Genomic DNA, 144,179 nt, shown 5'->3' with positions numbered 1-144,179 from the left:
TGGCTTTTTCTTTGCAACTGCCTAGGTCAGCATCCCGGAGTCGCCTCTTCACTGTTGACGTTGAGACTGGTGTTTTGCGGGTACTATTTAATGAAGCTGCCAGTTGAGGACTTGTGAGGCATCTGTTTCTCAAACTAGACATTCTAATGTATTTGTCCTCTTGCTCCGTTGTGCACCGGGGCCTCCCACTCCTCTTTCTATTCTGGTTAGAGCCAGTTTGACCTGTTCTGTGAAGGAAGTAGTACACAGCGTTGTACGAGATCTTCAGGTTTTTGGCAATTTCTTGTTAATGAGGGAAAATTTTATTTCTATGCCTGTGATATGTGGTTGTCCCACCTAGCCATCTTAAGATGAATGCACTAACTGTAAGTCGCTCTGGATAAGAGCATCTGCTAAATGACTAAAATCTAAATGTAAAATGTTACACAATAAATAAATACAATAATTTTACAATAAGGCCATGCGAAATTAATTAACTGTAATAATTAATAATAATTATAGCATAATAAAATAAAGTTTGACCCTTTTGTAATAATACTAAACCTTAGCACAACACCTAGCGACCTCACCAAGAAATGTTTGGCTTTTGGTATTGACGCGAACAGCAGGGAACATAAGGGAATAGAACCCAAGTTGCTGGCTTGAAAGGCAAACACCCTCCACATCGCACCAATAGAGTTGTCATACTTGGTGGGAATTGTAACGTGGCTCCGAATTGTCCCATTATCCCAACTGTTACACCGAGAAGATTTAATGACCGCTAATTAAGTAAACTGCCAATTTCATCCTCATGCTAGCTAGCAGTAGCCACAGCAGCCATTATGGAATAGCACGCTGTGTTGAACAACAAAGGAGCTGATTGGCTGACACTGCCATTCCAAAATATCTGCAGTGGCATCTGCTACCTAGCAAGAGGACAAAAAGGACAGTTTTCCAGAGAAACAGACAGCTGTGGTTTGAGATGTCCATCGTCTTGCCGGTTTGTTTTGTGTGGATTATTTCTGTCACACCCTGATCTGTTTCACCTGTCTTTGTGATTGTCTCCACCCCCCTCCAGGTATCACCCATCTTCCCCATTATCACCAGTGTATTTATACCTGTGTTCTCGGTCTGTTGCAAGTTAGGCTTGATGAAACAAAACTACCAGCGTTTTCCCCCAGCGTTTTCCCCCTTGCTCCCGTCTTTCTCAAGTTCCTGTTTTCCCAGTTTTGACCATTCTGCCTGCCCTGACCCTGCCTGCCGTTCTGTACCTTGTCACACCACCCTGGATTATTGACCTCTGCCTGCCCTGACCCTGAGACTGCCTGCCGTTCTGTACCTTTTGGACTCTGATCTGGATTACTGACCTCTGCCTGCCCTTGACCTGTCATTTGCCTGCCCCGTTTGTTACTTCGACACTATCTGCATCTGGGTCTTCTCCTGAAAAATGATCATTTCACTTATTTGTCGCCTGGATGTTGCATTGGGACTCTGCATTTCACGTTAGTCTGTGCTTTGAATGCGTAACAGTTCTCCCTGCCACATATTTCAAACAAATCATGTTGTTTTTGCACATGCGCTGTGTATTGTCAAATAGAAATAACAATTATTTTAGTGGGAGGAACCTACCAATGGAAAGGAACTTCCCTAAAAATCAGTCAGACGAAAAAGAGGCGAATGAAACTCCCACTACCATATAAATATTTTTTAGACAGCTGAAGCGAGCACACATTTTCTTCAGGAAATGTGCCTATTCTATTTATAGGGCCCTATAAAACCCAATAGAGTTCCCCAAAAATTATGTTTTGTTATTTCCCAAATTCCGTTTTCTCGGTTTTACTTTTTCAGGTTTCGGATTGTGTGATTTTCAGGATCACTCTTAAATTCACACTTTCTTTCATAAAACAACAACAAAAGTGGATGTTCTAAGTACACAATGCTTTAACCACATCAGGAGACAACTTGAGGTATTATTTGGGAGGGTGTAGTTCCCTTTAATTCAACTGTGCACCTAGCAAGAGTCCATTGTGTTACTAGCAGTGTTTCTGTACTGCACATGTGATGGAAGAGTTTGCAAAACAAATGCACACCCGATTGATATTCTGCCAGGTAGGCCTATTTTGCAGTCAACATTTAATTGGGAAGTTTTTGGTGGACAACCTTTGGAAATTACTGTTTCAGCATGCTTTTCTTCATCACAGATTGTATAGGGACCTATATTTATCTTACTTTAGGCTGACTACTAGCATCTATTTAGTTGCAGTGTCCAATCGATTGAATGTCCCAATCAACTTAAAATATCTACAAAATACGTTTTGCAATGACAGCTAATACGGTTTGCGATTCAGAAATGATTATTTTCATTCCCATGATTGAACCGAACACCAACTACTACAATGGCAAATTGAATCATTAGATTTGTCAAAAATAAATCTATTCATATGAATTAAATAATTGTTTTACGGTAAATTAAACTTATATAGCCTAAACCGTAAAGAATTACTTGAATTCTCACTGTGGATGTATCGGAGGACTGCATAATTGCAAAGGGGCATACTTATACACATTATACCATATGGAACATTCATTCAATGAGTATAATAGGCTGACTAAGTAAGTCGCTCTGGATAAGAGCATCTGCTAAATTATGTAAATGTGTGTAAATGACTAGAGGTGATTTCCCATAGACAAAGTTGTGCAATAAGAGCTACGACACTAATATGTGTAAACTCTTCAGAATTGTGTTTTGTGGGTGTCACAGAGTAGACTGACTCCATTTCATGGATCCACAATCCATAGGTAATGCTGTACAGTGCAATATGAATGTTCAATTCGTATAAATTAATAGACTGACTAGAGGTGATTTTCCACAGTCATAGTCCCAAAATAAAGTGCTACTACTAGGCTAATATTTTGGAAAACCTTTCAGAAATTGTGTTCTGCGGGTGTAACTGAGCAGACAGTGATACCCCATTTCATATATCCATAGGTAAGGCTGTATGTACAGTGCAATATGAATGTTCAATACATATAATAGGCTGACTAGTGAGGTGATTTCCCACAGTCAAAGTCCCACAATAAGAGCTACAATGGTAATATGTGTAAACTCTTCAGAATTTAGTTCTGAAGACATTGACATGATAATGTTCCTCCCACATACCTCTGGTAGGTCTCCATCTCCTCGGTGTCCATTGACAATGACCTTTAAAATAAACATAATATTAGCACCTTAGTAGGGATGTGCATTTTTCCCTTCAAGACAATTCTATACATGGGCCCCGATACGATACAGGAACAATACATTTTAGTTTGAAACGATTTGGTGCGATTCGGTTCGATGTACATTTATTGCAGAAACATTACTGTTCTATTCTAAATGTAAATCTGCTGCTGATGAAGCTCATGAGCTGGCTTCTGTCTGAGCTGTATCTGTCTGAGCTTACTTCTGTGTAAATGATGTAGGTCTATGGTGTATACCAGGACTGCCCAACCCTTTTCCTGGAGAGCTACCGTCCTGTAGGTGTTTGCTCCAACCCTAATCTAGCACACCTGATTCTAATAATTAGCAGGTTGATAAGATGAATCAGGTTAGTAACACCTGGGCTTGGAGCTAAAACCTACAGGAGGGTAGCTCCATTAGCTATGATATGGCTAATTAATATATAGCACTACTTTGGATTTCACCCCCCCCCATCTCAAAATCGAATAGTTTTGACCGTTTGGAAGTTTAGTGATCTTTTATCCTTACACTTTAGCCATGCAGTGGGCCTGGCAAAAGTGATTCCTCGTTATGAAATGATCAACTTTACCCCGTATATCTAAAAATGACCATATACAATGACTGTTTAAAGCAAAACTACCAAAAGTATTGCTGATGGTGAACCTAAACAATCTACTGTAAACCCCGTTCACCAGGTATAGCCAGATGTGAGTTGTGTCTCGGGTAGCTTCCTTTTATTCCGGTAAAACACAATTTACAACTGCGCATTGATAACAATAACCTAGCAAGCAAAGTACATAAATTGTCACTCAACTAATAAAGCCTAATATAGCGCACGCCATTTTACCATTTCAACGCAGATGTGCAAGATCAGGAACAGGCCGACTAACTCGCGTTGATATTGATATACGGCATGCAAAATGACCTGTAGATCAATGACTGTCAACAGTTATATGATTTTAGTTCGACACTGAAGCAGAGGTCGCATCAGTTCTCACAAAATATGATGTATTTTCGGAAGGTAGAATGTAATATGAGCAAAACATTTTAGTGAATCTGGATTCGTAACGTTTGAATCTATTTTCTGACCAATGCATGCTACATTTGGATCCGTGGACCGATGCAGTTGTATCTCAAACATTGGAATCGGGGACCGAAGCATGTAGGTGAATCATTACATCCCAACACATTACTATGGATTTAGCCAGCAGACCTGACCTGCTTGCTTAAAACTGCACTAGGGTTGTAAAAGCTTTCTTTGTAAATTAAGACACAGCAGATCCGGGAAAACGTGCATCAATCCAGGGATAAGAACTGTGTTGTACTTAGAATTGTCCCATTATCCGAACTGTTACACCGAGAAGATGCAATGACTTATATTTTTTAAGTAAACTACCGTTTTCGTCCTCATGCTAGCTAGCAGTAGCATTAAGGAATGGCACCTGGTGTTGAACAAAGGAGCTGATTGGCTGACACTGCCATTCCAAAATGGCTCCTGTGGCCCCTGCTACCTAGCATGAGGATGAAAGGGTCAGTTTTCCAGAAAAACTAGCAGTCCTTCAATCTTCCCGTTGAAACAGTTGGGATGAATGGGATAATTCAGAGTACACCACATTTCTCATCCCTGGATTGCGGTACATTTTCCGAGCCATACTCAGTTGTTTGGCCATGGCAATGTTTTAGTTCATCTACACAGGAAGCCTGTCTGACCCTAGTGCAGATGTAAACAAGTGGGTCGGACCTGCTGGCAAATATGGATTATGTTGAAATGAAATGTAATTTGCTAAAGTTACAGCTAATCTAGAAAACTAGGTGGTTGGTCAGCTTTACAGTACTGTACTGTACTACCGGATCGTTGACTTAACTTGGCTACACTGTAACAAAGATGATCTAGCTATATAGTTAACGTTGTTAGCTACTTCCTCTCTGGCTAACGAATATAGCTAACTAAGCAGATAAAATTAACGTTAAAACACAACATTTGGACGTACTGAATTATTCAATACTAAAAAGCTAAACCAAATAAGTCAGTTAGTTATCTAGTCAAAACTACAGTTTCTAACAAGTTAGCAACATCATTTCTAGTGAGGGTCAACTTCTCTAGCTAGCAAGCTAACACATTGCATTGGCCAGGATGCTAAACGTAGCTAACGTTTCGTTAGCGTTCAGCAGGCTTTTTTCTGAAAAAACTTACTTCTCCAATTTCTCCGACATCTCCGCAATTCGGTGTTTTGAGTCTTCCATTGTCTTGCTTGCTCGTTCGTTTTGTGTAGATTGTTTCAATTGTGTTGCATTGGGACTACGCCTGTGCTTTGAATGCGCAACGCCAACAGAATCCCGCCACATATTTCAAACGAATCATGTGTTTCGATTTTGCACATGCGCGGTGTATTGTCAAATGGGAAATATTTTCAGTGGGAGGAACCAGCCAATGTAAAGGAATTTCTTTATGACAAATTACAGTCAGACGGTAGGTTTCCATCCAGTTGGCAAAGGATTTTCATGCGAATATTCTAGAAACTGCATAAAGAAAATATGCCAATTTTCCCACCAGTGGTGTTTCCACCAAATGGACTTGTTGCGGATAAAAATCAGTGCCTGATGACATAGTGCACACAAAATGTAATTTTTCGCTTAAGTTTTCATGTACCAAATCTAAAGTTCAATATGTTTCCATCGCATTTTCAACTCTACTGATAGTTTTGATACAACAATGGTTGCATTAAATAGCAAATGTGCCTACTCTGGTCTTGGCAAGTGAGCTCAAGCCAACAACTTGCAGATACAGTGCTGGTATGGCTATGCGGGTGAGCTAGTCTACATCAGTGGAGGCTGCTGACGGGAACGGCTCATAATAACGGCTGTTACATAAACCATGTGTTTGATGTATTTGATACCATTCCACCAGTTCCGCTCCGGCCATTACCACGAGCCCGTCCTCCCCAATAAAGGTGCCACCAAATTAAATGTTATTGCACACACGTGTTTAGCAGATGTTATTGCGGGTGTAGCGAAAAATACTTGTGCTTCTAGCTCCGACAGTGCAGTAATATCTAACAAGTAATATCTAACAATTTCACAACATATACCCAATACACACAAATCTAAGTAAGGAATGAATTAAGAATATATACATATATGGACAAGCGATGTTGGAGCGGCATGGCCTAAGATACAGTAGAACAGTATAGAATATAGTATATATATATATATATATATGTTGGAGCTGCATGGACTAAGATACAGTAGAATAGTATAGAATACAGTATATACATATGAGATGAGTAATGCAGATATGTAAACATTATTGAAGTGACTAAGAGCATGGCGCTTGCAACGCCAGGGTTGTGGGTTCGTTTCCCACGGGGGGCCAGTATGAAAATGTATGCACTCACTAACTGTAAGTCGCTCTGGATAAGAGCGTCTGCTAAATGACTAAAAAATTAAAAATAAAATAATACAGTATATACATATGAGATGAGCAATGCAAGACATTATTAAAGTGGCTAGTGATCCATTTCTTAAAGTGGCCTGTGATTTCTAGTCTATGTCTATAGGCAGCAGCCTCTAATGTGCTAGTGATGGCTGTTTAACAGTCTGATGGCCTTGAGATAGAAGCTGTTTTTCAGTCTCTCGGTCCCAGCTTTGATGCACCTGTACTGACCTCGCCTTTTTATTTTTTTCCACCTTTATTTAACCAGGTAAGCCAGTTGAGAACAGGTTCTCATTTACAACTGCGACCTGGCCAAGATAAAGCAAAGTAGTGCAATAAAAACAACACAGAGTTACATATGGGGTAAAAAAAACATAAAGTCAGAAATACAACAGAAAATATATATACAGTGTGTGCAAATGTAGCAAGTTATGGAGGTAAGGCAATAAATAGGCTATAGTGCAGAATAATTACAATAGTATTAACACTGGAATGCTAGATGTGCAAGAGATTATGTGCAAATAGAGATACTGGGGTGCAAAAGAGCAAAATAAATAACAATATAGGGATGAGGTAGTTGGGTGGGCTAATTTCAGATGGGCTGTGTACAGGTGCAGTGATCGGTAAGGTGCTCTGACAACTGATGCTTAAAGTTATTGAGGGAGATAAGAGTCTCCAGCTTCAGAGATTTTTGCAATTCGTTCCAGTCATTGGCAGCAGAGAACTGGAAGGAATGGCGGCCAAAGGAGGTGTTGGCTTTGGGAATGACCAGTGAGATATACCTGCTGGAGCGCAGACTACGGGTGGGTGCTGCTATGGTGACCAATGAGCTAAGATAAGGCGGGGATTTGCCTAGCAGTGATTTATAGATGGCCTGGAGCCAGTGGGTTTGACGACGGACATGTAGTGAGGACCAGCCAACAAGAGCGTACAGGTCACAGTGGTGGGTAGTGTATGGGGCTTTGGAGACAAAACGGATGGCACTGTGATAGACTACATCCAATTTGCTGAGTAGTGTTGGAGGCTATTTTGTAAATGACATCGCCGAAGTCAAGGATCGGTAGGATAGTCAGTTTTACGAGGGCATGTTTGGCAGCATGAGTGAAGGAGGCTTTGTTGCGAAATAGGAAGCCGATTCTAGATTTAACTTTGGATTGGAGATTCTTTATGTGAGTCTGGAAGTTGAGTTTACAGTCTAACCAGACACCTAGATATTTGTAGTTGTCCACATACTCTAGGTCCGACCCGTCGAGATGGTGATTCTAGTCGGGTGGGCGGGTGCTAGCAGCGTTCGATTGAAAAGCATGCATTTAGTTTTACTAGTGTTTAAGAGCAGTTGAAGGCTACTGAAGGATTGTTGTATGGCATTGAAGCTCGTTTGGAGGTTTGTTAACACAGTGTCCAATGAAGGGCCAGATGTATACAAAATGGTGTCGTCTGCGTAGAGGTGGATCTGAGAGTCACCAGCAGCAAGAGCGACATCATTGATATACACGGAGAAAAGTGTCGGCCCAAGAATTGAACCCTGTGGCACCCCCATAGAGACTGCCATAGGTCCAGACAACAGGCCCTCCGATTTGACACACTGAACTCTATCTGAGAAGTAGTTGGTGAACCAGGCGAGGCAGTCATTTGAGAAACCAAGGCTATTTAGTCTGCCAATAAGAATGCGGTGGTTGACAGAGTCGAAAGCCTTGGCCAGGTCGATGAAGACGGCTGCACAGTACTGTCTATTATCAATCGCGGTTATAATATCGTTTAGGACCTTGAGCGTGGCTGAAGTGCACCCGTGACCAGCTCGGAAACCGGATTGCATAGCGGAGAAGGTACGGTGGTATTCGAAATGGTCGATGATCTGTTTGTTAACTTGGCTTTCGAATACTTTCGAAAGGCAGGGCAGGATGGATATAGGTCTGTAGCAGTTTGGATCTAGAGTGTCACCCCCCTTTGAAGAGGGGGATGACCGCGGCAGCTTTCAATCTCTGGGGATCTCAGACGTTATGAAAGAGAGGTTGAACAGACTAGTAATAGGGGTTGCGACAATTTCGGCGGCTAGTTTTAGAAAGAAAGGGTCCAGATTGTCTAGCCCAGCTGATTTGTAGGGGTCCAGATTTTGCAGCGCTTTCAAAACATCAGCTGTCTGAATTTGTGTGAAGGAGAAGCGGGGGGGCATGGGCAAGTTGCAGCAGAGGGTGCAGAGTTGGTGGCCGGGTTAGTGGTAGCCAGATGGAAAGCATGGCCAGCTGTAGCAAAATGCTTGTTGAAATTCTCGATTATTGTAGATTTATCGGTGGTGATAGTGTTTCCTAGCCTCAGTGCAGTGGGCAGCTGGGAGGAAGTGCTCTTATTCTCCATGGACTTTACAGTGTCCCAAAACTTTTTGGAGTTAGTGCTACAGGAAGCAAATTTCTGTTTGAAAAAGTTAGCCTTTGCTTTCCTGACTGCTTGTGTATATTGGTTCCTAACTTCCCTGAAAAGTTGCATATCGCGGGGGCTATTTGATGCTAATGCTGTACGCCACAGGATGTTTTTGTGCTGGTCAAGGGCAGTCAAGTCTGAGGAGAACCAGGGGCTATATCGGTTCTTAGTTCTGTATTTTTGAATGGGGCATGTTTATTTAAGATTGAGAGGAAATTACTTTTAAGGAACAACCAGGCATCCTCTACTGACGGAATGAGATCTATATCCATCCAGGATACCTGGGCCAGGTCAATTAGGAAGGCCTCCTCGCTAAAGTGTTTTAGGGAGCGTTTGACAGTGATGAGGGGTGGTCGTTTGACCGCGGACCCGTTACGGACGCAGGCAATAAGGCAGTGATCGCTGAGATCCTGGTTGAAGACAGCTGAGGTGTATTTAGAGGGTGTGTTAGTCAGGATGATATCTATGAGGGTACCCATGTTTACGGATTTAGGGTTGTACCTGGTAGGTTCGTTGATAATTTGCGTGAGGTTGAGGGCATCTAGCTTGGATTGTAGGATGGCTGGGGTATTAAGCATATCCCAATTTAGGTCACCAAGCAGTACAAACTCTGAGGATAAATGGGGGCAATCAATTCACATATGGTGTCCAGGGCACAGCTGGGGGCTGAGGGGGTCTGTAGCAAGCGGCAACAGTGAGAGACTTATTTCTGGAAAGGTGGATTTTTAGAAGTAGAAGCTCAAACTGTTTGGGCACAGACCTGGATAGTATGATAGAGCTCTGCAGGCTATCTCTACAGTAGATTGCAACTCCACCCCCCTTTGGCAGTTCTATCTAGACGGAAAATGTTATAGTTGGGGATGGAAATTTCAGAATTTTTGGTGGCCTTCCTGAGCCAGGATTCAGACACTGCTAGAACATCAGGGTTGGCAGAGTGTGCTAACGCAGTGAATAACTCAAACTTAGGAAGTAGACTTCTGATATTTATGTGCAAGAAACCAAGACTTTTGCGATTACAGAAGTCATCAAATGATAGCGCCTGGGGAGTAGGAGTGATACTGAGGGCTGCAGGGCCTGGGTTAGCCTCTACATCACCAGAGGAACAGAGGAGGACTAGAATAAGGATACGGCTAAAGGCTTTAAGAACTGGTCTTCTAGTGCGTTGGGTACATAGAATAAAGGGGGCAGATTTCCGGGTGTTATAGAAAAGATTCAGGGCATTATGTACAGACAAGGATATGGAAGGATATGAGTAAAGTGGAGGTAAACCTGAGCGTTGGGTAACAATGAAAGAGATAGTATCTCTAGAGGCATAAATTGAGTCGGTCTCTGAGTGTATGGGGGGAGGGACAAAATAGCTATCTAAGGCAGGTTTAGCTAGGCTGGGGGTCTACAGTGATATAGTACAATTAGAAATAACCGAAACAACAATAAACTAACCATGTTTGGGCTGAGGCTAAACATAAACAGGATGTAGTACCGTAAAAAGGAACAGTCCAGCAGATATCAGCTGTATAGCTGAGTTATCATAAGGTCCGGTGGTGAAGCACTAGTGAGTAAGAGGGTTAGCAGGGGCTAGTAAGGGCTAGCAGATGGATGGAATCTTCGTGGTTAACGTCGTAACCACATCAGACGATTTACGTCGGCAGACCAGTCGTGTAGGATCGGCGGGGCTTCGTGTCAACACTAGGTGGTCCCGTCCGGTTGACAGAGAGGTAGATAGCCGGGAGATGGGCCTAGCTCAGGATGCTTAGCCAGACCACAGCGTCCGTTTTGTTGTAGCCAGCTGGTAGCGATGAATCCGGAGTTAAAGGTCCAGTGATTCAGTGATTCCGGCGGAAAAACTGATATGTTCTGGGTCGATAACGCGCTGTGCAGACTGGCCGAATATCCGGTGATCAATGTCCAGTGATTAAAATTAATCCCGCGGAAAAAATCCAATGTTCTGAGTGAAACACCGCTAGCTGTGGCTAATAGCAAGTCTTCTGGATGATAGCGGGGTGAACAGGCAGTGGCTCGGGTGGTTGATGTCCTTGATGATCTTTTTGGCCTTCCAGTGACATTGGGTGCTGTAGGTGTCCTGGAGGGCGGGTAGTTTGCCCCCGGTAATGCGTTGTGCAGACCGCACCACCCTCTGGAGAGCCTTGCGGTTGCGGTGATACAGCCCGACAGGATGCTCTCAATTGTGCACCTGTAAACGTTTGTGAGGGTTTTAGGTGCCAAGCCAAATTCTTTAGCCTCCTGAGGTTGAAGAGGCTCTGCTGCACCTTCTTCACCACACTGTCTGTGTGGATGGTCCATTTCAGTTTGTCAGTGATGTGTACGCCAAGGAACTTGAAGCTTTCCACCTTCTCCACTGCGGTCCCGTCGATGTGGATAGGGGGGTGCACCCTCTGCTGTTTCCTGAAGTCCACGATCATCTCCTATGTTTTGATGACATTGAGTGAGAGGTTCTTTTCCTGGAACCACACTCCCAGAGCCCTCACCTCCTCCCTGTAGGCTGTCTTGTCATTGTTGGTAATCAAGCCTACTACTGTTGTGTCGTCTGCAAACCTCCTGTGGTCTACATGATGAGATTATTATGGATAAGAGCAATAATATTTGTATTTGTCAAACGGCAGTCAAGCATCGATCATCATGTCACCAGAATAAGATATTAGATATTTATTGGAAAGCAGCATCAAGCTCATCACTGTGCACTTTCACCACCCTGTGAAGTTAATCAAAATGTATTTCATCCAGTGGAGGAAAAAGTACTCAATTGTCATACCTGAGTAAAAGTAAAGATACCTTAATAGAAAATTACTAAAGTGAAAGTCACCCAGTAAAATACTACTTGAGTAAAAGTCTAAAAGTATCTGGTTTTAAATTAACTTAAGTACAGTGGTGAAAAAAGTACTAAATTTTCATACTTGAGTAAAAGTAGAAAGTAAAAGTAAATGGTATACATCAAATTCCTTATATTAAGCAAACCAGATGGAACGATTATTATTACATTTTTCTACAGACAGACGGGCTCTCTCAAACACTCGGACATCATTTACAAATTCAGTATTTTATGTTTATTGTCCTCCAGATCAGACGCAGTAGGGATGACGACGGGTTATATTGATAGGTGTGTGAATTGGACGATATTGCTGTACTGCCTGAGCATTCAAAATGTAATGAGTACTTTTGGGTGTCAGGGAAAATGTAATGGAGTAGAAAGTACATTTTGTCTTCAGGAATGTAGTGGGGTAAAGTAAAAGTTGTCAAAAATATAAATAGTAAAGTACAGATACCCCCCAAAAAACTTAAGTAGTACTTCAAAGTATTTTTACTTACTGATTTCATCTGTAGCCTAATAAACTGCATGGCTTCCCAAGTTGTAGTGGGTGGACCACACACACCACATCATCGCGTGACTCCAAGTTTACTTGGATAGGATGGTTATTATATAAATATCTGCGCATAAAGGCATTTCCACCGCCATTTCCAGGGTTCGCACAAGGTGCTTGAGGTGCTTAAAGTACTTTAACTTGGCACTCTGAAATTCAAGTATTGGAATACCTTGGAATTCGGACATTTTCTCAAGTTAGTACTTGAAAAGTACTTGAATTAAAATGAGAGGAGAACAGAAAATAATCAAATATGTTAATATGAAAAATATTAGGAAAAGTTTTATTTCCTCAGGTGTTTATTTCCTCACGTGTTTCGCGCGCTGGTTGCCAGGCAAGCTCGCTCATTCCACCAGTGGTGTAGTGGTGCCTGGAGAAGTGGGTATACTCACATTTTCCAAAAAATTTCAAAACACCCCGCCGGGAGAAGGAAAGGCTCCTTGTGTGAAAAATTATATGAGACACAGCACCATACACTCTGAATTACCTAAAATGACAAATCCCATATTGGTCTTTCAAAGTAAGGCCAACCCAAGATGTACTGTGCAAGTAGGCTAAGAGCCAGTTTATGCTTGATCCAAAAATGTAGTCGGAGGCACCGTACGGATGGTGTGACAATTGCGGAGCCTCCTGAGGCACGCAGAGGCCGAATTGAGCTCCATACCGCATCGCTATGTGCCTCTCAAAATTTGTAACAATGCGGAGGGCTCCATATAGCTCCACATTGACATGATTGGTTGACGGTAAGTGAGGGCGGGAGGTCCTGTATAAACACAAACTTACTTCCTTGACAACTTCTTTCACAACAGCTCTGCGCTGCTCCGCGAAGCACAAGAAGTATGAATGCCCATATCACCGTAAATACTGCACGGCCAATGCAGATGTCGGATTGACCATGCAGTGCCTTTAATAGTAGGCCTACCATTGAAACAGATACATTGAAACAATTCACAGGTTTCAGATTTTCCTAAGTTTTTCAGGTTTTCAGTCTCAAAGTCACAGTTTTTTAAACAGAAAAACAACAAAATTGTATGTTCTAAGTCCATAACAATGCTTAAACCACATGAGAAGACCACTTTTGAGGTCTGGGAAAAATCTAAGAAATTTAGATTTTCTAGTGTAGTTACCCTTTAATTCAAGTATGCAGGCACCTAGCACTGTTGTTTGGTTAGCAGTGTTTCTGTAGCACATGAGTTGGAGTTTGCAAAATAAATGGCTACTGGAATGATGTAAATAATCATGATATCATTCTGACAGGTAGGCATAGGATACTTTGTAGCTACTGTAGTTAACATTTAATAGAGAATATTTTTGGGAAAGCCTTTCCATCTACCAGAAGATGTTTAGGCCTATCATTAACATAGCTATATTTTTTCTATTCCTTAATTGTTTAAAACCTGGACGTTTTACTTCATATTATGAGGCATGTCTAACCTTAATTGAAAGTAGCCTATAGCCAAACTCTCCCCATAGAAACGTGGAGGCAATTCTTTTTATTAAGACTTACTCATATGTTTCTCCTGTTCTATTGATTTTCATTCAACTTTCTTTCGTGTCCAGCAGCCAAAGGCATGATCGTAGTCATATTATCAACCCATGATAGTAGTTGCATATTGAAATCCCCCCTCTTTCTAAATTTCGAACGGATATTTCCATCTCTGTCCATGAAACCACTCGCATGTGCAGTGCACATTTTAAAACAGCGTTTTCCCGCAAATTGCATTTTGGAACATTCACGTGAAGGCCTACCGCCGACCGTACATGGCTGCGCCTAATCGTTTATAAAAAAAACAAAAAAAACAAGCTAAACATTCTGATCTGTTCCATCAGCGATATTAATTAAGCGATATTAATTAAGAAGTGAATATACGCAGTGTCCACGGAAAAATAAGTGGGTATATGGCATATACCTGCGTATACCCTCCACTACACCACTGCATTCCACCCACACTGCCACTCCGCCAGGCAGGTACAGAACTGACTGATTGCCTGATTAGGCGCCACCAAACGTCACATCGATAGCTAAAATACCAGGCAAAGATTCAATACTGCTGGCAGATTATAGATGTTTATGAATGGTTTTGCCAGACCCATCCAGGGATGTAGTGGAGGGTAAACGCCGTTTACACACCTTTTTATTTCTGAAATGGCGTTTACTCGCCTTTTTATTTTGTTAAGGATCGTTTCCCCAGTTATTATGGCATTCCCAGGGTTGACCACGCTCTGAAGGCTTCTTGATCTGAGTTCCAATCGCGCCTACCTCTGCGAACGAGTTGAATCAAGAATTATTTTTGTGTGCTCGTTATGTTCGCCTGTTACCCCGGATTTGCCTTGTAAGCAGCGCATTCATTCACCACTCTGTCCAACGCCTGGAAACTCCAACCACGACATAGGCTGAGAGGTGAAACGAACTAACACAGCCAGACCTACAGTGGCAAGCGGCAGAGACGCCTCCGACAGTGGGATTTTTAAAAACATCTCTCGACTCTTGCGGTGTCAACAGACATCCCCCAAACAATAACCCCCTGACTATCGGAGAATGAGTGTACAACTGGTAAATAGTCCAGTGGCGACTCCTCATTCAGGGCAGATGGGGCAGAGCCCCACCTGTTTTGATACCCACCTGTTTAGCTTAAAACATTATGATACGTTTTGGGTGTGCCAGTTTTGCATGTTATTTTGGCATTAATATGTGTCACATATCAGTTGGCAAACAATGTAAAACATTTAGTTAATAAAGCTGCATACAATCATGGTCTCTTTTTTGTTTTCTTGAGTAAGGCAGCTCCAAAATGCAGGTGTTTCAGCCTAGCTCAGTGCTTTCTGTGGTGGTGGGGCAGCCAGCAGAAAATACAGAGTGTAGGGGTTGGTAATGTTCTCTAGTTGCGCCATGATTGGCTCAGTGTTCTGTCACTCATGGGGACACTACATCACAGCAAAATCTACTAGTAGAGCTCGAAAATTCAAGCCCTTTGGGTGCTGCCATAGATTGACAATAGAAGTGCCCATCCAAGAAGGCTCAAGGTCATTGGCCACAGATAAAATGACGTCAAATCACATTATATCTACCGTAGCTTTGATTGGACTGATCATGTCAACATCATACTTTCAAAATCTTCGCTAGCAAGCTAGACAAGCAGTCATCATCATGACTCATGAATAACTCCAGAGTGGCGCAGTGGTCTAAGGCACTGCATTGCAGTGCTAGCTGTGCCACTAGAGATCCTGGTTCAAATCCAGCCTCTGGGGCGGCGCACAATTGGCCCAGGGTAGGGGAGGGAATGGCTGGCAGGGATGTAGCTCAGTTGGTAGAGCATGGCGTTTGCAACGCCAGGGTTGTGGGTTTGATTCCCACAGGGGGCCAGTATGAAAAAAATAGAAAAATAATGTATGCACTCACTAACTGTAAGTTGCTCTGGATAAGAGCTTCTACTAAAATGAATCAAGTCGACAATCTACTGGCAAATCCTTGTCATATGAAGATAAATTATAGATAAAACTTATCGGTGCTTATTGGACATAAACATTACACAACAAGTTGGAAATTGCAAATTCAAAAGTGAGTGATTTGGAAGGAATCAGTGGCTAACTGCAAGCGTTGCAAAGCAATCACTAGCCTGCTATTCAGTGGTCTGGGTTTAAGGGTCTTTTTTCCAAGCTTAAAAGGATCAATATTCACATGCAACACCATGGGCCAGAAAATGTTGAATACATTAGCCATGCTGTCAATCCAGCATGACTTCTGCTGTGTTCAAAACAACTGGAAACTTGGATCTGGGAAATCTCAGACTTCAGTGAGTTCAAGACAACTGGGAACTCATGAAAAAATGAGCTCCGACTCTGGCCTCTTTCTAGAGCTCCGACCTGAAGATCACTAACGTCATGATTCGACCTTGTTTTCTTTCCCGATTTCCCAGTTGTCTTGAAAACACCATAAATCCAGAGAATGCCAGACTTTGATAACAAAGTTTGATGACAAAACTTGCCCACAAGAAGGACCGCCGCGCCAACATCCTGTTCAAGTGAGCACAACAAGGTGAGTCCAAAAATGTATTGTATGCTGCTGCATAAATGATGTAATATGCCAGGGAGATAGGTATACTGTAGCTAAGAAAGTAATACTAAGTGTTTGTAGTGTAGTAAGCTGTTAGTAGCCCATGTGCCTCACCCTAATAATTTGGTATCTAACTTAGCCTACTGTTCTGGCTTGGTGGGGACATGTAGCCTATAGCCTGTTTTAGAGAAATGTCATCATCGCATATTGTAAGAGCTTTCATTGTCTGCTTATATGCCCCCTTTATTTATCCTAAGGTTCTGACTTGGTGTACAGAGAGAATACTGTATGAACGACCCATGTTCTGAATTCTGTCTCTGTACATTTCAAAAGTGTTGAACAAATAGTTATATTGACTACGTCCGTCTTAGCTCGCTCATGAATGTCTTAATCGAAATTGCGGATTGCCTGTTATCCATTCATCGTTCCCTTATGCCATAGTTTGTACATCTCAATTGTCAGTAGAAACCACATTTGTTTAAGCAAGTCAGCCATATCAGTTCTGTTTTTTAAAAAGGCAGTAAATGAGGCTGAATAAACTGTTTTGCTGCCAGACAAGGCTCCGCTGATAGCCAGGTGTAGCGGTGGAAAGGATTCACTCCATGGTGCTGAAAGAAAGCTCTGCTGTTGGGACAGCTTTATGTAGGCCCTAACAGTTTGTGGGCACCGTTTGTCATTGTTATAGTGCAATTAATGTATTTTTTAGTGTTGTGTTGTGTAGTGGCTTTGCTGGCATCCATCAACATTATTTTTTAAAAGTTTGCCCCACCAAGATTTACATGCTAAAATTGCCACTGAAATAGTCACTGATATTTCAATCAGATGTCTAGCTAGCTAGGTAGCTCAAGGGCTCTGGCTGTTAGCCAGGTAGCTAGCTATAACTAGCTGGCTAGAAGGATGAAGTTAGAAGCTAACATTGAACAGAGCCTGACCTCAGCAGGAGCAGTTGACTGAAATTAAGCTAGCAATAATCAAAAGATGGGCTACTATAATTTCTTATAACAAAAAACATTTTCTTTACAGTGAGTAATGAGACAGACAGTGGTGAGTCAGGCTGCAATGGAAGTGGCAAAGGTACACAGAGAGGAAGCATTGAAGCAAGCAGGGAGAGAGGTTAGTAGTACAGTGGTTCCCAAACCTGGGGTCTGGGACCCATGTGGGGTCCCCTAAAATTTAAATAGGGTCCCCTGAGAGAATGTTTAATCTTATCAAACACAATAACTTTTTTCTCTTTAAATGGGTATAGAATACAACATTTTAGAGTCAACTAAGGGCCTTTTACACTGTCAGAATTCACTTTCATGTCATTATGTGTTGGGACAGCCTGTGGGACCTAAACGTGGTGACTACAAACAAATGCATAACAGGAACTATAGTATTACAAATTGATGGTCCTTGAAAATAAATATTAGTGCTTGAAAAAATACTTGAAAGTCTGTGAATTTGACTTGCCACTGAACCCTGCATTTCACGCATAATACAGTTTAACGACGCAAAAAGATCCCACCATGTCGAACAAACAAATTATCTGTCGGCATTTATAAAATTGTACCGAAACTTTCTGTTTCCATCACAGCTGTCGTGATTTACTCGCATTAAAACTGTGGATGGAAACGTGGTTAGTGACCCACTCAACAAGAAATCTAACAAATATTTGACACAATCTTTGTTACACAGTCCGCCTCTCGGCTAACATCAGAGAGGGTACTTCCCATAAAAGTATTTATTATATGATACTTCCAGGAATCGCTGGCTAATCTAGCCAACTGCTTACTGGTAAACATGACGATTTGACTTTGGAGCATCTGGCCAGCTATCCCAACTGGCCGCAAGATGGCGCTGTTATTTATTTTTATTGTATGACAGGGCACAGAATAATCTTATGCCATACCACCAAAATCTTTATTTCAAGCATTCTGATCATGCTACAGAGGCTGCCATCTCTGAGTCTGGCCATTATGCATAGAGTCTATCTATGGTCTGAGTCGTATGATATTTTGTGGGACCTTATTCTCTCTAGTGGTCAATGATTTCTCTCGCTCTCTCTCTCTCTCTCTCTCTCTCTCTCTCTCTCTCTCTCTCTCTCTCTCTCTCTCTCTCTCTCTCTCTCTCTCTCTCTCTCTCTCTCTCACCCCCTCTCTTTCAATACACTACCATAATTTCCTAATTTACACAGAGAAGAATGTTCTCACCTCTCTCATGTCACTCACCAGAGAAAAGGGAAAGAAGACTTTTAAGGTTGGTGAGTCTAAACTTCACTATTGCAAAGGAAAAATAAATGTTCAGGGATATATTATCACTCCAGTACATTGATTATACTGAGCATCGTAATTGCATCGTCATTGCATCGTCAACATCTTATGTCCAAAGGTAGCAGTTCAGCAGAGAGTTACAAGAGTCCAAGAGCTACAGGTAAGGTCACAGATTGCGCCTCGCTGCTATGCTTTACCTGCCTGCTGTGTTCGCCAATCTGCTTCTATAATAATCTGAGATTATCTGATGAAAATTGACTGTAATGAATACTTTCAAAAAAGAGTGGTATTCTTCATAGAATTAAAATGAGTTATATTTCTTATAATATACTGTAGAATATACAGAAGATGCAGTACAGGTTGACCTGTAGTTACACTGTCTCAATATGTAAATGATTATACCTTACTCCTATGCCTGTGGTCCTTTGCCATGACATGAATTAGGAGTCATGGAGAAGCTGCTGTAAATGTCAAATAAAGGCTGTTTGTTCAGGGTGATTGTAGTTTCATGAGGAAGATTCTGATGCCAGTTTCTTAAGCCCACTTCCTGTATATAGCTGCTGTGATGAGAGGGCCATTGTCACAGGGATGGGGCTCACCGTCCCAAGCAGGTGGCCAGATTACAGTGCCCATATCTTACTCGAACCCCGTTAGTTTATCTGCGAACTATTCTCAGACTTTGGAAATAAAGATTGAGCTATTGTATAAAGTTACTGTATTCATTTACTTACCTACCATCAGTTGTGAGGTCACTACACTTGTTCATAGCTCTGACTTTGTGTTTGATTCTTTGGTCAGAGTCAACATGCAGGGGTAATACATGTTGTACAGCTATTGTCTTTCATAAAATGTAAACAATTTACTTTGGCTGACTATCCATGTGATGTATGCATTATGGTGTATTCAGTATCACCAGGTAAACCTGTCCGGGCACATTTTTTCATTGTAACCTGTGACGCAGCTGTACATTTCCCAACATAACAGGGAAATGATTCCTTTACTGTAATCCTATTTCCTTCACGTGTTTGTCTCCACCTCTTTGTCACAGCTAACCTGTATAGCTGTTCTGGAGCTAAGCGAGGCCAGACACAGATGTCATGGCAAACAATGTAAGTTAAACTGTACATCTTTATGTGTGGGTGTGTATGTACTATTTGCCTCTTCTTTTGTGTGATTACAGATGTTTAGAGTGATTGAGTGTTGGGCGTTTATGTTAGCGATTGTACACATGCCAGAGTTATTTTTGTACACAAGTCATTGAAGTGTGAAGGATGATAATTTGATTCATTGTTTGCATTTTGTTTTCTGCAACATAGGATGATGCATTGCGGGCCATGCAGAACTGTTTCCGCAGTCAGTTTAGTGTGGATGAGGCTGAGTACGAGGACATTGAGAAAAACAGGTGTGTTTCTGTTGAACTGTTTTACATGTGAATTTGATTGTGATGCCTTCGTCTACATGTTTTCGTTATCGCAAATATGATGAGATAAGGGGAACATCCATGTCCGTGCTGCTTTTGTGGGTGTCTAATTTCTCAGGAGAACATCATCTGTTGATGAAGACAGTATCTATCTTGGCTGCACACTGTCACGATCATTCAAGCCTGAAGACTCAGATTTTCACCACTCTCCTGTTATCAAGATGGGCTGGCTGGACAAGACCCCGCCTCAGGGGTAAGAGAGAGGGGTGTGTGTGTGTGTGTGCGTGTGTGCTTGTACATGCATGCGTGCATTTGTGTGTTTGTTCATGCATGTGTGTGTGTGTGCATGCATGAGAGTGTAAGTAATCTCTGTTTTATCTGCAGGACTCTTATTTTCCAGAAGCGTTGGGTGATGTTGGATGAACAGTACCTTCGATACTTTCAAAACGAGAAGGTTCAGACGTCTTCCATAGACCCACACACAGGTTCACAGATCACACCGTCTACTCTGAAATGCCTCATCAATAACTAATTATACCCCTCCCCTTCTTCCTCTCTCTTTTCCTCAGGAGGTCTACTCAAAGAGAGTCATAGCCATACCGTCTGTCACTGAAGTGGTTAATGTTGGAGGGCAGAAGTTTGAGGTGGTGACAAGGAACAGGACTTTCTTGTTCCGTGCTGAGAACAACAGTAGGTGTTCAGCCTAAAATAACAATGATCACAATGAAGAAATATGAGTACTTTGTGTGTGTTATTGATGTAAAGTCTACACCAGTTGTATTCGGTGCATGTGATAAATACAATTTGATTTGATGTGTGTGTGTGTGTGTGTGTGTGTGTGTGTGTGTGTGTTTTCAGCCGTCAGAGAGGAATGGGTGTCAGTACTGAAAGAGACTATTCAGCAGTGTCGTAACAGCATGGATATGTCCCATATGAACTTCAGTGATACGAGTGGACAGCGTGCTAGTGGAGTCTCGCTCATTAGTAAGCAAGGATACCTGGAGATGATTGGACTGCGCTCCAAGCTCTATGTAGTCATCTGTTCCGACAGGGTCTTCCTCTATAGGAACGCTGAGGTGTGTATCCATGGTGCATGTATGCATGCATTTGTCCTGAAATACATTTTTAAAAACGTGCATGAAAGTCCTTTGGTGTCAGTTATGTATCCTTAAAGGTGACAGGCAAAGGTCTCCATATAAATCATAACACTTAATAATAATGCTCATTTAGGCTTAATTAAATTAGCCTCAACAACATTTTTGTCTATCACTACATTTTCGCTGTAATTTCTACGTTTTGGTGAAGATGTAATTTTCTGGCTATACAATGCAAGGATGACATCATTTCAGGGCAAAAATAAAATGGCTTACTGCAAGCAACACAAGCTACAGATATGACTTTTATGAGTCATTTTCTGGATCAGAAATGAAACTAATTATACTGTGAGGAGACACTTGTATATCTGGAGAATAAACATTTATATCAATAATGATTACTCATGCAGATAATGAGATAGATGATCTAGCTAGTCAGGTAGCTATAGCCAGTCAGTGAATTCCCAATGTATGTGATGAGGCTGCCATTCAAACAGCTAAGACTAGCTAGCTAACTAGCTACATTTTTGAGTTGATAAGAAATTAAAAACCTGTGATGTTCATGTCATCAGGAGCACAGCCATGGTGTTGGCATCACCTCCATTGAGATGAATTTGGGTACTGTGAAGAGCACAGACAAACGGTCCTTCAACCTCACCACCTTCTACAGGACATTCAGGTGAGTGAGACTGATCTATGATCCTTTAATGACATCCCACAGTGAACCCCCTGTGACCTCTGTTCTGTGTGGTTAGTTTTGTGGCTGAGTCGGAGCAGCAGATGGGGCAGTGGGTGGAGGCCCTGCAGGCCTGTGTCAGTCGCTCTCTGTCCAGCAATGTGGTGGCCCAGAAGATCTGGGCTGAGGAGGCCAACCAGCGCTGTGCAGATTGTGGCGCCACCTACCCAGACTGGGCCTCTGTCAACCTGTGTGTGGTCCTCTGCAAGTGCTGTGCAGGTACAGAACCATTTCCAGAGGTCAGTCCAGACTCAGAAACGATTGGATCAAGACTCAAGAGCTTTGATTAGATTCTACAATGATCAAATTAAAATATGTCAGGTTGATAACAGTTGTATCACATTGGTACGTTAGATAACAGTGCCTGGTAGAGGACATTGAAATCTAACTCTCTCTAATCTATTTCTCTGTGGTTTAGGAGTACACAGGGGTCTGGGCCAGAGTGTGTCCAAAGTCCGCAGTTTGAAGATGGATGAAAAGGTGTGGACTGAAAACCTCAATCAGGTAGGTACAGTTTCTCATTTGTATTCTATTGTATTATTAAATGGATTAGTAACATTGCATTCTCACCACCCATATGACTGGCTTCCTCTATGTTCCTCACACTATGCTTCCTATCTTATTTGTATAATTGTATTATATTGTATGTTGTCTTTGAACAGAAGAACTTGTCATCGTTCACCCTGTTAATAAAAGGACTAGTCTTTCTGGTCAAGGTTCTAATGTCACTCCCTGTTCACCAGCTGTTCCTGTTGCTAGGTAACGACAGGGTAAACCTTTTCTGGGCAGCTAACATGCCACCAAGCGAGATGCTCTGTCCATCAAGTGACAGTGAGGAGCGCCAGCGCTTTGTTACTGCCAAGTACTGCCAGGGCAAATACCGCCGCTACCATGCACTGTTTGGCCAAGAGGAAGCCCTCAACAAAGTGAGGCACTCAGATTTTCTCTCATTTGCTCTCTCTCTCTCTCCATCTCTTGCTCTCAAAAGTTCAGACTTGTCTTCTCTGCTCCCTAATTCTCTCTCTACCTCCCCCTCTCTGGCTCCCCTCTCGCTCTCTCGCTCTCTCTCTCGCTCTCTCTTCCCCCTCGCTCTCCCCTCTCTGTCCTTCTCCCTCTCTCTCAGGCTCTGTGCAACACCATTCAGACAGGTGATGTATTGGAAACTCTGTCTCTGGTGTTCTGTGGAGCAGATGTGAACTGTTATACAGGTGATCCAGAGCTGCCCAGCCCTGTGTCCATGGCCCAGCACTATGGACAGACACTTCAGGTGGAGTTCCTCACTCACAACCACAACACAGGTAGGAGCAATGAAACCAGCCTCATTCATCAATGCCTGCAGTGTTACATCAATCATATACTTGTGTTGAACACAGAAAATATATGGGCTGTATTTCATTGTTCAGTAGAGGTGACATCATCAGTATGTATTTCCTCTCTCCAGAGCTCCCAGGGTCAAGGGCTGGAGATCACACAGTCTTAGAGGCGGCTCTCCCCGTCTCACACACTGGTTATCTGTTCAAGACTGCCTCCTCAACACGAGCAGTTACAGAGCGCAAATCAAAAGGAGGTGGGTCATTCTTGATATTCTGTTTGTAAACTGTTTGGACATGCTTTAGATCTGAATTTCAGATGAATTAGTGAGCAACTTGCAAACTTCCAATTTGATATTCCTTTTGGATAAGTGACAGGGTTTTAATGTAAATTCAGTTACCGTGAGCTAATTGTAGCATTTTGGAACATGTAGATTTTAGTCGTCGCTGGTGCTCTCTGAACCAAGGTAACTTCAGCTACTATGAGAGTGAGAAGAGCTCCAGTCAGAGTGGACAGATGAAGATGAGTGATGTCCTTTGTCTGGTGGTCAATCCACAAGGGAAACATGGGTAACACAACATGATATAGTGTATTAATCCAAAACTGTGTGAGCTTCAGAATAATGTTTATATTTGTACATATTCTATATGTGTTTCCTGTTGAGTCAGTTATGGTCATTCCTTTGAGCTGTACCATGACTCTGGGAGAGTCTACCTGTTTGGAGAGGATTCCCCTGACACGGTGAGGGAGTGGATCAAGGCCATCGGCAAGGTAAAACTAGATTTCAATTAGTATTATGATAGACTGGTAATTGGTAGTTTTGCTAGTGTATAGCTACTGCCTTGTCTTGTTGTGTGTCAGGCCCTGGTCCCCCCTGTAGGGGAGGACCTGGTGTGCTGGTCCTTTGAGCGGGTGGGCCGGCTGCGCTACACTGCAGGCCAGAGCTTCCATTGCCCTCACCTGGGCTGGTTCTCCCTGGGGGGCTCCAGACTGCTCCTCCTCCTCCACGGAGAAGACCAAGTGGATAACATTGACCTGCGAAAACTACAGGAGCTCTGTGAGTCACACCTGAACCTGCCACAGTGGGGCATACAGTGCATTCGAAAGTATTCAGACTCCTTCACCTTTTCCACATTTTGTTACGTTACAGCCTTATTCTAAAATGGATTAAATAGTCCCCCCCCATCAATCTACACACAATACCCCATAATGACAAAGAAAAAAATTGGTTTTTAGAAAATCTTGCAAATGTATAAAAATTTAAAACTGAAATATCATATTTACATAAGTATTCAGACCCTTTACTCAGTACTTTGTTGAAGCACCTTTGGCAGCGATTACAGCCTTGAGTCTTCTTGGGTATGACGCTACAAGCTTGGCACACCTGTATTTGGGGAGTTTCTCCCATTCTTCTTTGCAGATCTTCTCAAGCTCTGTCAGGTTGGATGGGGAACGTTTCTGCACAGCTATTTTCAGGTCTCTCCAGAGATGTTCGATCGGGTTCAAGTCCTGGCACTGGCTGGGCCACTCAAGGACATTCAGAGACTTGTCCCGAAGCCACTCCTGCATTGTCTTGGCTGTGTGCTTAGGGTCGTTGTCCTGTTGGAAGGTGAACCTTCGCCCCAGTCTGAGGTCCTGAGCTCTCTGGAGCAGGTTTTCATCAAGGATCTCTCTGTACTTTGCTCCATTAATCTTTCCCTAGATTTTTGACTAGTCTCCCAGTCCCTACTGCTGAAAAACATCCCCACAGCATGATGCTGCCATCACCATGCTTCACCGTAGGGATGTTGCCAGGTTTCCTCCAGACGTGACGCTTGGCATCCAGGCCAAAGAGTTCAATCTTGGTTTTATCAGACCAGAGAATCTTGTTTCTCATGGTCTGAGAGTTTTTAGGTGCCTTTTGGCAAACTCCAAGCGGGCTGTCATGTGCCTTTTACTGAGGAGTGGCTTCCGTCTGGCCACTCTACCATAAAGGCCTGATTGATGGAGTGCTGCAGAGATGGTTGCCCTTCTGGAAGGTTCTCCCATCTCCTCTAGGAAGAGTCTTGGTGGTTCCAAACTTCATCCATTTAAGAATGATGGAGGCCACTGTGTTCTTGGGGATCTTCGATGCTGCATACATTTTTTGGTACCCTTCCACAGATCTGTGCCTCGACACAATCCTGTCTCTGAGCTCTACAGACAATTCCTTCGACCTCATGGCTTGGTTTTTGCTCTGGCATGCACTGTCAACTGTGGGACCTTATATAGACAGGTGTGTGCCTTTCCAAATCATGTCCAATCAATTGAATTTACCACAGGTGGACTCTAATCAAGTTGTAGAAACATTTCAAGGATGATCAATGGAAACAGGATGCACCTGAGCTCAATTTCGAGTCTCATAGCAAAGGGTCTGAATACTTACGTAAATAATAATTATTGTTATTGTTTTCGCTTTGTCATTATGGGTTATTGTATGTAGATTGATGAGTAAAAACATTTTAGAATAAGGCTGTAACGTAACAAAATGTGGAAAAAGTCAAGGGGTCTGAATAGTTTCCCTAACTGTAGAGGGAGAAGTGTTTTAGTTTGGTGGACCAAGAATGTGAGTGACATTTTAATAGACTTTGTAATAGAGCTACTGTGGTTGACAATTGATGTAGACAGTGTGTGATGTGCTGTGATGTGATGTGCTGTCCCAGCCGTGCAGCAGGAGGCTGGTGCTGTTGTGCTGGTGAACAGAGGCAGGAGGCTGCATGTGGAGTGGGACAGGAGGCCTGACTTCCAGGGCTGGCTGAGTGGCATCCAGCAGGGCTTAGGGAGAGGAGATAGCCCCCTGGACCAGCAGCAGCTCACTGAGACAGACGTCCCTGTCATCGTGGATCGCTGCATTAGCTACATCACACAGCATGGTGGGTGGACCTAGCATGGCATCGGTTGGGACGGAGACCTAACAAAATATGTGCTCTTACCAGCTCCATTATTTGACTCTATCAGTGTCTGTGTTAATGGTATAGTGTTTTTGTGTTTGTTTATGATGTTTTTTCCTCCCCCTTTCCAGGTTTGAAGTCAGAGGGCATCTATCGGAGGTGTGGTGTGAACTCCAAGATCACCGCCCTGCTGCTCTCTCTCCGCCATGACGCCCGGCAGGTCCGTCTGAGTGAAGGGGAGGATCAGGTGGATAATGTGGCCAACGTCCTGAAGAGGTTCCTCAGGGAAGTGGGAGAGGGGGTTTTCAATGGCCATCAGGCCTCTCTGCCATGGCTCCACACCACTAGTGAGTCTGGCCTACCCTCATTCTAATACTGGTGGACCACAATGACCACACCACTGCTTTTCACTGCTCGTCTTGGTAGTCGTATCATTGGTATCCCCATGATAAGGAGTTTTGTGCTGTAATGTGTATGTGTTTTTCTTTTTTGGCCACCAGCTGTCAGTGAGATGAGAGAGAGAGTGTCCAAGTACCAGGCCCTCCTTCACAGCCTCCCCCCAGTCAACAGAGCCACTCTGGGGGCTGTCATCAACCACCTCTACTGGTCAGCCTCAACTCTCCACCTCTGTCCGCCTGTCCTCCTCTCCTCTCTTTTTCTTCCCTCCATTCTGGCTTATCTTACTCTTTCCCACTGAACCTGATGAGAATATGAGTTTACATTTGGGACAGTTGTCCTTTATTCACCTAAATGTAGAATTGTTATTGTTTATATATAGGGAATTGACTACTTTGTCTTTGAAAGTTCAAGACATGCATCACTGTTGAGAAATCTCTTGTACAAATCTGTCGATTTTGTTCCGAAAGCGTCCAGTGCTTTGCAGATGAGAATCAGATGAACATGCACAACCTGGCCATTGTGTTTGGTCCCACGCTCTTCCAGACGGACGGCACTGATAACAGCGTAGGACAGGTGGTAGAGGAGCTCATCCAGAACTACCAGGACATCTTCAATGTGAGTGGGTCTGTCTCACACTGATGACATCACTGATTTATAGAAGATAAAGAGAGGGAAATGTACTGTGTTGTCACAAGAAGCTAAATGAAATGTTCTGATCAAATGGATGGATGTGTCTGTCTGTCTGTGTGGCAGGTGGATGCAGAGCAGCTTCAGAGGCAGCTGGACATGATCTCTCATGTCATCAAAGCACAGGAGGAACACGCTGAGGAGGTGAGAACACACCCATGGCATGATTACATTTTCAGAACCCCTTGCAACAGTTTTCAGAACCCCTTGCAACAGTTTTCAGAACCTCTTGCAGCAGTTTTCAGAACCCCTTGCAGCAGTTGTTTGCCACCCAACTGAAATGATTAAATCCTGGCTTCCATGACCTATCTCTCTCTTACTATTTGCTGGACTGGGGATGGCTGTTGGCCTGCTGTGTCTCTCTCTTCATTCTGTTCTGTAGGGGACCCCCTCACCTCTCACCATCTGTGGGGTTTACCTGGAGAGGAAGGAGGAGGGCTCTGAGCTGCTGGTTCAGGTCAGCGCCATATGCACTTTCACCTTTAACTTTAGAATCCAAATGCTACAGAATGGGGTGTTCTTCTGCAATGCTTTGTGCCCAGATAATCATATACAGTGAGGGGAAAAAGTATTTGATCCCCTGCTGATTTTGTAAGTTTGCCCACTGACAAAGACATGATCAGTCTATAATTTTAATGGTAGATTTATTTGAACAGTGAGAGACAGAATACCAACAAAAAAATCCAGAAAAACGCATGTCAAAAATGTTATAAATTGATTTGCATTTTAATGAGGGAAATAAGTATTTGACCCCCTCTCAATCAGAAAGATTTCTGGCTCCCAGGTGTCTTTTATACAGGTAACGAGCTGAGATTAGGAGCACACTCTTAAAGGGAGTGCTCCTAATCTCAGTTTGTTACCTGTATAAAAGACACCTGTCCACAGAAGCGATCAATCAATCAGATTCCAAAGTCTCCACCATGGCCAAGACCAAAGAGCTCTCCAAGGATGTCAGGGACATGATTGTAGACCTACACAAGGCTGGAATGGGCTACAAGACCATCGCCAAGCAGCTTGGTGAGAAGGTGACAACAGTTGGTGTGATTATTCGCAAATGGAAGAAACACAAAAGAAATGTCCATCTCCCTCGGCCTGGGGCTCCATGCAAGATCTCACCTCGTGGAGTTGCAATGATCATGAGAACGGTGAGGAATCAGCCCAGAACTACACGGGAGGATCTTGTCAATGATCTCAAGGCAGCTGGGACCATAGTCACCAAGAAAACAATTGGTAACACACTACGCCATGAAGGACTGAAATCCTGCAGCGCCCGCAAGGGCCCCTGCTCAAGAAAGCACATATACAGGGCCGTCTGAAGTTTGCCAATGAACATCTGAATGATTCAGAGGAGAACTGGGTGAAAGTGTTGTGGTCAGATGAGACCAAAATCGAGCTCTTTGGCATCAACTCAACTCGCCGTGTTTGGAGGAGGAGGAATGATGCTTATGAACACAAGAACACCATCCCCACCATCAAATATGGAGGTGGAAACATTATGCTTTGGGGGTGTTTTTCTGCTAAGGGGACAGGACAACTTCACCGCATCAAAGGGACGATGGACGGGGCCATGTACCGTCAAATCTTGGGTGAGAACCTCCTTCCCTCAGCCAGGGCATTGAAAATGGGTAGTGGATTGGCTATTCCAGCATGACAATGACCCAAAACACACGGCCAAGGCAACAAAGGAGTGGCTCAAGAAGAAGCACATTAAGGTCCTGGAGTGGCCTAGCCAGTCTCCAGACCTTAATCCCATAGGAAATCTGTGGAGGGAGCTGAAGGTTCGAGTTGCCAAACGTCAGCCTCGAAACCTTAATGACTTGGAGAAGATCTGCAAAGAGGAGTGTTATCCTGAGTGGCGCAGTGCTAACTGTGCCACTAGAGATCCTGGTTCAAATCCAGGCTCTGTCGCAGCCGGCGGCGACCGGGAGACTCATGGGCTTCGCACAATTGGCAGGGCGTCGTCCAGGGTAGGGGGAAGGAATGGCCGGCAGGGATGTAGCTCAGTTGATAGAGCATGGCGTTTGCAACGCCAGGGTTGTGGGTTCAATACCAACGGGGGGCCAGTATTAAAAAAAATATGTCTTCACTAACTGTAAGTCGCTCTGGATAAGAGCGTCTGCTAAATGACTAAAATGTAAATGTAAATGTAAGGAGTGGAACAAAATCCCTCCTGAGATGTGTGCAAACCTGTTGGCCAACTACAAGAAACGTCTGACCTCTGTGATTGCCAACAAGGGTTTTGCCACCAAGTACTAAGTCATGTTTTGCAGAGGGGTCAAATACTTATTTCCCTCATTAAAATGCAAATCAATTTATAACATTTTTGACATGCGTTTTTCTGTTTTTTGTTGTTGTTGATTGATTGATTGCTTCTGTGGACAGGTGTCTTTTATACGGGTAACAAACTGAGATTAGGAGCACTCCCTTTAAGAGTGTGCTCCTAATCTCAGCTCGTTACCTGTATAAAAGACACCTGGGAGCCAGAAATCTTTCTGATTGAGAGGGGGTCAAATACTTATTTCCCTCATTAAAATGCAAATCAATTTATAAAATGTTTGACATGCATTTTTCAGGATTATTTTGTTGTTATTCTGTCTCTCACTGTTCAAATAAACCTACCATTAAAATTATAGACTGATCATGTCTTTGTCAGTGGGCAAACGTACAAAATCAGCAGGGGATCAAATCCTTTTTCCCCTCCCTGTATTAGTATTAGCAGTCAGACAGTGATAGGATCCTCAGTCTCTGGGGTCCCACCAGGCAAGGTGAAATCAACACTTAATTATCCATGACTGGCTGACAGATCAAATACTTTTTTCCCTCACTGTAAGCTCCCTTTCCTGCTCCTAACGGTAACCCTGCCTGCTCCTAATGCTAACTCTGCCTGCTCTTCTCCCTCAGATCTCCCAGGCAGTGAGTGCTGAGGAGCTGGTGTGTGAGGTCCTGAGACGCGGGAACATCCCTCCCCAGCAAGGGGATTATTGGAGTTGCTTCCTGGTCAACGACAACCAGGAGATGGGTAATGGTTTAGAACACCTCAGTTACAAGTTGCCAAGTCCCTTTTTAAATGTATAAGCCAAAGTAGGACAACTATTATTAATGAAGTGTGATATCTTTATATTGCATGATGAACGCTAATGCTCAACTGCAAACTAGTGGTAAAATACGATGTGTCTTCTCTGATTCCCCCAACAGAGCGTCCATTGCACTACCAGGAGCGAGCGCTGGCCATCTATTTCTCTCTGGGTAAAGATTGTCACCTGGTGGTCAAGAGGAACTGCTACATGGAGGCCATGTTAATCTACATAGGTAAATGCATGATTACCGATATATATTATTATTCCAGCTCAGTAAAGAGCACTTTTGAATAAATTACATATTGTAGATACTTTCTGTAAATAATAGTATTGATAACAGAAAAATAATCCAAAGGGAGGGAAAGGGAAGGCAACGTGTTATTTAATGATATGGTTGAAAATCAGACAGTGAAGTGAATTAGAGTTGGATATCCCCTCTCACAGCTGGCAAGGTAGACGTGTCCAGAAATGGCCTGATTAAGTTCAGTGATGAGAAGGGTCAAAAGGGGAAAAGAACCTTCAGCAGACGCCTCTGTGTGCTCGATGGCACCTCTCTCAGGCTCTACAAAGGAGTGAAGGTAAGTGAGGATGGAAGAAGGATGTGTAGACCTATTCTGTTTCTGTGACTGTATGAAGTACCTACAGTATGTGGCAGTATAGCTTCAATTGTCCATCTTTACTCTTTACTAGAGTACTCAGCCTGAGAGGGAATGTCCAGTCCATGCTCTGAAGGTCTACTATGGCATCAAGAAGAGGCTACAGCCACCATCATGGTGAGAGTCTACCAGCAACCCTGCAATGACTACTGGTCTATTTTCTCAGCCATTTGGCTGTTTGTTGTTCCATATCAGCTGTCCATATCATGTACATTCACTCCTCTTCTTCTAGCTGGGGGATGACTGTAGTGTGTGAGCAGGCAGAACGAGACAAACAGCTGTGGTGAGTATCTTTAGTAGCAACTAACGATAGGTCAACCGTAGTAACTAGAGCACTGAGGATCATGGTATATCTATAGCCTCTCTATCTCTCACCCCCTCTCGCAATCTTCTTAGGTACCTGTGCTGTGAATCAGAGAACGAATTGATTGAGTGGCTGGCCACTTTTATGAACCTCCAGGTAGTGTCCTTTTGTGTGCACTGCAACATGTTCTACTTGTGCATTTTTGCTTTCCTCAGCTCTTTATTTTATGTATTATTTTATTTTTATTTTTTCATATAGCACGATGGTGACCTGTGGCCTGCAGCTTCCAGGCCTGATTCCTGATCTGAGGCAGAAGGGGAAATAACCTAATCCTGGTTTTCCATCCCAAAAGTATCTTCCAAAAGTATCTTCCAGATACTTTTTCGCATCTTCAATTAATCTCAAAAATATATAAAAAAGCTTTTATTTTAAGTTAATAACCACAAAGTGTATTTTTCTCTGTTATATTGGTTTGGTTGACCCTATTTATAACCCATAGCTACAGTATAGCCCTCACCCACACCCATGATCCCTAGCAAGAACAGAGACAGCTTCATTCTACAGTATATTGAAATGAAAACATACAAGCCTGAGGGTAATAATAGGGGAGGCAGTATAGAACTACACTATAACAACAAACTCAAACAATAATATTAGAGGCATGTGAGAAATATCATCTAAACGCCATGTTGACTTTGAGGTTCCCTTTGATTGGGACATAATGACAAGGTTGGAGAGCTGCAGACATAAAGCCATCTAAGTTTAGACACAGAGCTTTCTGTTCATGTCATTATGGTAACAGTGGTTGTCAGTAATTATTGGAGAGCAGGATTGAAAACCCTGTCATTACTCAAGACCACAGCTTGTTGCATTGCAGTGATGTGCAGTTTATATCACTTTCATTAATTGACTAATCCTTTAACAGTACCTTAACATAAAAATGAGGACATTTACACAACGTTGCTTCCATTCACCATCACGTTGCATGTTGCCTACCTCTGCTTTTCTTAAAAAAACAAAGCATGGGTTAGGTTTACATACCAGATCACACACACCCGCTGTTCCCAGTTTCAATGTTTTCCTACATTAGCATTATATTATTATTCTCTTAGGTTATATTGTAATGTTAATGTACCTTAAAGGGTTTAGGACTGGGTCTCTGGCATGTTGCTACATCACATTAGACCACCCCCCCCACCATTCTCAATCGCCCATAAAGTTTTATTGGTGCTCTTGTGGGGCTAAGTGCCTCTCGCTCAATAAAAAGGCTTTCTAATATCCTTTTATTTTTCAGCTCTATGTTATTAGATGTGAGGCTGTGTGGGTAGTGGCTTTACATTAGGAACTCAGGGCTGGTGAAGTGGCTCAGTCACCCCTGGTAACAACCATGCACTCCCATTCACCCCCAGTTCTTACATCACTACCCCCATTAAACTTCACACATTAATGTAACCTGCTCATACTTGACACAAAAATTCTACATTCATTATGGAATCTTAGATTTTAGAGCAGCTTTTCTCACTTCCCCATCCTGCAGACCCTTAGATCTTGCTGACTGGTCTGTCATTTAATTACCTGACATTGATTTAATTTCTCTATGTTTAATGGAAGTGGAAGCCCTGCATGCAAATTGCTGGTACAAAAGGTTTTAGAATAACTTTTTCAATGGTCCATCATGGAGCTAGATTAGAAACCATAGAAGGAATATATGTCCCCGGTGGTGATCTGGTGTCATTAATCTTTAAAGGCTTTCTGAAGGACAAAATAGAGTGAGGTGTTTATCTAATGGCATGCTAACCATTTCCATTACAATACTGACATATTCCACTCATAACAAAATACTGTCCAGGTTAGAAAGATAGTTAAATGTAATACCGGTATATACAGTTGAAGTCGGAAGTTTACATACACCTTATCCAAATACATTTAAGTTTTTCACAATTCCTGACATTTAATCCTAGTAAAAATTCCCTGTCTAAGGTCAGTTAGGATCAACACTTTATTTTAAGAATGTGAAATGTCAGAATAATAGTAGAGAGTGATTGATTTATTTCAGCTTTTATTTCTTTCATCACATTCCCAGTGGGTCAGAAGTTTACATACACTCAATTAGTATTTGGTAGCATTGCCTTTAAATTGTTTAACTTGGGTCAAACGTTTCGGGTAGCCTTCCACAAGCTTCCCACAATAAATTGGGTGAATTTTGGCCCATTCCTCCTGACATAGCTGGTGTAACTGAGTCAGGTTTGTAGGCCTCCTTGCTCACACACACTTTTTCAGTTCTGCCCACACATTTTCTATAGGATTGAGGTCAGGGCTTTGTGATGGCCACTCCAATACCTTGACTTTGTTTTCCTTAAGCCATTTTGCCACAACTTTGGAAGTATGCTTGGGGTCATTGTCCATTTGGAAGACCCATTTGCGACCAAGCTTTAACTTCCTGACTGATGTCTTGAGATGTTGCTTCAATATATCCACATAATTTTCCTTCCTCATGATGCCATCTATTTTGTGAAGTGCAGTCCCTCCTGCAGCAAAGCACCCCCACAGCATGATGCTGCCACCCCCGTGCTTCACGGTTGGGATGGTGTTCTTCGTGTTGCAAGCCACCCTCTTTTTCCTCCAAACACAACGATGGTCATTATGGCCAAACAGTTCTATTTTGTTTCATCAGACCAGAGAACATTTCTCCAAAAAGTACGATCTTTGTCCCCATGTGCAGTTACAAACCGTAGTCTGGCTTTTTAATGGCGGTTTTGGAGCAGTGGCTTCTTCCTTGCTAAGCGGCCTTTCAGATTATGTTGATATAGGACTCGTTTTAATGTAGATACTTTTGTACCTGCTTCCTCCAGCATCTTCACAAGGTCTTTTGCTGTTGTTCTGGGATTGATTTGCACTTTTCGCACCAATGTACGCTCCCGAGTGGCGCAGCGGTCTAAGGCACTGCATCTCAGTGCTTGAGGCGTCACTACAGACCCCCTGGTTCGATTCCAGGCTGTATCACAACCGGCCGTGATTGGGAGTCCCATAGGGCGGCGCACACCGGGTTTGGCCAGTGTAGGCCGTCATTGTAAATAAGAATTTGTTCTTAACTGACTTGCCTAGTTAAATAAAGGTAAAATAAAAATAAATACATCTCTAGGAGACAGAACGCGTAATTTCCTGGAATTTTCCAAGCTGTTTAAAGGCACAGTCAACTTAGTGTATGTAAACTTCTGACCCACTGGAATTGTGATACAGTGAATTATATGTGCAATAATCTGTCTGTAAACAATTGTTGGAAAAATGACTTGTGTCATGCACAAAGTAGATGTCCTAACCGACTTGCCAAAACTATAGTTTTTTAACAAGAAATTTGTGGAGTGGTTGAAAAACAAGTTTTAATGACTCCAACCTAAGTGTATGTAAACTTCCGACTTCAACTGTATATGTTTTCTCAACTTTTATAATATTTTTTATTGCTTGTATACATCTCATGTTTGGTCATGTCAATAAATTGCTTATTGCTCAAGTGAATATTTTGATGAACTCTCTGCTAGTCAGCTCTCATTCAGGGGTAGTTGTTTATTTTTATCACGCAAATAATTATCACTAAACCATTCAGAGATAAGGGTCTTTCTATAAACAATAGGGCCAATGTGTGACATTGAGATAAACATTTTGCAGTTCCACATGTGTACTTAGAGGAAGCGAGTATATGCAAATTGGCCCATAACTCCACCTATACAACAACATATAGCCCTAGGACTATATACATCCTTTAAGCAGGCTGGCAAGTCAAATAATTGAAGGACTTTCAGGGACTTTTTCAAGCACTTAATTGTAATTTTCAAGGACCTCAATGTTAAACATGTTAGGCTATGGTTCAACCCAGCACTCAGAGAAACAAACACGACAAAGGGAGTGGAAGAAACAAAAATATTTAATAAAAGTTAAAATTGTCTTAGTCCAAAAACAACTGAAGTAAAGGAACAGAGTGGGCTAGTCGGCTCCGGAGGAAGGAGAGGCTGAGGCAGGCAGGCAGGTTGGGAGGTATGTCCGAAACTAAAGACAAAACAAATGACAGGTTAAGGAGAGTGGAGAGCCAGGCTGAAGACAAAGACAAAATAACTTTACTGGTGAGCCAAGTTACCGCTCTGGTAAGAACAACGATCTGGCGCCGGTGGAGAGCCATGCCCCGGAATTAGTAGTGCAGGTTGATTAGAGAATAGGATGCAGCTGCGTAGGCAGGAATCACTGGAAACAACCCGCAGCTGCACAGGAGAGGCAGATCCTGAGCACGCCCCCTGATCCACTCCAGACACACCCACATAAAGGGGACAAACACACATACAGATACAACAGACACAGAGGGGACAAAACAAGGAGGAAGGGAAACAGAAAAGGGAGAGACAAGCTGCCCACATAACAAAACAATTGTATAATTTATATAATTTTACATATAGGGTCTAATATAGACATTGTGTGCCCATGAAAACTGTTTTCACCATGTAACATAAGTATACATGAAATGTTACATAGTTACACTGCATTTCTGAGATCTCTATGCAAAAAACTGTCCTACAGCTAGATCCAGGATTCTTACAGGGTTCAAGTTCAATGTCTAATTTAACTGATTAAATCTTAATATACTGTACGATATAACGACAACTTACACTCCCATAAATGCAAGGACAGAAAAATAATGTATAATGTCTCACGATTTTGGACAAATCCGTCAAGACACCAACCATGATAAAGGATTAAACAGCTTTTAAATCAACTTGTGATTTAAAAAAATATATAGCTATGATCCCCCTTATATCTTAATGTAATGACATAACATTTTTTTCTAGATTATTATCAATGATTTATCAACAGCTGTAACAAGTTGTCCAGTGTAGGAAATCCTCACTGATACCCTAGTTTATATTCTGTAATTCGGTTTTATGCTTGATGGGAGATTGTGTGGTATTTTATTCACAGCTAATAGAATCACATGAGCCTATTAAGTTTTCTTTGTCTTATTATTATAAATGTTGTTGTTGTTGCATTTTTAGTATTTTACCCCCTTTTTCTCCCAATTTCAATTATGATCTTGTTTCATCGCTGCAACTCCCCAACGGGCTCGGCGAAGGTCGAGTCATGCGTCCTCCGAAACATGACCCGCCAAACCGTGCTCCTTAACACCCGCCCACTTAACCCGGAAGTCAGCTGCACTAATGTGTCAGAGGAAACACCGTTCAACTGACGACCGAAGTCGGCCTGCAGGCGCCCGGCCCGCCACAAAGAGTTGCTAGAGCGCGATGAGCCAAGTAAAGCTCCTCCGGCCAAACCCTCCCCTAACACGGATGACGCTGGGCCAATTGTGCGCCGCCCCATGGGACTCCCGGTCACGGCCGGTTGTGACTCAGCCTCGGATTGAACCCGGGTCTGTAGTGGTCTGTAGTGCAGACCCGGGTTCGATGCAGTGCCTTAGACCGCTGCGCCTCTCTGGAGGCCTTCTTTGTCTTATTATCTGTGTCTCATTTCACAGTTATGCCAAATGCACATGCTGGTGGATTTATGGTTGTTTTCTTTGCTGTGCTTTTCAGTAGGTGCAGCAGTTTTGAACTCTTGACAGGGGACAGGCCCGTTATGATATCAGGGTCTATGCTATTTGCCCTCATTATCATACAAAGGAGATTGTGTTGCATATTATTCCCCCGATGTTCTATCTGTGTTCAGCTTTAGCCTATCATTAACAAAACCTTTTAACTGGAAAGTCATTTGATGCTACCACCTCTTGACTGTTTTGTTGCTAATATGATTCAAATGGATCTTGTGTCAATAGAGATGCCTCATCATGGGATGTTTTCATGGGACCAAACATCATCATTGATGTCACATTGATATAACAAGCATCCTCCTGGATGATTAGAACTTAATACAAAAAACATAAATACCTTCATTTAATTAAATCTAAAACTGAACCAGTTATCAAAGGCTACCTACAGTACACTACAGACCAACCTGACAGTGCTATTATAAGCTAATAGACCTTCTGTTATAAGAGTTTGCACAAAGGCAACCCCCACTGAGCCAGCCAGCCTCTCTGACCCTGGTCTGAAACAATATCTCTCTCACTCACCGGCACTTAAAGATCAATATCCCTGTGTGTGTGTGTGCGAGCGTGCGTGTGAGTGAGAGAGCGAGCGAGAGAGGAGAGAAAGAGAGAGAGAGAGAGAGATACTACTGTAGGTATTTCCTCTTTGCTTCTCTGTCTGTTTATGGAACCCTGCAGTTGTTCTGGAATAGGTGGGGATGACATTGGGGATATTCACAGACACTCACACAAACATGTAGTTTCCATACCAGTGGGCATATACGGATTGCCCAAACCCTCTACACACACACACACACACACACACACACACACACACACACACACACACACACACACACACACACACACACACACACACACACACACAACATAATAACCCCACTCACAGTATTATTGTGAGAGACAAGGGGGGCGGGGCTGAGTGGAGTGAATGTTGGAGGGGAGGAGATTTGAAGAGAGCCTTGAGAGAGAGACGGAGAGAGGGGTAGATCGAGAGAGAAGCCTGGAGCATGCATAGAAATGTGTAGGCTTGTTTATGTACTGAGACTCTGTCTCCACTGACTCTGACAACCAGGAGAGTAATAGAGGAAGAGAGCCAAAGAGACTGATAGAGAGATAGTGTTAGTGGCTGAAGGACAGAGACAAATAGACTGATAGAGAGATAGTATTAGTGGCTGAAGGACAGAGACAAATAGACTGATAGAGAGATAGTATTAGTGGCTGAAGGACAGAGACAAATAGACTGATAGAGAGATAGTATTAGTGGCTGAAGGACAGAGACAAATAGACTGATAGAGATATAGTATTAGTGGCTGAAGGACAGAGACAAATAGACTGATAGAGAGATAGTATTAGTGGCTGAAGGACAGAGAGACAAATAGAAAACGAAACATAGAGATAAAGAAAGGGATACAGAGGGATAGGAGGGAGCAATAGAAACACAGGCAGTATGCTGCGGTGGGTTCTTATTGCCCTCTTTCACTTCTTCAGGGGAGGAGGACGGCAGGTGTTCCCGCCAGTGGAGGAGAGAGGGGCGTACTCAAACTCCATACAGGTAAGACTCTGCTCTCCTTATCTGCCCTCTTCCAGCAGCAGGACATACAGTACTAACCAGTGTCCCATTCTTTACACCGTCTGTCTCCTGCCACATGTATCTGTACTCTACAAACTAAAGGACTGTCTTATGTCAGTCTATGTGAGATATGATCTGTCACCATAATGACAGCTGTCAGTCATGTTTCAGCTCAAATCCGTTGACATGCAGTAGTGAGTAAATCCATGTGAGAGAGAGATGATTCCCTCGTGCTCAAAGTTGGAAGTATTTATAATTTCCATGCTCAGCTGATTGGTAGATGATTCTGGTATGGCTGTGCTGTTTAGACTGCAAGTGGACTTTCCGGTTTGACTAAATGGTTCATGCTTTACTGGTGGCAATGTGGAGTGTTTGTGTATCCGTATCTTTGTCTGTGCGTTAGAGTGAGGGGGATAAAGAGATCACGTTAGCCACCTGCATTTTGCCATAATGCTGAGAGAACATTTTGCAGTTTTACAGCAAATGTTTTTTTTACATGGCTTATGACGTGTTATTATCCTATCTGGGGAGGGGGGCGACCATAGAGGTCCTATTAAATTACTAGAGGGGCTATGTCATAAACCCTCAAAGTTGGTCAGGGAGAAATCCAACCCAGTCTAATTGTAATGAATGGCAGTAGAGGCATAATCCGGATTTTATTTATGCAGGAAAGTAAAACAAAGACCATAAATGTCTAAATGTTTTGTTTTCTTGGAAAGCTGAGAGTGTTATTATATGATACAATATCAGTACTTATCTAAGTCTTATCATCTACTGATTTCAGCCAGTGTATGGCTGTGGATTGACTGCATAGTTTGAATGGAATGTTGGCATATTGGCAGTTAATTTGAAAACGAAATGGAATCATTCCTCTAAAACTGTCTGGCTAGCTAGCTATCAAACATACAGTGCAGATAAATTATTTAAATACATTATTTTACACAATATCTTATCCCAGCACTGGCAAACCATGGATGACCAACTCCCTGACCAAAATGGCTGATCTTTATCCCATCATAAGAAGTTTCATGACCATTCTAGTATTCTAATCCCCAACCCCAAATGTATCTATTTATAAATTTTGGGGGGCTGGGCCTTGCGGGGGCTGCTGGGGTGTGTGGTATGCCAGTGCTGTTACTGTAACAGTAATTATAAGTTAACAGTGTAACATTGTGAAGTGTAACATTGCATAGAACTAATATAATGTTGCATATTTCCACTCACCTGTGATGGAGGCCAGACAGAGGGGGGGTCCCCTGCCAAGTGACTTCCTTCAGCCCTCTGAGGCTATTTTAGTTTTAGGAGAATTCACAAGGAACTCTCGTCAGATCCGCATACACAGGCTTCAGAGCTGCAGGAGAACAGATCAGATCCAGCTCTTTTACAGCCACAGAAGAGTATTAAAAAAAGTTCAATTTTAGTTAACTTTCAGTGGTGGTAATGTTTTTTGTAATTTATTTAGGCTTTTTTAAACTTGTTTAATGTCATCCTTCTCTCTCTCTGGTACATTCAGTGTAGAAGCTGTCCCTCCCCTTCCATATTGACTGTCTGCATCATTAGTCTGGCCCTTATTGCTGTGCTGAGGAAACTTGTTTGGCTAATGGGCATTCACAACTGTCAGATAAGAAAGCAGTTTTGGCTCAGTGTTTATGTGTGTCTGCATGGCGATTTGTGTTTATTTTAGCTTTATTCATGGTAAACAGTGGCTGGCTGAAATGCAGCAGTCAGTGTGATGAGGGATAGTACAGTGAGGGAAAAAAGTATTTGATCCCCTGCTGATTTTGTACGTTTGCCCACTGACAAAGAAATTATCAGTCTATAATTTTAATGGTAGGTTTATTTGAACAGTGAGAGACAGAATAACAACAACAAAATCCAGAAAAACGCATGTCAAAAATGTTATAAATTGATTTGCATTTTAATGAGGGAAATAAGTATTTGACCCCCTCTCAATCAGAAAGATTTCTGGCTCCCATGTGTCTTTTATACAAGTAACGAGCTGAGATTAGGAGCACACTCTTAAAGGGAGTGCTCCTAATCTCAGCTTGTTACCTGTATAAAAGACACCTGTCCACAGAAGCAATCAATCAATCAGATTCCAAACTCTCCACCATGGCCAAGACCAAAGAGCTCTCCAAGGATGTCAGGGACAAGATTGTAGACCTACACAAGGCTGGAGTGGGCTACAACACCATCGCCAAGCAGCTTGGTGAGAAGGTGACAACAGTTGGTGCGATTATTCGCAAATGGAAGAAACACAAAATAACTGTCAATCTCCCTCGGCCTGGGGCTCCATGCAAGATCTCACCTCGTGGAGTTGCAATGATCATGAGAACGGTGAGGAATCAGCCCAGAACTACACGGGAGGATCTTGTCAATGATCTCAAGGCAGCTTGGACCATAGTCACCAAGAAAACAATTGGTAACACACTACGCTGTGAAGGACTGAAATCCTGCAGCGCCCGCTAGGTCCCCCTGCTCAAGAAAGCACATATACAAGGCCGTCTGAAGTTTGCCAATGAACAACTGAATGATTCAGAGGAGAACTGGGTGAAAGTGTTGTGGTCAGATGAGACCAGAATCGAGCTCTTTGGCATCAACTCAACTCGCCGTGTTTGGAGGAGGAGGAATGCTGCCTATGACCACAATAACACCATCCCCACCATCAAACATGGAAGTGGAAACATTATGCTTTGGGGGTGTTTTTCTGCTAAGGGGACAGGACAACTTCACTGCATCAAAGGGACGATGGACGGGGCCATGTACCGTCAAATCTTGGGTGAGAACCTCCTTCCCTCAGCCAGGGCATTGAAAATGGGTAGTGGATTGGCTATTCCAGCATGACAATGACCCAAAACACACGGCCAAGGCAACAAAGGAGTGGCTCAAGAAGAAGCACATTAAGGTCCTGGAGTGGCCTAGCCAGTCTCCAGACCTTAATCCCATAGAACATCTGTGGAGGGAGCTGAAGGTTCGAGTTGCCAAACGTCAGCCTCGAAACCTTAATGACTTGGAGAAGATCTGCAAAGAGGAGTGGAACAAAATCCCTCCTGAGATGTGTGCAAACCTGTTGGCCAACTACAAGAAACGTCTGACCTCTGTGATTGCCAACAAGGGTTTTGCCACCAAGTACTAAGTCATGTTTTGCAGAGGGGTCAAATACTTATTTCCCTCATTAAAATGCAAATCAATTTATAACATTTTTTACATGCGTTTTTCTGTTTTTTGTTGTTGTTATTCTGTCTCTCACTGTTCAAATAAATCTACCATTAAAATTATAGACTGATCATGTCTTTTGTCAGTGGGCAAACGTACAAAATCAGCAGGGGATCAAATCCTTTTTCCCCTCCCTGTATTAGTATTAGCAGTCAGACAGTGATAGGATCCTCAGTCTCTGGGGTCCCACCAGGCAAGGTGAAATCAACACTTAATTATCCATGACTGGCTGACAGGCTGTTATTATGACTCTCCCTACATGATAGAGCTCATTGTCTAGGGAAGAACAGTTTGTTTAGCACAGACGCAAGGATATTAGCATGAGGGCAACTTACCCAGTTCAATCACAAATGTATATTTAATGTGTATCAAACCCTGAGAGCAAACATGTATTTACTCATGAAAGGGCTTACTGTAAAGTGATTCTGTTTTGAAGTATCCCAGTAAGTCAACAGAGCAATGGACTAATCTGTTATCAGCCTCATTTGTAGCCTTGCAAGCCTCCTGATCTCACGAGCTTACATGAATGTTCCCTGCACAGTCTTGTAATTTCAAGGCTACCTCATTTGGGCAATTTTAATGATAGCCTTTCCACCCCTCCCTTGTGTTACAACCTCTTCACTGGTCTGTCTGTTTTCTTGTTTTGGGAGTGTACACTATTAAAATAGAAAGACTCAAAACACCATCATTGTGTAGTAAAACCATGAAAAGTAGTTCACCTATGGTGGGATCTGGTGTTTTAATCTAAACCTTATGAACCTTATGATACACTGAATGTATTTAAAAATAGACTGGAAGTACTCTGAAACACCCAAAGTGGTTCTTCAATCTGAATAATTGTGTTTTTAAGTGAGTGTTGGGAAAACACTTTTGGTGTTTCAGTGCATGTAAAAGGCAGCATTAAAACATAAAAATAATGTTTTGGCAGACTGTGTCTCCCATACAATCAAATCGTTTTAAATTGTAAATGGTTTATAGCATAAATATTGATTGATGATTTTCAGTCAATATTTTGATTAACATTTTAAAGAAGACACTGGGAATGTAATCGTTTTCCTAGGGTTGACTTTGGCACTAATTATAGGCTACAGTTGCCAGGCCCATTGTGAGATTATAAATAATGTTACAATCAAAATGTTTAGGGCTATGTAAGTTATAGCAGAGGTCACATGTGTAAAGTGGGCTTTCATCAATGGCATTCATGTAAGAAGGTGGATGTGAAACCAGGTCTCCTACTTGTCAAAACACTGCCTTAGTGCACTCAGCCAGTCTTCAAGACTAAACTGGTGTGCTAAACCACCCTTGTTACAATGAGCACTGGGGCCTGATTCAGACTTGAGATGAGTAGACTTAACATAGATTCAAGTCATGTTAAATCACCTTATCTCAAGTCTGAATAGGGCCTAGGGAGAATATATTTTTGTGAAATTCCACCTTTATTTTGGAGTGAAAGTTGGACCGGCGGAAGCAGGAATTTAACCCCTGAATGCTGGGGCAGTAAGATGGCAAATTGATTTGGAATTTTACCCACTCAACCACACAGCCACGTACCGTATGAGGAACTTGGTCCCCCATATCAGAATACAAATGTTTAGATTAAAGGCAAAATGTGAACTTCAAACATTGTGCTGCCATACTGTTCAGAATTCAACACACTATCACAGCTTATTATGAAATAGACACAAATGACTTTTTCGAAATTCATGACAGGCACACGAAAAAGTCCATTGTGTATTATACGATTTTCTTTCTTCATAACGCATTCGTGTACATTACACAAATTCCAATTCGTTGCAATAGCCACCGAGCTAAGCTATCTCGGTGGCTAACATTAGCTAGGCTAAGGGTTAAGATTAGGGTTAGGGGTGAAGATTAGGGTTAGGTTTAGGGATTAGGGTTAGTGGTTAAAGTTAGGGTTAGGTAAAATGCTAGCTAAGTAGTTAAAGGGTTAAGGTTATGAGTTAGGTTAAAGGGTTAAGGTTAGGGGAAGGGTTAGCTAACATGCTAAGTAGATGCAAAGTAGATAAAAAGTAGTTGCAAATTTGCTAATTAGCTAAAGTTGTACATGATGAGATTCAAACACACAACCTTTGGGTTCCTAGACGTTCGCGTTATGCGCTCGACCAACCTCCCTCCTATCTGAAGTAACCTACTATCTGTGATTGAAATGCACTGTATACAAATATTGTACTGCACACTGTATATAAAGTCGTGTACTGCACACCAAATGTTTTTTTTCTTCTTCGTGTACCTGTCACAAATTTCCAATAAGCAATTTGTGTCTATTTCACAATAATCTGTTATACTGGGTTGTCAGAATTCCCCCAGTCTGAGGCATGGAGGTGGAGAGAGGGCATTCGTGGCAGGTGTGTCCTCTAGCAAACTCTATGGTCAAGTAACAAAACAGGCACGTTTGTGGATGCCTCCCCTGTATTCGGGTCCTTCAAAAACTCAGACAGGTGAGAGCACACCAAATGCTCACAGGAAGAGGTGAAGCGAGACATTTTACTCTGCCCAAAATCTGTCCATGAAAATAAGCCCACGGAGTGAGGAATTTTTGTATGGAGGTCAATGAGAGAGTGTTTTGGTCAATTTTTTGGGGGAATTGCTCACTTGCTACGTGAGGCTTATTTGATCGAGTAGAAGTTTTGTAATGGTTAGGTTGTTACGAATGCACTGATATAAGAGGACGCACGTGGCATTTCGTCAACTTACCCAAAAACAACTTAATATCGGAGTTGTGCTCGTTGTCATAGATAGAGGACTCATCATTGCTATAACCCGTTTTAGCATGGACATTGCCATTCAGGGCTTCCACCATTTTAAAGTAATCAACTGGGTGGGATTCCTATGAGTTGGGCGCAATCAGCCAATGAAGAAATTGACTACTTTCAAATGGAGATAGCCTCAATGGCACAGATATAAAGATGAGTCCTCTATCTATCTCAATTGCCTGTTGTGCACACACATATCTGCCCTCTCATTGACTAGAATGGTCCCACCTGATCTTGCCTCCTCCCTCCTGCCTTCCATCTTTGAGGACATGTTTTTCCATTGTTAGTGGTCACACGAATATCTTGTCAATATAATAGACAATCTTCGACGCTCAGATAAAACTCTCCAAAACAATCCAAGTATGTGTCAATGAAAACGTGAGTACAATGTTATCAAATTGAGAAAGGAAACGGTATAGGAATTCACTCAATAAGAATATTTGTTTTGTGTAGCATTTTTGGCCGCTAATGCTAATAATCCAAGTCAAACAGGCATTTTGATTAATTGATCAGTTTTTATGATGCTACATGTAGTTGTTAACTGCCACGTTATTGTTGTTTTAAATTAAGGCCTGCTTTTTAATTAATACTGCTGGCTTGTTTGCCTACTAACTTTAGTTTTGTGAAGACAAATTAATATATTTTCTTGTGTCCTTTGTTAGAGCATAATAATAATAATAATTTTGGAATTACTGATGAGTTTGTAAGTGCACCATATAAGATCAGGGAATATACAAATAGAAAAGGGACTCCCATTTACAGTATTTGGAAACTCCAGAAGACAGGATCTAATTCGGCAGTAGACTGGATGTTAAACACCACAAACGCCTCAGAGATAGTCAGGGATGTTGTTGACCATTGAGCCCCATGTTGTCTCTGCCCATTAGTGATGGTACAGTGGACTCTAAACTCTGTGATGCGTTTCCTGTCTCTCCACAGCACTTGTCAGTGGGGTGCCTTTCTATGTAGTTGATGCTCAGCTCTAACTAAGATCCTCCAGAGCCTTGTTTGCTGATGGAGACAGGCCTGCTGGGAGGCTGGTGTTGGCATTTGAGCTGCTCGTCAAAGCACAGTTGGGGTGAGGACAGCGCTCAGTGTTTTTGACTGTCACTGTCAGTTCTCTGACGTAATGTGTGCGCATGCAATGGGGTAAAAATAGGGAAGGTATTTCTGGGTCACAACTAACATGCTGCTAATCAATATGGGCCAATTCGCATACAGCTGAATCAGCAACCATCTGTCAGACCTCTGGTCTTTACCCTCTGACCCCTCTGCTGTTTACAGATACCAACAAACACTGTTTGTCTGACTACAGTGGAGGCTAGAGGCACTCTACTGTCCTGTCTCACTGTGTACATCTCTCTTCTGTCTTCCCATTAAGCCCTCCACAACTTTGTTTATATAGATTCAGACTTCCCTGTTTAGGTAAAGTTCCTAAATCTGCATCGCTGGAGCACTGATATTTACAGTATATGTATCTACAGTACATTCTATCACGATCTTCTTTTATTCACATGGAATGAGACTGAAACCCATTCAAATAAGCTACTTATACTTTTACTACTATACTATTTCTATATGAACCCTCAGATTACTCAGTCCCAGTGCTTTCAGGCAGTTCTCCAATGGCATATTGCTGAACCAAAGGTCTCAACACCCCCTATTAACACTAACATATTAGCAGCAGATAACGCCATGTGTAGTAAACTGTGGCTGATGAAAAGAACAGATTGTGAGTGTGAGCTACCTGTCAAACGTAAAGGGTAAAAGACAGGTGTTTGATGTCCAGGGATGAGTGTATCTGCCAAGCAAATGAATACAGACCAAAGTCATAGTGTTGCCATGTTTGGCATGTCCGTGTGCCACTGTTATTGTCTGTATGTGATGAAAGAGGTCTTTCACCACGTATACATCCGGTTTACAACTTCCCAGTGGATTAAGAAGCTAGTAGCCTACGTAGGCAGACTGTAGTATGGTAAATTACCTCCTGTTTATGATGATGTATTTAGATATGGGTTTAATGCACTGAAATAACTGTGAAATTATATTATCATAGCCATGTATGTAATACTGGACAGGCTGTCTCATCGTCTCCCCCGCACACTTTCCTTCCCTCAACTTAGTCTATTTTAACAAGTGGGACCCCTCTCTGTCATCCCTAAGTCTGCCCTAGTTTTCTGTGTCCCAGTCTTGTCTCAGTGTGTCTCATTTATTAATTACATTTTAGTTATTTAGCAGACGCTCTTATCCAGAGCGACTTACAGTTAGTGAGTGCATACATTATTATTTTATTTTTTCATACTGGCCCCCCGTGGGAATCGAACCCACAACTTTGGCGTTGCAAACGCCATGCTCTACCAACTGAGCTACATCCCTGCCGGCCATTCCCTCCACTACCCTGGACGACGCTGGGCTAATTGTGCGCCACCCCATGGGTCTCCCGGTCGCGGCCGGCTACGACAGAGCCTGGATTCAAACCATTTCTATACACACAGTACCAAACATAAAGCAGATACAGTGAACAGAGGCCCAGTGAGGCCAAAGCAGGAATTATTGTATGAATCGTATTCTATACAGTGTTATCCTACCAGACTGGAGACTACTGGGAGCAAACTTACAAGACACATCGCTACTGTTTAAGATAAACACTAAGTGGACTCATTTACTGTGTGTGTAATCAAATCAAATCAAATCAAATTGTATTTGTCACATGCACCGAATACAACAGGTGTACACCTTACAGTGAGATGCTTACTTACAAGCCCCTAACCAACAATGCAGTTTTAAGAAATAAAAGTAACAAATAATTAAAGAGCAGCAGTAAAATAACAATAGTAAAATAACAATAGCAAGGCTATATACAGGAAGGTAATGCTCACTCATTCGTTCCATTATTGCTTGCATGGTCTTGTTCTGTAATTTTTTAATCTGACACCTCTCCCAGCCACCTCTGGCTCTGGTTGCAGCAGTCAAGATTTGATGTGAAAGTGCTGAGATGAATGGAATGTTTGTGTTGATTCGCTCTCCCACTTTCATGAATGATTGATGTGTTTTCCAGCAATGATAGTGTTTGTGCTACCTATGAAGTGACAGAAGAGAGACTTCAATTCTGCTCAAACTCAGAAAGAGGTAACCTCCAGGCTGGCCTGTCATAGCCACAGGTCGAATGTCAGATGTTAATTACCTCAGATGAGGCAGCTCAGGAGGTAAAGCAGGACTGTATTGTAAAGCAGAGAGGCCTGCCATAGAGTATAGGTGGAGTCCTATTGATTCCAGGTGATGTAATTACTCAGAGCTTATATTCTCCATAAGGTTACTGTGACCTTTAGCATAGATCAATTCAATCAGCAGACACATGACTCCACACGCCATGGTTACTCCGCTCCACACCCTCCATTCCTCCCTCCACACCCCACCCCTACTGGGGGAATTCAGATACATTACTGACGTCTGTTTGACTGACCCTGTGTGTGTGTGTGTGTTTTCCTACACTATTCATAATAATATAATAATACGATATACAGTATAATAATATACAGTTGAAGTCGGAAGTTTACATACACTTAGGTTGGAGTCATTAAAACTTGTTTTTCAACCACTCCACAAATTTGTTGTTAACAAACGATATATTTTATTTTTTATTTTTTATTTTTAGGGGGTAGATCAGCTTTAATATTGCAGATAGATTGTAACTTCCATCAATGTAATTGTCTGCATCACTTCCAATCCCCCATATGTTTTTTTCTATTTTTTTTCTCGCATATATACAAGTATTTGATACACTGCCGATTTTGCAGGTTTTCCTACTTACAAAGCATGTAGAGGTCTGTAATTTTTATCATAGGTACACTTCAACTGTGAGAGACAGAATCTAAAACAAAAATCCAGAAAATCACATTGTATGATTTTTAAGTAAATCATTTGCATTTTATTGCATGACATAAGTATTTGATCACCTACCAACCAGTATGAATTCCGGCTCTCACAGACCTGTTAGTTTTTCTTTAAGAAGCCCTCCTGTTCTCCACTCATTACCTGTATTAACTGCACCTGTTTGAACTCATTACCTGTATAAAAGACACCTGTCCACACACTCAATCAAACAGACTCCAACCTCTCCACAATGGCCAAGACCAGAGAGCTGTGTAAGGACATCAGGGATAAAATTGTAGACCTGTACAAGGCTGGAATGGGCTACAGGACAATAGGCAAGCAGCTTGGTGAGAAGGCAACAACTGTTGGTGCAATTATTAGAAAATGGAAGAAGTTCAAGATGACGGTCAATCACCCTCGGTCTGTGGCTCCATGCAAGATCTCACCTCGTGGGGCATCAATGATCATGAGGATGGTGAGGGATCAGCCCAGAACTACATGGCAGGACCTGGTCAATGACCTGAAGAGAGCTGGGACCACAGTCTCAAAGAAAACCATTAGTAACACACTACGCCGTCATGGATTAAAATCCTGCAGCGCACGCAAGGTCCCCCTGCTCAAGCCAGCGCATGTCCAGGCCCGTCTGAAGTTTGCCAATGACCATCTGGATGATTCAGAGGAGGAATGGGAGAAGGTCATGTGGTCTGATGAGACAAAAATAGAGCTTTTTGGTCTAAACTCCACTCACCGTGTTTGGAGGAAGAAGAAGGATGAGTACAACCCCAAGAACACCATCCCAACCGTGAAGCATGGAGGTGGAAACATCATTCTTTGGGGATGCTTTTCTGCAAAGGGGACAGGACGACTGCACCGTATTGAGGGGAGGATGGATGGGGCCATGTATCGCGAGATCTTGGCCAACAACCTCCTTCCCTCAGTAAGAGCATTGAAGATGGGTCGTGGCTGGGTCTTCCAGCATGACAACGACCCGAAACACACAGCCAAGGCAACTAAGGAGTGGCTCCGTAAGAAGCATCTCAAGGTCCTGGAGTGGCCTAGCCAGTCTCCAGACCTGAACCCAATAGAAAATCTTTGGAGGGAGCTGAATGTCCGTATTGCCCAGCGACAGCCCCAAAACCTGAAGGATCTGGAGAAGGTCTGTATGGAGGAGTGGGCCAAAATCCCTGCAGCAGTGTGTGCAAACCTGGTCAAGACCTACAGGAAACGTATGATCTCTGTAATTGCAAACAAAGGTTTCTGTACCAAATATTAAGTTCTGCTTTTCGGATGTATCAAATATTTATGTCATGCAATAAAACGCAAATGAATTACTTAAAAATCATACAATGTGATTTTCTGGATTTTTGTTTTAGATTCTGTCTCTCACAGTTGAAGTGTACCTATGTTAAAAATTACAGACCTCTACATGCTTTGTAAGTAGGAAAACCTGCAAAATCGGCAGTGTATCAAATACTTGTTCTCCCCACTGTATATATACACTGCTCAAAAAAATTAAGGGAACACTTAAACAACACATCCTAGATCTGAATGAATGAAATAATCTTATTAAATACTTTTTTCTTTACATAGTTGAATGTGCTGACAACAAAATCACACAAAAATTATCAATGGAAATACAATTTATCAACCCATGGAGGTCTGGATTTGGAGTCACCCTCAAAATTAAAGTGGAAAACCACACTACAGGCTGATCCAACTTTGATGTAATGTCCTTAAAACAAGTCAAAATGAGGCTCAGTAGTGTGTGTGGCCTCCACGTGCCTGTATGACCTCCCTACAACGCCTGGGCATGCTCCTGATGAGGTGGCGGATGGTCTCCTGAGGGATCTCCTCCCAGACCTGGACTAAAGCATCCGCCAACTCCTGGACAGTCTGTGGTGCAACGTGGCGTTGGTGGATGGAGCGAGACATGATGTCCCAGATGTGCTCAATTGGATTCAGGTCTGGGGAACGGGCGAGCCAGTCCATAGCATCAATGCCTTCCTCTTGCAGGAACTGATGACACACTCCAGCCACATGAGGTCTAGCATTGTCTTGCATTAGGAGGAACCCAGGGACAACCGCACCAGCATATGGTCTCACAAGGGGTCTGAGGATCTCATCTCGGTACCTAATGGCAGTCAGGCTACCTCTGGCGAGCACATGGAGGGCTGTGCGGCCCCCCAAAGAAATGCCACCCCACACCATGACTGACCCACCGCCAAACCGGTCATGCTGGAGGATGTTGCAGGCAGCAGAACGTTCTCCACGGCATCTCCAGACTGTCACGTCTGTCACATGTGCTCAGTGTGAACCTGCTTTCATCTGTGAAGAGCACAGGGCGTCAGTGGCGAATTTGCCAATCTTGGTGTTCTCTGGCAAATGCCAAACGTCCTGCACGGTGTTGGGCTGTAAGCACAACCCCCACCTGTGGACGTCAGGCCCTCATACCACCCTCATGGAGTCTGTTTCTGACCGTTTGAGCAGACACATGCACATTTGTGGCCTGCTGGAGGTCATTTTGCAGGGCTCTGGCAGTGCTCCTCCTGCTCCTCCTTGCACAAAGGTGGAGGTAGCGGTCCTGCTGCTGGGTTGTTGCCCTCCTACGGCCTCCTCCACGTCTCCTGATGTACTGGCCTGTCTCCTGGTAGCGCCTCCATGCTCTGGACACTACGCTGACAGACACAGCAAACCTTCTTGCCACAGCTCGCATTGATGTGCCATCCTGGATGAGCTGCACTACCTGAGCCACTTGTGTGGGTTGTAGACTCCATCTCATGCTACCACTAGAGTGAAAGCACCGCCAGCATTCAAAAGTGACCAAAACATCAGCCAGGAAGCATAGGAACTGAGAAGTGGTCTGTGGTCACCACCTGCAGAACCACTTCTTTATTGGGGGTGTCTTACTAATTGCCTATAATTTCCACCTGTTGTCTATTCCATTTGCACAACAGCATGTGAAATTTATTGTCAATCAGCGTTGCTTCCTAAGTGGACAGTTTGATTTCACAGAAGTGTGATTGACTTGGAGTTACATTGTGTTGTTTAAGTGTTCCCTTTATTTTTTTGAGCAGTGTATATATCTATATACACATATACACATACATACATATATATATATACACATACATACATGTATACATACAGTGAGGGAAAAAAGTATTTGATCCCCTGCTGATTTTGTACGTTTGCCCACTGACAAAGAAATGATCAGTCTATAATTTTAATGGTAGGTTTATTTGAACAGTGAGAGACAGAATAACAACAACAAAATCCAGAAAAACGCATGTAAAAAATGTTATAAATTGATTTGCATTTTAATGAGGGAAATAAGTATTTGACCCCCTCTCAATCAGAAAGATTTCTGGCTCCCAGGTGTCTTTTATACAGGTAATGAGCTGAGATTAGGAGCACACTCTTAAAGGGAGTGCTCCTAATCTCAGCTTGTTACCTGTATAAAAGACACCTGTCCACAGAAGCAATCAATCAGATTCCAAACTCTCCACCATGGCCAAGACCAAAGAGCTCTCCAAGGATGTCAGGGACAAGATTGTAGACCTACACAAGGCTGGAGTGGGCTACAACACCATCGCCAAGCAGCTTGGTGAGAAGGTGACAACAGTTGGTGCGATTATTTGCAAATGGAAGAAACACAAAAGAACTGTCCATCTCCCTCAGCCTGGGGCTCCATGCAAGATCTCACCTCGTGGAGTTGCAATGATCATGAGAACGGTGAGGAATCAGCCCAGAACTACACGGGAGGATCTTGTCAATGATCTCAAGGCAGCTTGGACCATAGTCACCAAGAAAACAATTGGTAACACACTACGCTGTGAAGGACTGAAATCCTGCAGCGCCCGCAAGGTCCCCCTGCTCAAGAAAGCACATATACAGGGCCGTCTGAAGTTTGCCAATGAACATCTGAATGATTCAGAGGAGAACTGGGTGAAAGTGTTGTGGTCAGATGAGACCAAAATCGAGCTCTTTGGCATCAACTCAACTCGCCGTGTTTGGAGGAGGAGGAATGCTGCCTATGACCACAAGAACATCATCCCCACCATCAAACATGGAGGTGGAAACATTATGCTTTGGGGGTGTTTTTCTGCTAAGGGGACAGGACAACTTCACCGCATCAAAGGGACGATGGACGGGGCCATGTACCGTCAAATCTTGGGTGAGAACCTCCTTCCCTCAGCCAGGGCATTGAAAATGGGTAGTGGATTGGCTATTCCAGCATGACAATGACCCAAAACACACGGCCAAGGCAACAAAGGAGTGGCTCAAGAAGAAGCACATTAAGGTCCTGGAGTGGCCTAGCCAGTCTCCAGACCTTAATCCCATAGAAAATCTGTGGAGGGGAGCTGAAGGTTCGAGTTGCCAAACGTCAGCCTCGAAACCTTAATGACTTGGAGAAGATCTGCAAAGAGGAGTGGAACAAAATCCCTCCTGAGATGTGTGCAAACCTGGTGGCCAACTACAAGAAACGTCTGACCTCTGTGATTGCAAACAAGGGTTTTGCCACCAAGTACTAAGTCATGTTTTGCAGAGGGGTCAAATACTTATTTCCCTCATTAAAATGCAAATCAATTTATAACATTTTTGACATGCGTTTTTCAGTTTTTTTTTGTTGTTATTCTGTCTCTCACTGTTCAAATAAACCTACCATTAAAATTATAGACTGATCATGTCTTTGTCAGTGGGCAAACATACAAAATCAGCAGGGGATCAAATACTTTTTTCCCTCACTGTACATACATACATATCCTTTAAAAATATATATATTTCCCTTTATTACTTTCTAACCCCACCATCCCCTCCCTAATTGGAGTAAACTAGTGAACAACAATGCTTAGGCCTCTACTTCATGCTTATACATACTATATACATTTTATGGACACAGTCACTAATTATATTTTGTTTGTTTTTACTCCTGAACTTCCTCAGATCATTTTCATGATTCCTCAGATCATTTCTAACTGTGCTCTTTCACAAACGCTCACAATATATAACCTATATACTTATTATGGACACAGCATGTCTTACACTAGTTATCTTGTTGTTATTACAAACTATAGTTTTGGCAAGTCGGTTAGGACATCTACTTTGTGCATGACACAAGTAATTTTTCCAACAATTGTTTACTGTCACGACTTCAGCCGAGGCTGCCTCCCCTCCTTGTTCGGGCAGGCTTCGGCGTTCGTCGTCACCGGCTTACTAACCACTGCCGCCCCAATCATCATCATATTTGTCTTGTCTTGTCAATCACACACACCTGGTTCTAATCCCCTCATTAGTCTGTGTATAAGTGTTCCCTCTGCCCCCTTGTCCTTGTGGGGGATTGTTATTTGTGAGAGTAGTATAGCTCGGTGGAGCTACTCGTACATTTTGTTGCCAGGGTAGATTTTCCCCTGTGCCTATGTATTATTGGATTATACCGTTACAGTGTATTTGCCAGGGATGAGAGTTTCCCCTGTGCCTGTTTCGTTGATCGCTATTTGAGTGCATTTGTGTGTCAACGAAGGAATAAACTCTGTATTCGGTGATTACCCTCCTGCGCCTGACTCCTTTCACTCATCACATTTACAGACAGATTATTTCACTTATAATTCACTGTATCACAATTCCAGTGGGTCATAAGTTTACATACACTAAGTTGACTGTGCCTTTAAACAGCTTGGAAAATTCCAGAAAATGATGTCATGGCTTTAGAAGGTTCTGATAGGCTAATTGACATCATTTGAGTCAATTGGAGGTGTACCTGTGGATGTATTTCAAGGCCTACCTTCAAACTCAGTGCCTCTTTGCTTGACATCATGGGACAATCAAAAGAAATCAGCCAAGACCTCAGAAAAAAAATTGTAGACCTCCACAAGTCTGGTTCATCCTTGGGAGCAATTTCCAAACGCCTGAAGGTACCTCGTTCATCTGTACAAACAATAGTACGCAAGTATAAACACCATGGGACCACGCAGCCGTCATACCGCTCAGGAAGGAGACGCGTTCTGTCTCCTAGAGATGAACGTACTTTGGTGCGAAAAGTGCAAATCAATCCCAGAACAACAGCAAAGGACCTTGTGAAGATGCTGGAGGAAACAGGTACAAAAGTATCTATATCCACAGTAAAACGAGTCCTATATCGACATAACCTGAAAGGCCGCTCAGCAAGGAAGAAGCCACTGCTCCAAAACCGCCATAAAAAAGCCAGACTACAAAAGATGGTACTTTTTGGAGAAATGTACTCTGGTCTGATGGAACAAAAATAGAACTGTTTGGCCATAATGACCATCGTTATGTTTGGAGGAAAAAGGGGGTGGCTTGCAAGCCGAAGAACACCATCCCAACCGTGAAGCACGGGGGTGGCAGCATCATGCTGTGGGGGTGCTTTGCTGCAGGAGGGACTGGTGCACTTCACAAAGTAGATGGCATCATGAGGAAGGAAAATATGTGGTTATATTGAAGCAACATCTCAAGACATCAGTCAGGAAGTTAAAGCTTGGTCGCAAATGGGTCTTCCAAATGGACAATGGCCCCAAGTGTGTGCGAGCAAGGAGGCATACAAACCTGACTCAGTTACCCCAGCTCTGTCAGGAGGAATGGGCCAAAATTCACCCAACTTATTGTGGGAAGCTTGTGGAAGGCTACCTGAAACATTTGAAAAGTGGTGATCCTAACTGACCTAAGACAGGGAATTTTTTACTAGGATCAAATGTCAGGAATTGTGAAAAACTGAGTTTAAATGTATTTGGCTAAGATGTATGTAAACTTCCGACTTCAACTGTATATGTAATTTAGCACGCACATTTATCCAAAGTGACTTAGTCATGCATGCATTTTTTGTATGGGTGACCCCAGCAGGAATCGAACCAACAACCCAAGCGGGCTGTCTTGTGCCTTTTACTGAGGAGTGGCTTTCATCTGGCCACACTACCATAAAGGCCTGATTGGTGGAGTGCTGCAGAGATGGTTGCCCTTCTGCCAGGTTCTCCCATCTCCACAGAGGAACTCTGGAGCTCTGTCAGAGTGACCATCGGGTTCTTGGTCACCTCCCTGACCAAGGCCCTTCTTCCCCGATTGCTCAGTTTGGCCGGGTGGCCAGCTCTAGGAAGAGTCTTGGTAGTTCCAAACTGCTTCCATTTAAGAATGATGGAGGCCACTGTGTTCTTGGGGAACTTCATTGCTGCAGCAATTTTTTGGTACCCTTCCCCAGATCTGTACCTCGACACAATTCTGTCTCGGAGCTCTACGGACAATTCCATTGACCTCATGGCTTGGTTTCTGTTCTGACGTCCACTGTCAACTGTAGGACCTTATATAGACAGGTGTGTGCCTTTCCAAATAATCTCTAATCAATTGAATTTACCACAAGTGGACTTCAATCAAGTCGTAGAAACATCTCAAGGATGATCAATGGAAACAGGATGCACCTGAGCTCAATTTCGAGTCTCATAGCAAAGGGTCTGAATACTTATTTAAATAAGGTATCTGTTTTTTGCTTGTAATACATTTGCAAAAAATTCTAAAAACCTGTTTTTGCTTTGTCATGATGTGTGTAGATGGATGAGGATTTTTTTTGTTTAATCCATTTTAGAATAAGGCTGTAAATGTGGAAAAAGTAAAGGGGTCTGAATACTTTCCGAATGCACTGTACCTTAACTCACTCTGGTTTAGGGTTGCAAAGCTACTGGTAATTTACCAAAGTTCCTGGAATCTTCAGTCATTTAGGTAATTAACAGGTAATCTATGGTAACTTTGATAATTTATACTTGAATAACTTTAAAAAGTGTATTCATATATAGTATTTATGTTTTACATCTGTGTCCATGATTCTACTGGATAGAAAATAACATAATTAATGAAAAAAGCATCTAATCAACAATGGCATTATTGTCAATTAACTCTGCAACTCTTCCAACTATAGACTTTTTTCACAACTTCCACCAGTTTGGCGCCAAAACATTTACAACTAAGAAATATTTATATGGTAATAAAATACAAGTGTGTAAATATATATACAGTATATATACAGTACCAGTCAAAAGTTTGGACACACCTACTCATTCCAGGGTCAAAACTATGAAATCAATCAATCAATTTTCAATCAATTTTATTTTATATAGCCCTTCTTACATCAGCTAATATCTCGAAGTGCTGTACAGAAACCCAGCCTAAAACCCCAAACAGCTAGTAATGCAGGTGTAGAAGCACGGTGGCTAGGAAAAACTCCCTAGAAAGGCAAAACCTAGGAAGAAACCTAGAGAGGAACCAGGCTATGAGGGGTGGCCAGTCCTCTTCTGGCTGTGCCGGGTGGAGATTATAACAGAACCATGCCAAGATGTTCAAAAATGTTCATAAGTGACAAGCATGGTCAAATAATAATCAGGAATAAATCTCAGTTGGCTTTTCATAGCCGATCATTAGAGTTTAAAACAGCAGGTCTGGGACAGGTAGGGGTTCCATAACCGCAGGCAGAACAGTTTAAACTGGAATAGCAGCAAGGCCAGGCGGACTGGGGACAGCAAGGAGTCACCACGGCCGGTAGTCCCGACGTATGGTCCTAGGGCTCAGGTCTCTCAGTTGGCTTTTCATAGCCGATCATTTAGAGTTGAAAACAGCAGGTCTGGGACAGGTAGGGGTTTCGTAGCCGCAGGCAGAACAGTTGAAACTGGAATAGCAGCAAGGCCAGGCGGACTGGGGACAGCAAGGTGTCATCATGCCCGGTAGTCCTGACGTATGGTCCTAGGGCTCAGGTTCTCAGAGAGAAAGAGAGAACGAGAGAATTAGAGAGAGACATACTTAAATTCACACAGGACACTGGATAAGACAGGAGAAGTACTCCAGGTATAACCAACTAACCCCAGCCCCCCGACACATAAACTACTGCAGCATAAATACTGGAGGCTGAGACAGGAGCGGTCCGGAGACACTGTGGCCCCATCCGAAGAAACCCCGGACAGGGCCAAACAGGAAGGATATAACCCCACCCACTCCGCCAAAGCACAGCCCCCGCACCACTAGAGGGATATCCCCAACCACCAACTTACAATCCTGAGACAAGGCCGAGTATAGCCCACAGAGGTCTCCACCACAGCACAAACCAAGGGGGGGCGCCAACCCAGACAGGAAGATCACGTCAGTAACTCAACCCACTCAAGTGACGCACCCCTCCCAGGGACGGCATGAAAGAGCACCAGCAAGCCAGTGACTCAGCCCCTGCAACAGGGTTAGAGGCAGAGAACCCCAGTGGAGAGGGGAACCGGCCCGGCAGAGACAGCAAGGGCTGTTCGTTGCTCCAGCCTTTCCGTTCACCTTCACACTCCTGGGCCAGACTACACTCAATCATATGACCTACTGAAGAGATAAGTCTTCAGTAAAGACTTAAAGGTTGAGACCGAGTCTGCGTCTCTCACATGGGTAGGCAGACTGTTCCATAAAAATGGAGATCTATAGGAGAAAGCCCTGCCTCCCGCTGTTTGCTTAGAAATTCTAGGGACAATTAGGAGGCCTGCGTCTTGTGACCGTAGCGTACGTATTGGTATGTACGAAATAACACATATGGAATGTATGAAATAACACATATGGAATCATGTAGTAACCAAAAAAGTGTTAAACAAAACAAATATATTTTATATTTGAGATTCTTCAAATAGCCACCCTTTGCCTTGATGACAGCTTTGCACACTCGTGGCATTCTCTCAACCCGCTTCACCTGGAATGCTTTTCCAACATTCTTGAAGGAGTTCCCACATATGCTAAGCACTTGTTGGCTGCTTTTCCTTCACTCTGCAGTCCAACTCACCCAAACCATCTCAATTGGGTTGAGGTTGGGTGATTGTGGAGGACAGGTCATCTGATGCAGCACTGCATCACTCTCCTTCTTGGTCAAATAGCCCTTACACAGCCTGGAGGTGTGTTGGGTCATTGTCCTGTTGAAAAACAAATGATAGTCCCACTAAGCGCAAACCAGATGGGATGGCGTATCATTGCAGAATGCGGTGGTAGTTATGCTGGTTAGCTGTGCCTTGAATTCTAAATAAATCACTGACAGTGTCACCAGCAAAGCACCCCCACACCATCACATCTCCTCCTCCATGCTTCACGGTGGGAACCACACATGCAGAGATCAGATCATCCGTTCACCTACTCTGCGTTTTACAAAGACACGGCGGTTGGAACCAAAAATCTCAAATTTGTACTCATCAGACCAAAGGACAGATTTCCACCGGTCTAATGTCCATTGCTCGTGTTTCTTGGCCCAAGCAAGTCTCTTCTTCTTATTGGTGTCCTTAAGTAGTGGTTTCTTTGCAGCAATTCGACCATGAAGGCCTGATTCGACCATGGCTATTTGAAGAATCTCAAATATAAAATATGTTTTGATTTGTTTAACACTTTTTTGGTTACTACATGATTCTGTATGTGTTATTTCACAGTTTTGATGTCTTCCCTATTATTCTACAATGTAGAAAATAGTAAAAATAAAGAAAAACCCTGGAATGAGTAGGTGTGTCCAAACTTTTGACTGGTACTGACTCCCATCTGCTCCTGTTTTGGCCTTGGAAAGATATGTCTGTAAGTTGGCACATGTTGTTTTCAAGTGTTTAGCATATGATTTCGTTAATACAAGTGGTGATTTCTGTCAGTTTCATGTTTTCACATCTTTGTTCAAGCTTTTATGTTCGCAAATGTGCTAAGCGAATTAAGCTAACTAAACGCCATTCACTTAACTTTGTTTGTTAGCATGCTAGCTCCCATTTCGTGATGAAATGTAGCTAGCTTGTCTTTGTATGTATCTGACTAATTTCAGTGCTTAGTATGTTACGAGATTGTATACTTGTAATTACATTGTATGTATACATAGTTAAGTGTACTGGGTTTCAGTCATTTTATGGCTATTTTCCTGTCAGTAAAATTGTCATACTTTCTACAAGTCATTGTCCTGGCTAGCTAAGCTAGCGTAGAATCCCGTATTATCGGCATATTCAACAGCGTTTAAGAAATATATTACCTTCAACAGTGTTATCTTGTGATCAAGCCTTCAATGTTTTGTGATTATTGGTGTCGTAAAATTTCAGTTATGTGCATTAACATAAACAATGAAAACACTGTTGGAGTTTGTGTTGCAGAGGTGCACTTGGAAAGTAAAGGAAGAAATACACAAGATGGGTTCAATAAATATATATATAATATTTTAGACATTTATTTTTTTGAACAAATAAATAATTTCATATGAACACAAACAAAACAAACAATTAAATCTCGACCTCCATCCCTATATTGTCACAAAAATCACAATAAAAATCCAGCTCCACCGCTACCTCTTGATCCCACTGCACACACCTGCAGTGGAACCAGTGCTGGCAGAAGTCACAGCACACCCATGGCACCTCGGATCTACACTCCTGAGAGGAGCTTGCAGGCGGATCACGCTCCCCGCAGCGAGCACAGCAGGTGCTGTCTTCTTTTATAAAAAATAAAATAATAATACAAATGTATTAATATGGTTTTGCAAAATGTAGAAGTTCTTCAACAACAATAGTAATTGATACAACTGAGAGAGCGAGAAAAACTGATTATGAAGTACCTGAGAGTGGTGCCATGGGTGGTGTGACAGATCCTTTTCTGTGCTGCAGTTTGAGAAAAAGTAGTGTTAGACAGAGCATGTTGCATGAAAACCCTTTTCAACTTTTTTACATCAATACCTCTGGAGGAAGCTGCAGAGGTTTTGGAGGAGGTGGAGATGACTTGAGGGCTGGTGCTATGTACTGTAGATATATAAAGATATTGTGATGTCACGAGAGGCTGTGTCCTGGAGGGACGTTACATCCCCCTGAGGTGGCTGCAAACCCAGACAGCTATGGCTCCATCTGCTGGTATGGTCGGGAACTCCACCCCTCTATGGCCAATCTTCCCACGCAGCTGAAACAAATGAGGAGCTGATGAGCTGAAGGTTTGGGAAGGGAAGAGACACAGTCTCCAACCTGGGCTCTCTGGAGGACAAGAGTGCTGCACGTCCACTTCCATGAGGAATATAAGGATTTGGAGATACTTACCTTTGGGAAATACTCACCTTTGGATATATGCACCTGTGGAAATACGTGAGAGACATTTGGAAGGACTTTTTGCTGGGTTGGCCACTAGCTGCAACGTGGACTACAGTAAGGCTGGGGAAAAGTTATCTGAGCGAGTGAGAATTATGATTTTGGATGTGGAAGAGACATCCCTGAACTGTTAACCCTTAAAGAGCCACAAGAGAACAGAATTTTTGTTATATTTTCGTTAATTTCCCAAGACCTATAATAAAATCCTTGTTTTGTTTGAACCTTGTCTCCTTGCACTACTTGAGCAATCCCGCTGAAAGCTGTGTAGCCTCTCGTGACGTCACAGATGGTGGAGAATACGGGCACGCTCAAGCGTTAATAGTGCATGTCAGAGGAGGATACCGAAGGTTTGATCACCCAGTTTTCCAAGTTGGCCGTAGGCTCCCGCCCGACTGAAATGGAGGACATATTGAAAGCCCTTGTTGCTGGCCAGCAAGCCCAGATGCAAGCAAACGTGGCTCTCTTGGAGGAGCAAAAGAAAGCCAACCTTCTGAAGGCAGAGGAATTGCAGTTGCAGAGACAGAGGGTGGTCCAAAATACCCGCCCAATAAAGGCAAGTGACTTTATATCTAAGATGGGAGCTACCGATGACATTGAGGCATACCTGCATGCATTTGAGGCCACGGCCACTAGGGAAGCCTGGCCCAAGCAACAGTGGGTTGGTCTGTTAGCCCCCTTTCTAACCGGGGAATCGCTGAATGCTGTCCGGGACCTGGGCCCTGACCAGGTTACTGACTATGATGCCCTGAAGTCTGAGATCCTCAGCAGATATGGACTCACAAAGTTTGGTATGGCCCAGCGCTTTCACGGCTGGACCTTCCAACCAGACCAACCTCCTCGGGCGCAGATGCATGAACTTGTCCGAATCGCAAGGAAATGGCTGGATCCGCAGAGGAATACAGCAGCGGCGGTGGTGGAGGCCGTTGTGGTGGATCGTTACCTACGCGCCCTGCCTTATGAGGCAAAAGCGGTTCATCAGTCAACAGGCCTTGACCACGGCTGATCTGACCGTGGAAGCTGTGGAAAAGTACCAGGCCACAGCGGAGATGCTGAATGCTTCCCGAAAAGACCCCAGGAGTGCGGCCCCACCACAAATGGGAAGAACCCGTCCAAAGGACCCCAAGGTCTCGAACCCAGCCACGTCAGGACTTATCCCGGCTCCAGGGGGAGCCAGAAACCAGGCGGGTCCAAGAAGAGTACACCAGGAGGGGGAAACTCGACAGTGTTACCGGTGTGGGGAGATGGGACATATCTCCTGGCAGTGTGGGAAACCAGCCGATGAACCTATGCCCACTGCGGAGTCCTCCAGCTCAGCACCCACACACCGTTTGCCTCGCTCTAGGGAGTCGTAGATGGCGGCCCAGATCGACCCCCCCACCTGCCCGGTAACTGTGAATCACCATGATGTGGAGGCCTTACTGGATTCTGGTAGCCGGGCCACCCTGGTGCGTAAGGATTTGGTGGGCCCAACGTGTCTGACCCCGGGGAAAGTCCTCCCAGTTTCCTGTGTCCATGGGGACACCAGAGAATACCCCGTTACTGAACTTACAATGACCAGCACACGGGGAACCATACACACGACGGCGGGGGTGGTTGATTCCCTCCCCGTCCCTGTCCTAATTGGACGAGACTGCCCAGCCTTTTACCCACTCTGGAGAGAGTCTCAGGAGAGGATAACCCGAGTACCTCGGAAACGGAGAGGCAAGACTCATCCTGGGAAGGCTCCGGTGCAATCCTCCGATTACTCACTCCCGCCCGGGCTCTGATAGGGATGGCAGGTGCCCAGACCGACACAGAGACGGAGCTACAGAATCTGGACAAAGAACTGTCTGGTCTGAAGGGGACCGCTGAGAGGTATCGTTTGTTAAAGCAACAGTTAGACATGAAGAGTTAGATATCCTCCAGGCTAAACTCCAACAGAGCTCCTTCCATAAGCAACAGGAGGAGCTGGAGGGCTGCGCAGGACCATCGAGGAGTGTGAGGAGACCCTGCGCAGTAGTAAGGAGGTCCAGAAGAAGGCAGAGGAGAAGTACAAGGTGTTGGAGAACAAGATGAAGAATGCGGAGGCAGAGAGAGAGAAGGAACTGAAAGCTGCTCAACAGAAGCTAAACTCTGCTAAAACCAAGGCTGATGCGTTCAGTAAGAAACTCAAGGAGAGACAACAGGAGGCTGAGTCCCTGGTCCTAGAGTTGGAGGAGTTGAAGAGAGAGCAGTCTGGCAAGCACCACGGCAATGCGGACGCCCTCTCCCGGCGTGATGCCTTCTTCGCTGCCTTTACCCCGACGAGGACGTCGGTCCCGAGGAGGGGGATGTGTGATGTCACGAGAGGCTGTGTCCCCTGGATGCCCAATCATGCAGTATAAAACAGGCACCCTCTCCAGGGCATTCACTATGCGTGTGAACATTAAAGTGTTGTCGACATTACTGAAATATACAGCTATGAAACAATATTAAAACCAGCTTCAGTTTTAATTGTGCAAAATTATGAAGGCACGAATAAAGCCACATGTTCTTTGGTAATGCAATGAAAGGGAACATACAGCTACAACAGAAATTATTGGCATAAAGATAGCAAAAAAGACTATAAATACGGTAATACAAATACTGAGCTACAGTGGGGAAAAAAAGTATTTAGTCAGCCACCAATTGTGCAAGTTCTCCCACTTAAAAAGATGAGAGAGGCCTGTAATTTTCACCATAGGTACACGTCAACTATGACAGACAAATTGAGGAAAAAAATTCCAGAAAATCACATTGTAGGATTTTTTATGAATTTATTTGCAAATGATGGTGGAAAATAAGTATTTGGTCACCTACAAACAAGCAAGATTTCTGGCTCTCACAGACCTGTAACTTCTTCTTTAAGAGGCTCCTCTGTCCTCCACTCGTTACCTGTATTAATGGCACCTGTTTGAACTTGTTATCAGTATAAAAAGACACCTGTCCACAACCTCAAACAGTCACACTCCAAACTCCACTATGGCCAAGACCAAAGAGCTGTCAAAGGACACCAGAAACAAAATTGTAGACCTGCACCAGGCTGGGAAGACTGAATCTGCAATAGGTAAGCAGCTTGGTTTGAATAAATCAACTGTGGGAGCAATTATTAGGAAATGGAAGACATACAAGACCACTGATAATCTCCCTCGATCTGGGGCTCCACGCAAGATCTCACCCCGTGGGGTCAAAATGATCACAAGAACGGTGAGCAAAAATCCCAGAACCACATGGGGGGACCTAGTGAATGACCTGTAGAGAGCTGGGACCAAAGTAACAAAGCCTACCATCAGTAACACACTATGCCGCCAGGGACTCAAATCATGCATTGCAAGATGTGTCCCCCTGCTTAAGCCAGTACATGTCCAGGCCCGTCTGAAGTTTGCTAGAGTGCATTTGGATGATCCAGAAGAGGATTGGGAGAATGTCATATGGTCAGATGAAACCAAAATATAACTTTTTGGTAAAAACTCAACTCGTCGTGTTTGGAGGACAAAGAATGCTGAGTTGCATCCAACGAACACCATACCTACTGTGAAGCATGGGGCTGGAAACATCATGCTTTGGGGCTGTTTTTCTGCAAAGGGACCAGGACGACTGATCCGTGTAAAGGAAAGAATGAATGGGGCCATGTATCGTGAGATTTTGAGTGAAAACCTCCTTCCATCAGCAAGGGCATTGAAGATGAAACGTGGCTGGGTCTTTCAGCATGACAATGATCCCAAACACACCGCCCGGGCAACGAAGGAGTGGCTTCGTAATAAGCATATCAAGGTCCTGGAGTGGCCTAGCCAGTCTCCACATCTCAACCCCATAGAAAATCTTTGGAGGGAGTTGAAAGTCCGTGTTGCCCAGCGACAGCCCCAAAACATCACTGCTCTAGAGGAGATCTGCATGGAGGAATGGGCCAAAATACCAGCAACAGTGTGTGAAAACCTTGTGAACACTTACAGAAAACGTTTGACCTGTGTCATTGCCAACAAAGGGTATATAACAAAGTATTGAGAAACTTTTGTTATTGACCAAATACTTATTTTCCACCATAATTTGCAAATAAATTCATTAAAAATCCTACAATGTGATTTTCTGGATTTTTTTTTCTCATTTTGTCTGTCATAATTGACATGTACCTATGATGAAAATTACAGGCCTCTCTCATCTTTTTAAGTGGGAGAACTTGCACAATTGGTGGCTGACTAAATACTTTTTTTCCCCACTGTATATGGTATGCTCAAACAAAATTATATTATATTATACTAATACAATTGCTCAGAGAAAAATATTTAGTTCAACAAGTAATAAAATAAAATCTCAAAAAGATGTGTGTCAAAATTATTGGCACCCCTGTTTTCAATACTTTGTGCATCCTCCCCTTGCGAGGATAGCGGCACTTTAACTTTTTCTATAATGTTTTATAAGATTGAAGAAATCATTGGGAGGGATCTTAGACCATTCTTACATACAGAGTCTTTCCAGATCCTTGATATCCTTCATTCTGCACTTATGGACTGCCCCCTTCAATTCAAACCACAGATTTTCAATGGGGTTCATGTCTGGAGACTGAGATGGCTATTGCAAGATGTTGATATTGTGGTTTCTTTGTGGATTTTGATGTGTGCTTGGGGTCATTGTCTTGCTAGAAAATCCACTTGCGACCAAGTTTCAGCCTCCTGGCAGAGGCAACAAGGTTTTTGGCTAAAATGTCCTGGTACATGGTAGAGTTCATGATGCCGTTAACCTTAACAAGAGCAAAACAGCCCCATAACATCAAAGATCCACCACCATATTTTACAGTAGGTATGAGGTTATTTTCTGATATGCATCCTTCTTTCAAACCCACCACTGGTTTGCGTGGCCAAAGAGCTTTATTTTCGTCTCATCTAACCATAGCACCCGGTTCCAATCCAAGTGCCAATGCCGTTTAGCAAACTCCAGAGGGGTGTCCTCCGAAGCAGGTTTAAGGAATTAGCAAGGTCATTTTGGTCAGCTCTGGGTTCAACTCGGAATAACAGGTCATATGAAAGTGGCTCACCTGAGCCGAGAGTTGAGGACCAATAAATCTGATTCCCTCCCTCTTGCAAAGATTGTGTCATCATCCCCATCATTTGAGGAAGACGACTGATTAAATATTTTATTAATCAAATGTTTTTAGTAATGACAGAATGCATTTTAAACTTCAAATAATGTAACACTTTTGTATGACTTAATAAAGAAAACATAACGATAGGAGTGGGGAAAAAAGGTGCTTGTGCATTGATAAGCACACCAAAGCAAACAAAATATGGCATTAACGATGAGTAATAAAATAAAGTCGGCACTTCTAAAAGCCTATTTCACACCATAGCCTGCTGAATTTGTAAGACAACTTGTCATTCATTTTGATTTCGGCACAAATTAAAATGTGGCACTGACTCGCCCATGGATTGATGTTTCAGCATTGTCTCAACGAAGAGTTCGGCATTCGACTAGCCATGTGCGACATGCACGCGCAGTTACAAGCCTGCTAGAGTTAGCGGCAGGCGGTCGAGCAATATACACCGTAGTACGGATGAAGCCTGAGATGGAATATGAAGCTAACTGAAGCTGGTTAGCTTTAGAAAACCCTGAGATCTAACTTGCTTTGTAGGATATCGCTCTGGTGTTTGCATTTGTTGGTTGCTCTCAATAAAGTTTTTTTTAAATGGAAACCCTTCCAAATAGCATATTGATTGGCATGGAGGTGGCAAGGAATTATAAATTTGGTGACCACAGGATGTGACCAAGTTCTGTAATTCTTTGTAAAGTCAACAACCATTTGTCTCTTTTCATTTGTGAGTTCTTTGCTTTTCCCCATGGTGATGGATGACAAATGGATTTTACATGTGTGTTACCTCATTATTGTACCCCAGTGAAACAGGAAGCCATACAAGGCCACAATACAGAGATTAATTTAAAAACATAAAATGTTAATGCAGATTAAATGTTGCTTTATTTTATTTAAAAGAATCGTTAGAGGTGCCAATAATTTTGACACTTATCTTTTTTTGATTTTTAATTTACTTCTCTGAACAATTGTATTAGTATAAAATAATGTAATTTTTCCCAAAAAAATTGAGCCTACAATATACACTGAGTATACAAAAAATTACAAACACTTTCCTAATATTTAGTCCCCCCCCCCCCCTTTTGCACTCAGAACAGCCTCAATTCGCTGGGGCCATGGACTCCACAAGGTGTCGAAAGCATTCCACAGGGATGCTGGCCCATGTTGACTCTAATGCTTCCCACAGTTGTTTCAAGTTGGCTGGATGTCCTTCGGTTGGTGGACCATTCATGGGAAACTGTTGAGCGTGAAAAACCCAGCAGCGTTACAGTTCTTGACACACTCAAACCGGTGTGCCTGGCACCTACTACCATACCCTGTTCAAAGGCACTTACATTTTTTGTCTTGCCCATTCACCCTCTGAATGACACACACATACAATCCATGTCTCAGTTGTCTCAAGGCTTAAAAATCCTTCTTTAACCTGTCTCCTCCCCTTCATCTACACTAAATGAAGTAGATTTAACAAGTGACATCAATAAGGGATCATAACTTTCACGTCTGGATTCAGCTGGTAAGTCTATGTCATGGAAAGTGCAGGTGTTCTTAATGTTTTGTACACTCAGTGTAGCTCAGTATTTGTATTATTTATTTTATATAGCCTTTTTTGCTAATCTTTATCAAGCGATCCAATAATTTGGGTTATGACTGTAACTTACTGTCATTTGGGGGACAGGTAGCCTAGCGGTTAAGAGTGTTGGGTCAGTAATCGAATGGTCGCTGGTTAAAATCCCCGAGCTGACTTTGTGAAAAATGTGTCGATGTGCCCTTGAGCAAGGCACTTAACCCTAATTGCTCCTGTAAGTCGCTCTGGATAAGAGTTTCTGCTAAAAGACAAAAATGTATATTTTGACTTACAGTTTTTGGAGGCTGGGTGTTTGGTTGCCAGTCACAGTTTGACAGTTAGAGAATTGACCAAGCTACATCCTTTGAGATATGTCCTAAGATTTTGCATTGATTGCTGTAATAGTGAGTGTTTTGTATGTGTCACCGGTCGGTCTGGCTGTATTCTACAGTGCATGTGTCTCCAGTGAATATGAGCTGCTGGAGAGGCAGTTCTGTGTGAGTAACATCCAGAACCCATTCCTGCTCCTTCTTCTCCTCTGTGCATCAAAGTCACCATGATATTAATGATTATTTCCCTTTACTTTATTTCCCAGAATGCATTGCTCCGACTGGCCTCAGTCACAGACTCCTCTTCCCTGCAGGATGCCATCAGAAAGGCTCTCCAGGCTGTCCTCTCTGAAGTGGTGTGTGTCTACTGTCTCCGTCATGATTTGTATCTAAAGTCTGTGTCCTATCCACCACCATACTGTATTCTCCCTGTGGTAGGGCTTACGGAGAAACTGGAAACCAATTGAATGACACAAAACAGACCAAAGACCATCCACTTGTACATGTTTGACCAAATAATGAAATAAATGTAATAGAAATTCCAACCATATTTTCTCCTGCTTGGCCTTAAAGTATACATACACTCCCCTCCATATACAGTTGAAGTCGGAAGTTTACATACACCTTAGCCAAATACATTTAAACTCAGTTTTTCACAATTCCTGACATTGAATCCTAATAAAAATTCCCTGTCTTAGGTCAGTTAGGATCACCACTTTATTTTAAGAATGTGAAATGTCAGAATAATAGTAGAGAGAATTATTTATTTCAGCTTTTATTTCTTTCATCACATTCCCAGTGGGTCAGAAGTTTACATACACTCAATTAGTATTTGGTAGCATTGCCTTTAAATTGTTTAACTTGGGTCCAACGTTTTGGGTAACCTTCCACAAGCTTCCCACAATAAGTTGTGTGAATTTTGGCCCATTCCTCCTGACAGAGCTGGTGTAACTGAGAAGGTTTGTAGGCCTCCTTGCTCGCACACGCTTTTTCAGTTCTGCCCACACATTTTCTATAGGATTGAGGGCTTTGTGATGGCCACTCCAATACCTTCACTTTGTTGTCCTTAAGCCATTTTGTCACAACTTTGGAAGTATGCTTGTGGTCATTGTCCATTTGGAAGACCCATTTGCGACCAAGCTTTAACTTGCTGACTGATGTCTTGAGATGTTGCTTCAATATATCCACATAATTTTCCTTCCTCATGATGCCATCTATTTTGTGAAGTGCACCAGTCCCTCCTGCAGCAAAGCACCCCAACAGCATGATGCTGCCACCCCTGTGCTTCACGGCTGGGATGGTGTTCTTCGGCTTGCAAGCCCCCCCTATTTCCTCCAAACATAACGATGGTCATTATGGCCAAACAGTTCTATTTTTGTTTTATCAGACCAGAGGACATTTCTCCAAAAAGTACGATCTTTGTCCCCATGTGCAGTTGCAAACCATAGTCTGGCTTTTTTATGGCGGTTTTGGAGCAGTGGCTTCTTCCTTGCTGAGCGGCCTTTCAGGTTATGTCGATATAGGACTCGTTTTACTGTGGATATAGATACTTTTGTACCTGTTTCCTCCAGCATCTTCACAAGGTCCTTTGCTGTTGTTCTGGGATTGATTTGCACTTTTCGCACCAAAGTACGTTCATCTCTAAACGCTTCTCCTTCCTGAGCGGTATGACAGCTGCGTGGTCCCATGGTGTTTATACTTGCATACTATTGGAAATTGCTCCCAAGGATGAACCAGACTTGTGGAGGTCTACAATTATTTTTCTGAGGTCTTGGCTGATTTCTTTAGATTTTCCCATGATGTCAAGCAAAGAGGCACTGTGTTTGAATGTAGGCCTTGAAATACATCCACAGGTGCACCTCCAATTGACTCAAATGATGTCAATTAGCCTATCAGAAGCTTCTAAATCCATGACATAATTTTCTGGAATATTCCAAGCTGTTTAAAGGCACAGTCAACTTCATGTATGTAAACTTCTGACCCACTGGAATTGTGATACAGTGAATTATAAGTGAAATAATCTGTCTGTAAACAATTGTTGGAAAAATTACTTGTGTCTTGCACAAAGTAGATGTCCTAACCGACTTGCCAAAACTATAGTTTGTTAAAAAGAAATTTGTGGAGTGGTTGAAAAACAAGTTTTAATGACTCCAACCTAAGTGTATGTAAACTTCCGACTTCAACTGTATATTTGGACAGTGAAGCTACTTTTATTTTATTTTGGCTCTATACACCAGCATTTTGGAATTGAAATAAAATGTTTAATATCAGGCAACAGTACAGAATGTCACCTTTATTTGAGGGTATGTTCATATATCTGTTTTACTGTTTAGAAAGGAAAGCACTTTATGCATCTAGTCCCCCCATGTCATAAGTATTTGGAAAAATTCCCTTACAGGGTATCAAAAGTTTAGTATTTGTTCCCATATTCCTTTCACACAATGACTACATCAAGTTTGTGACTCTACAAACTTGTTGGCCGCATTTGCGGTAGGTTTTGGCTTATGTTTTGCCCAATAGGAACTGAGTGAGTAGATAAGATGTTTCTGAACACTAAATTAATAATATAATGCCATGATTAAGAAGAATTAAGAATGAATTGTGAATAATGATGAGTGAGAATATTACAGAGACTTCAACAAATCATGCTAACCTCTCACCATTACCACTAACAGGGGAGGTTAGCATTTTTGGGGGGGGTATGATCTTTGTGCCTCTGTAACCTTTTTCTCACTAATCATTATTGATGACCCATTCATGATTATCCATACTCATGGTAGCATCCACATGAATGTAGAAGTGTTCAGAAACATCTTCTATTCTTACTTACAATAAAAGTGACTCCAAAATGGCACAAGACATTATTCACCATTCAGTTCCTATTGGGCAAAACGTAATCCAAAACACAACCAAAACAAACCGCAAATGCATCCAACAAGTTTGTAGAGTCACAAGCTTGATGTAGTCATTGCGTGCTAGGAATATGGGACTAAATACAAACTTTTGACTAAACGTAATACACTATAAGTGAATTTGCCCAAATAATTATAGGGGGGACTAGAGACATAAAGTGCTTTCAAAACAGAAATGTATGAAAATACCCTAAAACAAAAGCTGACATTCTGTACTGTCGCCTAATATGAAACATTATATCTTAAATTAGAATGCCGGAGTATAGAGCCAAATAAAAAAATATAGCTTTACTGTCCAAAAATACATATGGAGGGGAGCGTATGTGGTTTTTACCCTCCTCATTAACAGGCTGCCCCCCCGTCTCTGTTATAGGACAGTGTATACATCTATCTATTAGATGCAGAGACAGGACGCTTGTGGTGTGAAGAACCACCTCATGAGCTACAGAAGAAGGGGAGACTCAGGTAATAGGCAAAGCTGATGTGGTGCCCAGTTGACCTGTACTTCAGACAGTCATAATTTAGTCTTCATTTTCCCTCAAGTGACATTGTTTGTAATGTAATATATCAGCCTAACGCGTAATGTTTTTTATAAAGACTGCCTATCATTTATCACATCATACAAGCAATATTATATAATATAACGAATATCTCTATTAATATGTTATATTATCTAGATGGCTTAGGTTGTTACCTAACTGGCTAAAAGTGAATTAGCTAGCTAGCTTACCAATTGACCTAGCTAGCTAGCCAACCAACTTTTGTCGTACTAATTTTGCGGACAATTTTGGCAGACAACTTTTGGTATGCAATGCAATGATATTGACAAAATTTGGTGGACAATTTTTGGCGCACAACTTTCGGTGGACAAATTGACCAACAGGACCATCGTCAAAAATAACTTTAGCTGACTTTAGCTAACTAGGCAAGCTGGCTCCCATGTCTCAATCCCAGCAATGTGTCGACATGTTTTTGGAACACAGTCACAAGTTGACAAGCTAGATAAGCTTGCTAGCTAGCAGAGAGACAGGCTATGACACATTAGCTAAGTTAGCTGGTCAAAAACATTGCAGGCAGTGTAGCTTTTCTTGTAACGTTATTAGTATACAGGTAGTAACCTTATAATAAACGTTAGCTAGCTAGATATAACAATCTAGAAATGTTAGCTAGATTATAGATAAATACAGTATAATTTGTACAAATACATAGCTAGTTAAGTTAGCCATAAAGTGTAGCTATATTAGAGGTTTACCACATTGAACTTACCTGGTTTATCTCCATCATTGCTGACACTCGCGATGTACCGGAAGGTCGGTAGGGAACAGGTTGCAGGCTTCACATTCATGCTCGGCACAGCACCTGGTTTCAGTCGGAGTCTCATTCCGAATCCTGTCTTCCACTGGTTATAGCCATCAAAATCCTCCGGGGTGAAATGAGTACCGCATACAGTAGATGTGCCCGCGGTTCCCTTACTCCAATCCACTCGCTTCAACCGGACAAACTAGTCCCACTTCAAAGCTAGCTTCTTGTTTTTGGGCCACAAAGGAGTTGTAACCCTGTCCTTGTGGGTATTACTGCACCCAGCAACAACACACTACTTGGCATATTTAGCTTCTAAAAAAGCTGTTGGGTTGAGCTTTAAAAAAAGCTGTTGGGTCTGAAATGAAAACTAACACTAGCTACAGACAAAGGAAAAATACTACAACACTTACTAGCTCGCTCGACTACCACTACCAAACGCACAGGAGAAGAGCAGATGCAGTTTTTCGCATTCATTTATATGGTTTCTTCTGCATGGATGTACATAGTAGCTCACAAGCGCCAACACTTGGTTTGGAATGTAATTACATGCTAGCATGGCTAGTAGCTAATGTTAGCCAGCTGGAACTAGCTAGGTAGCACCGGTTCTCCATATGACGTTGAAAAATAGTGCATTGTGGGTAGTTCCGAACATATCCGGAAATAAGTTAATAAATATGTAAAAATGTAGTTATAGGTAACCAGTTAATGACTACAACTAAGTTACTAAGTCTTTGACCACACTGAGTTATTACTTTGGTGAGTAAAAACCCATGCTTCCTACCCTTTAAATAAATCGGTAATACTTTATTTGGATAGTCCATCTGTAGCTGCTCTACAGACTATCAATAAGATTTCAACTAACTAACTACAGTGAGGGAAAAAAGTATTTGATCCCCTGCTGATTTTGTACGTTTGCCCACTGACAAAGAAATTATCAGTCTATAATTTTAATGGTAGGTTTATTTGAACAGTGAGAGACAGAATAACAACAAAAGAATCCTGAAAAATGCATGTCAAAAATGTTATAAATTGATTTGCATTTTAATGAGGGAAATAAGTATTTGACCCCCTCTCAATCAGAAAGATTTCTGGCTCCCAGGTGTCTTTTATACAGGTAACGAGCTGAGATTAGGAGCACACTCTTAAAGGGAGTGCTCCTAATCTCAGTTTGTTACCCGTATAAAAGACACCTGTCCACAGAAGCAATCAATCAATCAGATTCCAAACTCTCCACCATGGCCAAGACCAAAGAGCTCTCCAAGGATGTCAGGGACATGATTGTAGACCTACACAAGGCTGGAATGGGCTACAAGACCATCGCCAAGCAGCTTGGTGAGAAGGTGACAACAGTTGGTGTGATTATTCGCAAATGGAAGAAACACAAAAGAAATGTCCATCTCCCTCGGCCTGGGGCTCCATGCAAGATCTCACCTCGTGGAGTTGCAATGATCATGAGAATGGTGAGGAATCAGCCCAGAACTACACGGGAGGATCTTGTCAATGATCTCAAGGCAGCTGGGACCATAGTCACCAAGAAAACAATTGGTAACACACTACGCCGTGAAGGACTGAAATCCTGCAGCGCCCGCAAGGTCCCCCTGCTCAAGAAAGCACATATACATGCCCATCTGAAGTTTGCCAATGAACATCTGAATGATTCAGAGGAGAACTAGGTGAAAGTGTTGTGGTCAGATGAGACCAGAATGGAGCTCTTTGGCATCAACTCAACTCGCCGTGTTTGGAGGAGGAGGAATGCTGCCTATGACCCCAAGAACACCATCCCCACGTCAAACATGGAGGTGGAAACATTATGCTTTGGGGGTGTTTTTCTGCTAAGGGGACAGGACAACTTCACCGCATCAAAGGGACGATGGACGGGGCCATGTACCGTCAAATCTTGGGTGAGAACCTCCTTCCCTCAGCCAGGGCATTGAAAATGGGTCGTGGATGGGTATTCCATCTTGACAATGACCCAAAATACACGGCCAAGGCAACAAAGGAGTGGCTCAAGAAGAAGCACATTAAGGTCCTGGAGTGGCCTAGCCAGAAAATAGAAAATATGTGGAGGGAGCTGAAGGTTCGAGTTGCCAAACGTCAGCCTCGAAACCTTAATGACTTGGAGAAGATCTGCAAAGAGGAGTGGGACAAAATCCCTCCTGAGATGTGTGCAAACCTGGTGGCCAACTACAAGAAACGTCTGACCTCTGTGATTGCCAACAAGGGTTTTGCCACCAAGTACTAAGTCATGTTTTGCAGAGGGGTCAAATACTTATTTCCCTCATTAAAATGCAAATCAATTTATAACATTTTTGACATGCGTTTTTCTGGATTTTGTTGTTGTTATTCTGTCTCTCACTGTTAAAATACACCTACCATTAAAATGTTTGACTGATCATTTCTTTGTCAGTGGGCAAACGTACAAAATCAGCAGGGGATCAAATACATTTTTCCCTCACTGTACCTACTTACCCTAACCCTAGCTCTAACCCTAACCTTAACCCTTATCCTAACCCTAAACTTAACCCTAACCCTAGCCGTAACCCTTACCCTAACCCTTATTCTAAACCTAACCCTAACCGTAACATTAGCAAGCAGTCGCTTATCAACAGATAGTGTACTGATAGAATGGCCATCTGTAGGGCATCTACAGATGGAAAATCCGGACTATCCAAATAAAGTGTGACCAATCAATCAAATCTCTGTCTCTCTCAGGGATGTGGTTGTCCAGCAGAGGAGAGTACAGTGTGAGGGTCTTCCTTCCTCAGAGCTGCAGGAGCAACAGAGAGAGAGACTAACAGAGCCACTGCAGCAGGACAAAAGAGGTGTGTTTTTGCTTATAATTGTCCTATTTCACACATTTGAATTGGAAATAATATTTTTGCGTATCCCAACTCCCCCTGAGAGGGGGATCACGGCCAGGGTCTGCCAACGGGTGAAGTGCCTAACTCAAGGGCACATCTACAGATTTGTTCACCTTGGGGATTCGAACTAGCGAGCTTTCTGTTACTGGTCCAATGCGCTAACCTCTAGGCTACATGCCGCCCAGTGTCAGTATCTGTGTGTATTACTGGGTGAACAACAGCAACTATACTCGAAACGATTTGAGAGAGTTCAAGGAGAGTTCAAAACAGTGCACAGTCCTCCTCCAGGCTAATACTTCCCTCCTCTCCACCCCCTAATTTTTCTTTAATTTTCTCTCCATCTTCTCCACCTCCACCCCAGTGATGATCATTCCAATCCTGGATGGGGACCAAGGCGTAGCTACCGCCCTCCTCTTGGTGAGCATGCTCCACATAACCATCTCACCTCTCTGCCTTACAGTCTGAAAGATAATACTTCATTCTTATGACTGTAACTCTGTCTTCTCTATTCTAAAAGGTTTGCTGTACACTGCCCACTATAGCTCAGGAACAAAGCCTTGATGTCCTGGAGAAACACGTGAGTATGAAGTGCCTTCTCCAGACCCACCGGTCCTTTCATGGGATCACATTCTGAGACAACAGGCCTGCTCTGAATGCAGCTGACATTTGCTGGTACAACTCTGATTGTGCCTCACAGGTCACCGTAGCCTGTAAGAGAGTCCAGGCTCTGCAGGGTCAAAGGCTCACCCAGGGGTCAGAGGTCAACAGGACACCATGTCTATCCCTGAACAAGAGGACAACAACTGATGTGGACTACAGTGCACTGGACCATCAGATCCTGAGGCTTTGTGGTATGATAGTGGGATGGGAGACATCTGTATTTTGCTGTCTGTAGACACATCAATGTTGAGTGTATTGGATAATAGTAGATAAGAATATATTATAAAGTAATATAAAGTAATCACTTTATGTTGCTTCTTTCACTCCTTACTATAGGAGAGTTGTATGACCTGGACGCTGCCTCCCTCCAACTTAAAGTCATCCGTTATGTGAGTCCAGAACCATAAATAAACTGTGAATGATCAGAGCTGGTTGATCGTTTGATTGATACACAGTGACTGTTTGACTGAATCGGTTGTATTGTTGTTTTCACAGCTGGAGGAGCAGACTCAGTCATTGTGCTGCTGTTTACTTCTGGTATCAGAGAATAACCAACAGCTGTTCTGTCAGGTACACATACACACACACAATATGCAATCATCTAAAATGAAGCAAAAGTTGCAAAAATAAACAAACAAAGACAAGTTTGTTAGATGTCTTTGTTATTCCTCAGGTAGTTGGAGACAAGGTTCTGAAGGCGGAGATCAGTTTCCCAGTAAGTTACACAACACAGCCCTTCTATCCCTCTGACATTACCACCTGTGTCCCTGCTGCTGCCCCTTACTCTGCCTGACCCTGTCTATCTGTCTGGGGTCCAGTTGACATTTGGCCACCTTGGTCAGGCTGTGCAGAAGAGGAAGAGCATCTCCCTGCAAGACGTCACTCCAGTAAGAACACTGAAATGTTCCTGATCAGTATTGTAGTGTTTTGTAGTCTTACAATAAGTAGTAGGTTTGGATGTGTTTGATGCTCGTGTTCTCTACATCTCTGCCCCTTTCCCTTCTTCTCTGGGCTAATACTGTAGGAGGAACACCAGCAGCTGAACAGCACTCTGGGATTTGAAGTTCTCTCTATGCTGTGTGTTCCTGTTGAGTGTCGGGCCACCACCAAGGTTGTGGCCCTCGCCTGTGCCTTCAACAAAAAAGGAGCAGACAGGTATAGAGCTATGTGTGTTAGCGTAAGCGTGCATACGGCTGCCTGTGGGTGTATGCGTGTGTGCATGGGTAGCTGCATATGTCTGTGTCTTACTGTAAAATACTGTATGTGTGTTTGTCATCCTTCAGACACACAGAGGTGGATGAACACATAGTGCAGCACTGTTTCCGCTACACATCCTCAGTACTGACCAGCACACTGGCCTTCCAGAAGGAACAGAGACTCAAGTATGAATGTCAGGTAAGGAGACGCTACCTGACTGCACTCATTGACCACTGAGCCAATACTGTACTGTGCTAGCCTTGCTCTGCGTGACTGACCTTTGTCCATCACAATCCCTAACTTGGTGAGAATCTTTATCTAGGCCACAAATACACTTCTAGTCTTCTCAACTGTTACCTGTGTCTGTTTGGGTTCATATAGGCACTGCTTCAGGTCGCCAAAAACCTCTTCACACATTTGGGTACGTATCATAATTAACCTAATTTTAGTGGCACAGTGAGGCATCAGTGTCAGCCGTTATAACAACAGTTATTTATTTATGTCTCCAGATGATGTATCAGTCCTGCTGAAAGAGATTATTGCAGAAGCCAGGAGTCTCACCAGTGCAGAAATGTAAGTACTGTATTACCATAAGGCTATCACAAGGATGGTAACAAAAGCGTTAGTAACATTGATTAATATGACCCTTCTATCTCTCCTCCAGTTGTTCTGTGTTCCTGTTGGACAGTGTCAGTCATGAACTGGTTGCCAAGGTGTTTAATGGAGGAGTGGTTATCGATGAGGAGGTAGGTCGTCATCCTAAACTCACTCCCACCAAAGCCCTAATCCACAGACTTTTAGCTTAGACAAAATGGTATTGTATATGGCTGTTATTTCCAGAGTGTAATGGCCACTTTCTTCTCGTCTCAGACAGAGCTGCGTATCCCTGCTGACCAAGGCATAGCAGGCCATGTGGCCACCACAGGGAAGATCCTCAACATCACAGATGCCTACTCCCACCCTCTCTTCTACCGTGCCGTGGACGACAGCACAGGCTTCAGAACACGCAACATCCTCTGCTTCCCCATAAAGGACGAACACGGAGGTCTGTCTCTGTCTCTTTTTTTCTGCCTGTTTTTCTTTCTTTCTCTCTCCATTTTCCCTCCTCCCTATTTCTGATCTATCTACTGATAATTGTATATCTCTCATCTCTCGCTCTCTTTTTCCCTCTCTCTCTGTTATCCCTCTCTCTCTCTCTCTCTCTGTCATTTCAGAAGTGATTGGCGTGGCTGAGCTGGTCAACAAGACTAATGGACCATGGTTCACCCACCTGGATGAGGACTTGGCCACAGCTTTCTCCATATACTGTGGCATCAGCATCACTCATGTGAGTGCACAGGCATCCCATTTGCTTATCCTATAGACCTTATAACTGATTATTACCTGACATCTGGTTTTTTTTATAGAGTAAAGGGCCATCCAAACCAAGGACGATAACTATAACGATAAATTATACATAACTATAAACGCTGGCGAGCATCCACACCAGCAGACAGTTTATCGTTCTGCAGTACACCTGTCAATCAGCTGATTAACGCATCCTTCTGCACGCTGTAGGCCTAGTAATAAGGTGGTAACACAGACCATTCAGTGCTTTAATGTACATGTAATGAAAAGTAATATAGAAACTCATTTTTAAATGTAGCAATTCAACAACAAACGCTGTTTAGCCTGCACATCTTTTACATAATGTCATTGATTATGCAACCATTTGGATTAGTTATTGGTCTATTCTCAACAGTTTGCTAGGTCCAGAAAGACATATTAGCAGGCCAGTCATAGTGAGTGTTTTGTCAGACTCAGGATGTATCGGCATTAACAGATAGGCCTACCAATCGGAAAATATGGCCTTCTGATGCGCTGTTTGTCGTGGATCATCATTCTCCCAAGTCGTCCTATAATTAATGTTGCCACCAATATGCTCACACATGCCCAGTTATTCAGGCAAGCTTACCATGCACTCAGCCTTCTCTCTTCTCCGAGCAGCATCGCACACCTAGAACCAAGAATGCTTCAATACAATGCTTTTTCGATTGGTTGTCAATGTTTTATCATCAGAGGGACAGGGAAAATAATCGCTCTGAAAGTGATCCGAACGATAGCTCTTGTAATCGTTCTCCACTCTTTTTGTAGTTGTGGTTGTACTGTGAACGCTCCTGTTCACTTGAATTAGAACAATAAAATATATATATATATCTCGTTATAGTTATCGTCCTTGGTGTGGATATTGATAAATTGATTAACACTAATTTGTCATCAACAATATTGTCATCATTTCTGTTCCTCCTCAGTCCCTCCTATATAAGAGGGTCGATGAAGCACAGTTTAGGAGTCAGCTGGCCAATGAGATGATGAAGTACCACATGATGGTAAAGCATCCAATCAGAGCTCTTCAACCTATTCAACTGATCTCTTCAATCTATGAATGCAGATCCAGTCATTGTTATATTTGGCAGTTAATGTCCTGACCTTTGACCCTGTCTCTCAGGTGTCAGACGAGGAAGTGACCCGGCTACTGACTGTGGGCATCCAGCCTGTAGGGGAAATCCACCCCAGCTTCTCCAGCTTCACCTACACACCTCGCTCCCTGTCAGACGACTGCACACCCACAGTGAGACAATCAACACACAATCTTGGAGAAAGACACTGGTAGTGTTTATTATTTCTGTTTTCTCATGTCTCTCAATCATGCCTCCTTTTTTTAGGCCGTGATCAGCATGTTTGAGGACATGGGCTTCATCAACACCTACAAGATTCACATTCACACGCTGGCCAGGTTCTGTCTAATGGTGAAGAGAGGCTACAGGGATCCTCCATATCACAACTGGATGCACGCATTCTCAGTCTCTCATTTCTGCTACCTCCTCTGCAAGAACCTGGAGCTCTCCAACTACCTAGAGTAAGAACACACAGAGAAATGCATTTTAAAACTTTGTTACGGTAAAGTGAAACACCCTCATGAACACTTCAACTCACACTGCAGCGTCCTCTTTCAGGGACATCGAGATGTTTGCTCTTTTTGTGTCCTGCATGTGTCATGACTTGGACCACAGAGGGACCAACAACTCCTTCCAGGTGGCATCGGTAAGATCCCACATACCACAAACACACAGACTTATGCTGTATGTAACCTTTCTATATCCCACTAAGCACGGAACGACGCCGATGTCTTTTGGATGTATTTTTTTGGTCCTGTCCGGACCAACCGTCTTTTTTTGGTGCGGTCCGGACCGGCCTTGATTTCAACGTCCGGACCGGACCAAATATGAACCTATCATAGACGTCTACGTTTGGTTCAGATTTGGTCCGGGCCGGACTGGCCTTGATTTCAACATCCGCAAATGTCCAGTCCTGACGGGCCTATATTTGGCCCAAACATAGATTTGGTCCGGTCTGAACCAATCATTGATATAGTGGTCCTCTGTAGCTCAGCTGGTAGAGCACGGCGCTTGTAACGCCAAGGTAGTGGGTTCGATCCCCGGGACCACCCATACACAAAAATGTATGCACGCATGACTGTAAGTCGCTTTGGATAAAAGCGTCTGCTAAATGGCATATTATTATTATTATTATTATTATTATTATATATGTTTCACAAGTTAGGACAGCACAGTACAGTACAGTAGAGTACAGTAAATTAAGGAAAAGTTAAGTATAACTCAGTACAGTACAGGACAGTATAGTACAGTATAATGTACTGTATTGTACCCTACTTTACTCTAATGTACTCTACTCTACTAAACTGTACTGTACTCTACTGTACTGTACTCTATTCTACTGAATTAAACTGCACTGTACCATACTCTACTGTGCTCTTCTGTACTGAACTGTGCCGTACTGTACTATGCTGTTCAAACTTGTGAAACATAGCCTAGATGTCTATGATTCGTTCAGATTTGGTCTGGTCTGGACCGACCACATTTGTACTTATTTGGGGGCTTCATTCATCAGACGCGCTTATCCAGAGCGACTTACAGTCAATGCATTCAACTAAGGTAGATAAACAACAACATATCACAGCCATAGTAAGAAAAATATTTTTCTGTAACCGTTACTGAGAATTGTATTGTATTTGAAGTGGTCTGTTGGTTTATTCTGTAGCTTGGACTACTTTGAACATCATCGCTGCCAGTTTTAACATAAGTGCATGTGACAGATAGGAGCAATAATAAATATTATATGTTGCAATCTTCAGTTGGCTCCTCTTTCCTATATTAAATTGATTTAAACATTATTATTGTGATATAATGCTTACTTCATTGAGAATGTATTTGCAGTTTAAAGGACAATTCCACCACTTTATAACCAGTTATTATGCTGTAAGTACCTGTATACACTGAGTGTACAAAACATTAGGAACACCTTTCTAATATTGAATTGCACCCCCTTTTGCCCTCAGAACAGCCTCAATTCGTCGGTGCATGGACTCTACAAGGTGTTGAAAGTGTTCCACAGGGATGCTGGCACATGTTGACTCAAATGCTTCCCACAGTTGTGTCAAGTTGGCTGGATGTCCTTCGGTTGGTGGACCATTCATGGGAAACTGTTGAGCGTGAAAAACCCAGCAGCGTTACAGTTCTTGACACACTCAAACCGGTGCGCCTGGCACCTACTACCATACCCTGTTCAAAGGCACTTAAATCTTTTGTCTTGCCCATTCACCCTCTGAATGGCACACATATACATTCCATGTCTCAATTGTCTCAAGGCTTAAAAGTCCTTCTATAACCTGTTTCCTCCCCTTCATCTACACTGATTGAAGTGGATTTAACAGGTGACATCAATAAGGGATCACAGCTTTCACCTGGATTCACCTGATCAGTCTATGTCATGGAAAGAGCAGGTATTCCTAATGTTTTGTACACTCAGTGTATATGCACTACTGTAAGATTTGATACATATTTTGATGTTTTATCGTTTTTGTTAGTCATACTGCACGATTCCTTGTTTCTGTCATTTTTGAAGCTTCTGCATTGCCCTCGTCTACAGTATACTAGAATTCCCAGGGTGCATTTGACCTCCCAGGATGCAATGCTTCGCCCAGTCTGCAGTTAGCTTAGCTGGCTAGCAAGCCCAGACTAAAAGGCTCTGCATGGTCAAGCCGACCTCCGCAGAAGTCAGAGCATTCATACACATCCAATAAATTGGTCTGCACCGCACCACTCCTAGTGATTCAGGGCTAATCTCAATAGCCATCCAGCTAATTACAAGCAACAGGTTAAACGAAAAGACAAGCCCTTACCTCTTCTGAGATGTTGGTAGTCCGTTTCCCAGTGCTTGACATAGGAGCTCAGCCAAGATAGCATGAAGTAAAAAGGCTGCACTGTTTTCCCACCTGCATCTCCATTCCGAATCTCTCCATTGCCCCCTAAAGTTATCCTAGATTTAGGCTATTGTTTATATGTGTATATCACACTATGTTGAGGTAAGAATAGGAGTATAATCCTTGTATGGATGTCAACCCCAATACATGTTCATGTCATCGTCATCAATCAACTGCATTACGGTTAAAAACTACTTTGACTACCAAATTCGATTTCTGTATGTTACCATGTTACATGTTACCAGCTTATACAAATGGGAGTTAGCATTTAGCAGTCACTTTTTCTAAACTTGAAAAGGGACAACTTCTAAATGTTATGCAGTGAAAATAGCCAAATATATCCAAATCAGATTTTAGTAACCACATTGTGGGCCTGTTACACTTTGTTAGATCAGACTGGTTGAATGTGCGCCAATCCAGCATCCTTCTATCCCACGCTCTGCATTCCATTGACCTCTAACCCATTACCTCCCCGATCTCTTTCCAGGATTTCAAACTAATTTTCGTGTCTTTGAAATTCCTTACATGAGGTATCATAAAGATGTTTTTTATTTGTGAACTTGTTCTGATAGCCTTTCGTCAAAGTTCTCCATGTTTGTTGACAAGGAAGTTGTCTTCTTCTTCAATGAGGTTTAACAGCGGTTGGCATCCAATAAATGTTGCATTACCGCCACCTACTAGACTGGAGAACTCCCTTATACTTTGCTTGAAAAAATTAAATAAATATCCTACCATCTAACACTACACTCACAAAAAAAAAAAATAATAATAATAAAATAACACCACCCTACTCCACTATTTAAATCTATTTAGTCCTACCCAGGCCAACAACCCGAAAGGATGGGACACCACCACTTAACACACCCTGTAACTCTTCTGATGTCAAGTCTCGCACACCCAAATACCTCTCTGCTGCTGCCACTACAACCTCAATTTTCTGCAACTTCCGTTCCATCCCTGCAGTACAGTTGGTAACCATTGCTATAAATGCTAAAAATCCAATCTTACTGAAACATATATCACTTGTTGGCCTATCCCTCTGTACTACTCACACCACTCCTCTCAGGATCCCTCCCCCTTGACCCATCTTCCTCTACTTTCTTCACTGCCTCAGCATATGACAACTTCTGCACTACTCTAACCCTGGAAACCTCAACCTGCCTCTCTCGCACGGGACATTTCTGATCCCCAGCCCCATGGGCACCCCTACAATTAACAGATACCACTACTTTCCCCGATGCTACACATTCCTTTGTCTCATGCCCTTCTGCAGACTTCTCACACCTAGGAACCTCCCTCCTACACACTGCTGCCACATGCCCATAAGTTTGACACCTGTAACAATGTAATGTATTCGGCACAAAAGCTCTTACAAGATAACTTATATATACTAACATCACTTTGTCGGGCAAAGACTCAACATCAAAACTCAAAAGAACAGATAACGACTCTTCTGTTTCACCACTCATGCCACCCTGTCTGTGTCGCACCAAACGACGAGCATCACAAACACCGGGAATCTTCCCCTTCAGTTGGTCAACTTTTACATTTACTGCTACCCCAGTAATCTCTTGCCACCATTAGTTTAACACGGACACCTGCTCCCTCTGATGAGCAGAAACACAAACAATTATTGTTACCCTCACCGATTCCACAGCACCCAACTCTGTTTTCACCCACCCTGAAACCACAAATGGATCAGCCAAAAGACAAGGTTCCACCTTTTCCAAAAACTTCATTCCTACTGTTACAGACTCATCTTTATCCTGACCCTCGTGTAACCTCAGGCTCCGAGAACTTCACCACACCTACCACCTCCGATACTTCACCCTCATTCACTTCCATTTCTCCTCCTGTCTTCAGCTCACTCTGCTTATACTTTCTACCATTCTTCTTTAACAAACCATCTCCCTTTTTCCCGCCATTTTTTACCAACTCAATCTCACCCTATTTCTCCCTCGCTCTCTTAGACCTCCTCTGCCTCTCTTTTTCCCTCCATTCCTCCTCCGTATTCCAAGTATACGTCTCCTTATGATAATACTGCACTTCTGCTGACATACATCTTGTTCTTGCCTTCTCAAGGGACGCCATTTAACTGGCAATCAGCACAAACCCCTCGGGATGTAGCGCTCAACAGTGCATCCCACAGAGCGCGTCTTGATGTTCTTCTTTATCAATAGCTACCACGACGCTTTTCCATTTGAAATAAGTGCGCTCTTCCAACCACCATCCACCGTCACTCATTACGCTCTGTGTCGCCCGGTACTCTCCAAGGAAGTTGTCAGGAAGTGAGTTTGTATTTATACAGGATGTACCGCCCCCACCTACCTTCAACCAATCATGTAATTGTTACAACATTTGGGAGGTGCACGGTGATGCGGTACAGAGCTCGATTTGGCCTCCGCAAGCCTTCGGAGGCTCCGCTATTGCATCACACCCTCTGTACTGTGCCTCCAGATCGCATGCTAGCTAGCCCGACTGCTACACCCAAAATAATAGTGTTTGCAACAATAATAGCCAAGTTTAATCTTAATGACTGTCTTAAACAACAGTTCAAACCACACGTAGGCCTGTTAGAACACAACATTTATTACACAGCATTTATTATGAAATGTATAGGCAAATCACTACAGGATCCTAGTCTCTCATGTTTAAAGCCTGTATCTTTGGTGCTAACATTAGCAATGCTAGCTAGCTACGTAAAGTAGCTAACCCTGCTGCATCTGAAATGTTTTCAACATTAACAGCCAAATACAGCCTTAGCGATGTTTCAATCAACCATCCAACAACACTGTAGAGCTATTGGAACTAATAAAAAGTTTACAAGTAATTCACTACGAAAATATAGGTTATTTGGAAAGGACGCAATGGCCAGAGCTGCAACTTCGTCTGTGATGGTGGGAGTGGTTTTGCCAAATGGAGTCATGGGAGTTTGAGCCTTGAACAACATAACATTATTGGAGTAAACTGACTATAAATATCATTCTATAGGTTTTTGGAGGAAGACAATCATAGCAATATATAGCAGGGAGTTCCAATATGATCAGAAAACTACAGACAGGTTATATAGATAGCTGAAAAGGACTATCCATAATTTATTTGATTAGTCATCTCAGAGATTCTACTTGAAAACTTCACAGAGAAGCAATTTACAGTTTTGCTCATCAATAAACAGTCAATAGACATGAAATCATAATAATACACACTATGTAGGACATCACTAAATACTTAATAATAACAACCCAAATGTTAAAAGTGGCGGAGTTGCCCTTTACATTTAGCCATAGAATCAATTACCAAGAAATATGTATTTTCAACATCTGTAAATTACGTATTTTCTATTTTTAACTTCCAGAAAATACGTATTTTAAACGTCCGGAAAATATGTATTTTAAACGTCCGTAAAGTATGTAATTTAAACGTCCGGAAAAGACGGTCTTTTCACCTTTCATTCAGAACCTAAAATATATTTTGCTTACTGGAATCACACAAACTGCCACTGAAGCATGCATTACAAAAACTATCTGTTTCTCTTCTCTTCTCCAGAAATCTGTGTTGGCTGGCCTGTATAGTTCTGAGGGATCTGTGCTGGAGGTAAACACAAAGTTTCATGAAACAGAAATGTATTATGCGTGTCCCTCATCTGAAGGGAAAAGGTAAAAACATGAGTTGATTGCGCACTGGGTCTTTGCTATCCTCTAGTGGATATGAAATGTAATTGCAGCCTCACCACTGACTATTGGTTTTCATTTCCAGAGACACCACTTTGCTCAGGCAATCGCCATCCTCAACACCCAGGGCTGCAATATCTTTGAGAAGTTCTCCAGAAAAGTAAGACAAAGGCAATGTAAGGACATTCCTCTTTTCTCATGAGGTTTCTAGTTGGTTTTGTACTATTTTGAATGTTTCTGTGTTGTCTTTTGGTTGCCAGGACTACCAGAGGATGCTTGACCTGATGAGGGACATCATCCTGGCCACAGACTTGGCTCATCACCTGCGGATCCTGAAGGATCTGCAGAAAATGGCAGTTGGTAAGTCACCCCCCCTCCCCATACATCCTGTCTGTGTGTCTTATAAGCGGTAGGTAGGTAGGTAGTTATTAGCTTCTACAGCTCTTCCATTTCTATTTAGAATCCTTCTGTCTGTTGTGTCTTCCAGTGGGCTACAACACCAAAGACCCTCAGCACCATAACCTGCTACTGTGCCTGATCATGACCTCCTGTGACCTCTCTGACCAGACCAAGGACTGGAAGACCACCTGGAAGATCGCAGTAAGAACCCACTCAGATCTGACTCCTCTAATAATAATAATAATTTGGGGGTGCTTATATTTTTCCTTTTATACACAAGTGTGAAATGTTTTTTTTTGTTGCATATCCCAACTCCCCCTGAGACACCCGTAGGGTCACACCCCTGGAGCAATTAGTCTTGCTCAAGGGCACAGCGATATATTTTTATTTTCACCTTGTCGGCTCCGGGAGTTGAAACAGAAACCTTTCGGTTACTGGCCCAACGCTCTAACCTTGAGGCTACCTGCCGCCCCTAAACCAACTGTGTTCCCACCTTCTTTATTGCATTTAGATCCATTTGATTGTTCTTAGTAAAATGGCATAGGCCTCCATGCAGTATGTTCACATGAAACTCATGTCTGTTTTTGTTACAGGGACTCATTTACAAGGAATTCTTTTCTCAAGGAGATCTGGTATGTATGCAATTTTTTATGAATGCCAAACATTGTATGCATCATATTGTTCTCTGTCTCCATGTAGTACATGAACATGAACAATTTCCTGTGTGTGTGTGTCCCTGTGCTTGTGGCTGCAGGAGAAGGCTATGGGGAACCGTCCCAGTGAGATGATGGACAGGGAGAAGGCCTACATCCCAGAGCTGCAGACTGGCTTCATGGAGCACATAGCCATGCCCATCTACAAGTGAGTCTCTGACTGATCCCTAACCCCCATATCTGGGAGATGAGGGGTGTAATTGTTATCTCAGACAATAAGAACTGTTGTGTATTGTATATTACATATTAGTGGACCCTCCTTAGCTTGTGTCTGACTATACTTTCCTCCCGGCTTTGCTCCCTTCTCCTGCAGACTCCTCCAGGACCTGTTCCCCAGGTCGGCAGAGCTGTATGACACCGTGGCCAGCAATAGAGAACAGTGGGGCAGGGTCTCTCACAAGCTCAACATTAAGGGGTGGCCGGGAAACGATTCTCTGGACTACCTAGATGCAGAGTTTGAGCAGCTACAGGACGAGCAGAATGGACAGACGGAACAGGGAGAACAGGATGGACAGACAGAGCAGGGAAGGGACGATGAGACCAATGGTAGCCCTCCGGCCCAGTCCTAGGACACAGCAAGACAAACTAACAACTACATCATCAGTATTTTATTACCTGAAAATACACCTATTTTACAGGTTGTCGTGTGGTGTTGTGGCTGATTTGTGTACAGAAATCTAAATGATAATTAGAGTGTGTCACATTGCAGCAGGTATAGAAAAACACAATGCAGACAGCAGGGGGAGAGGATTGATTACACATAATTGGAGAAGAGAATACTGCAGGCTTTGAACTTATTTTTCAACAACAACAAAAATCCTTTGCCTTAAGTTTCTCACAATGATATTTGAACTTTGTGTGAATCTTTACAGGCAGGTATTGAGGGTTACCAGGTCAAAACATGTACATTATAAACAGAATGTTACAAGCTTGCCTTACTTTGTCTAAATTGCCTTCAATGTGAGATTGCTGGATTGATAATATATACTTTGTGGTATTGTGTATATAACAATGTTAGTGATTGGAATGCATAATACTGTAAAACTGTATCTTTTTTAAAGTTATAAATGTACAAGTTGATAGCACACAGATTTTTCTTAACATGTAAATGGGTAAATTGGCTTTACCACCACTTTGGGGGATTCCCTGTTTTGCCTGTATAACCCCAAATGTTGTTTTCAGGGTTTTGTCTAAATCTGGGGTTGATTATCTCCCCCTTTGGACATTGCTTTTTGAATATGTGACATGTACAAATGGCATAGGGTCTATATGCATTTTGTTTTTGGAACAGCTATATTCAGTTATTATGTTGATGTACTGTACAGTATGTATGTTTGCATTTTCCTATTTCCAAATACCAAAAAATGGATATAATTCTGTGAATTCTGAATCTACATGTTAACATCATGCACTGGATATTTATATTTGTTCTTAATTAATAGTTGTGCACATTGTAAAATATTTTGCACACAATGTCTTGAGTACGTGTCCTTTTTCAATCCTCATCTTCACCTTCTCTCCACATAAGAAGCATGTTGCTGTTGATAATGATGATGATAAGGGTGGGCTACATGTAATAGCCAGTAATGGCGGCAGGGGGCGCTAACCCCAACTCCAAACACCACTCCCTTGTTTATTATGGATAGTGAACTCTGGGAAAAGATGGCAGCTTCCTGTCTGTACCTGGGATTTACTTTTCACCAAGGACGGAATCAAAACAGTTGCATGTAGATATCTGCCCAATCGCATCAAAGACCTCTTAATTCATATATTTGAAAACTTTACCAAGATTTACCATGGAGAAGCGCGGGAGCATCGACAGTCTGGGCTCGAAGGAATCCTCGTCAAGGCAGCCCAGTGTAGATTCATTGTCCAGGTGGGGCTCGTTCAACTAGCTCCCTGTGTAGTCGATTGACGGGAGCTTTTATAGTTGTCTAACTACTTGCTATCTAAATGTGGCGAAAAATTATCGATAGTGAAGATATTTAATTATACTAGTGTAATTAAATGAAAGATGTTGATGTATCAGCTAAACCATACTGTGATTCGGGTTACAAAAGTCGCTATAGCAGGCAGCCCGAGAAGGTAAACAGTTTGCCCAAGAAAGCAGCCTTATTTTATACTACTAACGTTATCTAGTTAGCTAGACATAATGGCAGATTCCACAGTCATCTAGTCTGGGTACAAGTAGCCCAGGGGACTGAAAAACAGAGAGGGTCTGTAACATACAGAGTGGATCTATTCTCCAGTCCCCTGGGCTTGGTGCCAGCCATTTCGTTTCTGCTTTAGCAATTTTGGTATGGTATTATTTCATACTGCTCATTATGTATTCTGCCATTCTCTTGACAGTACCTCCACGTCTCGTTCTGACCGGTCCACTCACGCTGCCAAGACCCCCTATGCAATGTCTTCTGACAACGTGTCCACCTCAACAGAGTTCTCCCCAGAGCTACGGGTTGGTACATGGCTTTTCACCTACAACTTTACATAGATTTAGGTCTACTAATGTAGCAATAGCATCTTAAACATGTCTGCGTTTAACCCTCTTGCTTTTCTCCTAATGATTTCAGGGCAGACCTAAAGCAGTTGCCAAGGTATAGTCTTCCATCCCTCTTCCCTCAAAGATTTGTGTTGGCGTTTAAGTAAAAATAATCAACTTGCTATGTGCTATTGGCTACTCTGTATGTTTTACCTATACATGGGATATTGTTTTATATACAGGTGCTCAGGGATTCAAACAAAGAAGAACCACAGTTACTACCAAAGGAAAGTGTGCAAGACATGGGTAGGTGATCTCCCCCACCCCCCAGCTATGGGTTATTTCGGGTTTAATGTAATGACCTGCTTAAACTTTTATTTTTATTTTCTAACAGCCAAAGATGTCACCTACATTTGTCCTTACATCGGTGCACTGAGGGGGACATTGACTGTCACCAACTACAGACTGTTCTTCAAATGCATGGACAGGGTATACTTTTTAGCTTTCGATCTGTCTCCATTCCACCCTTCAGGATGTCAAGTCAGTGTTATTATTATTTCCATTGTCTCCTAGGAACCAGCGTTTGTGCTGGACTTGCCCCTGGGGGTAGTGAGCCGTGTGGAGAAGATAGGAGGTGCATCTAGCCGTGGTGAGGTCTCCTATGGGCTGGTCTGCAAGGTGAGCAGTGACCACCACAAAAATGTCTGGAACATCCCTTACCTGATGTTTGTACTATTATATAATATCTTTGTTGCTCTCAAAGAGAACAGGCATTTTTCTTATTTTTCTTATACTTACTTCGGACTCTAATCACTGCACTCTAGTGTACTTCTTCTTTCTCTGTGTGTAATTGACAGTGGTTACAGTGACTTGTCAATCTATCTCCTCAGGATATCCGTAATCTGCGGTTTGCACACAAGCAGATGGAGGACTCACTCAGGAAGTCAATTTTCGAGATCCTGATGAAATTTGCCTTTCCTGTTTCCAATGGTCTGGTGAGTGAGTCACTAGGTCTGCTGCCCATGGTCTGTTTCTGTGTGCTGTATGTAAAGGCCCAGGGCCAACTGACTGACTGTTTTTTCCCTCTGTCATCCACAGCCAACCTTTGCCTTTGAGTATGGGCAGGTCTATCCTGAAAATGGTTGGAAAGTGTATGATGCTCAAGCGGAATACAAAAGACAGGTATTTGAAAGATTCCGAAAATCTGGGCTTTAGGTATGAGTTGTTTGAAATGTCTTTATACTCGCGTGTGTGTGTGTGTGTATAGGGATTACCCAACGAGAGCTGGAGGATAACTAAAGTGAATGATCACTACGAGCTGTGTGACACTTACCCATCAACCCTGGTGGTGCCTGTCAACATCCCAGATGAGGAGCTGAAGAGAGTGGCTGCCTTCAGAGCCAAGGGCAGGATACCTGTGAGTTAACATTTACACTTCACACTGTCCCCACTCTTTAACTGTCTGTGGTACCTCTGTAGTAGTACGTTGATGTAGTGCCTGTGGTCTTGTGTTACTCTCCGTGCCAATGCCTCGGCTGTGTGCTGTGCAGGTGCTGTCGTGGATCCACCCAGAGAGCCAGGCCACAGTGACCCGCTGTAGTCAGCCCATGGTCGGGGTCAACGGCAAGCGCAGCAAAGACGATGAGAAGTACCTCCAGGCCATCATGGATGCCAACGCTCAGTCCCACAAGCTCTTCATCTTCGATGCCAGGCCTAGCGTCAATGCTGCCGCCAACAAGGTATGTAATTAGTAATAATAATCATGTTTTATTTTGAGTCTAAGTGAATTTCCCACACCCAATGCCTATACTGTTCAATGCTCAACCCATAGCGTTATTTTATTTGGATTTGATTTTGATCTCCTCTCACATTCTGTAATTATGAAAACTATTCAGAGTATATTCAATTCCAAGAGATGACTACATTCTCTGCGTTCTCCTCAGATGAAAGGGGGTGGCTATGAGAGTGAGGATGCATATCAGAATGCAGAGCTGGTGTTCTTGGATATCCACAACATCCACGTAATGAGAGAGTCACTGCGCAAACTGAAGGAGGTGGTCTATCCCAACATCGAGGAGTCCCATTGGCTCTCCAACCTCGAGTCCACTCATTGGCTGGAGCACATCAAGGTGAGGACAGAAGGGAGAGAAAAAAAATCATGGTTGAGATTATTTGTTGAACCTGTCTGTCTGTGCCCTGTGTAGCTGATCCTGGCTGGGGCGCTGCGTATTGCAGACAAGGTGGAGTCTGGGAAGACGTCAGTGGTAGTTCACTGCAGTGATGGATGGGACCGTACGGCCCAGCTCACCTCCCTGGCCATGATGATGCTGGACGGACACTACCGCACCATCCGCGGCTTCCAGGTGCTGCTGGAGAAAGAGTGGCTGAGCTTTGGCCACCGCTTCCAGCTGGTAAATAAGCCTTTACTCCCTCTCACTGTGTAGTGTTCCTTATACCAAGCCACAACACTTGGGACACATTCTCTTGATTATTCATTTACATTTTGGAAATGCTTTGGCCATTCTCATGTGGTAAGAGAAGTTGAAATGGTTTGAAACTCTGGGTGGCTTCCTAATTTCCTTACTCATTTCCTCATTTTCTATTCTACTGTATTTGAGTCAATGCCACTCCAACATTGCTCGTCCTAATATTTATATATTTCTTAATTCCATTATTTTACTTTTAGATTTGTGTGTGTTGTTGTGAATTGTTAGATATAACTGCACTGTTGGAGCTAGGAACACAAGCATTTCGCTACACCCACAATAACATCTGCTAAATATGTGTATGTGACCAATAAAATTTGATTTGATTTGATTTGACATGGGTCAACCATCGTGCATGGCACAGCTTTACCCTTCCTGTTTCTTGTGTTTTGTTCAGCCATTACGGTCACTTGACTTCCTGTTCTTCTCCCTCTTCCCCCCTCTCCTTCCAGAGGATCGGTCATGGGGATAAGAACCACACAGACGCAGACCGCTCGCCTGTCTTCCTGCAGTTCATTGACTGTGTGTGGCAGATTACCCGACAGGTGAGTGACATCACTGGTTGGGGGTGTTGATGTGTAGTCGTGACCTGACCAGAAAAAATTCCAGGCCCTAGTAATAAGGTACACAAATTACACAGGGGATGTTTTACTGATGTACATAATCCCTCTGGATTCTCCTGATTGTATATGGATTATAATTTAACTGTTGTTGTCTAGTTTCCTGCAGCCTTTGAGTTCAACGAGTACTTCCTGGTCACCATCCTGGACCACCTGTACAGCTGCCTGTTTGGGACATTCATGTGTAACAGTGAACAGCAAAGGGTGAAGGAGGTGAGAGTGCAGACTATATGTTAGGTTTAAACACCACTGGGATGGAGTGCAATTCAGAAAACCTGAAACTAAACTTGTTTATTTGACTGTCTCTCATGGATGACATTTCATACACGGTTGTTCAAACAGTGCTAATAGGAATATGCTAAGTGATATGTTTTATTTGCAAATGTTAAAACCAACATCTCATACATCTAATTGTTCTGCAGGAGCTGCCTAAGAAGACAGTTTCTCTGTGGGCCTACATCAACAGCCAGCTAGAGGAGTTCACCAACCCTCTGTATGTCAACTATTCTAACCATGTGCTGTTCCCAGTGGTCAGCATGCGCCACCTGGAGCTCTGGGTGGGCTACTACATCCGCTGGAATCCTCGCATGAGGCCACAGGTCTGGGCAAAATACCTCACTTTCATAGTAGGAATAATAATGGTGATAGTAGTAATATTTATGCTATCTTGTATAATTGTCTCCCTGAATGAAATCGGGGAGGGGTCTATGGATCTCTCTCTGTCCGTTAGTATGTTAGTCACACTCGATATCTCAGACAGCACTGGCCCGATTTCGACCAAAGTTGGGTTAATGATGCGTATTGCCATAAAGAACCGGCATTTACAAAATTACACTGATTGGCCCAAGGTGGGAGCTATAGTAATTAACAAAAATGTGTTACTCACACACAATATCTCAATTGGCCTGGGGGGGCTGCATCATTTGTGGGGGATAATAATAATAATAATAATATGCCATTTAGCAGACGCTTTTATCCAAAGCGACTTACAGTCATGCATGCATACATTTTTGTGTATGGGTGGTCCCGGGGCTCGAACCCACTACCTTGGCGTTTCAAGCGCCGTGCTCTACCAGTTGAGCTACAGAGGACCACGTGGATGACATGGTTACTGTTGCCTTGTTATTATGAGTATAAATGGCAGTTCATATGCTTGTTATAGCATAGTTATGTTCTAGTGTTGACCACTATTGTTTGTGTACCTTATTCCCAGGAGCCTGTTCACCAGCGCTACAAGGAGCTGCTGGCGAAGCGGGCGGAGCTTCAGAAGAGGGTGGAGAAGCTGCAGAGAGATGTGACCAATCGCTCTGCCTCCTCTGAGAGGGCGGGCTCGCCCACCCGCTCCATCACTCCTGTTCAGACCTTTGTTTGACAAACGTAGTTTGACAGGCGGGTTATAGAGTAAGGCTGAGGACTGAGGCCCCACAACGATAAGGTGCCATGCCCACAACCAGTAGACAGCACTGCAGGGGACTTGCTGCGTCACACACTCCTGCTTGGCATGACACATTCCTGTAGGAAGAAAAGCAACCACCAAGTGTCTGTAGAAACCATGTATTGGCCTTTGGCTGTTCCACCTCACTGCTACTCCAACAGCTGAGGTTGTACAGGGTCAGAACCATAGAAATAGAATAAGAATTTTAATTTATATGTCTATGGTCAGAACCCTATGTTGCTGATGCACCAAACAGAGCTGCCTCTGTTTCAGACCACCCATAGACAATAACAGAGGCCTCTAGTGGCCAAAAGGCCGTTTTCGCATGGGCAGCACCATTAAAGGCTTCCACCATGCTTCCAGCATTTTAAAGTAATCAAAGTAGTCAACAGGGTGGGGATTCCTATGGGTTGTAGCCTCAATGGCGCTGCCCATGCTGTCACAGACGCTATAATGGCACAGATATAAAGATGAGTCCTCTATCTATCTCTATGAGACCACCTCACTACAGCCATACTATACTTCGCAGACCTCTGCTACTGGATCAAGAGTACTGTAACATATAATGATCATCAAATAAGCCCTCACAAGTATGCTATAGCATATCAGCTGAACTACATCCAGTATTAATGCATTCGTTTATTCTAAAGTAATAAGTACACTAAATGATTAATAGGATAAAACAAGTAGCTAACACACTAAAAGTAAATGCTCAATTAATTTCTCCATTGTGAAAGCGAGGTGGAGAATTGTTTAAAAAAAGCTATGATATTTAAGCAATTTTATGTTATGTCTACTTGACATATTCCAAATAGGTTTTGACATCAGAAATGTCTCTGCAAATGGTTTTGAAGCTGAGAAAATAGTTACTGAATGGACACATATTTTGACCAAATAGGTATGAATGTGGGTGTATAGTTATGTATGACATTCCATCTGATCAGTATGTTGATGTTTTTTAAGCTGTTGAATTATTTTTACTAGCAAGTTAACTACATACTATTTCCATTCCCTTAGCCTAGGTTGTGTGTACAGTTTATACCATAGACTTTTAGGCTTATACTGAGCTCTGAGTCTCAGTTCTAATTAGGTGATAACTTGAGGGCTTTGGTGATGATGGTGATGATGTCTACATCACGTTGCAGACTGTTTACTCAGAAAATCAGATCAGCAAAATTGACAATGTGCATGATATGGTTTAGTTGAAAGGTCATACCCACAGGTTGTTAATAAATGCTGCATATGTATAGAATAACTCATTCTACAGAAACTAGAATCTGAATGCCACAGATGGCACTAACCATTCCTCCACGTAAGATGTTAAGACTCGCCAACAACATGCCTCTCACAGGCACAGTGATGTAGAGCTTTGCACTGTTGTTTAACAACAGGGTTTTGTCTTTGAACAGTGATCTGATAACGAACCAGAGGAAAAGTAGTGTGGCTCATTCCCCACTAGTGCAATGATGAAGTGGCCTTTTTCATGGTCTCGCAAGGGCACATCCTTAATCAATATAAATCAGTAACTGTTTAACTAATATTTATGTGTGTTAGTAGAATAGCATGAGAATGTTATGGTCAATTTAATTGCAAGCCATTAACTTAGAGCAAGGTGACTACCATGGACTGTAACCCGTCTGTCAACAATACATGTTTGACCGTGATATTTTGATAAATAATTTGTTTTTGTTTAAATGGTAATTTGCAAAATAGGAAATAAAAGAAAACGATTTATTGTCCTATATTATGATCACCAATAGATTGTTAGTAGGTAGGTAGGTAGATACAGTAGATAGAACATGACAAAGTACTTTATATTGCCTGTGAACCACAGCATATGGCTCAGTACGTCAGCAGTTTATCCAGCCTGGATTTACTTTGCTCTTTGATCCGGGATTGGCACCGGTTGCTGTTGACTTAATTTAATAATAAATAAAAGACCACAACAAATTAAATGTGTGTTGTGAACTCAATCTTCATCAGAATTCATAGTACCATTGCATTGCCTGTTATTTTCAGAATGACAGTGACAATTAACAAAATGGTATGAATAGATTATATTTTATCCCCAGACACCTGACAGTGCCATTTAATTACATTTAGCTACCTTTTATAATTAAAAGATCTAACAGTAACACTGCACATATACATTCTAGTTACTTTGTTTCCATATTCCTCTTATCACAGTAATACAAATTGAGGCAGCTAAGTGGAACTTAATCGCTGTGTTGTTTTGCTCTGTGATTGGCTCCTGTGTTTCAAAATACAAAGTCCCGCGCACTGATAATGCGTCATGATTGGCTTCTCTTTCTTCTGTAGTTGACCGTATCCGGTCTGAGTGACGATGCTGCGGATACAAAAAAGAGAAAGGGAAAATAGGAATAGCTAGCTAAGAACAGCGAAAAACGATTTACTCTTGTTTAGAAGTTTTGCGGATGCTAAATCAGTATTTTTGATTACCTATGTCAAGTAACTTATGTTAGCTAGCCAATAGAGAGAGATGATAGATATTTGAGAATATTTAGCATTATCCTAGCTGGCTTAGCTAGCAACGTTAGCTACCAAGGTGGAAATTGTTTGACAGCACATTGTCTGGGTGACTAGCTATTTCGCTCTTTTTGTTTTTATCTTTGACTTTTTATTAATCTTGGTGATAATGGCAACATCGGCACTGTACGCGTGTACGAAGTGTAACCAGCGGTATCCGTTCGAAGAACTGTCGCAGGGACAGCAACTGTGCAAGGTTTGGACTGGAAGTGTGTGGGTGCTAGCTACCTGCTAGCTAGTTAACTAGCACCATATCTTGCAATATGAATAGATTAGCTAGCAACTGCTACAGGCGTATATGTTTCACGCGTGTTTCGACTGCTCCCTAGATGTGTAATTATAAGGTCTCTGGCCACATTAAGCACTTATCGCAAGCGATGATTGCTTTGATGCTAGATTATGTAACAACTAACTATTATCCTTGTAACCTGTCTGGGACGCAAATGGCAACCTTGTTAGATAATGTCACGCAGGACGATACAATGTATTCGCGAAATGTTTTTTCTACCCATGGAGTGTCTGCTGGGTGTAGCAGACAAAATAACGTCAGATAAACATTTGTTAGCTAGCAAGATCTTTTCACATTACGTCTCCCATGACCTGTTAATTTAGCATTTGTTTACACTTCATGCGCCTTACAAAATAAGTATATTTTATCATCAATGTAGCCACAGCGTCGGTGTCTTTAACCTACCGGCAGCTACAAAATGTAATTCCAGGGGGCTCAGTGTACCATCCCTCTTCGGCCAGTAGTGTAGGCTATGTTCCACATAAATTGTAAATGCAATGGGCAAAAATCGAGTTATAATTCCAGTGGCAAATGGTAACATTTTAATACATTTTGCTATTCATGCTGGTGCGTTGGAAATACATATTTCACATTGCCATAATAAGCACACCACCACACATACTGGGCAGAAGGCTTGAAAACCTGTGTCTGAATATAAGGTGCCTTTGTAAGCACACTATTCCATGAATGGTTAATAATTGTTTTAAAAAATGCATAACGCAATACAAAGCGTTAAGTGAATTCTTAAAATGTTATGGCCTACATTTGTATATTTTTGTATTTATTTTTAAGCAATTGGCCTTGAATGGGCTGAATAAACTCTCCAACAGATGAATCCCTCAAATGCTTTGTTTCTTGTGTCAACAGGAGTGTCGCATCGCTCATCCCATCGTCAAGTGTACATACTGCAGATCAGAGTTTCAGCAGGAGAGGCGAGTTCTGCTCCACCACCTTTACTGTACATGGTATTATTATTCCAAAGGTATCACCATGTAATATAGTGATAACATTGGTTCCAGGATGTTGATGCGATTTCTTTTTCACATTCTCTATTCCAGCAAAACAAACACCATTTGCAAGAAGTGTGCCCAGAATGTAAAGCAGTTTGGGACGGTAAGTTTTGACTTGAATTGAAGCATCTGTTATAATTGTACAGTATGTGTTGACTCAGTTAAGGTGATGTTTGCCAAATCTTCTGTTGTTTCCCACGCAGCCTAAACCCTGCCAGTACTGTAACATCATTGCTGCTTTCATCGGGACAAAGTGTCAGCGTTGCACTAACTCGGAGAAGAAGTATGGCCCTCCACAGACCTGCGAGCAGTGCAAACAACAGTGCGCATTTGACCGCAAGGAGGAGGGCAGGAGAAAGGTAGGCACAGACACCTGCTGCATTGATACCCTAACACACATTGTCCAACACTCATTGGGTCGCGTATTCACCATTTTCCACTGTCCTGTGTGTGTTGTCAGGTGGATGGGAAGCTGCTGTGCTGGCTATGCACTCTGTCCTACCGCCGTGTGCTGCAGAAGACCAAGGAGCAAAGGAAAGGCTTCAGCTCCTCCCACTCCAACACCTCCTCGCTCAATGAGAAGGACCACCACTCCAGACAGCATCATCAACACCACCAGCAGCACAGACACAGCAGCTCACATAAGTAGGCCATGGTGCCACAACCCTGTCCTCTATATGTTAGGCCATTACATCCTCTGTGATGCGGGTCTTCCGCAGGTCTCTACTCTGTCACAATACTGTATATGTATTGTGCTGAACGGGCACTTTTTGGAAGGATGTAGTGGTCTCTGAGTAATGATGCATGTGTCAGATATTGGAAGGAACATGGTGGAAGGGAAAAATCTCTGATGACTTGGTGTTTTTTTTGTTTGTCTTTTTGCAGACTCAGTGGGAGCCTAAGTCCAGAACAGGAGCAGGGACTGTGGAAGCAGAGGTGAGACATACCTTCCCCCCTCTCTCTCTGAATCACATTCCCCAGTCTTTATTGACTGTTATGACACGTCTATTTGCCTAGTAATGCAACTTAGTTGAACTATGGCATACTCTGGGATACTTTACAGGTCTGATGGAGAGCCTCCGTGGCTAAAGTTGTGTGTTGGTTCTCCCCTCAGCCATAAATCGTCTTCGATCCAGAAGGAGACCCCAAAGAAGAAGCCAAAACTGGAGGTGAAGCCATCCAACGGGGACAGGTACGAGAGGAGTTTCAATCACATGTAAGGAGTTACAAACCGGTTCTAACTTTTGAAGTAAACAGGGCAAACATCCAGTAGGTTCCTACTGACACTTTTTTGGCCTTCATGGTTCTAACACATCTCTGTGATAGTTGCCATCAAGGTGTTGTTGGAGCAGGTAATGGCACAAAGTGGGTCAGTGTGGAAAAAGATCTGAGTCCAGGTACTTTCCTTTTTCTGACAATCTAACTTTTCTTCCCTTCTCTCTCTCCTCTCTCCCATCAGTAGTTCCATCACCCAATCTATGGATTCTGGAGGAACGGACAACTTCATTCTGATCAGCCAGCTGAAAGAGGAAGTGATGTCATTAAAGAGAATGCTTCAGCAGAGGGATCAGACAATACTGGAGAAGGACCGAAAGGTACACACTTAATAGTATCTTCACGGCAACGCCTATTCCCCCTCAGGAGACTGAAAAGATTTGTTATGGGTCCCCAGATTCTCAAAAAGTTCTACAGCTGCACCATCGAAAGCATCCTGATCGGTAGCATCACTGGTTGGTATGGCAACTCGGCATCCGACCGTAAGGCGCTACAAGCTTCCTGCCATCCAGGACCTCTATACTAGGCGGTGTCAGAGGAAGGCCCAAATAATTATCTGACTCCAGCCACCCAAGTCATAGACTGTTCTCTCTGTTACCGCACAGCAAGCGGTACTGGAGCGCCAAGTCTAGGTCCAAAAGGCTCCTTAACAGCTTCTACCCCCAAGCCATAAGACTGCTGAACAATTAATCAAATGGCCACCTGGAAAATGTGCATTGTTTTTACACTGCTGCTGCTCGCTGTTTATTATCTATGCATAGTCACTTTACCCTTACCTACATGTGACTTTTGGTCATGTTGTATTCACCAGATCGTCTCCCTCTTTGTTTTGTACTTCCAGCTCACAGAAATCAAAGCAGACTTCCAGTACCAGGAATCCAACATGAGGGTTAAGATGAACAACATGGAGAAGGCACACAAAGAGGCCATGGAACAGCAACAGGTAGAGTAAAAACCACCATACACACATAAAAAAAAAAAACTGACATCGTGTGGGCCACTAGCTAGATTTCCATCCAATTGGCAACACATTTTCATGCAAATATTCTAAAATCTGCATAAAAATAATACACACATTTTTCCACCAAATGTGTTTCCATCAAATTGACTCGTTGGTCATAAAAGGCTGTGCGTGATGACATGGTGCATATAGAATACCTTTTGCAGTTAAGTTCCCATGTACCGAATAAAAAAAATCCAAGTTAAATGGGTTTCCATCTATTTATTTATTTTTTAAACTCTGATGGTTTTCTCTCAAAACATTTTGTGTTATATAGCGAGTGTGCCCACTCTGGTATTGGCATGTGCGCTCTAGCCAACAGCTGGCAGATACAGTGCGGGTATAGCCTACATGATTTTTGGACGAAAGAGCGAGATTATTTTTATTTGTCAAAGAATAAGACCCTTGACTTTTATTGGAAAGGAGCATCAAGCTCATCACCTTGCACCACCCTGTGAAGTTCATCATAGCTTATTTAATCTAGCCTAATAAACTGCATACTTTCCCGAGTCATCGCGTGACTCCAAGTTTACTTTGATATGATGGTTATTGTATCAATATTTGTGCATAAAAGCGTTTCCACTGACATTTCTTGCATAATTAATTTTACTGACACAAAAAGGTCCCACCTTGTCTAGCGAATTTCGTTTTGTAGCCATTTGGAAAGTTTCCAGACTAATTGTTTCCATCATGCCTGTCATATAAAAATGAAAAAATCTGACATGTTCTTTACTCTCATAAAAAGGTTGGATGGAAACCTGGTTATTGCCAAGTTCCAGCCCAATATGTTGACATGGACCCTCTCAAGCACATAGGATTAAAAGAACTTTCCTAACAAGTTAGAGGCACAGTAGGATGTACAATGCCTTCAGATAGTATTCATACCCCTTGACTTATTCCACATTTTGATGTTACAGCCTGAATTCAAAATGGATTAAATAGATTTGTTCTTCTCATCCATCTACGCACAATACCCCATAATGACAAAGTGAAAACATGTTTGCAAATGTATTTAAAATGAAATACATAAATCTAATTTACATAAGTATATCCCTGAGTCAATACTTTGTAGAAGCACCGTTGGCAGTGATTACAGCTGTGAGTCTTACTGGGTTGGTCTCTAGGAGCGTTCCACATCTGGATTGTGCAACATTTGCCCATTTTTATTATTTTCAGAATTCTTCAAGCTCAGTTAAATTGGTTGTTGATCATTGCTAGACAACCATTGTCAGTTCTTGCCATAGATTTAAGCAGATTTAAGTCAACACTGTTACTCGGCCACTCACTGTCTTCTTGGTAACCAACTCCAGTGTAGATTTGGCCTTGTGTTTCAGGCTATTGTCCTGCTGACAGGTGAATTAATCTCCCAGTGTCTGGTGGAAAGCAGACTGAACCAGGTTTTCCTCTAGGATTTTGCCTGCGCTTAGCTCCATTCTGTTTTTTTTCTTCCTGAAACTCCCCAGTCCTTAACGATTACAAGCATACCAATAACATGATGCAGCCACCACTATGCTTGAAAATATGGAGAGTGGTACTCAGTAATGTGTTGTATTGGATTTGTCCCAAACATAACACTTTGTATTCAGGACAAAAACTGAATTGCTTTGCCACATTTTGTTTGCAGTATTACTTTAGTGCCGTGTTGTAAAAACAAACATGCATGTTTTGGAATATTTTTATTCTGCAAAGGCTTCCTCCTTTCACACTGTCAATTAAGTTAGTATTGTGGAGTAATAACTACACATTTTTTAATTTTAACCTTTATTTGACTAGGCAAGTCAGTTAAGAACCAATGACGGCCAAAGCCGGACGACGCTGGGCCAATTGTGCGCTGCCCTATGGGACTCCCAATCACGGCCAGTTGTGATACAGCCTGGAATCGAACCAGGGGCACTGAGATGCAGTGCCTTAGACCACTGCGCCACTCGGGAGCCCCAACAATGTTTTCTCCTATCACAGCCATTAAACTCTGTAACTGTCATGGTGAAATCCCTGAACGGTTTAATTTCTCTCCGCAACGGAGTTAGGAAGGACGTCTATCTTTCTAGTGACTTAGTGTATTGATACACCATGCCCCAGCATGCATTTGTAGTCTACTTGTGTGCTGCTATAGCCCCTTGCTTTAGCTACTGTCATGGAGTTTGCTAAATATTTTCATAAAGAAACTGATAAAACACACAGGTGCTAAATCAAGGTGACTTACAAAGATGAGGAGCAAGAAGGGGACTGTGGTGATGTAGTGTCCACAACTAAAGAATCATTGTGGAATCTGAAAAGACACGTATCCTGAAAGCATGATGGTGTACTTACTATGTACACATGCTAAAAGAAAGGAACGAGGTGGGTAGATAACTGTGTCATTGTAGCAAAGTATTTATAAACAAAAAATCAGATCTCTTAAACATTTCATTCATTTTCGTTCTATTATCAATACAATAGGCCATAATTTATTTTGGCCCAATAGGCCTGGCATATTCCCACGTTCAAGGAGCTTTCCGTTTTGATTGGGTTATTTTGCCTGAACATTTAGGCCTACCTATAGAAAAATAAGAAAACAACTCTGCATCTCTGCCCAGCCTGGCAAGAGTGGCCAAAAGGGTGTTTAGCATCCTCAGTGGCTCTGCAAGCGTGGAGAGGATATTCTCTGCTGCTGGCGGGCTCTCCAGACACCATCGCATGAGCCTGAAGCCACAGATTGGCCAAACTTGTGTTTCTAAAAATGAATTTAAAGGCACTAATAATTTGTATTTCATTCTAAGTCACAGCCTATATGCACAATTTATAGACTATAATGATTTAAAACAACAAAATGTTTGTCCCACCAGCCTATTATGTCCTACTCGCAAATGCTTCACAATGTATTTCTTTGTAGGCTATAGCCTTGAAATAATTGAAATAATATAGCTTTAAATAATTCATTTGTGTTCCTTCTTAGGCTCCCTGTCTGGCTCCTGACCTATTTAGTGTTTATATGCTGTTTAATATGACATGTAGCCTATTTGAAATTATGAGCGCTTCTTACATTCACCTTTTCATGTTTATTCAAATACTTTTCATTCAAATCCATATGGTTTGGTTTCAATGCTTACAAACCAATTGGTAGGTCCAGGTAGTATCAAAAATAGATGGGTGTTGGTTAAATTATAATTTTAATGAACGGAGTGAATTTGGAGAGGCGTGTTTTTTTAATTTATTTTTGTGAGCGCGGAGCGGTTATTTAGCGGAGTGGTAGGGAATGACGTGGAGCACCGGAGCGGTGCTCATTTCCAACCGCTCACATTCTCTGGTGGGATACAGAGATGAGGTAGTCATTTAAAAATCATGTGAAACACTTATTGCACATAGTGAGTCCGTGCAACTTATGTGAATTTTTAAGCACATTTTTACGCCTGAACTTATTTAGGCTTGCCATAACAAAGGGGTTGAATGCTTTTGGACTAAAGGCTTTTCATTTTTAATTTGCACAAACAAAATCTCACTTTAATCCCTTTTTTAAATTCAGGCTGTAACACAACAAAAATGTGGGAAAAGTCAAGGGGTGTGAATACTTTGAAGGCACTGTAATCAAACGCTCCTAGCTTGTGGTAAAGGCTTTCATTAAACACAGATGGTCACATACTCACTTATTTTCTTTTACTACAGGCCAAAAACCGGGAGCTGCTGAAACAAGTGGCCGCCCTCTCAAAGGGCAAGAAATTTGACAGGACAGGGAGTTCACTGCTGTTACCGTAACGACAAGCCCACCCAACCACGGCTCAGAGTGGCTTCATTGTTTTAACGCTGTGAAAGCCTGATGCCATTCTACCTTTCCCTCCCTCCTTCCTGTGTTTTCTCAATCGTTTTGATCCTTTTCAGTTATGTTCTTTGTTGGAAAACTGGTGACCATGCTGTATATGGAAATCCTCTTTCATGTTGACGTGACAATAAGGACGCATCCTCCAAATTTCAACATGTTTTAACCCTGAGTTTTAATCTGCCATGTGATGTGACTGTGGAGGGAGGAGAGGAGAGAGCCTCGTTAACACTGCCCGGGTCCAACAGCATGTTTTGCGCAAGGTGGATACAATTCTGTCAACATCACAGATCCCACTTGATTTTTACGGATGTCATGCAATTTTATTTATTTAATTACATTTTGTAGCTTTTGTTTTTTCTCACCACATACTCAGAGCATTTCCCAGGTTTGGGAGATTTTTTTTTCTTCAACAGCAACTTTCTCGTAACATATTAATTATATTTTTCTAAATGGACGTAATTATGGAAGAGGAACTCTCCTCCTTATTGGAGACCCTTCTCAACTTACTATGTATGCAAATGTCAACAGGGTGACTGACAACAGCATTGCTGCCCAGCAGCAGAGACCTCCCTCGACGTTCAAGTCCAAAAACCATGAACTCTACGAGATATATTTTTAAACTTTGTTTTGTAGAGACACCTCCCAGCTGCCCTCTTTCTCACTGTGTGACAGCGGTAGTGCTTTGCTGTTTTTCTGTAGTGGAACGATTTGCATGACTTACTGCCATATACAGGTTGGCATTGTGGTCTCCTGTACTGTAATGTAGAGGTTCTCAAATTGGGGTCCACGGGCCCCTGGGGGAGATACTGCAGGAGGTCTGCAGCCAGATCAACAAAAAAATGTTTTTACATTTAAAAAATGTAATATTACTAACTACAGATTCCATTTTGATCCATGGATTAAGTTTAGAGGGTGTAGTATTATTAATCTACAATTTATGTTCTTAACTCTTGGGAACTTTGCCCCCCAAGAAAATGCAGAACATAAATGCACTGTAATTAAAGCTTTAAAACTGCGAAGTTGTATCTCTGCCTCATGGCATAATGTGTAGAATTGCAGGGTATTAGCTTGTATGCAACTTTTTCTCACTTGAGTTGTGTTCTGGTTAAGAGGGGGTCCTTGATGAATTTGCAATGACAAAAGGAGGCCCCTGCCCCAAACAGTTGAGAACCCCTGCTGTAATGTACTTTTCCCATTATTTTTATTATTTTTTTAACATGTAAAGGTATTACAGGGGTCAGCCTATGTATTTAAAATGTGTAACTTGTATCGGTTTTAGTGAGTATGTGTAAGGCTGGTTAATTATATAAATACATCTGTAGAATACGCTTTATAAAGGAACACACCTTTCACTTTACAGCTCTGGACCAAACTGAGCTGGTTTCATACTGTGGCGTACTGATCACTTTTGTACTTTTTTCCGAACCCAATGTTTTAAAAATATTAAATCTGGTTAAACATACGTTGTTTTTTATTCTGCTACCATTATCTCAAGGAGTGGCTCGCTACTATTGGCCCTGTAGCATTCCTTTATAATAATGTCAGACCCACACATACACCATTTTTTGCCTGAACTTTTTCCTCTTCCACCAGAGTTGGGGTTTGTGTCAAGGGCTATTCCATGGTTGACCACTAGGGAGCACTCGTTTATTTGCATTAATCTGTAAAATCTGACATGCTGTCTCAAAGGGCTTGTTTGAGTGGTAAGGCTGAAGCATCTGACGAAAGTCTGGGGAGGTGCAGCTGCGACAGCCGAACGGTCTGGGGAGGTGCAGCTGCGACAGCCGAACAGTCTGGGGAGGTGCAGCTGCGACAGCCGAACAGTCTGGGGAGGTGCAGCTGCGACAGCCGAACAGTCTGGGGAGGTGCAGCTGCGACAGCCGAACGTCAGACACTGGTGTTCCATCAGCAACATGGCAGTATTGTCATTTTCTTAACAATGTCGAAATAAACATGCCTCCAACCCCCATATCACACTCACAAACTGAAATCAAATGTGTGTACATTGTACAATCAATTAGTCTCAAATGTCACATTCATTTGTATATCACTGTATACATGAATGGCGGCAGTTGGTTCCTGTTTCAGTCAAGTCTTTGGTCACGTTTGTGTAGGTCAAACAAAAAATTGTAATGATTGGCTGACAATAGAGCCTCCCACAAGGCAACCTATGGCTGCAGGATGAAGTTGGTGAAGAGCAACTGCAGAAACGTTCAGTCGACTGCAGTCAACTACATGACCTTTGATCACATGATTTATGTAAAGTACATGCAGTCGACATGTAGGCGCAAGTCGGACAATTTTTGTCCCCATAATGCAACACATTTTGAAAGACGGTGACGACTTGACAAAAGTGATCTGCTCGAACGCGCCCAATGACATTGCTCTAAATACAATTGGCGCAGATGACTTTAAAGACGAGTCCAGACTGACTGATTTACAAATCATCTTGCATCATAAGTAACTACTCAATATTATTTGTAGATCAGTCAGTCACAATTTACCCATGATACATCACGGATTTGATGCTCTCAAACATGGCTAATATCAGAGAGGAAGAGACAAAGTTAGACTCCTCTTTTTGTGTGACTGTATATGAGTGTCAGATTTGGTCAACAACATTTTTTATTGCTAATTTGCTAAGTGAGGTTTATTTGATCGAACAGAAGTTTTGTAATGTTTAGGTTGTTACAAATGTACGAATATAAGTGGACGCACATGGCAACTTTGAGAAAACTATTTATATTGGCTTCTCATTGGCTAAAACAGGGTTTCCCAAACTTGGTCCTGGGGCCCCCCTGGGTGTACATTTTGGTTTTTGCCCTAGCACAGCTGATTCAAATAACCAACTCATCATCAAGCTGTGCACCCAATGGGGGCCCCAGGACCGAGTTTGGGATCCCCTGAGCTAGATTCTTCCCACCTGATCTCGCCTCCTCCCGCCTGCCTTTCCATCTTTGTGACAATGACTCCCATTGTTAGGGCGGAGACAAGACCATCTTGTCATTATATAGAGTATCGCTGCCAATATTACCTGGGGATTTTCCTGACATTATCTTACCTTTGACCCCTGAGATGAATGCATTTTGCATCATCATGATGATGTGGCCGGTGTGACACTTTGCTTCTTGAAAGTCCAATATCTTGAACATTTGACTGATGACATGCAAAACATTCTGGGACTGTCTAAACAGTGGACTAATGAAATAAATACCAAAATCTAGTTTTTTAGTGGATTTTCCATTTAACCCTGCAAGAGGGAATCAGCACAGTGGAATCTTGACTTGTGATTTCCACACAAAACAATTCAGTGAGTGCAGAGAGGGGGTGCACAAATATTTTGTCTGTAGCTCAGCTGGTAGAGCACGGTGCTTGTAACGCCAAGGTAGTGGGTTCGATCCCCGGGACCACCCATACACAAAAATGTATGCACGCATGACTGTAAGTCACTTTGGATAAAAGCGTCTGCTAAATGGCATATTATTATCCCATATCACTTTTTTTTTTTACCTGTTTTCTCTATTCTATTTACATATGTTATCTGTAAGTCATTCAAAATGGTATGTGCAAACCAGTGGCGGTCGGTGCCGTTTAAGATGAGGGAGGATTATGTTTTTTTTACGAGCATGGCCTTATTTCTATTACAGCATATTAGATGACTGTCATTCATATTCCATTCACCCATCTCAATGTAACATCGATAAGTTTAGGCTACTACTTGATACTAAAATGTTACCTATACCCCATCATGAGGTTGCTACAACCTAGCTTATGAAAGTTTACAACGTAGGTGCTCAGGTCGAGAGAAATTTAAGTAATCAAGGTGACAGACATTAACACATTTAATACCGCCTTGCACACTCTTGCCTGCATCTAGCTGATCTAGGGTGTAATCATTAGTCCAACAGTTGCAAACTAGAGTTTCTATTGGACAAATTCAGGTATTGTATCCCCGTTTCGTTCCGTTTGCTTCAGTTTAAGAAACGTTTTTCAACAGAATCGGCGGAATGATCCCTGATCACACGCAAACACAGTTTCATAGCAGCCACATACAAACAGCATGATCCCTTTGATCGTTGTATAATTCCTTCTCACATCTACGCACACTCCTCCTCTCACCTTTTCCCATCGCGTGGACTTCAGTGCACAACACATCAGCTGTCTGTGACCAGGAGAAAAAACCTTTCCAAGCCAAACCTTCATATCATAACCTCTAACCGCTACACACAGCCTACATAATTGTCACCATATTAGCTAACGTCGTAATCAACATAGCTACTAGAACGAATGCGTTAGTAAACCCGCTACAATCATGCAGTACAGTGTACAGTCAGCAAGCAGTTTAGCAGTTAAACCGGTGGGCCCCGGTGTTAATAAATTAATAAAACCAAAAGCTTACCATGACTTGGAAGAGTTCCAGTGTTGGATAGCCATAGCCAGCTAGCTAACATATAATCCCTCTCTGTTTGAGCTGGGTGTTTGAGTAGGCTAAACTAGCTAGATGTCAGTGGAGGCTGCTGAGGGGAGGACTGCTCATAATAATGGCTGGACGGAGCAAATGGAATGGCATCAAACATATGGAAACCGTGCTTTTCCTTCATTTTGTAATACATTAATTTGTCCAAAAATGTTCAACTATTGTCTTTCTATCTCTTTGAGTCAACTACTCATCACATTTTATGCATTGCAGTGCTAGATAGCTGTAGCTTATGCTTTCAGTACTAGATTCATTCTCTGATCCTTTGATTGGGTGAACAACATGTCAGTTCATGCTTCAAGAGCTCTGATAGGTTGGAGGACATCCTCCGTAAATTGTCACAATTACTGTGTAAGTCTATGGAAGGAGGTGAGAACCACAAGCCTCCTAGGTTTTTTATTGAAGTCAATGTACCCAGAGCAGGACGGAAACTAGCTGTCATCCGGCTACACCATGGTGCTACCCTACAGATTGCTGTTGAGACTACTGTAGACCTTCATTGCAAAACAGTGTGTTTTAATCAATTATTTGCCCGGTTTAAGGACATGAAGGTTTCAGGAGGGTCAGCTGGGCTGAAATACGGGTCAACAGTCCAGAATGTGGGTCAATGCAGGTATGAATGTGGATCAATGCATAAGGGTTTGCACCTGGGTCCTCTTGTATGAGGTAGTATTATCTCAATGGACTGTTATCTTTTCTCCTCCCCTCCTTCTTTTTCTCCCTGTCAGAATTTATTGATGTCAATGGCACATTCTGTGATGAACATGATAATGTAATCTCAATACATGGGATTTTTGTTACCAGTCAAAAGTTTGGACACACCTACTCATTCCAGGGTTTTTCTTTATTTTTACTATTTTCTACATTGTAGATTAATAGTGAAGACATCACAACTATGAAATAACACATATGGAATCATGTAGTAACCAAAAAACGGTTAAGATTCTTCAAAGTAGCCACCCTTTGCCTTGATAACAGCTTTGCACACTCTTTGCATTCTCTCAACCAGCTTCATGAGGTAGTCACCAGGAATGCATATCAATGAACAGGTGTGCCTTGTTAAAAGTTAATTTGTGGAATTTCTTTCCATCTTAATGCGTTTGAGCCAATCAGTTGTGTTGTGACAAGGTAGGGGTGGTATACAGAAGATAGCCCTATTTGGTAAAAGACCAAGTCCATATTATGGCAAGAACAGCTCAAATAAACAAAGAGAAACGACAGCCCATCATTACTTTAAGACATGAAGGTCAGTCAATACGGAACATTTTAAGAACTTTGAAAAAACCATCAAGCGCTATGATGAAACTGGCTCTCATGTGGACCGCCACAGGAAAGGAAGACCCAGAGTTACCTCTACTTCAGAGGATAAGTTCATTAGAGTTACCAGCCTCAGAAATTGCAGCCCAAATAAATGCTTCACAGAGTTCAAGTAACAGACACAAATCAACATCAACTGTTCAGAGACTGCGTGAATAAGGCCTTCATGGTCGATTTGCTGCAAAGAAACCACTAATAAAGGACACTTTTTAAAAAACATTTTAAGAATAAGAAGAAGAGACTTACTTGGCCAAGAAACACGAGCAATAGACATTAGACCGGTGGAAATCTGTCCTTAGGTCTGGAGTCCAAATTTGAGATTTTTGGTTCCAACCGCCGTGTCTTTGTGAGACGCAGTGTAGGTGAACGGATGATCTCCGCATGTGTAGTTCCCACCGTGAAGCATGGAGGAGGAGGTGTGATGGTGTGGGGGTGCTTTGCTGGTGACACTGTCTGTGATTTATTTAGAATTCAAGGCACACTTAACCAGCATGGCTACCACAGCATTCTGCAGTGATACGCCATCCCATCTGGTTTTGGCTTAGTGGGACTATCATTTGTTTTTCAACAGGACAATGACCCAACACACCTCCAGGCTGTGTAAGGGCTATTTTACCAAGAAGGAGAGTGATGGAGTGTTGCATCAGATGACCTGGCCTCCACGATCACCCGACCTCTAACCAATTGAGATGGTTTGGGATGAGTTGGACCTCAGAGTGAAGAATCTAGAAATCCCCCCTTAATGGAAATCCCCCGGTGTCATTTCGCACTATTACAATGGTGCTCGTGCAATTTACTGTTGATTAGATTATACACTATTTTCTCTTTCAGACTTCCAATAATGTAAGAATAATAAGATAATTACTGGCAAGGAATTCACAATCACCTTGACAAAGCCATAATGTTTTGTAAGATTCTAAACACAGCTTGAACAAGAGAGACTGTCGGGGGAGGTTATCTTCTGCACTGCTCAACCAATCCAGTAAATATGGAGGAGGAGTTAAGATGGAGTGTCAACTTGTTAATGTCCAAAAGTGGAAGTCATGTCACAGGCTCTTTCCATTTCCCCTAAAAACCAGAACATCCGGTTGTTGGGGACTGGCCACTGAGGTATAATAAGAACTGACTCGGCAGAGGCTAGCCAGCTACCATTCTGAACTTCTTCTCCGTGTCACGGTCAAGCAATGGGAAAAAACTATTTTATTGGTTTAAAAAGTTATCTTAGTCAGCAGTTAGGTATGCTCACTGTACTACATATCTGTGGGGCAGATTGTAAAATGCATAAACGCAAATTGCAATGTAGCCAAGCCATTTTCATATAACCTCCCAACCACCTAGTTAGAGGGGACTGGGAATCAGTCTGTCGCTTTAGCCACAGCCAGTGGTCTGGCCCTGGGTTTCCCAGTAAGCTCAGACAGGATCAGACAGGTTTCATTGTGTTGGGGGGACCCTGTGTTATGATATGATTTATTCTGCTGTTGCTGCCAGTTTGACTGAGTGTTGTGCCAGACCATTGAGGGTCAGGCAGTGCAAGGCCTGAGGACATAGAATTTAGAGTTTGGAAAGTAAACCAGCTACAAAAGAACTGGGAGTAAGGTGGACAGACAATACCAACCTTTTGGAACCAAATGGAGAAGGACATGTGTGCTATAGGGACAGGGTAAAAGAAGGACACAAAGGCACAAACTAGCTTCAATGCCACAGAGGGATTATATGAGACACACAGCAGTACTGACCGTATAGAGGGGTTATATAGTGTAGCACACATCTTAAACACCAGACAGGTTTATATTGGAGTCTTGAGGTAAAGATAGAAATCATCTGGATGTTTAATTTCTGGAGGATAAGTACAGATACAAGGTACACTCCAGTGTAAAACTGTGAAAGCCTGTACTATGTATGTACAGGTAACTGCCAAAATGAAGGAAACACCAACATAAAGTGTTTTAATAGGGAGATGGGCCACCACAAGCCAGAACAGCCTCAATGCACCTGCACCTTGGCATATATTCAACAAGTGTCTGGACCTCTATCTGAGGAATGCAACACCATTCTTCCACGAGAAATTCCATCATTGGGGTTTTGTTGAATGGTGGAAAACGCTATCTCAGGCACTGCTCCAGAATCTCCCATAAGTGTTCAGTTGGGTTGAGATCTGGTGACAGACAGCCATAGTATAAGGTTTACATCGTTTTCATGATCATTAATTAAACCATCTAGAGGCAATTGCCTCACATAATCCATACCGCGCATCCGACCACATTTTCGGATCAAGCATAAATTGGCTTTAAGAGTCACACCTAGTCTACAGATACAGTATTTAGAATACCTCATGAGCTATCCTGACCAGTTAAGAGCTCCCAGCAGGTGTCTTGAAAAAAATGCAGCGAGTCAGTGGTTCCTGCGCCATAGATCGGCAATTGCTTTGTAGTTATTAAAAGAACGTTTTGATATTTCTATAGCCTAGTGGTTAAGAGCGTTGGGCCAGTAAACGGAAGGTCGCTGGTTCGAATCCCCAAGCCGACTAGGTGAAAAATCTGTTGATGTGCCCTTGAGCAAGGCACTTAACCCCAATTGCTCCTGTAAATCGCTCTGGATAATAGCATCGGCTAAATTACTAAAATGTAAATCAAACCATAAATAATCTAGACCTACAATAATATAGACCTCTTGTGCCTTTGACAATGATTTCACATAAGGTCTATTTCACATTATATGCCTAAATACATATAACCACTAGGCTAATAAATTAACATGTTTTTCTTTCGATTATTTAATAACCTACATTATGTTATTTCAAGTTATTCCTTTGGAGCGCAATATCACGTTGTTAAAAAAATATTTATAGGTTGGACATGCTATAAATTGCGCAATTGAAGGCATCTAGGGTTTATGTTAACTTTGATTGTGTTTGATGGAAATTATAAACCTTTCAATCGTTGTATGCAACATTATTGGCAAGTGACTTGATGCCTACTGTGCCAAAGCGATTTAGAGTTGTTAAATGGGAGGGATGAGTGTGTTGATATAACGGTAATATTGTCAAGATTCTGCTTTTAACAACCATAAGCGTTGGTAAAATAAATAAATATGCATGCAAAAATATTAGGCGCTAATTAATAAAAGGCAAAGTGTTCGTGTCAGGCAAAAATGTAATCAAACGTTTTACCATTGCATCATTTGATGTTCAGTCACATTCACCATTGTTGTCTGACGCGTGCTATATGCCAGTTTCACGTGCTAGTCGGAACTAGGAAACTCTGAAATGTCCAACTTGCTGACTGGTTGTAGTTATAGGCTACACGTGCACCATTGAACCAGTTAGCAAGTCGGACATTTCTGAGTTTCCTAGTTCAGACTAGCACTTGAGGCAGCAATAGAGTTCACAGCTGAGAAGGGTGTAATTGCAGAACTCAATTAGGTGCGTTTTCGGATGTAGGCGTTTCCTGATATCAAGTTACACCCATTGATGATCTCCATTGGTCCATGGCAGTTTCTTTCACACTGGGGACAACAGTTGTTGACAACTGTAGCATTGTAGCTAAATCTAACCCTAACCCTATCCCTAACCTTAACCTGCCACGCTAATTCACCTAACCTGCCACGCTAATTAACCTAACCTGCCATGTTAATGATCCTAACCTGCCATGTTAATTATCCTAACCTGCCACATTAGTTATCCTAACCTGCTTTGTAAACAAATCATCTGTGTCGAGAAACCATCAGTTCATTACACCGGAACTGACTAATGGCATGTATCAATGGGCGTTTCCTGATATCAGAGAACACCCACATCAAGTAACGCCCCGAATTGCGGTCTGCAATTACACCATATTCTCACAGCTGGCAATGCCTCATTGCAATTGGTTATTCCCCATAATTTGCAACAATGTCAATGAGCGTGCGTCATCACTAGCTTTCCTTTGCAGTAGGCCACCTCAAAATGTTGTGATTACCAGCTGAGATAAACTTTTATCAGTTGATTTTACTCTTGGCTCAGAGTTTGTCTGGGCAGAGGAGTTTTTTTAATCTTAAAAATAAAACAGTAGATTCTTGATATGACCTTGAGAAATAGTGCATTGTGGGTAGTTTAGAAGATATCTGAAAATACGTTTATAAATACACTACCGGTCAAAAGTTTTAGAACACCTACTCATTCAAGCGTTTTTCTTTATTTTTACTATTTTATACATTGTATAAGAATAGTGAAGACATCAAAACTATGAAATAACACATATGGAATCATGTAGTAACCAAAAAAGTGTTAAACAAATCAAAATATATTTTATATTTGAGATTCTTCAAATAGCCACCCTTTGCCTTGATGACAGCTTTGCACACTCTTGGCATTCTCTCAACCAGCTTCACCTGGATTGCTTTTCCAACAGTCTTGAAGGAGTTCCCACATATGCTGAGCACTTGTTGGCTGCTTTTTCTTCACTCTGAGGTCCGACTCATCCCAAACCATCTCAATTTGGTTGAGGTCGGGGGATTGTGGAGGCCAGGTCATCTGATGCAGCACTCCATCACTCTCCTTCTTGGTAAAATAGCCCTTACACAGCCTGGAGGTGTGTTGGGTCATTGTCCTGTTGAAAAACAAATGATAGTCCCACTAAGCCCAAACCAGATGGGATGGCGTATCACTGCAGAATGCTGTAGTAGCCATGCTGGTTAAGTGTGCCTTGAATTCTAAATAAATCACAGACAGTGTCACCACCAAAGCACCCCCACACCATAACACCTCCTCCTCCATGCTTTACGGTGGGAAATACACATGTGGAGATCATCCGTTCACCCACACCGCATCTCACAAAGACACTGCGGTTGGAACCAAAAATCTCCAATTTGGACTCCAGACCAAAGGACAAATTTCCACCGGTCTAATGTCCATTGCTCGTGTTTCTTGGCCCAAGCAAGTCTCTTCTTCTCTTTGGTGTCCTTTATTAGTGGTTTCTTTGCAGCAATTCGACCATGAATTCCTGATTCACACAGTCTCCTCTGAACAGTTGATGTTGAGATGTGTCTGTTACTTGAATTCTGTGAAGCACCAAGCACCAATGTCCACTGTCGACAGAAACTTAACACAAAGAAGACATTGTTTATTTGCTTGGGATATTATAACTTCAGTCTGTGTCTAGAAACGTCTTGTATTGAATGTGCAAAACCTATTTTGTCAAATCACACTAGAAAAGGCATTACTTGCATGACTCTTGAACAGAAAGGACTTCTGTAGTGAGTGAAGGGGACGTGAGAGGATAGTGTTTCAGCCATAAGTGGGGAAACAACAATGAGCGCTTTCGAGCTGATCTTTTTTGTCAAGTCGTGACGATTGTTGGTCACCGCCTTTCAAAGTGTGTTGCATTATGGGGTAAAAAATTGTCCGACTTGAGCCTACATATCGACTGCATGAACTTTACAAAAATCATGTTATCAAAGGTCATGAAGTTTTGACTGCAGTCTACTGCAAATTTCTGCAGTTGCTTTTTACCAACTTCATTGGCTGCATTGTGGGAGGCTCCATTGCCAACCAATCATTAGGGTGTTTTGTTTGACCCACACAAATGTGACCAAAGACAGACTGAAACAGGAACCAACTTTGCCACGATGTATACAGTGTATATGTACAAATGAATGTGATATTTGATGCTCTCTCTCACTGATTGATTGTACAATGTACACACATATGATTTCAGTTTGTGAGTGTTCGATATGGGGGATGGCGCAATGTTATTTCGACATTATAAAGGAAAACTTTTATAAACAATGGCAACACTGCCATATTGATCTGAGCCTTGCTGTTGGAAAACCACTTTCATGTCTGACTTTTGGCTGTCGCAGATGCACCTTCCCCGACTTCACTCCTCGGCTTTCGTCTACAGTCGGTTGCTTTGCCTTACCACTCAAATGCGCCCACTACTAACCCTGCCCATGCAGCCAGCTATCCAGCACTTGAATTGGTCACACGATGCATCTAAACGGATACGATGATGTTGTTGTTGCTGGGTGAGAGACGTGAAAGGAAGAAGAGAGATTAGGTGAAAGATGAGGTGACGTCTTACGTTACACACACAACTACATAAAAGTTTCTTGCACAGTTATAGTGAATTCAGAAAGTATTCACACCCCTTGACTTTTTCCACATTTTGTTATGTTACAAAGTGGGATTAAAATTGATTTAATTGTCATTTTTTGTCAACGATCTACACAAAATACTCCATAATGTCAAGGTGTAAGAAAAATTCTAACATGTGTAAAATAAATATATAAAAAATAAAACACTAATATATCTTGATTAGATAAGTATTCAACCCCCTGAGTCAGTACATGTTAGAATCACCTTTGGCAGTCCTTAACGATTACAAGCATACCCATAACATGATGCAGCCACCACTATGCTTGAAAATATGGAGAGTGGTACTCAGTAATGTGTTGTATTGGATTTGCCCCAAACATAACACTTTGTATTCAGGACAAAAACTGAATTGCTTTGCCAATTCTTTTTGAAGTATTACTTTAGTGCCTTGTTGCAAACAAGATGCATGTTTTGGAATATTCTTATTCTGTACAGGATTCTTCTTTTCACTCTTGTCAATTAGGTAAGTATTGTGGAGTAACTACAATGTTGTTGATCCATCCTCAATTTCCTTCCATCACAGCCATTAAACTCTGTAATTGTTTTAAAGTCACCATTGGCCTCATGTTGAAATCCTTGAGCAGTTTCCTTCCTCTCTGGTAACTGAGTTAGGAAGGACGCCTGTATCTGTGTAGTGACTGGGTGTATTGATACACCATCCAAAGTGTAATTAATAACTTCACCATGCTAAAATAGATCATTTTTACCCATCTACCAATAGGTGTCATTCTTTGCGAGGCATTGAAAAACCTTCCAGGTCTTTGTGGTTGAATCTGTGTTTGAAATTCACTGCTTGACTGAGGGACCTTACAGATAATTGAATGTGTGGGGTACAGAGATGAGGTAGTAATTCAAAAATCATGTTAAACACTATTATTGCACACAGAGTGAGTCCATGCAATGTATTATGTGACTTGTTAAGCACATTTTTACTCCTGAACTTATTTAGGCTTACCATAACATAGGGGTGGAATCCTTATTGACTCAAGACATTTCAGCTTTTCATTTTTTATTGATTTGTAAAAATAAATATTTAAACATCATTCCACTTTGACATTATGAGGTATTGTGTGTGTAGGCCAGTGACAAAAAATCTCTGGATTTCACGACTGGGAATACAGAATGTATCTGTTGGTTACAGATACCTTTTTTTTTTAAGTAGGGGCGTGGATCAGAAAACCAGTCAGTATCTGGTGTGACCACCATTTGCCTCATGCAGCGCGACATCTCCTTTGCATAGAGTTGATCAGGCTGTTGATTGTGGCCTGTGGAATGTTGTCCCACTCCTCTTCAATGGCTGTGTGAAATTGTTGGATATTGGTGGGAACTGGAAGATGTCAATCCAGAGCATTCCAAACATGCTCAATGGGTGACATGTCTAGTGAGTATGCAGGCCATAGGTCCTGTGTGGCTCAGTTGGTAGAGCATGGCGCTTGCATCGCCAGTGTTGTTGGTTCGATTCCCACGGGGCCAGTATGAAAACAGAAGTATATACGAAAATATATCCACTCACTACTGTAAGTCCAGAGTGTCTGCTAAATGACAAAAATGTGAAATTGGAAATGGAAAGACATTTTCAGCTTCCAGGAATTGTGTACAGATCCTTGGAACATGGGGCCGTGCATTATCATGCTGAAACATGAGGTGATGGCGGCGGATGAGTGGTACGACAATGGGCCTCAGGATCTCGTCACGGTATGAGTCCATATGACTAGTTAAGCAAAAAATTGTCTCCTGAATGTATTTAGGCTTGCCATAACAAAGGGGTTGAATACTTATTCACTCAAGACATTTCAGCTTTTCATTTTTTATTAATCTAAATTTAATGCATTTTAAATTCAGGCTGTAACACAATAAAATGTGTCAAGGGTGTGAATACTTTCTGAAGCCTATTAGTAAAACCAACCTTGTAGACCGGAGTATGTTTTATCTATCCTCTTCTATCCAATTGAAATTACCTATGGCAAATGTAGGTTATTGCAATTTATCCCTAAATACTATTCTATACTGGGTAACACAAACTAAACTTATATGATAGTTTTTCTATTGCTGAAAGTTGTTGTTTGCTTTATTGTTACGGATTCAAGGTAATTTTTAGTTGTGATGGGGCCTAATAAAAAGTGCCATTTGTGGAACATTTTGGTTGTTCAGCAAACACACCCCTCTGGCGGCAATTGGCTGGTGGGCGTGCCTACCTCCGGCAGAGCAAAGTTAGAAGTTCACTCAAAAACTGCCTTGCATTGTGTGTGGTGCGTTGTGTGTGGTGAGCGAGACAGGGGAGGACGGAGCCTATAGAACTCTCGAAAAAAGGCTTCGTGATTTAACAACTCTTCGGTCTCCCCATCAACAACCCACCACCGCCGCCCCACCTGCAAGTGAAGGATATACTGTAGAAGTTCGCTCAAAAACTACCTTGCGTTGTGTGTGGTGAGCGAGACTGTGGAGGACGGAGCCTATAGACCTCTCGAAAAAAGGCTTCGTGATTTAACAACTCTTTAGTCTCCCCATCAACAACCCACCACCGCCGCTGCCGCCCCACCTGCAAGTGAAGGATATACTGTAATTTAATTGTACAGAAAAAGTAACGTTACAGACAAACTTTTCAAACTACGGTCTCTAGGACTATTAAAGTGGCAGCCAGCATGAACGTCAGTGCGGAGTCTTTCACCTCCAACCCATTTCACATCTGTAACATCTGTCAGAAGGTGATAAGGAAAAAGGTATGGCGTTTCCTGATTGATTTCTCCAAATGTTACTTTTACTAGTCGACCAATAGCATGTTTTATCAAGGTGATCAGTCAGGCCTATTTATTATTCCTTCCAATTTAGATAAAATGTCGTTGCATCTTATGAAGTTGTCACTGAGATCCTGCAGGAGTAGTAGCCTATAGACCCTAGTATACATTCATTTGATCTATTGATTCAGACAGCAGAACAAACATATTGCTTTTCACTGGTCTTCTCCTTGCCTTACTGCTATTTTTGCATTTAACTACATTCTGTATTTCAACATCATCTATAGAATTGCTTCAGAATCGGTTGTAATTCCTATTAGGCCTAGTTTAATAATCTCAAAGCTAATAATGTACAGTCATGGATCATGGACTTTTTGCAGTCCAAATACCCATATTTTATGACAATCAGGCTGTTTTCCTTTACAAACATATCAGACAACAGTTATCTGCAACAGATTGTCGCATTTGCATTTATTTATTTCCCAGGATGGTCGTCAATCAGTATGATAGCAATAGCGTTGGTGGTAGATTGATGATTTGATAAGAACATGGATATCTCTCTCTCTAGTGCCCTGCTTTCTTAGTCTGACTGCTATTATTAGTAGCCATTAGTCTATGTACATATGACCCAGTTTTTGATAGGGAGGCATCATACGATGGTGTCAAGGCAGAAGATTGGGTAATTTTTTTGTCATCTCCAGGGCATCATTGAGTTACACAATACATGTCTTGATACTTTAGAATGATTTGGGGGGGGGGGGGCATTTTGACCATTTCTTTTGACCATTTCTTTAGATTCCTCACGTCTAACTCATTGTTTAAAAAAATGTTGGTCCAAATCGGATGTTATTTACTACATTTATTGAATATTATGTGAATTCTATACATTTAAATGGCCAACTTGGATAAAATCAATTACCTTAATTTCTCAGAGATCAAATTCTATTTAAACAGGAATGCTAATCTGATCAGTTTCTAACAACAAAAACGATTTCAGAACAATCTGAGATGGTGGGTGTCAAACCTCTTTCTTGTGCTTTTTGAGGTGGAACAACCCTGTAACAACAAAACATGAGGAGTGGACATCCACAGATTACAATGCCTAGAGACAGGTTTGTCTGTCTGCACACCGGAGTAAGCCCTTTCCTGACAAACATCACTGACAGAAAAAAACACTATTTTATACTATACTACAGTTACCAATAGATACTGGTAAATACACTATGCCACGATCACATATAAATATACTGGTAAAGGCAGAGACTATAGATCTTTAATTTTGTAGGTTGAAACCAAGAGGTTTCATACAAGTTGTTCTCAACAGAAACCCTCTTGGTTGGAAATTACAGTTTACTGAGAGAGCGATGAAACTGTCAATTCATGTTTTACTCTATCATTCATTATGATGTAAGATTCTTGTTTTTGGTGCTTTATTACTTATTTATCACATACTTATTTCACAATTACAACTGTCTTGAAAAAGTATTGTTGTTGTTATGTGATAAACTGGCTTTAGGCTATTCGTTTTTTGTGATTGAGACAGACGGGTCCAGGCTCTTTTTTAAACTGCACAGTCCAGGATAGAGAGGAGCACTGGAGCCACCTCTCTCTGTGTAATCTCAGTTAGTTGCATCAGCCACGTTGCCCCAACAACAGACACTCATCACCCAACACACACAAAGGGCCAGACAGACAGAGGGCGGAGAGGAGATATGAGAGGAGAAGAGGGGAGAGATGATAGGAGAGGAGGAGAGAGGGATGGAGAGAGAGGAAAAGAGGGAGGGATTAATACTAGGGTGAACCTGTCTGCAGTCCAGGGCAGGTCTGTCTGTCTGTATCACCGGTGGCAGTGGGAGTCACAGGGCTTCAACCCAATTAGCTAAATTCACAGGAAATGGCCTGTCTGTTGACAGAGCGCACATTCAAAGGTCTGTTATGTAACAAGACATATGCTACTGGAACAGAGAGGGGTCTCTGTCTGACTCTCTCTTTCACGCACACACCACTTTCTCACACACACACACACACTTTCTCACACACAGAGAACTACATTGTCTTACTGTATATTTTGGTGGTTTATGTGGCTTTGTTATCCATTCGTACTATAAACTTTCTTCCCACCTTTGAACTTGAGGCCCTTGATCATTATGTAATATTATAACCATGGCGATGTACTGTAAGACAGCTAAATACACAAGATAACCCCAGTCTAGTGTTTATTATACAACAGGTGGTTTGGAATTCCCATTGTTAGAGCCTATCCTACTCATGATATACTAGACAACATACACATGGCCAGTACATTCATAAAAAGTGCCATTGTTTACATCCTTACCTTGAAACGCACTACTACTACTACTACTACTACTACTACTACTACTACTACTACTACTACTACTACTGCCATGCAATTTTAAACTTTGTAAACACTGTGAAAAAACCATCTACACATTATCTCTGACATTTGCAACATTGTTGCAATAATGAAACTCCATAAGGAATGTGTAAAGAGTCGGGACAAGACAGACAAGCAGCTTTTCTCAGCCAGTCCAAATCATGAATCAGCATCATTTCCACTGATATATACAAAGAAATGTCAATAGAAAAACAGATCAAACGAAACGAAGTACAGCTACTTTGACATCTTTCCAGCTTCAGTCTGAAGTGATTGTGTTAGCTGTGTAGTTGGCTAGCTAGCAAGGGGGAAGAGCCTCCATAGCAACCATTTTAGTTTTCCATACCAAAGTTCTACAACTATAAACCAGCGCTTGGGTAGTTTTGCTTTACATGGCAGTCAATACGAATATAACTAACGACCAGAGAACACCTAAAATTGCACTTGACAACCAGTGTTAGAGAATGCAATGTCACGTTTGTTGAAAAATGCATGGTTTGGGGGAGAATCTCGCTTTTTATGATAGAAATCTCATAACACATGGCCTCTCATGTATTATTGCTTAAATAACTGTCTGAGTTATTATTAATTAGTTTGATATACACTGAGTGTACAAAACATTAAGAACACTTTCCTAATATTGAGTTGAACCCCCCCATTTTGCCCTCAGAACAACCTCAATTTGTCAGGGGAAGGACACTACAAGGCGTCGAAAGCGTTCCACAGGGATGCTGGATATTGACTTCAATGCTTCCCACAGTTGTATCAAGTTGGATGGATGTTCTTTGGGTAGTGGACCATTCTTGATACACAGAGAAACTGTTGAGCGTGAAAAATCCAGCAGCGTTGCAGTTCTTGACACATACCGGTGTGCCTGGCACCTACTACCATACCCCGTTCAAAGGCACTTAAATATTTTGTCTTGTCCATTCACCCTCTGAATGGCACATATACACAATATATGTTTCAATTGTCTCAAGGCTTAAAAATCCTTCTTTAACCTGTCTCCTCCCCTTCATCTACACTGATTTGAAGTGGATTTAACAAGTGAAATCAATAAGGGATCATAGCTTTCACCTGTATTCACTTGGTCAGTCTGTCATGGAAAGAGCAGGTGTTCCTAATGTTTTGTACATTCAGTGTATATTGAATATACAATAAAACACAGTATAATACACCCTAGCAGGCAGTTTTTCCAAGCACCGTCTCACACTCCATATCACCTTATACAAGCCATTTTATATGTTCTAGCAGAACCATTTTTATTACTGAAGTGACACACTTATAAAACACTCAAAAGTCAGTAATGTTGACTCTCTTTATGTAAAGTGTTTATGAGTGTTCTAATTCTAAAGATGAAGGGTGACCAAGATTTTTTCCTTCATTTTTTTTATTTGACCTCTTGTGATGTAATTCTCACTGTCCTGTAGACGCAGCTGTGTTTTCTCTCCTCTTCTCAGAGATTTAGGTCAGACGATGTATGTAACTAAAGGAGGGCAGACTTACTCTCCTTAGCCCAGCATTGATCTTTCCATATAACCTGTCTGTCTGTCTGCCTGCCTGCCTGCCTTCCTGCATGCCTGCCTGCCTTCCTGCATGCCTGCCTGCCTGCCTGCCTGCCTGCCTCTTATAGAGATATTTTTACCATCCCTCTCCTTAGGGCTCTCAGTACATTAACTTCAATAGATGTACTGTCCTAACATAAATGTACATTTCAACACACACACATGCATAAAAGACAATGTGAACCATAAAGCTGGGGTTCTTTCCTCTGCCCAGGCCATGTTCCCAATGTTCCCTGGCTAATGTGTGTGCACACAGGCTGTTTGCTCATCTCAAAAGGTAACAGGAGGAGGGGGTTACTTTACCTCTGAGCAAACGGACTGACACACACAAAGGCCTGGCTGTTACATATCAAACCTCACTTCTATACAGGTCCCATTTTTTCTCTTCATTTGATGTTTTTTTTCTTATGTTTGCCAACATTGCTGAGAGTTCATTTAGGTTGTGCCAAAAGTGGAGTTGTACATCTAAGCTCCTTGTGTAGTATGGTCTTGTATAGTTCCTTAGCTAACCCGGTTTCCCTCTCTGCCGCTCTTGTCTTGTCTCAGGAGAAAGGAGTCAGGGTGCCGCGACCCTTCTCCAGTGGACCCAGTGCCTTCATTCCAGAAGAGGAGGTGAGAAAATGCTTTCTTTCTTTGCTTTGAGGCTATATTTCCCCTGTCCTGTCTATTCTCTCTCGTTCTCCCTCACTGTCACTTTCGCTTAATCTCTCTCGCTTTTTCCCCTTTGTCTATATCTTCCCACCTTTATCTTCACCTAGCCTGGAACTCAGACATGTAAACCATATTTCAGATTACAGCAGCAGCAGCTTTACTGTAAAATGGTTCAATACACACTGCCTGACTGAAAGCCCTCACTTCCCAACCCCTCTCTTCCCTGTCCTGCCTGACCTCTTCCCCCAACCCCTCCGCCCTGGGTCCAGATTGTGGAGGCGTCCCAGGTGGACCCCCACACAGAGCAGATCCTGGCCGAGGCCTACTCTCCATCGGGTCACGTGGACCATCTGACCCGGGTGATGGGACTGCACCCCCACTACCTGGAGTCCTTCCTGCGTAGCCAGTTCTACCTGCTGAGGATGGACGGCCCCCTGCCTCTCCACTGCCGACACTACATTGCCATCATGGTAAACACTGATATAGGATGAACTTAGAGATTGTCATTGGGTGTGTCTGAAATGACACCCTATTTCCCTATCCTCCTGAGACCCAGGATGTTTTTTTACATCACATTTCTCAAAGAAGAAAGTGTGAAAAATATTTGTATTTATTTTTTATTGTACAGTCGTGGTCAAAAGTTTTGAGAATGACACAAATATTAATTTTCACAAAGTCTGCTGCCTCAGTTTTTATGATGGCAATTTGCATATACTCCAGAATGTTATGAAGAGTGATCAGATTAATTGCAAAATCCCTCTTTGCCATGAAAATTAACTTAATCCCAAAAAAACATTTCCACTGCATTTCAGCCACAAAAGGACCAGCTGACATCATGTCAGTGATTCTCTCGTTAACACAGATTAGAGTGTTGACGACGACAAGGCTGGAGATCACTGTCATGCTGATTGAGTTAGAATAACAGACTGGAAGCTTTAAAAGGAAGGTGGTGCTTGAAATCATTGTTCTTCCTCTGTTAACCATGGTTACCTGCAAGGAAACACGTGCCGTCATCATTGCTTTGCACAAAAAGGGCTTCACAGGCAAGGATATTGCTGCTAGTAAGATTGCACCTAAATCAACCATTTATCGGATCATCAAGAACTTCAAGGAGAGAGGTTCAATTGTTGTGAAGAAAGCTTCAGGGCGCCCAAGAAAGTCCAGCAAGCGCCAGGAATGTCTCCTAAAGTTGATTCAGCTGCGGGATCGGGGCACCACCAATGCAGAGCTTGCTCAGGAATGGCAGCAGGCAGGTGTGAGTGCATCTGCACGCACAGTGAGGTGAAGACTTTTGGAGGATGGCCTGGTGTCAAGAAGGGCAGCGAGGAAGCCACTTTTCTCCAGGAAAAACATCAGGGACAGACTGATATTCTGCAAAAGGTACAGGGATTGGACTGCTGAGGACTGGGGTAAAGTCATTTTCTCTGATGAATCCCCTTTCCGATTGTTTGGGGCATCCGGAAAAAAGCTTGTCTGGAGAAGACCAGGTGAGTGCTACCATCAGTCCTGTGTCATGCCAACAGTAAAGCATCCTGAGACCATTCATGTGTGGGGTTGCTTCTTAGCCAAGGGAGTGGGCCCACTCACAATTTTGCCTAAGAACACAGCCATGAATAAAGAATGGTACCAACACATCATCCGAGAGCAACTTCTCCCAACCATCCAAGAACAGTTTGGTGACGAACAATGCCTTTTCCAGCATGATGGAGCACCTTGCCATAAGGCAAAAGTGATAACTAAGTGGATCGGGGAACAAAACATCGACATTTTGGGTCCATGGCCAGGAAACTCCCCAGACCTTAATCCCATTGAGAACTTGTGGTCAATCCTCAAGAGGCTGGTGGACAAACAAAACCCCACAAATTCTGACAAACTCCAAGCATTGATTATGCAAGAATGGGCTGCCATCGGTCAGGATGTGGCCCAGAAGTTAATTGACAGCATGCCAGGGCGGATTGCAGAGGTCTTGAAAAAGAAGGGTCAACACTGCAAATATTGACTCTTTGCATAAACTAAATGTAATTGTCAATAAAAGGCTTTGACACTTATGGAATGCTTGTAATTATACTTAAGTATACCATAGTAACATCTGACAAAAATATCTAAAAACACTGAAGCAGCAAACTTTGTGAAGACCAATACTTGTGTCATTCTCAAAACACAGTGGCATGTATGGCCTCAGAGATACGGACCCAAAACAAATCACCATTAGAGTGGAAAAAAATTAATTGCTGGGTCTCAGGAGGCTGTATAGTGCACTACTTTTGACCAGAGCCCTGGGACCTCAGCAGAGGGAGTGTACTATATATAGAGTGCCATTTCCAACGCAGCCATTGTTCCCTGTAAGGGTTGAGGTTAGGATTTGGGTAAGGTAAGCTGATTCTATGGGCAGCTTCTACCTGCAGCTGCATGGTATGGGATAGGGCAAAGGTCAAACTAAGCTGGGAAAAAATGTTTCCTGCATATACACATCCTCCCTTAGAGCCTCCCTCTCCCTGCTCAGGAGACCTACCTAATACAAATCTCCTACTGACCCACATTCATATCTATCTAATGACCCATTTCCCTAACAACCAATGGCTATCTTTCCCGGAGTGACGGATGATGTTTTCCGTATGGTGTTAAAACTTTCACCTCAGTGCTGAGATGACCCTGGGGTGGTGCTGGACTGAGGATGCTTCTGTAGCTAGTAGAGAGAAAGAGATAGTGGAGACATTAAGCAGGGCAGTGTTTGCCCTGTGCTCAGACGCACTGGCCCTCAACACCTCCGTCTGTGGAGCTTTGGTATGCAGCCAACTCAGAGGGTCCTACCAACCCCCCCCCCCGACTCCAGCCCACCTCCAACTCGCCCTCTTCCTGATGTGGCCCTTCCACAACAAGGTCAAAGTCACCCCCCTCACTCTTAAGACACAGAATATTATGTTAGGAGGAACAGCTTAATGTAATGCAGTGTTAAAGAAACATTTAATGTACAGAGTAAAATAGGTCATGTTTAGAATTTAGACAGATACAATATGCCTATACTGTAAAACTTTAATTTAAAGATCATGCATTTTACAGACAATATTTATGCTTTATATTAAAGTCTGCTTATTTACTTAGACATTATGTTAATTTCATAATGATGACATTTGAGTTTTGTTAGATATTCTTTGAAACAAGCAACACTTTGTACCATTTAGTACTTGCTGAATGCCAGCTAAAACCGGACTGTCAAATACAGTATTACCCAGAAAACAGTATATAGAACATGAATATAAAGACAGTTTAGACAGTAGAAAACATACACAGTTCATACAGTAAAGGAAGAGTTTTCACAGTGAGCTATATTTCATCAACAACAAAAAAACTGTGTGTCTCCAGGCTGCAGCGCGTCACCAGTGTTCCTTCCTGGTGTCTCTGCATGTGCGTGAGTTCTACAGGATGGGGATGTGTCTAGACTGGCTGAAGGGTCTACAGTACGCCCCTCAGAGACTGAGGAACCTCAACGAGATCAACAAGATCCTAGCACACAGGCCCTGGCTCATCACCAAAGAGCACATTCAGGTTAGAACACAGACATGCATAAAACATACTCATATTCAAGTACATTATCTACATATGCACATATGAGATATATATATATATATATACACAGTGGGGAGAACAATTATTTGATACACTGCCGATTTTGCAGGTTTTCCTACTTACAAAGCATGTAGAGGTCTGTAATTTTTATCATAGGTACACTTCAACTGTGAGAGACGGAATCTAAAACAAAAATCCAGAAAATCACATTGTATGATTTTTAAGTAATTTAGTTTGCATTTTATTGCATGACATAAGTATTTGATACATCAGAAAAGCAGAACTTAATATTTGGTACAGAAACCTTTGTTTGCAATTACAGAGATCATACGTTTCCTGTAGGTCTTGACCAGGTTTGCACACACTGCAGCAGGGATTTTGGCCCACTCCTCCATACAGACCTTCTCCAGACCCTTCAGGTTTTGGGGCTGTCGCTGGGCAATACGGACTTTCAGCTCCCTCCAAAGATTTTCTATTGGGTTCAGGTCTGGAGTCTGGCTAGGCCACTCCAGGACCTTGAGATGCTTCTTACGGAGCCACTCCTTAGTTGCCCTGGCTGTGTGTTTCGGGTCGTTGTCATGCTGGAAGACCCAGCCACGACCCATCTTCAATGCTCTTACTGAGGGAAGGAGGTTGTTGGCCAAGATCTCGCGGTACATGGCCCCATCCATCCTCCCCTCAATACGGTGCAGTCGTCCTGTTCCCTTTGCAGAAAAGCATCCCCAAAGAATGATGTTTCCACCTCCATTCTTCACGGTTGGGATGGTGTTCTTGGGGTTGTACTCATCCTTCTTCTTCCTCCAAACACGGCGAGTGGAGTTTAGACCAAAAAGCTCTATTTTTGGCTCATCAGACCACATGACCTTCTCCCATTCCTCCTCTGGATCATTCAGATGGTCATTGGCAAACTTCAGACGGGCCTGGACATGCGCTGGCTTGAGCAGGGGGACCTTGCGTGCCCTGCAGGATTTTAATCCATGACGGCGTATTGTGTTACTAATGGTTTTCTTTGAGACTGTGGTCCCAGCTCTCTTCAGGTCATTAACCAGGTCCTGCCGTGTAGTTCTGGGCTGATCCCTCACCTTCCTCATGATCATTGATGCCCCACGAGGTGAGATCTTGCATGGAGCCCCAGACCGAGGGTGATTGACCGTCATCTTGAACTTCTTCCATTTTCTAATAATTGCGCCAACAGTTGTTGCCTTCTCACCAAGCTGCTTGCCTATTGTCCTGTAGCCCATCCCAGTCTTGTGCAGGTCTACAATTGTATCCCTGATGTCCTTACACAGCTCTCTGGTCTTGGCCATTGTGGAGAGGTTGGAGTCTGTTTGATTGAGTGTGTGGACAGGTGTCTTTTATACAGGTAACGAGTTCAAACAGATGCAGTTAATGCAGGTAATGAGTGGAGAACAGGAGGACTTCTTAAAGAAAAACTAACAGGTCTGTGAGAGCCGGAATTCTTACTGGTTGGTAGGTGATCAAATACTTATGTCATGCAATAAAATGCAAATTAATTACTTAAAAAATCATACAATGTGATTTTCTGGATTTTTTGTTTTAGATTCCGTCTCTCACAGTTGAAGTGTACCTATGATAAAAAATTACAGACCTCTACATGCTTTGTAAGTAGGAAAACCTGCAAAATCGGCAGTGTATCAAATACTTGTTCTCCCCACTGTGTTTTATATATATATATATATATATATTTTTATTTTATATATATATATATATATATATATATATATATATATATATATATATATATATATATATTTTCACTAACACACACACACATGCATGACTTTTATCCACATACTCACACATAAAGTAACTCACACTAAACCTCTTTCTCTCCTCCCTCTACCTCAGAACTTGGTGAAGACAGGGGAGCACAGTTGGTCTTTGGCGGAGCTGGTCCATGCTGTTGTCCTATTGGCCCATTTCCATGCCCTGGCCAGCTTTGTGTTTGGCAGTGGTATCAATCCCCAGGTGGATACACAGAATGCCAACGGCTTTCAGTCCGTTTACATCAGCAACTACTGTACATGTGACTTGGCCAGCGACCATCACCTGGATCGAGACCTCAGCAGCACCAGCCCCGGGGTGAGATGACATACATGACTTACTGTTGAGCTGTTTTACTGAGTTGATTTAGCTACATGTGTGTTTGGAGGGATTGTGTTGGAAATGTATCTAAGTACAGTACCAGTCAAAAGTTTGGACACATGTAATCATTCCAGGGTTTTTCTTTATTTTTACTATTTTCTACATTGTAGAATAATAGTGAATACATCAAAACTATGAGATAACACATATGGGATCATGTAGTAACCAAAAAAAGTGTTAACAAATCAAAATATATTTGAGATTTGAGATTCTTCAAAGTAGCCACCCTTTGCCTTGATGACAGCTTTGCACACTCTTGGCATTCTTTCAACCAGCTTCATGAGGTAGTCACCTGGAATGCATTTCAATTAACAGGTGGGCCTTGTTAAAAGTTAATTTAATGCATTTGAGCCAATCAGTTGTGTTGTGACAAGGTAGGGTTGGTATACAGAAGATAGCCCTATTTGGTAAAAGACCAAGTCCATATTATGGCAAGAACAGCTCAAATAAGCAAAGAGAAACGACAGTCCATCATTACTTTAAGACATGAAGGTCAGTCAATCCAGAACATTTCAAGAACTTTGAACGTTTCTTCAAGTGCAGTCGCGAAAACTATCAAGCGCTATGATGAAACTGGCTCTCATGAGGACTGCCACAGGAAAGGAAGACCCAGAGTTACCTCTGCTGCAGAGGATAAGTTCATTAGAGTTAACTACACCTCAGATTGAACGCTGCTGGCACCCGCCCACCCGACTAGAATCACTACTCTCGACGGGTCTGACCTAGAGTATGTGGACAACTACAAATACCTAGGTGTCTGGTTAGACTGTAAACTCTCCTTCCAGACTCACATTAAGAATCTCCAATCCAAAGTTAAATCTAGAATCGGCTTCCTATTTCGCAACGAAGCCTCCTTCACTCATGCTGCCAAACATGCCCTCGTAAAACTGACTATCCTACCGATCCTTGACTTCGGCGATGTCATTTACAAAATAGCCTCCAACACTCTACTCAGCAAATTGGATGTAGTCTATCACAGTGCCATCCGTTTTGTCACCAAAGCCCCATATACTACCCACCACTGTGACCTGTACGCTCTTGTTGGCTGGTCCTCACTACATATTCATCGCCAAACCCACTGGCTCCAGTCCATCTATAAATCACTGCTAGGCAAATCCCCGCCTTATCTTAGCTCATTGGTCACCATAGCAACACCCACCCGTAGTATGCGCTCCAGCAGGTATATCTCACTGGTCATCCCCAAAGCCAACACCTCCTTTGGCTGCCATTCCTTCCAGTTCTCTGCTGCCAATGACTGGAACGGATTGCAAAAATCTCTGAAGCTGGAGACTCTTATCTCCCTCACTAACTTTAAGCGTCAGTTGTCAGAGCAGCTTACCGATCACTGCACCTGCACACAGCCATTCTGAAATTAGCCCCTCCAACTACCTCATCCCCATATTGTTATTTATTTTGCTCATTTGCACCCCAGTATCTCTATTTGCACATCATCTCTTGCACATCTATCATTCCAGTGTTAATACTAATTGTAATTATTTTGCAATATAGCCTATTTATTGCCTTACCTCCATAACTTGCTACATTTGCACACACTGTATATATATTTTCTGTTGTATTTTTAACTTTATGTTTTGTTTTACCCCATATGTAACTCTGTGTTGTTTTTATCGCACTGCTTTGCTTTATCTTGGCCTGGTCGCAGAACTTGTTCTCAACTGGCTTACCTGGTTAAATAAAGGTAAAAAAAAAAAAAGATTGCAGCACAAATAAATGCTTCAGAGTTCAAGTAACAGACACATCTCAACGTCAACTGTACAGAGGAGACTGCGTGAATCAGGCCTTCATGGTCGAAATGCTGCAAGAAACCACTACTAAAGGACACCAATAAGAAGAAGAGACTTGCTTGGGCCAAGAAACACAAGCAATGGACATCAGACCGGTGAAAATCTGTCCTTTGGTCTGATGAGTCCAAATTTGAGATTTTTGGTCCAACCGCTGTGTCTTTGTGAGACGCAGAGTAGGTGAACGGATGATCTCTGCATGTGTGGTTCCCGTCGTAAAGCATGGAGGAGGAGGTGTGATGGTGTGGGGGTGCTTTGATGGTGACACTGTGGGTGATTTATTTAGAATTCAAGGTACACTTAACCAGCATGGCTACCACAGCATTCTGCAGCGATACGCCATCTGGTTTGCGCTTAGTGGGACTATCATTTGTTTTTCAACAGGACAATGACCCAAAACACACCTCCAGGCTGTGTAAGGGCTATTTGACCAAGAAGGAGAGTGATGGAGTGCTGCATCAGATGACCTGGCCTCCACAATCACCCGACCTTAACTCAATTGAGATGGTTTGGGATGAGTTGGACCGCAGAGTGAAGGAAAAGCAGCCAACAAGTGCTCAGCATATGTAGGAACTCCTTCAAGACTGTGGGAAAAGCATTCCTCATGAAGCTGGTTGAGAGAATGCCAAGAGTGTGCAAAGCTGTCATCAAGGCAAAGGGTGGCTACTTTGAAGAATCTCAAATATAACATAAATTTAGATTTGTTTAACAATTTTTTGGGTATTACATGATTCCATATGTGTTATTTCATAGTTTTGATGTCTTCACTATTATTCTACAATGTAGAAAATAGTAAAAATAAAGAAAAACCCTTGAATGAGTAGGTATGTCCAAACTTTTGACTGGTACTGTATGTGTGACTCTATTGTCACATTAATAGAGTTCTGGTTTGTTGTGTGTTTCAGACCACAGACTCAGTCAGTGAGTTAGAGGCGCTGATGGACAGAATGAAGAGGCTGCAGGAGGAGAGAGAGGAGGATGAGGCCTCGCAGGAGGAGATGGCCACACGCTTCGAGAAAGAGAAGAAAGAGAGCCTCCTGGTGGGCTCTGGGGGTACTGCAGCCACACCTGTTCCTGTTGTCTGTCTCTCACTGAGTACTACTGTAAACCTGTCAGTGAAGTCATGACTGATTATAATCTATCTCCATTGTGACTGCAGATATGAAGGATGAGGTGATGCCCACATCCAAAGTGTCTCGGTTTGTGGAGGATGCCACTTTTGGGTACCAGAACTTTGCTCGACACGGAGAGGACAACCCACCAACATTTAGAGCCCAGGTGGGGGATAATTACAGATCAAATTAATCTAAATTCCATTATCATGCCATAAGTGCAAGGCCTATAGATTTAACAGTCACTTCTTAAAACCTAAATGTCTCTCTCTATGTCTGTCTGTTTGTCTGCTTTAGGACTACTCGTGGAAGGACCATGGTTTCTCTCTGGTCAACAGGCTGTATTCAGACATTGGCCTGCTGCTGGATGACAAGTTCCGGACAGCGTGTGACCTGACCTACTACAACATGGCCAGTCACGAGGACGTGGACACCACCATGCTCCGACGTGCACTCTTCAACTACGTGCACTGCATGTATGGCATCAGGTAAGACAGCGCCCTCTTTCCTCAGTCACATACACTTCTCATGCACTATCAAGTGTGGACACTTGGTGTCAAGTTAGTGTGATAATGATTATATTTAAATGAGTGAGTAAGTGATTGTTGAAGCCCTGGAATAGTCCCTGAAGTCCAGTAGAAATGGCCAAGTAGACAGTAAAGTGATGCTCCAGTCTGATAGAATGATTTGCTTGATGTCCTGTCTGCAGGTATGATGACTATGACTATGGGGAGGTGAATCAGCTATTAGAACGCAGTCTGAAGGTCTATATAAAGACGGTAACGTGTTATCCAGAGAGGACCACTCGCCGCATGTACGACAGCTACTGGCGCCAGTTCCGCCACTCCGAGAAGGTTAGAAAACTGTCAATGCTTGTGTGTGTTTTTGTGTGTGTGTTTGTGAGAGGGCATAATCTTATGTTGTGTGTATTCTTTGCAAACAAGCATACACCGTCCACAGCCACAAAAATGATATTCTGAATCCTGATATATTTTTGTAACTAGGCCAGAGTTCAGTGGCAGGGTTGGTCATGCTGTTCGATTGTGTTTGTGCAGGAGGCTTTGGCTCATGAGTACACTAGGACTATTGAGCAGAGCTGAAGTAAATGAAGCTCTTGGCCGCAGGAACATGCTGTTATTGTGTTTGAGTTGTTCTGCAGAGAGGCCCCCTGTTGGAATCTGACTGGGCTGAAAGAGATGAAAGACGAGCAAGTTACTCCATGTATCATTAGGAACAGCAGGGTAGAAGGGGCATTGTCTTGTTCTTAAAGCTTATGTGAGATGTCTTTTGTAGCCTTCTGCTATTTTCTGCAAATGCATATCCATTTTACAGCTCAGTGGCTGTCCATACTGCAGTCCATACCATGGCAGTTATATAAAGTAACTGTACTGTGTTATAGTATGTACTGTATGGTATGTTAATCCTCTGGCCTCCCTGTCCCCCTCCAGGTCCATGTGAACCTACTCCTAATGGAGGCCAGGATGCAGGCAGAACTGCTATACGCCCTGCGCGCCATCACACGCTACATGACCTGACCCTGACCAACCACAGCGGGTTGTCTTTCTCCAACTGACCAATAGAAAACCCCAGCCCTCCACAGTCCTCATCACCCCACCTCCCCCCAACACCACCACTGGCCTTCCCCTCTCCACAGCCCCAGGACGAGGCCTCTTGGAACCAGAAAACTGTCTCTCTACCAGGCACATGACCCTAAAACTGGCCTCCTACTGTGTGGTTGGGGGGGGGGACTTTGATGTCTTTTTAGCTTAATGCCCTTGTAAAGAGGAAGTTTGTGAAAATGAAGGAAATCCTACTGTGAGTGTATAAAAGTGAAAACAGGGGTGCACATGACTGACTGTTATCATCCTCCTTTGCCAAAATCTAAATGGCAGTTTGGCTTTAGTTTGGAAATTGTTTATCCAAGCAACCTCACAAAGTACTGAACTCCAGCTCTAAGGAGGATACTGAATAGCCAGAAACAGTGTTACACAAGAATATACCTCTGAATGTAATGCCTTGATTTGGGACAGACCCACCAATATCAGAAGCAAGATTAGAAGTTTATCTGATTGACAGAGCAAGCCCTTTTGTGGCACTCAGATGTTTTAAAAAGTGCAATATGTCTCCTTACCTTTTTTTTATTATATATGTTTTGCAACTTGAAAGGCTGTGACAGAATACTTTTCAGTATATTTATACCTTTGTCAATACATTTGGCTAATGAAAATATTTCTTAAACGATTTCTCTGCAATATTTGGCCTAATAGAGAGTATTATCACAGCAGGGAGCACACAAGCAACATTATCAGCAATTGTAGGATTGTTTTATTTAGTTATTTCTTTCCCTCTCATCCTGTTTGTGACATATTTCTGTGCCAAATGTTTCTAACAGGGTCTGTAAGACATTAATAATGCCTACTTGTCTATATTTCTACCAAAGATGTCGTGTACAGTACAGATGTTAGATCCATGAGACATTTTCAAAATAAAATGTATATTCCATTAGGAAGTACAGTACATTTCAGAACAGAGATAAGCTACAGTACGTAGTGGTGGGAATGTGCTCTTTGTTTTGAAATTACTGAAGTATCACCACATGAGTGAATGCCTAACACTAACCCTAAAATGTGCACTGTTAACTTTGTCTCACCAGCATTTATCTGATGCTTAATTCTTCATCAGTGTAGGGTTGGAAAAGTCATGGTGCTTTTGTGAATGATTGTTGCTCTTTGCACATTTGTATCTGCACGTTGGAACGTTGGTTATTCCCAGTTGGAAATATGCAAGAAATGTTTGTATTTCCTTGAAAATCCTCTCTCCCTTCTCTCGAATCTTTCTCAAATATCAAGACATTGCATTGTATGTCTCAGATGTGAAATGTGTCATATATTAGCATCCCCTCCCCCCATTTCTGTATAGGTTTAGATAGTTTAGATGTATTGATAAAAAAAAATATCTGAACTCAGATGCCATTCACCAAAGTACTATTTACTGTTTGCCAACCTACCTTAAGTTTTTATAGTGTTTTTCAACAACAAAAAAGGATAAACATTTTGCGTTAACAAGACCAATTAGGTAATGTATCATCCGAATTATAACCGATGAAGATGGAAGCTGAGTTGTCTAAACTTTACAAATTAATAATCTACTGGTCTGAGAGTTCAATCTGCACTTTTCTTTCTCTTACCCAGATTGTGCTTCAGGATTGTTGTAATAGTTTTGGGAGGTCGTGCCTTCTTTATCAAAGCCACATTCAGTCGTTTTTCAATTAAAACAACTGTAAAATGAAAACTACAACTGAAACTATATTTCACACAGTGCTTGTAAGGAAACAATAAAGAAGTTAAGAAATAAATCTACATATGTGTTCTGTTTATTTGATATATCAACATGCATCCCGGTAACTTGATGTATGATAGTGGTACGTGTGCTACATATCAAATCTGTTTAATCAGTCAACATTTTAATATCATAGATTAAAAAAAACGGTGGAATGAAAATTTGGCCATTTGAAAAAACGTCTCACACACGCCTACTATAAAATCGCGTTTCGAACTTGCTGTTTGACCTTTCCGTTGTTCCGTATAAATTGTTCATACGCTGTGACGTCAGCGGCTACAATCCAAACGGCCCTTTCTCTTTCTGATAGTGTGAGGAAAAAGGTAAATTTTCAACAAATGATTCCATATTAGCTCATTGTTTTTTTAAAGAGAAAGATAGCTAGTTATGGTATTATTTTAGTAAACGTGTAGCTTGCATTACCGTATGACTGTTATTCTTCCAGCACACCAACGTTAACTGTCAGCATGTAAGAAAGCTTGCTACAATAACTACTAGCTAGCTAACGTTAGCGTAGACAAGTGTGTTGGTGTTTGCTTAGCAATAATCAATACCAATGTTATAAAAAAATCCACACAATGGTGAAATCGTTTGTAAATTAGCTATAATAGCTAGCTTTGTCGATTGGTAAGCTATATAGCAAGCCTATATGGCTATTTTGATTAAGTAGCTAGTTAGCTACTAGCCAACTCATCTCAGACGTCCACCGGGTTGTTTGTTTTTCTCATCATGGCGAGTTCGCTAACGTTAGCTAGCTAAATACGGATTGAGTTCTGTTAACGTGACATATGTTGATAAAATATTTGATCAGATTATATTTGTTGCCCTCTGTTCTAGCTAGCTATATTTCACTGGGTTTACCATTTTTACAGAGCCACCAAAAATGACAACAGCCGCGAGACCGACGTTTGAGCCAGCGAGAGGAGGGAGAGGGAAGGGAGAGGGCGATCTCAGTGCGTTGTCCAAACAGTACTCAAGCCGAGATTTGCCTGGTCACACTAAGATCAAATACAGGTGAGTGACACAACACAACCTATCCTTGTGGCATCTTGGCATCAGTCTTTGCCATTGTGGCTAAGTGTTGCACCAGTAGTTGGGAACAGGTCCCTCTGGTTAAAGATAAAGTGCTGTCTCATCCAGAATGTCTCCCTTTGTGATCCCTTCAGGCAGCTCACCCAGGATGCCCCCGAGGAGGTGCGTGCCCGGGACTTCCGCAGGGAGCTGGAGGAGAGGGAGCGTGTTGCTGTCCGGGAGAAGACTAGAGAGAGGGGACCTAGAGGTGAGTCTCCAGGCATACACATAAACCCAGATCCGAGCTAAATATTGACCTGAACGTAAATGTGTCTAACTGTGTGTAAAGAAGATCAACAAGATTTTTTGCATCTGACATACCATTATGGCCAAAGTCTTTTTTTAATTTTGTTTTGTTGACATGAGTCATCTGCAGGGGATTTCATCTCAAGCCAGCATCATTAAAATGGTGGTTTTTCTCTTTTAAATGTTCAGAACACACCACATCCTCGTCTTCGTCCTCAAAGAGGCCCAGACTAGATCAGATCCCTGCTGCCAACCTGGATGCAGATGACCCTCTCACTGACGTAGGTGCCACCTGTTCATCCACCAGTCACATCAAAGTCTGTGTTTTTTTTTAAAGCTCAGCCTCAAACCTTCATTGTTTTATGTTTTGGGGTGTAGGATGAGGAGGAAGATGACTCTGAGGAGGACAGTGATGACGATGACACTGCGGCTCTGCTGGCTGAACTGGAGAAAATCAAGAAGGAGCGGGCTGAGGAGCAGGAACGCAAGGTAAGCTGCCAACGCAGCAACCCGAGTTGCTACAAGACAATCAATTGCTGCTAGGTCAGTCGCGCCAGTTGAGTCCAGCCAAATACAAATGGCTTTTTCAGGTGTTGCTTAGTAGGAGCAGAGAATAGGGCTCTATTGACTTGCTAAATGAATGGATTGTTTTGTTTTGATATTATCTCTGACATTTTCAGACTTTAAAGGTCATCTAATGTAGAGATGAGCATCTGTTGTGTAGATCCAGCCTATTTCCCCTATTCATTTGGGATTGAGGCATTTAGCTACAGTTACAAAACAGATTGTGGGGAATGTGAAATCATTCTTGATTTTGATAACTTTTGAGGTCTGAACATATCGGACATAATTTGATCATGTGAACTGTAACATTCTAACATTTCATATATGTTTTTGCAAAAATAATCATTTGGCTGTGTTTATGAAGGTCTTAGGCAACAAATAACTTTCTTCTGAAACTCGTCAGTCTATTCGCGTTCTGAGAAATTAAGGCTATTCCATGCGAGAAATTGCCAAGAAACAGAAGATCTCGTACAACGCTGTGTACTACTCCCTTCACAGAACAGAGCAAACTGGCTCTTAACCAGAATAGAAAGAGGAGTGGGAGGCCCCGGTGCACAACTGAGCAAGAGGACAAATACATTAGTGTCTAGTTTGAGAAACAGATGCCTCACAGGTCCTCAACTGGCAGCTTCATTAAATAGTACCCACAAAACACCAGTCTCAACACCAACAGTGAAGAGGCGACTCCATTATGCTGACCTTCTAGGCAGAGTTGCAAAGAAAAAGCCATATCTCAGACTGGCCATCTTCATCTTTTCTTTTTATTTGCAACTCCTCTTTCTGTTCTGGTTAGAGCCAGTTTGCGCTGTTCTGTGAAGGGAGTAGTACACAGCGTTGTACGAGATCTTCAGTTTATTGGCAATTTCTCGCATGGAATAGCCTTAATTTCTCAGAACAAAAATAGACTGACGAGTTTCAGAAGAAAGTTATTTGTTTCTGGCCATTTTGAGCCTGTAATCGAACCCACAATTGCTGATGCGCCAGATACTCAACTAGTCTCAAGAAGGCCAGTTTTATTGCTTCTTTAATCCGCACAAAAGGGTTTTCTAATGATCAATTAGCCTTTTTAAAATGATCAACTTGGATTAGCAAACACAATGTGCCATTGGAACACAGGACTGATGGTTGCTGATAATGGGCCTATGTACACTAATTTAGATATTCCATAAAAAAATAAGCCATTTCCAGCTACAATAGCCATTTACAACATTAACAATGTCTACACTGTATTTCTGATCAATTTGATGTTATTTTAATGGACATTTCTAAGTGACCCCAAACTTTTGAACGGTAGTGTGTATATATTTCAAATAACACTAGCATTTTCATTAGTTTATGTAAAAACAAAAAATCACCAAGATTCAAGTGTTCAATCAATGTTATTAGTGGAGTGCCTTTGTTACAGCTATTAAACAGAAAGCATGTGTTGAAACACGGTAATAACTTATTTTTATAACCTAAAAAAATACCCCAACCACCAAGTCAGCAAGACGCGCAATCAAAATGATGAAAACATCAGTAGTCTATAAACATCATTATAAGCGCAAAGTGTGCTTGATAAATAGTGAAAATCGGCACAAAAGCAATAATGGCATTATAATTAATATAAGTGTCGATATGAAAGCAGTCAAAAAAATATTATTGTCTGCTTGTGCTTACGTGGTATTCACGCAACGGCATGAATTGGCATATGTCCATATAATCAACGAAAGCTGGTGAGTGCGTTGCTGATGTTTTTTGCTTAATGTGTAGGGTCTGCGCTCTCAGTGATTACATTTTGTGCTGATAATCGGCCCGTAACATTGTCACTGGCTTGTTCTATCCAAACTGTGCCGTCCCTTCCTGTCTCACCGTTTCATTTGGTGGTGGCGCGGGCACCTACTCAGTTTGCACCTTTCTGGCTTTTTTCGCGCGTAGGCCCGGGAGGTGTAGGTTCAGGCTGAGGCTCAGAATCAGAAGAATAATCATCATCAGAGATGTCATGATTCATTTTTTCCTCACCATCTGAGTCGTTTTCATTCAGATTTTGCATCCATCAGCATATGAATCCATTCGTCTTGGTCTTCTTGCCATTGTAAATGACGCACCCTCAGTGTGTAGCCTACTCCAAATAGGCCAGGGTGGACTGATATAGGGCACATACCATTTAGAGATAAGAATTAGAACAGATCAATACAATAGAATGGCCATTATTGGCCCTGTTCTTCATTCACAATTGGTGATTACATAATTATGCATCGTTTGCTGCCCCTCGCTCATCAACACCCATTATCCCCCTTTCTCCCCCATCACATACTTTACTTCATTTATTTCATCTGTTGTATGTGTGAAATTAGTTTCGGGGCAATTATCAAATTGATTATCAACACAGCACGGCACCTTCAACTATCAGGAGGAGCGGTGCAGGCCCTACTGTTGGGAGTGGGGGGGGGAAACATTATAAAAATGTGTGTTATACAGACTTATTTAGGAAAAATCAATGACGGGGGCATGACTTAAAAAATGGCGGAGTAATAAACAGTAATAATTAATGAGCAGTCCAAATGACTGCTTTAGCAGTTCTAGTGTTAAACATGTTGACCTTTTTGTTGATGATTTGAGATTAGTGTTTGCGAGAGAGCTTTGCACCTGGTCCGCTCTGACCAACATGTTTCGTGTCCTGTGCCAGGAGCGGGAGCAGAAAGCAGAGGAGGAGAGGATCCGCATGGAAAACATCCTTAGTGGGAATCCTCTGCTCAACCTGGCTGGGCAGCAGCAACAACAACAACAGATAGTCCCCACCCCGACTGCCTTCAGCGTCAAGAGAAGGTGTTGAGACACACACACACACACACAACTGCTTAGGGCATGGCTGTGGATGACTGTTGTTTTACATCCTCTCCTGTCTCTTTAAGGTGGGACGATGACGTCGTGTTCAAGAACTGTGCAAAGGGAGTGGATGAGGCACGCAGGGAGAAACGCTTTGTCAACGACACTCTGCGCTCGGAGTTCCACAAGAAATTCATGGAGAAATATGTGAAGTAGGACTTGCAGCGCTGCTATGAAGGTGTTTCATTTCTCTCTGCTCTGTTCCCAGTTCTAAGGTAGAGGACATTTTCAGTAATAACTGACTGATAGGAATTGGTCTGAAAACATTGAATGGGCCTGAAGAATGGTGTCATCCTTCAACATGGAACACCACCAAATCCTCTGTATATAAATTAATCTAACTCCTAACCTTAAAATAGATTTAAACTAGTTTTGTTTCATGTACAATCATTTTCCACCCCTGAAAGGAATGGTTGCAATAGTGACATCATCAATGTCAACTTGTTGTTATTTAACTTTTACCTTACCATTTTTAGGTCCCAATGTCCATAAACGACAACAAAAAATAAAAACCCTATGTCTGTGAGAGACCCTTTATACTTTTTTCAATGCTTTTAGCTTTGTGCCCGGGAGTTATAATTCTGCAATGACTTCCATTAAAAGCTTGTCAGCAAGTTTTTTTTTTTTTCTGTCCTTAAAATAAAAAGATTATGTTCAATTTAGGCCAAGATTCAATCAGTTCTGGCGCCAACCCGTGATAACCGACAACTGCACAGCAAGCAGTTGCATTGTTATTATTTAGGCGATGTCGAGGTGTAACTGCGTTGGGCCCCGTGTAGATCTGTTGGTAGAGCATGGCGTTTGCAACGCCAGGGTTGTGGGTTCGATTCCCACGGGGTATGAAAAAATGTATGCACTCACTAACTGTAAGTCGCTCTGGATAAGAGCGTTTGCTAAATGACTAAAATGTAAATCGGTGAGCGGCTGCTCTTTTCGTCATTGTCACAAAACCACATCCGTCCTTAAATCCGTCTCACGTTAGAAGTTCAGAAGGAGAAAGTGTAGGCTATGTAGAAATAATGACTCAAATTTGAAAACCATGAAACAAAATAAGGCTTGATATCAGCCTAATCGAGGTGTAGATTACAACACACATTCTGGTGTTCGAACTTGTGACAGGCTGCATGGGATTTATCCTACTGCGAATCGTGCATCCAATGGCAATGTCCACGATAGGTATAACAGGAGCCGCTTGCTGATTTACAGTTAGACCTCCGACATCGCCTAAATAATAAACAATGAAATTGCTATGCAGTTGTCAGTTATCACGGGTTAAGGCGGATCTGATTGAATCAAGCCCATGTCTGTGAGCCCAGAACCTGGACTGGGTGAATGTAAATATGTCTCCCTACATTTATTATGATATGTTACGTTTTCTATGTATTCATTAATTAGCTAAAGTGGTCCATGATGAGATTCGAACACGGCACCTTTGGGTTGCTAGACGTTCGCGTTATACGCCCCCACGCTGACCAACCTCCCTCCTTTTCGTTTTTGCCTCAAGTAACCTGTCTTATGTAAACCATACCAAATGTTTTTTTTATCTGTCTGTGCCCTTGAGGAAGGCACTTAACCGTAATTGCTCCTGTAAGTCGTTCTGGATAAGAGTGTCTGCTAAATGCCTAAAATGTAAATGTAACGTGACATACTAATTTGAGTGTCCCGGATTTACGTTTACTATGTTACGTCTAGTCTGAGACCAGGCTGATAGTGCACCACACAGTTCAACATTGCAGAGAAACCTGGAAAGATTCATAGAGAACTAAGTTTGTTGTCTGTATTATTTTGTCTGCTATGATGAGCTAAGCTGTTCCAACTGAATTATGGCCTTTTTAGAGCAAAGGTATGGTTTCTTGCGTGTGAATTTAAGCTTGCCAGAAGTAATTTTATCTCATGGTGAAAACATCTGTATTTTCATATATATACGGAACAAAAATATAAAACGCAACATGTAAAGTGTCGGTCCCATGTTTCATGAGCTGAAATAATAGATCCCAAAAATGTTCCATATGCACAAAAAGCTTATTTCTCTCAAATTTTGCGCACAAAGTTGTTTACATCCATCTAAGTGAGCATTTCTCCTTTGCCAAGATAATCCATCCACCTGACAGGTGTGGCATATCAAGAAGCTGATTAAACAGCATGATCATTACACAGGTGCACCTTGTGCTTGGGACAATAAAAGGCCACTCTAAAATGTGCAGTTTTGTCACAACACAATGCCACAGATGAAGTTTTGAGGGAGCATGCAATTGTCATGCTGACTGCAGGAATGTCCACCAGAGCTGTTGCCAGATAATTGAATGTTCATTTCTCTACCATAAGCCGCCTCCAAGGTCATTTTAGAGAATTTGGCAATGCGTCCAACCGGCCTTACAACTGCAGACCATGTGTATGGCGTCATGTGGGCGAGCGGTTTGCTGATGTCAACATTGTGAACAGGGTGCTCCATGGTGGCGGTGGGGTTATGATATGGGCAGGCATAAGCTATGGGCAACGAACACAATTGCATTTTATCGATGGCAATTTGAATGCACAAAAATACTGTGACGAAATCCTGTGGCCCATTGTGAGGCCAATTTTCCGGGGGGGATCTGTGATCAACAGATGCATTTCTGTATTCAGAGTCATGAATTTATTTAAATTGACTGATTTCCTCATATGAACTGTAAGTCAGTAAAATATTTTATTGTTGCATGTTGCGTTTATATTTTTGTTCAGTATACTTTTTCAGCTCCTAGTGGAGCAAAGGTCCTCAGCGGTGCATCTCCACTCCAATGAACTCTGTTCTAGGCAGTTTTCTTGACTTCATTCCATGTGGTTCCTGCCTTCATCTCCTACTTACTTCAATGGTAGTAGGTCTTTTTGTTTTTGTTCATCCCCTCATACCCAAGTATAGAATGGGACACACTGTTTTCGGGAGACGGGTAATTCAGTATGTCTTTTTGCGAACCATAGCAAAATAGTTTACTGGCTGAATGCAACCCGTGTTTTGGTTTGGTCCCCCAATTTTTTTCTCTGTAAATCTACAACGTTACTTTGCTGACGTTGTACACAAGGTTTTCAACCATTCTCAGAGGAAAATGGAAATAAAATAATATGAGAGAATGCACTTCAGTTTGTTCTCTACCATGCACTTTGGTAGGTGAGGGCAGTATGCTTTTTCCTTGTTACTTGACAGAAAACAAAAGTTTTGACGGATAGTCTTTGGGATTGCAATACCCACAGTCCTCAGATGTATAGGAATCATTATATTCTCTTCTGTTCTCTTTCACTTTCACTCAAAGGATGATCACTAATCATAAAACGATTTGCTGCTTTAATTTTTTGTAAGACTGTATGAGATGAGCAAGCTGCAAATGCAATAGCAAGAGAGGCTGACCTGAACAAGTGTTATTCACACCCCCACTCACAGTATCAACTGGACCATTGATCCCTTTTATGATATTGTTCAGAGTGCCTATCTATTTCAACTTTTGTTAGAAGAATGATATGGTTCAGCGTGTCAACTAACATAATTAAGACTGACTAAACAAGGATGTAAATAAAGGTTTACTCAGTAACAGTCTAATTGTTTTTCTCTGACATTCATTTTTACATTTACATTTTAGTCATTTAGCAGACGCTCTTATCCAGAGCGACTTACAGTTAGTGAGTGCATACATTATTTTTATTTGTATATATATTTTTATTTTACTGGCCCCCCGTGGGAATTGAACCCACAACCCTGGCGTTGCAAACGCCATGCTCAACCAACTGAGCTACATCCCTGCCGGCCATTCCCTCCCCTATCCTGGACGACGCTGGGCCAATTGTGCGCCGCCCCATGGGTCTCCCGGTCGCGGCCGGCTACGACAGAGCCTGGATTCGAACCAGGATCTCTAGTGGCACAGCTAGCACTGCAATACAGTGCCTTTGACCACTGCGCCACTCATTCATTTTGGCACTCTCAAATGAAGCTGGGAAATTAGGAAATCGTTTTTGTTTCACCAAAACAATCATTTCTACGAAGACAATCACCACTACATTAACTTTCTTTGCAGAGAATCCAATTATAGGTAGGAGCAATGTCATTAAAAAACTACAATTGTATTAAACTAAGTTAAATCAAATGGAAAATGTTCAATTTGGTGGAAGTGTTGGGTTTTTCCTACCAAAGGTCATTGCTAAAGTTCACCAATTTAGAGCCAATCATTTCCAGACACTACATTTCTCTGTTAGCTGAGTACTTCATTATTACAAAAGGAAAGGGATTCCATGATTTGTATTGAAACCCACCACTGGCCGGACTGAAGGTGAACTCTCTCCAACTCAGTATCCTGTCCCCTCTCTGAATTATCAAGGCTGAGCTACAGTAGGACCAAAGTGCTCTAATGTAATGTCTGTCCCTCTTCGACTACCTGGGTCCCTCAGTCTGCTGTGGTCTATGGTAAGACATAGACGTTTTTCCTACATATTAAACTCTACTATTATCTCCTCACAGACTGGTTTTTGCCCAGGCACACCAAGGTAAAGGTAAAGAAAGAAAAGCGTGCCATCTAGTGGGGATTGAACTCTGATTTAGGGCTCTATTCAATCTGTATCGCTGAAGCGTTATAGATTGCACGATAGAAATCAAAAGGTAATTTCCTTTTGAGACAACATATGCAGCGTTTACCGTTAATGCAGTGTCCGCTAATGCGGGAACATTGCCTTTAAATTTCAATCATGCTGTAATGCTGAACTTCTGCAATACGGATTAATACTGATGATTTGTTGGCACAGATGGTTCGTTTACATAGT

At 42.4% G+C, this 144,179-nt stretch overlaps 7 protein-coding genes across 10 annotated transcripts in view; 6 read left to right on the top strand and 1 right to left on the bottom strand.

Moving 5' to 3' along the window:
• The window catches only part of ercc6l (excision repair cross-complementation group 6-like), a 17,122-nt gene extending 11,576 nt beyond the window's left edge, over positions 1-5,546 (bottom strand). Inside the window, exons 1-2 of the mRNA XM_041895044.1 lie at positions 5,394-5,546; positions 3,140-3,181 (exon numbers count right to left, since the gene is read on the bottom strand). Coding sequence (XP_041750978.1) covers positions 3,140-3,181; positions 5,394-5,545 — 194 coding nt within the window. The 5' untranslated portion in view covers position 5,546. The remainder of the gene's footprint in view (positions 1-3,139; positions 3,182-5,393) is intronic.
• Positions 5,547-19,770: 14,224 nt separating this feature from the next.
• On the top strand, positions 19,771-32,514 carry LOC121579991 (arf-GAP with Rho-GAP domain, ANK repeat and PH domain-containing protein 1). Its single transcript, XM_041895042.1, has 28 exons — positions 19,771-19,842; positions 20,050-20,135; positions 20,272-20,406; positions 20,538-20,607; positions 20,723-20,843; positions 21,012-21,229; positions 21,820-21,926; positions 22,003-22,202; positions 22,402-22,487; positions 22,727-22,909; positions 23,107-23,281; positions 23,425-23,550; positions 23,728-23,863; positions 23,963-24,065; positions 24,156-24,351; positions 25,976-26,185; positions 26,335-26,550; positions 26,704-26,809; positions 27,070-27,217; positions 27,356-27,433; positions 27,672-27,746; positions 30,191-30,308; positions 30,485-30,598; positions 30,811-30,944; positions 31,057-31,139; positions 31,255-31,305; positions 31,419-31,482; positions 31,585-32,514. The coding sequence occupies exons 1-28, from the start codon at positions 19,831-19,833 to the stop codon at positions 31,627-31,629; spliced, it is 3,396 nt and encodes a 1,131-aa protein (XP_041750976.1). The 5' UTR covers positions 19,771-19,830; the 3' UTR covers positions 31,630-32,514.
• Positions 32,515-37,205: 4,691 nt separating this feature from the next.
• Positions 37,206-87,893, top strand: LOC121579990 (cGMP-dependent 3',5'-cyclic phosphodiesterase-like). The gene is made up of 29 exons (XM_041895041.2): positions 37,206-38,465; positions 67,681-67,770; positions 70,700-70,791; positions 74,341-74,450; positions 74,851-74,906; positions 75,007-75,066; positions 75,187-75,340; positions 75,486-75,538; positions 75,645-75,719; positions 75,823-75,864; positions 75,968-76,036; positions 76,174-76,304; positions 76,433-76,544; positions 76,728-76,767; positions 76,856-76,919; positions 77,011-77,092; positions 77,217-77,391; positions 77,561-77,673; positions 78,638-78,715; positions 78,835-78,957; positions 79,052-79,245; positions 79,343-79,430; positions 85,216-85,263; positions 85,426-85,500; positions 85,601-85,700; positions 85,828-85,940; positions 86,333-86,371; positions 86,494-86,600; positions 86,766-87,893. The coding sequence occupies exons 1-29, from the start codon at positions 38,361-38,363 to the stop codon at positions 87,019-87,021; spliced, it is 2,844 nt and encodes a 947-aa protein (XP_041750975.1). The 5' UTR covers positions 37,206-38,360; the 3' UTR covers positions 87,022-87,893.
• A 196-nt stretch (positions 87,894-88,089) lies between these two features.
• LOC121579988 (myotubularin-related protein 2) lies at positions 88,090-95,427 on the top strand. The gene is made up of 16 exons (XM_041895037.2): positions 88,090-88,328; positions 88,802-88,907; positions 89,023-89,046; positions 89,174-89,237; positions 89,326-89,420; positions 89,505-89,609; positions 89,822-89,926; positions 90,030-90,113; positions 90,199-90,348; positions 90,482-90,670; positions 90,875-91,060; positions 91,136-91,342; positions 91,870-91,962; positions 92,137-92,250; positions 92,460-92,636; positions 93,251-95,427. Exons 1-16 carry the CDS (start codon positions 88,249-88,251, stop codon positions 93,407-93,409), a joined length of 1,938 nt encoding a protein of 645 aa, XP_041750971.1. The 5' UTR covers positions 88,090-88,248; the 3' UTR covers positions 93,410-95,427.
• Positions 95,428-95,797: 370 nt separating this feature from the next.
• LOC121579989 (protein FAM76B) lies at positions 95,798-104,352 on the top strand. Of its 3 annotated transcripts, none has more exons than XM_041895040.2 (10): positions 95,798-96,215; positions 97,176-97,240; positions 97,367-97,421; positions 97,522-97,677; positions 97,779-97,963; positions 98,204-98,254; positions 98,433-98,510; positions 98,781-98,913; positions 99,435-99,536; positions 103,236-104,352. In XM_041895040.2, exons 1-10 carry the CDS (start codon positions 96,129-96,131, stop codon positions 103,323-103,325), a joined length of 1,002 nt encoding a protein of 333 aa, XP_041750974.1. In that variant the 5' UTR covers positions 95,798-96,128; the 3' UTR covers positions 103,326-104,352. The 3 variants fall into 3 exon arrangements, with proteins under 3 accessions (XP_041750974.1, XP_041750972.1, XP_041750973.1); XM_041895038.2 differs by having other exon boundaries at positions 98,382-98,534; positions 98,778-98,913; XM_041895039.2 differs by having other exon boundaries at positions 95,799-96,215; positions 98,778-98,913.
• A 13,226-nt stretch (positions 104,353-117,578) lies between these two features.
• Positions 117,579-134,668, top strand: LOC121579987 (sestrin-3). Its single transcript, XM_041895036.2, has 10 exons — positions 117,579-118,036; positions 122,558-122,623; positions 122,932-123,132; positions 126,026-126,208; positions 128,099-128,332; positions 131,103-131,250; positions 131,357-131,475; positions 131,607-131,797; positions 132,019-132,163; positions 132,758-134,668. The coding sequence occupies exons 1-10, from the start codon at positions 117,959-117,961 to the stop codon at positions 132,842-132,844; spliced, it is 1,452 nt and encodes a 483-aa protein (XP_041750970.2). The 5' UTR covers positions 117,579-117,958; the 3' UTR covers positions 132,845-134,668.
• A 217-nt stretch (positions 134,669-134,885) lies between these two features.
• LOC121579986 (protein CWC15 homolog) lies at positions 134,886-139,923 on the top strand. Of its 2 annotated transcripts, none has more exons than XM_041895033.1 (7): positions 134,886-134,971; positions 135,521-135,662; positions 135,815-135,927; positions 136,155-136,246; positions 136,344-136,454; positions 139,198-139,337; positions 139,424-139,923. In XM_041895033.1, the coding sequence occupies exons 2-7, from the start codon at positions 135,532-135,534 to the stop codon at positions 139,551-139,553; spliced, it is 717 nt and encodes a 238-aa protein (XP_041750967.1). In that variant the 5' UTR covers positions 134,886-134,971; positions 135,521-135,531; the 3' UTR covers positions 139,554-139,923. The 2 variants fall into 2 exon arrangements, with proteins under 2 accessions (XP_041750967.1, XP_041750969.1); XM_041895035.2 differs by having other exon boundaries at positions 134,919-134,971; positions 135,510-135,662.
• Positions 139,924-144,179: the final 4,256 nt, after the last annotated feature.

The sequence above is a fragment of the Coregonus clupeaformis genome, chromosome 13, assembly GCF_020615455.1.
Source record: "Coregonus clupeaformis isolate EN_2021a chromosome 13, ASM2061545v1, whole genome shotgun sequence".
NCBI lineage: Eukaryota > Metazoa > Chordata > Actinopteri > Salmoniformes > Salmonidae > Coregonus > Coregonus clupeaformis.
Note: the sequence above shows the minus strand (reverse complement) of the source record. Positions and strands in the feature narration are given on the sequence as shown.

Coding starts and splice junctions, on each gene's coding strand:
- LOC121579991 (XM_041895042.1), top strand. Junction 21,230..21,819: donor TCCTCTATAGGAACGCTGAG/GTGTGTATCCAT, acceptor TCATGTCATCAG/GAGCACAGCCATGGTGTTGG. Junction 22,910..23,106: donor AAGAGGAAGCCCTCAACAAA/GTGAGGCACTCA, acceptor CCTCTCTCTCAG/GCTCTGTGCAACACCATTCA.
- LOC121579990 (XM_041895041.2), top strand. CDS start 38,361: ATGCTGCGGTGGGTTCTTATTGCCCTCTTTCACTTCTTCAGGGGAGGA. Junction 70,792..74,340: donor CAGAAGAAGGGGAGACTCAG/GTAATAGGCAAA, acceptor TGTCTCTCTCAG/GGATGTGGTTGTCCAGCAGA. Junction 85,941..86,332: donor AGACCACCTGGAAGATCGCA/GTAAGAACCCAC, acceptor TTTTTGTTACAG/GGACTCATTTACAAGGAATT.
- LOC121579988 (XM_041895037.2), top strand. CDS start 88,249: ATGGAGAAGCGCGGGAGCATCGACAGTCTGGGCTCGAAGGAATCCTCG. Junction 88,329..88,801: donor AGTGTAGATTCATTGTCCAG/GTGGGGCTCGTT, acceptor TTCTCTTGACAG/TACCTCCACGTCTCGTTCTG. Junction 89,047..89,173: donor GACCTAAAGCAGTTGCCAAG/GTATAGTCTTCC, acceptor TTTTATATACAG/GTGCTCAGGGATTCAAACAA.
- LOC121579989 (XM_041895038.2), top strand. CDS start 96,129: ATGGCAACATCGGCACTGTACGCGTGTACGAAGTGTAACCAGCGGTAT. Junction 98,914..99,434: donor TACTGGAGAAGGACCGAAAG/GTACACACTTAA, acceptor TTGTACTTCCAG/CTCACAGAAATCAAAGCAGA. Junction 99,537..103,235: donor AGGCCATGGAACAGCAACAG/GTAGAGTAAAAA, acceptor CTTTTACTACAG/GCCAAAAACCGGGAGCTGCT.
- LOC121579987 (XM_041895036.2), top strand. CDS start 117,959: ATGAACGTCAGTGCGGAGTCTTTCACCTCCAACCCATTTCACATCTGT. Junction 131,251..131,356: donor CCTCCTGGTGGGCTCTGGGG/GTACTGCAGCCA, acceptor TTGTGACTGCAG/ATATGAAGGATGAGGTGATG. Junction 131,798..132,018: donor CACTGCATGTATGGCATCAG/GTAAGACAGCGC, acceptor TCCTGTCTGCAG/GTATGATGACTATGACTATG.
- LOC121579986 (XM_041895033.1), top strand. CDS start 135,532: ATGACAACAGCCGCGAGACCGACGTTTGAGCCAGCGAGAGGAGGGAGA. Junction 135,663..135,814: donor CACACTAAGATCAAATACAG/GTGAGTGACACA, acceptor TGATCCCTTCAG/GCAGCTCACCCAGGATGCCC. Junction 135,928..136,154: donor TAGAGAGAGGGGACCTAGAG/GTGAGTCTCCAG, acceptor TTAAATGTTCAG/AACACACCACATCCTCGTCT.